The sequence below is a fragment of the Ambystoma mexicanum genome, chromosome 7q (genome assembly GCF_040938575.1).
Source record: "Ambystoma mexicanum isolate Mex_15411 chromosome 7q, UKY_AmexF1_1, whole genome shotgun sequence".
Lineage (NCBI taxonomy): Eukaryota > Metazoa > Chordata > Amphibia > Caudata > Ambystomatidae > Ambystoma > Ambystoma mexicanum.
In genome coordinates this window covers 193,408,586-193,552,764 of record NC_090941.1, presented here as the reverse complement: position 1 = coordinate 193,552,764, position 144,179 = coordinate 193,408,586, and the positions used below count along the sequence as shown (strand labels likewise).

General features: G+C 43.3%; 1 pseudogene; it reads right to left on the bottom strand.

Annotated features, from left to right (window-relative positions):
- Positions 1-36,955: 36,955 nt before the first annotated feature.
- Positions 36,956-111,513, bottom strand: LOC138528026 (RNA-binding protein FUS pseudogene; annotated as a pseudogene).
- Between the last annotated feature and the right edge of the window lie 32,666 nt (positions 111,514-144,179).

The following is a 144,179-nucleotide window of genomic DNA, read 5'->3' as shown; positions in this document are numbered from 1 at the left end:
GGCCAATTTAAAACACAAACCATCACAAACCAGTTCTCCGTCTGGCTCTTTCTGTGGGGTGTCTGTTAGGCCAATTCTTCCTTTCTTTTCTTGTTCAGTAAGCATTATACAATCATGGCGTGGTGTTCCTTCTCACCCGTTCTTTCATTTGGAGGGGGCATTAATTCTGCAGGATTTAAAGCACAACATCTCAAAAATTGAATATGTGGTGCAAACTGGACCATTTCATATCTTGTCAATCTAGCTGATGTAAGATGTTCCATCTGTGTTCTATTTAAAAGAACATCTACTGTGTGAGGCGCCATAAGAGTTAAGGTGTAACCCAAAACCATTCCCTCGGTTTGTTTTACTGACGCAGCAGGCGCAGCAACAGCTCGCAAACAGCACGGCAAAGTGCATGCAATAGGATCCAGCGTGGAAGAAAAATAACCGATCTATTTCTTCCTCCTTGTTCCTGAGTCAGCACAGCCACTGCACAGCCATTATTTTCACAAATAACTTAAAATCCTTTTCATAATTTGGTGTGCCCAAAACTGGAGCTGAGCACAACGCAACTTTCAGCAGATCAAATGCATTCTGACATTCCATGCTCCATGGCAAAGGCAAAGCAACATCCTTCTTTGTCAATGCCGCCATAGGTTTTACAATCATAGCAAAATTAGCAATCCACTGCCAGCAATATGAAAGAGATGCTTTCTATCCTTTCTGGTGTCAGTCTCCTTCCCTCTTTCGAAAGTAGGTAGCCCAAATAGGCCACCTCCTTTCGACAATACTGGCATTTTTTTAATGAAGCTTAATGTCTCTGTGCTGCCAAATGTGTCAACAATTTAACTGTACTCTCCTTCCAAATGTCTTCTGTGTCAGCAGCAATTAATAGTTCATCGATGTACTGTAATAATACACAACCTGTTGGTAGCTCTAGCATGTTTAGCTGTTCTGTTAGTGCTCTGCTATAAATATTCGGGCTCTCAGTGTAACCTTGTGGAATCTGTGTGAATGTGAAAGAACGTCCTCCTAATGTAAAAGCAAATACATATCTGCTATCAGGATGTACTGCAATGCTAAAAAATGCATTCTTCAGATCAACAACACTAAAATGTGAAGCAGAAGCTGGAATCATTGTCAAAATTGTAGTGACATCTGGTACCAATGGAAATTGGGATCAATTACTTTATTCAATCGGCGCAAATCAATTATAAAACGATATGGTATTTCATTACCTCATCTTATAAACTGGAAGAATGGGACTGTTGCAAGTGCTACCAGTAATCTCTTCTATCATGTTCCATTTAATCAAATCGGAAACAATGCATTTCAATGCTTTCTCACCTTACAGTGAAATTTTATACTGTGGGATACGTGGCAATGTGACTCCCTCTTTTAAAACAATTTTCACTGGCTCTATTTTCAAACATCTATCATCGTTGTCATTCATTGCCCATATACAAATTGGTACTTTACTTAATTCAGTTGGTAATTGTTTAGTCAAAAATTGCGACACTGGCATTTTCTGTGGTGATATCGTCAAATACACTCCATCAGGAGAACAATGAATAACTGCACTCTATATTTTCAACAAATTTAAACCCAATAAATTCTCGCTGCAATTTTGTGTCAAAAGGAATGGGCAAGACTCATTGAATGGAATTAACGCTATAGGTACCGACTGTGACACTGGGCTAATTACTGGTGTACCTGCAAACCCTACTGAAACATTCTTTTGCCCTGACAGTGATATCTCCAGAACCAAGTGATGGTCTATTGAGCACTTCTGTGCACCTGTGTCCACTAGAAAAGTGTGCTCTCTATTACCCACTTTCATTTCTACATAGGGCCCTTTCTGATCAACTGGAATAGAGAATGGTTCCGACCCCTGCCTTGTGCTGTCCTAGTAATTGAACAATACATCATCCGATGTAACGTCACCAGAATAGTATGAATTGGACTGAGTATCAAAAACATTTCCTTCTCCTGCACTATTCTGCAGATGTTGATTTTGGTTCTGGTTGTTATTCCCTTGGTTATTTTGATTTTGTGGCATCCTTGTGTTCCTATTTTGTCCTTGCATTCCCGGGCGAATTCTATTCTGTCTTCTCGGGGCATTTCCATTCCTATTCTGTAAATGTGGGCACTGTGCTCGCCAATGGCCTTCTTCCTTACAATATGCGCATTGATTCAGTCAAATTGGACCTCTGTGTATGTTGGAGAAATTCCCTCTCTTTTTGTGCATTTCCTCCACCCCTATTATTATTCACTACCTGTTGCATTAATACTGTCATTTTTAGATTCACCTTATCCCTCATCTCTTTCTCCATATTTACTCTATTCTCATAGTATTGTGCCATGCGTAATACTTCACTCTGTGATTTTGCTTGCCACGCACTTTCAGACGTCATTATTACATTTTGAATTTTCAGTAGCAACCCTCTCACATATTTGTCAACAAATAGTCTCTTCCAGGGTTCAGTGCTTAAATTTTGCCCACTAAAATCTGCAAATGCTTCTTCAAATCTATTAAAATAGTCAGTAGCCAATTCATCTTTGCCTTGCACACATGCCGTTAGTTTGTCCCAGATAATTCTCCTTTCAGGTACCAAAATCTTTAATTTCTATACTATTCACGCTGGTAATGCTAACAGAGCTGGCAATGGCTTCTCGCCAGCTTTTTTGTCCATATCCTCTTTTATCAAATGTTCCCATGCATCACTCAAACTATCAGTGTCATCTACATTCCTAATTTGCTTCCATACATCTACTGGCAGAATCACAGGAAATAATAGATCAATATCACTCATTGTAAAAATTGACGATTTCAAATAGGACTCAATCTTTTTATAAAATCCTGCCAGATTCTTTCTCAAATCAGGGATTGTTTGTTTTATATTATTTACCTTTTGTCTAGCGAAAGGGACATGCATGTACTGTGCTGTATAATGGGCTTCTATTACGCTCAGCGGATTTCCATTAGCGGCAAGAATTTCTACTTTTGGCACAAAAGTTGGACGGACTTCCCTCAAGGAAAATATTGAAATGGGCGTTTCCTCATTTGTTCTTTTATTTAGTACTATAGCTAAATCGAGGGAAAGGGCAGTCTTTCCAGTTTCAGGTGAAAACGCTGTTTTGTATATTGTCATTAAATCGGGGGGGTATCAATACTTCTTTTCAAAACATTCATCTTGTAAATACTCAACCACCACCTGTAATGCCTTCCTCTGCATCTCATTGGTATACTGATCAAACGTATCATGCACCTCCACTGAAGAAATGTAAGCATCCGTAATCCATCTAAGCGCCTCTCGTGTACATATTTTCATCTCTTCACTAACAGGTTTTGATGGCGGAAAAAATCACAGCTTGACATACGGTACCACCTGCCGTTTCCCTCTTTTTACCTCTTCATGCAATTCATCAAGTTCATTTTTAAACTCAAATAGCCTGTCTATGTGCTCTTTTATCTCTGCCGCACTTTCTCTCATACGTGAAAACAAAAATGTACATCCTGTAACTTCTGCGGTGCTAATATACCAGTCAATTTCTTCCATGTGTCTATAAGATACTCCCCCATGCATTCTAACAATACCTGTTTTTCACCGAGCTTCTGATAGTCATACATGGCACTCAGCGTGCAACCCTCGTAATTTCCTTCAATATATGTTTCTGCCCCTTCTTTAAGTTCTTCTCTCTTCTCCCTGCTAACCGTACTGTGGGTTACTCTGGTGCTTCCTCTCTGTGCAGGCCCTGCCTCTGTAAAGCTGCCTCACTTTCTCACATTCCGGCAGAACTGGCGATGGTGTCATTCGAGTCAAGGGCAGCTGTTTCTTTCTTGTTGTCTGGATCAGGCGGTTCTTTCAATGCAAATGGAATTCTCTTTGTGTAGGTGGCATGAATCCATGCCTTTCAACCATCCACTCGGACTGCAATCTGCGTTGCCAGGAGAATCTGCTACGGGCCCTTCCACCGAGGTGCAAGAAAAGATTTTCTCTCAAAGTTCTTCACCAGAATCCTCTATCCTGGCTGCAGACAATGCCCTGGACCTGTGTACCTGACAAGAAGAGCCTCCCCGCTGATGAATTAAACATAGTTTCTGAGTCAAAACGTTACAATAAGTGCTAAGCAAATAGTGCTCTACTTCATTCAATTGCCTAGGCTGTGCACCAAACAGTCGTGGGTCTCCCCATTATGATTTTGTATGGGGAGAGTCCAGTCCTTGCCTGCACACACGAGCACATGCACAATAAAGCTAAGGGCAATGCATCTGGCCACCTCAATTGATTCCCTGAACAGATTTTGCTAATCTTATTCTTCAAGATTCCGTTCTGGCGCTTAACAAGACCAGCACTCATCGGGTATCTGGTCGAATGGAATCGTTTATCAATCTGAAGGCCTGCACCATCTGCAATTTCACCGCTGCAACAAAATGCGGGCCGTTGTCTGACCATATGACCCGTGGCAGGCCAAATCTAGAGAAGTACTCTTTCAGCATCACTTTTGCTGTGCTCATTGCGGTGCAGTCCTTAAGCGGGTAAGCTTCCACCCATTTACTGAATGCACAAACTACCACCAGGATATACTTCAGATTCTGACATCTTTCCATTTCTATGAAATCAAAATGGAAATGGATGACTTCAAAGGGCATGGGGGGGGGGCAAAACGACCTACTAGTGTAGTTGTTCCTTTTCCAATGTTATGTTGCAAACAAGTCATACAATTCTGGACTAGTCTTTCAGGAGTTTTTCTGTTGTGTGGATTCTGCCATACTGTGGCCAAATGCTGAATCATTTTTTTAGCACATATGTGTGTGGGGCTGTGGGCCATGATGACCATTGCGGTTACAGCAACCCTCTACGTCTAATTCTGCTGAACCTTCAGCCCACGCTTTTATTTCGTCTGCAGTTGCTTCCGCTTGCATCTCTTTGACTGTGGCAATCCCATTTTCTATCATGCAAGGCAATTCTCCTGACTGAGCAATAAACATGCTCGTATGTAGATCAGTGGCAGTTTGTTTCGCCATTTTGTCTGAAAATGCGTTTCCTTTTCCAACATTATATGTTATTTTTTTATGCACTTCGCATTTCATTATTGCTAGTCGCTTAGGACGTGCCAGTGCGAACAAGAATCTTGCTATCAACGGACCGTTTTGAATCTTGTTTCCATATGATGTTAGGAAACCCCTCTCAGCCCAGAGTCGACCAAAATTGTGTACCACCCCAAATGCGTACTGACTGTCAGTATATATGTTTACATTCAGGTTTTCAGAAATTTCACATGCTCTGGTCAATGCTATTATCTCTGCAGCCTGTGCTGAATTATATTGGATCCTCCTGCTCTCAACAATACCCTTTAGTGTCGTGATGGCATATCCAGCAGTTGTTGTGCCATCGGGCAATTTAAAACACGAACCATCACAAAACAGTTCTCCGTCTGGCTCTTTCTGTGGGGTGTCTGTTAGGCCAATTCTTCCTTTCTTTTCTTGTTCAGTAAACATTATACAATCATGGGGTGGTGGTTCCTTCTCACCCGTTCTTTCATTTGGAGGGGGCATTAATTCTGCAGGATTTAAAGCGCAACATCTCAAAATTTGAATATGTGGTGCAAACTAGACCATTTCATATCTTGTCAGTCTAGCTGATATAAGATGTTGCATCTGTGTTCTATTTAAAAGAACATCTACTGTGTGATGCACCATCAGAGTTAAGGCGTGACCCAAAACCATTCCCTCGGTTTGTTTTACTGACGCAGCAGTCGCAGCAACAGCTCGCAAACAGCACGGCAAAGCGCATGCAACAGGATCCAGCGCGGAAGAAAAATAACCGCATGGTCTATTTCTTCCTCCTTGTTCCTGAGTCAGCACAGCCAATGCACAACCATTATTTTCCTTCACGAATAACTTAAAATCCTTTTCATAATTTGGTGTGCCCAAAACTGGAGCTGAGCACAACGCAACTTTCAGCAGATGAAATGCATTCTGACATTCCATGCTCCATGGCAAAGGCAAAGCAACATCCTTCTTTCTCAATGCCGCCTTAGGTTTTACAATCATAGCAAAATTAGCAATCCACTGCCTGCAATATGAAGCCATGCCTAGTATGGTCTGACTTCCTTCTGTGTCTTTGGAATAGGCATACCAGAGATGCTTTCTATCCTTTCTGGTGTCAGTCTCCTTCCCTCTTTCGAAAGTAGGTAGCCCAAATAGGTCACCTCCTTTAGACAATACTGGAATTTTTTTAATGAAGCTTTATGTCTATGTGCTGCCAAATGTGTCAACAATTTAACTGTACTCTCCTTGCAAATGTCTTCTGTCTCAGCAGCAATTAATAGGTCATCGATGTACAGTAATAATACACAATCTGTTGGTAGCTCTAGCATGTTTAGCTGTTCTTTTAGTGCTCTGCTAAAAATTTTCGGGTTCTCAGTGTAACCTTGTGGAATTCGTGTGAATGTGAAAGAACGTCCTCCTAATGAAAAAGCAAATAAATATCTGCTATCAGGATGTACTGCAATGCTAAAAAATGCATTCTTCAGATCAACAACACTAAAATGTGAAGCAGAAGCTGGAATCATTGTCAAAATTGTAGTGACATCTAGGACCAATGGAAATTGGGGATCAACTACTTTATTCTTCCGCGCAAACCAATTATAAAACGATATGGTATTTCATTACCTCCTTTCTTATAAACTGGAAGAATGGGACTGTTGCAAGTGCTACCAGTAATCTCTTCTATCATGTTCCATTTAATCAAATTAGAAACAATGCTTTTGAATGCTTTTTCACCTTCCAGTGAAATTTCATACTGTGGGATACGTGGCAATGTGACTCCCTCTTTTAAAACAATTTTCACTGGCTCTATTTTCAAACATCCATCATCGTTGTCATTCATTGCCCATATACAAGTTGGTACGTTACTTAATTCAGTTGGTAATTGTTTAGTCAAAAATTGCGACACTGGCATTTTCTGTGGTGATATCGTCAAATACACTCCATCAGGAGAACAATGAATAACTGCACTCTATTTTTTCAACAAATTTAAACCCAATAAATTCTCGCTGCAATTTTGTGTCAAAAGGAATGGGGAAGACTCATTGAATGGAATTAATGCTATATGTACCGACTGTGACATTGGGCTAATTACTGGTGTACCTGCGAACCCTACTGAAACATTATTTTGCCCTGACAGTGGTATCTCTGGAACCAAGCGATGATCTATTGAGCACTTCTGTGCACCTGTGTCCACTAGAAAAGTGTGCTCTCTATTCCCTACTTTCATTTCTACGTAGGGCCCTTTCTGATCAACTGGAATAGAGACTGGTTCCGACCCCTGCCTTGTGCTGTCCTAGTAGCTGAACAATACATCATCCGATGTAAAGTCACCAGAATAGTATGAATTGGACTGAGTATCAAAAACATTTCCTTCTCCTGCACTATTCTGCTGATGTTGATTTTGGTTCTGGTTGTTATTCCCTTGGTTATTTTGATTTTGTGGCATCCTTGTGTTCCTATTTTGTCCTTGCATTCCCGGCCGACTTCTATTCTATCTACTCGGAGCATTTCCATTCCTATTCTGTAAATGTGGGCACTGTGCTCGCCAATGGCCTTCTTCCTTACAATATGCGCATTGATTCAGTCAAATTGGACCTCTGTGTATGTTGGAGAAATTCCCTCTCGTTTGTGCATTTCCTCCACCCCTATTATTATTCACTACCTGTTGCATTAATACTCTCTTTTTTAGATTCACCCTATCCCTCATCTCTTTCTCTTTCTCCGTATCTACTCTATTCTCATAGTATTGTGCCATGTGTAATACTTCACTCTGTGATTTTGCTTGCCACGCACTTTCAGACGTCATTATTACATTTTGAATTTTCGGTAGCAACCCTTTCACATATTTGTCAACAAATAGTCTCTTCCCGTGTTCAGTGCCTAAATCTTGCCCACTAAAATCTGCAAATACTTCTTCAAATCTATTAAAATAGTATCCAATTCATCTTTGCCTTGCACATATGGCATTAGTTTGTCCCAGATAATTCTCCTTTCTGGTACCAAAATCTTTAATTTCTGTACTATTCGCACTGGTAATGCTAACAGAGCTGGTGATGGCTTCTCGCCCTCTTTTCTGTCCTTATCCTCTTTTATCAAATGTTCCCATGTATCACCCAAAATATCAGTGTCATCTACATTCCTAATTTGCTTCCATACATCTACTCTGAAAATCACAGGAAATGATAGATCAATATCACTCATTGTAAAAATGGACGATTTCAAATACGACTCAATCTCTTTATAAAATCCTGCTGTATTCTTTCTCAAATCAGGGATTTTTTGTTTTATATTATTTACCTCTTGTTTAGAGAAAGGGACATGCATGTAATGTGCTGTTTAATGGCTTCTATTACGCTCAGTCGATTTCTATTAGCGGCAGGAATTTCTACTTTTGGCACAAAAGTGGGAGAGACTTCCCTCATGGGAAATCTTTCAAGTTTCAGGTGAAAACGCTCTTTTGTATATTGTCATTAAATCGGCGGAGTTACAATACTTCTTTTCAAAATATTCATCTTGTAAATACCCAACCATCACCTGTAATGCCTTCCTCTTCATCTCTACTGTATATTGATCAAATGTATCATGCACCACCATTGGAGAAATGTTAGCATCCGTAATCCATCTAAGCACCTCTCGTGTACATATTTTCATCTCTTCACTAACAGGTTTTGATGGCGGAAAAAATCGCCGCTTGACATATGGTACCACCTGTTGTTTCCCTCTTTTTACCTCTTCATGCAATTCATCATGTTCATTTTTAAACTCAAATAGCCTGTCTACGTGCTCTTTTATCTCTGCTGCACTTTCTCTCATACGCAAAAAAACATTTAGATCCTGTAACGTCTGTGGTGCTAATATACCAGTCAATTTCTTCCATCTGTCTATAAGATACTCCCCCATGCATTCTAACCATACCTGTTTTTCACCGAGCTTCTGATAGTCATACATGGCACTCAGCGTGCATCCCTCGTCATTTCCTTCAATATATGTTTCTGCCCATTCTTTAAGTTCTTCTCTCTTCTCCCTGCTAACCGTACTATGGGTTACTCTGGTGCTTCCTCTCTGTGCAGGGCCTGCCTTGGTAAAGCTGCCTCCTCCGGCAGCTGCTAATTCAAGCTCTGTCGGCGGAGGAGGAAATTGTATCACATGCGCAGGGGCGGTTGGTGCAGTTGGACCAACAGGAATGGGGGGTGGCAACTGAGGTGGATCAATGGGTACTGGTTCAGTTGTGTCAATATTACTTTGAGGGCGTTCTTGTCTCTCTTCATTCAAAATTGTATTTATGAGTTCATCTGATGCATGTAGAGCTTGTTGCGGATATATCTTTTCTATGCCTAATTGGATACTCCTATCCCCTCTCCTGATATCCTCAGCCCATTTGAGCTCTTCTAGTTCTTTCGCTTTTTCTGTGTTTGATTTATGCCTTCGCGCATGTTTCTCCCTACTTTTTAAATGGAGGTCAGCTTCTTTCCTCCCGTCTCTTATGACATCAAATGTCGCGAGGCGTGCTTTCTTGCGCAGCAGTACTGATTCTAAGTGCTCTATATGGGTCATCTCAAAAGTACCGTCTTTCGGCTACTGGAAATCTACTACATGTCTGGTCTGCCTATGCCACATTTCATTAAACTTTATTGCTCTTATTCCATATTTCACATACATCTCAAATGCTGGTAACCCTATGGGTGGCGCGACCTGGCCAGTTTCCAAAGATTGTCTACCGCAGTGGAAAATTCCCACTAGACTGGAAGACAATTTCCCAGGCATGTTGATCTTATTCCTACCTTCCCCTGGGCGTTTGATCTTGCAAGAACAACACTTAACCAATATCAGGGCTCTTAAGAATCGGGGCACGACTCACCTGATCAATCAGTTCATCTCTCAAGTTGCAATTCGTCCATATACAGACGCAACCAATAATCGTCGTGACTGCGTATCTGGCTCAATCTGCCTCATTTCGGGAACCTCGCCTCGATGCTCTCTGGCTGTTGCGCGTCGATCAGGGATAGGCTGTGTACAGATCTGAAAAGGTTTCTCTCATCACTTTCACAGGGGCGCCCCGAACACCTTTCGATCAGGGTTCGATGGCCTTGTCCTCGATTTGTTTTCGCCTTCTTCAAATTCAACATACACGATGGAGCAAATGGGGGAGCATCCCTATTCGGGCGCCATTTTTTGCTAGGCCCTGAGGACCCTTGTGTATGGAAACAAGGCACAATCACCATACACCAAGTGATACGACAGACACGAGAATCAATTTCCAAGTACCAGGGTTTATTGCAAAGCAAATATTCTCAGTCGGCCGACTGGGTCTAACGTCTCGCAACGTGTGTCACCCAGACCTCGTGAGACGCAAGAGAGCGAACACTCTACAACAGCATCATATATACAAAAAGACAATCATACAATCTCTTTTTGACACATCAAAACCGCCCATAATGTATCTTCATGAGCTAGGGTTCGGTATTTGACAATTATTGCAAATATGACACATTATGACACGTTTCTTACCCAATCTATATTACTCGTTTTAGCAACAGTTGCAATTTGCAGTACGCAGACATAGTTCTTTGTTATGAAGAACACAAGGCACTTGTTCAGCAAAGACACTGTGTTCGTAGGAGTGACACATTCCAATGTATGTTATCTACTGGTTTCTATTCGTGAGCTAGGGGTCACCTGATCTAAAGAGGGCCCCAAACGGGGCTGCTAGGAAAGTATAATTCATGCTTTAACAGTCTGTTTCTACAGTTTCAGCGAGACTGGCCGGCACCTGGCTTGTTGATTAAATGCCTCTCGGCATTTCAAGGACTTGTGAGGGAGGAAAACAATGTATTTCTGTACTGTTTGACATTTCTGTCTGGGCCGGTCTCTCAACATGTAACTTGTGGCCTTGCTCCGTGCATTGCATGAGCAGAATGGAATAAAATACATTTTGCAAAGCGTTTGAACAGAAAGGCAAAGAGAGCAAATGGCGGATCTTACACAAAATGGATGCTCTATGGTTATGCTGATGATTCTTTATTGGCGATGTAGGGCATATGATGTGATTGGTCTTTGGCCAACATAATATACCTCTGTGCTTTGTTAGGGTCATTTCTGGACTCACAGTCTGATGCCTTTTTTGTGGAGAATTCCTTTGTGATTGTACAGTTTTTCCTGTAACCCAACATGTTTTTTTAAAAGGTTCTTTAAGGGGGTTCAAATTTAACTGCTACATAAATCACAATTGCTATTGCTTTTTCAAAAGGTGCCTTGTCTCCGAGACTGCTTTGGAGCTAATTCATTTATTTGTATATTACACTAGAAAAAAGTAGCCGTTCACTGAATGCGTTCAGTGGACAGACATGATAACACCCTCATAAATTGTTGAAAATCAATGATCCTTTAAGTTGCTGTTCCGATTCGCTTATCGCTTGATGTGTTTTGTACTCTGAAGTAAACTGCACTCTCAAAGGGGCCTATGTTGCTGGCTGACATACCCAGAGTAAATGTTGGGGAGAGGTGAGAGTGAGTGTGCTGCTGCATACTGGGACCCACTGTGCTTCCTCTCCACCTGTTGCCTCACCCTGGCTGGTGCAGTTTGTTTTCTGCAGTGCATTTCAGTGCAAATGATCAAGAAACTGTGCATTCTAGGGCAGAGGACTGGTCTATCTACAACCACATTGATGTTTCACCGATTTCAGGCAACCGTCTTATGTGTGAAGGTGATAAAATCCGGGCAAAGGGTTGGGGTGTCCAAATGTTATATAGCCAGTAATGGCCGGAAGGTCCTAACAGGTAACTATGCAAAATGTAGTGGTGATTGGTGCAACGGTGTGGAATTGTATATGGAACAACATTTGACTTTTGCCGAAATCCAGGGAAAGGGGTGGGGTGTCCAAAATGTCATGTAGCAAGTATTATCCGAAGGGTCCTACCATGTAACTATGCAACATTTTGTGGAGATTGGTGAAACGGTGTGGATTGTATAAGGAACAACGCTTTGCCATGCCACAAACACACCCACACATTTTTACTTTTATGAATATAGATTTTCTATCTATTTATTAGGCCAGATGAAGTTCTCTTAAAGTGGCCTGCAGAAGCTGCTGTATCTTTCAGATAAGTATTTCTCCTACCTCAAGAAACAGGATGGTTTTATGGCCAATGACACATCTCTGACATATTAGTGGTGGGCTTCTGGGTTTCCTGTGATGATCTGATGATCTATTGTCCAATCAGTAGTAGAGGATCTTGTGATGAATAACGGGTTATTCAATGGGTTTGCTCAGCCAATCTGAACCCCTTTGGGAGATTTGTCACAATTCATGCAGCCAATCCGACTACACAAATCTACTAAAGAAATGTCATCCCCTTATACAAAGCCCAGCTTGCTGCTGGCTGTGAGGGAAGGTATTACATAGAGCAAACTCACACTTGATGTCCGTCTGCATGTTTTCTTCGTGTATTTCAGCCATCTTTTGGGGAGGTTTACAGAGTGTTATCCACTTGTTGTAAGTCCTTTGTGTAGTCTCTTGCTGTTTAGTGTATTTTTGCATCCATTTTGCCTATTTTATGTGTCATTGTGAATGAATATTGTGTATTAGTTTCTCCCTATCAAAAAGGAAAGGGTATTTTTTTTTCCTCTTGTACCTTCCACTTTTGTGTCCTCTTATAACATTTTTAAAGAATGCACAAAAGATTGTTGTGCCTACACCTGTTTGTACCCCCAAAACATAAACAAAAATAAATACACTTTCTGTGTTGGTGATGTAGGATTTTGTCTGTTGTATTCATTGAAGCTGTAGTTGTAGATTTAAGTTTAGCAGCAGAATTAATTTGATTGTGCTCTCTCTGTCCCCTTGCTCCACACTGGTGTACACACTTGGGTTCTCTGGCTGAGCTGTGAGCTAGGCTCGCATGTACATGGTTCTTGGCATTGCCTTTTGTTGCATTCATTGTGTGTCTGCTATACTGAGAGGCAAAGGAGAAGAAGGCATGGGAGGATGAGGAGGACCTACATTTCTCGTGACAGGCGTATGCGTATTTTCACATGACTGAAGAGGAGGAGGGATACCTGCGCTCTTTATGGGTGCTTAAATAGCAACAAAAAACATATATCTGGAGAGCCTTAAGGTTATTCGGCTCAATGCTTTGGAAAACATTACATCTGACTTGAAGAGTTTAACAGTTCGTGAGAATATTTATACGTGTTTGCCTATGAAGAAAACACATTGCAAAATTCGCTATATTGTGATAATCGTGATCCTATACAAAACAGGTGCATACATACATTCTTTAATACTCCATCTTAAGCTCTACATCTCAGTGCTACAGACGACCTGCCATTGGCAACATACCCATTATCAGCAAATAGGAAACGAAGCTCAATAACAAATGGTCTAATTAAACCTTAATACTTGTGCCTAGTTTTGATATGCAACTCTTCTGTCTTGCTCTGTACACCTGATTCATCTAGACACGAAGGGCCTAATTCATGGAACTTTAAGTGTGATGCAAAGAGCTTTGCGAAGCCAACAAACACGATGAACCCGCCCTGATTCACAGAGCAGTGTAAAGTCTATTTTTGCAGTGCAAATTCACTTGGCACTGCAAAAGTACTTTTTTCACCGTCCATTTAGCATGGTACAAAGAGTCATTTTGCAGAGCAAAGTGACCTTGCTCTGTAAAAATACACTTTGCACCGCCATGTTAATCAGGGCCGGTTCAACGTGTTTGTTGGCTTCTCATAGTCTCTATGTGACACACTAAAAGTTCCATGAATTAGGCACACAATATAATCGGTCTGTGATTTTCTTTGGTTTTGCAGTTAAAATCAAGGATACTTGTATTCTTGTTGCTACTTATGACGTTACCTAAAATTGTTCATATGCATGTCCCTCTCTGACATGATCTGTATGTGAATTTTCTTTGATTAGGGTGCAACTCAAATAGCTCTTGTCTGATTGGCTGAGCCATGCTAAAGACATGTATTAGATTGCTGTTTCCAAGTTGCCTTAGTTTCAGTGCAGTCGTTCAAATATTTCCTCCATTTCATACTTTATGTTTGTGCCCATTTGCTGCTGTTTTCCCATTACTTTTTCTTGAGAAAAGCAATTTGTCATAAACATTAAACACTGACTATGAATATGCTTATACTGGTATTTTCCTTATTCAGCCCAAACATTGTGTCTCATGAATATATATGCATGTGTAATTGCATTATTTTCATAAGGGTTTTGAAAATAGAACATTAATAGTGTTCTCTTGGTTTCACCAGAGCGTGTATTTCCGCAGTGTGCCGTAACCTTAGAGAAACAATGCAATCTTAGGCCCTGCATCACTTCAGTTTGGAAACAATTATTTAGCTTGCTGGATGGTACTCTGGACATGATTGAAAATATCTCCTGTGACTTTGGATTCTGTGTTAATAATTACTAATTTGTCCAGAACTCAGAAAAGAACATTTCTTTTGTTAAAGCAAATCACATATTCCTGTCCCCTCCAAGAACTGAACAGTGAGTCAACAAAAACTTAGCAGGAGAAGAAGTGTATGGGCCTCATTTACAAAACGTTTTCCATTGGCATTGCACCATTGTAAAACATTTTTTGTTCAATCAGGCACTATGTGGTTATAATAAAAGAACTCTACATAGGTAAAACAGTAGATCACACGTTTCCTCTTTTGGTAATGCTCCCTTATTAATCTGGTGTTTGAATCATTGTGTTTGAATCATATTGTTATGTCATAAACAGGCCATAATCAACTTTAAAGCAATGAGTGTGAAGATGCTTTAGAATTTAAGTAAGAGGAATGCATGATAAGGGACGCCCGATTCATGGACTAGTGCAGAGATCCTGCAAAGCCTGCATCCCGAGAACGACTCTGTGCGAGCCTGCGCACAGAAGATTTTCTGCACACTCTGAGTATTCATGGAACTGTTTGCGAAAAGTAATGGTATAAGCAAGTTGTGGCCGGAACACCCCTGACATGCCCCCACTTGAAGCAAAAACAGCCAGAAACATCTACCTTTGCGTCCGACCCAGGTGCAAATACAAACACCCTTAAAACAGTGCTTTGGGCCCTGTGGCGCTGCCCGATGACGGGCTTACGCAGCGGCGTGACATGTCACGCCGCCGCAGTGTGTATAAATAAAGGGGGCGTTCCCGGCCGCGCCAGAGTGACCGGGAAGCCCGAACAGGAAGGACTGGTGCCCGTGTGAGTCCTTTGTGTTGAGGGGCTTACGGGATCGCGTGGGGGCTCCGACCCGCCCCCAACAGTGGCGACGAGTGGTGAGGGAGACCCGGGCCCGGCAGTGAAATCCTTCGGAGAATTTTTTTTTCAAACGAAGCGGAACGAAGCTTCATCTCGCTTCATGCCGGGTCGCGGGACGCACACGTGGCCGGTGGCCATTTTGTCTTGGAGGCCGTGAAACTTCACGAGGCTCCGGTTTGGAGCGTGAAGGCAACACGGGCCTAATTTTTGGAAACATTGATAGCAGGAAGCCTACTCTGCACGCCCATGCCTGTTTTGTGCTTTTTAACCCAGTTTTGGGTCTCCTACGTCGTGTGAAAGCCAGGAGAAGGATTAACATGACAGGGCCTGTCTAGGCCTATCCATCGCCTCAGCTCAATTTTTGGCACTCCCAGGTCCATTTGGATTACGGCAAGGTGGATCCACAGTGTTCTCTTTGTCCCCTTCATCATCAGAGTGCTGTGGCTTCTTCTTTGTCTCCTTCATCATCAAGGTTGGCTGCGCTGGGTGTCTTATTCTTGTGTGCCTCCATTGGTGCCCTGTCCGGAAGCCTCCCCCTGTTTGAACTGTTCGTGTGCCCGGAAAGGAAGGGGTGAGTTGCACTATGATGGTGGGAGTTTGAGTCGCGGCCCTCAGGACAGTAGGTGGGGTGCCTGTGCGCTCAAGCCCATGGGTGACTCTGAGGATTCAGACAGTGGTGTTGCAGCTGCGTCACTCCCCCGCGATCGTGGCCAGGCAGCGGCCCAACAACAGGCTGTCCTACCTCCGGTGATTCAAGCCCCTGCAGGACCGCTACCTGGACAACCAGGACTTCCCATCATGGCTCAAGCACGAGCACCCGCGGCCCATGCCGTCTTGCAGCCCATCCCGGAGTTCGATGCATCGGGCCCACCCTCGAGCATGGGGCCCCGATGGAGAAGATGGGTGAGTCGCCTTGACATGTATTTCAGGGCTGCTCAGGTGACGGATGACGACAGCAGAATTGCCACCATGCTGTACTCGGCAGGGCCGGCAGTCCAGGAGATATTTGAATCGCTTACACCTATTAATAACTCTTATGATGCGGCCAAGGCGGCACTCCTTGCACATTTCCTTCCCCTTGCAAATGTGGATTATGAGAGATTTGTCATGCTCTCGGCTAAGCAGAAGGAAGAGGAGACACTGGACACTTTTTATGGTCGCCTACGCCGCCTCTCCCTCGGATGCGCATGGGGGGATGCAGACGACATGATACGCACGATGCTGATCCAGGCATGCTCCTCTGGCAAGCTCAGGAGGCAAGTCCTGAGAGAGCCGGGCATCACGCTGCCCCGCGTACTGGAGCTGGGCAGGTGCCACGAGGTAGCAGAAGCCCGAGCCAACAAGATGGAAGCAGGGTCTCGGTCGGTGAGGTCGGAGGAGGTGTGTGTCGTGTGGCGAGGTGGCCGAGGAGTGAGACGCCCGGGTGGAGGACCCCGAGACAGGGCAGGAAGAGCCGGGGAGTCGTGCCAGAAGTGCGGGTACGACCTCCCTCACATGGCAGAATGCCCGGCGGTTGGAAAAACCTGTGGGAGGTGTGGACTGGCCGATCACTTCTCGAGAGTATGTCGTGCAGCCATGCCGGTGATGGTGCCGAGAGGTCAGGCACGGACGTGGACTCCGTGCCAGAGCCAACAGCCCAGTGTAGCCCAGGTAGAACAGGGTGAAGTCGAGTCCCATGCTGAAGGAGCCGAAGAGGAAGACGAGGAGAACATCTTTTTCGTCTCCAGCGTGGGAATGCTCAAAGGAAAAAGCAGGAGACAGCCGAGATGTGTGGTGGAGATCAACCACTCCCCAGTCCCAGTGCTCGTTGACACAGGCGCCTCAGTCAATGTGATGGCCAGAGGGCATTATGACTCTCTCGAACCCCTCCCAGGTCTGGTCACACCAAAGGCCCGCATATTTGCTTTTGGGGGTCAGGAACCGATACCGCTAGATGGTGCCTTCGTGGCAGATGTGGAGCATGATGGCTCACAAATCAAGGCTCGATTCTATGAGACCCCGGTGAGCAGCAATACATTGCTCAGCTGTGCAGCTGCGGAGGCATTAGGTATCGTCAGCTTTGCATACTCCGTCCACCTGGAGGACATCAATGATCTCCTTGACAAATATGCTGCACTCTTCAGTGGGATCGGAAAGATGACTGGGGAACCAGTTCGACTACAAATCGATGAGTCGGTGCAGCCCATCGCATTGAAACACCGCCGAGTACCATTCCATTTAAGGGAGCAGGTCGATAAGGAGCTGGACAACTTGGTGAGCCTGGATATCATCGAGAAGGTTGAAGGCCCAACCCCCTGGGTGTCTCCGATCGTGGTGGCCAGAAAGCCCAAGCAACCCGATTCGGTACGCATCTGCGTGGACATGAGGCTCCCCAACAAGGCGATCAAAAGGGAGCGACATCTTACACCAACGATCGATGATATCATTGCTGATGTTCAAAGGGCTCAAGTTTTCTCGAAACTGGACCTCCGAGCCGGGTATCACCAGGTCGTCCTTCATCCAGAGTCCCGGTACATAACAACGTTTACCACCCATCGGGGACTGTATCGATACAAGCGGCTGAGCTTTGGAGTATCGTCTGCCGCTGAAGGGTTCCAAAATATCATCAGGGGCGCCTTAGCAGATCTGGAGGGCGTCCTCAACATTAGCATGATATTTTGGTATTCGCCAAAACCGAAGTGGATCACATGAAGAGGCTCGATAAGACTCTGAAACGACTCCAATCGTTGGGCCTCACCCTTCACAGGGAAAAGTGTGAATTCATGCGCTCCTCTATTGAATTCTTCGGCTTCATATTCAAGGAGGGAGGGGTGTCGCCAGACCCGAAAAAGGTCCAGGACATCAAAGCGGCGAAAGCCCCCGAGTCTGTGACGGACGTGAGGAGCTTCCTGGGGATGGTAACCTACTGTGGGTGGTTCATCCCAAATTTAGCCTCGAGATCTGAACCACTCCGGGCGCTGACCAAGAAAGAGTCACCATGGCATTGGGGCCCTCTCGAACAGGCCGCCTTTGAGGACATTAAGGGTGCCCTCACAACGGGGGACACCATGGCGTTTTTCGACCCTGCATTGGAATCAGAGATCGTGGTCGATGCAAGTCCTTTCGGGTTGGGAGCAGTGCTGACTCAAGTGGACCGCAACGGGATTGTTCGACCTGTGGCATATGCTAGCAAAGCGCTCACTGAAATGGAACAGAGGTACTCCCAGATCGAGCGGGAGGCCTTTCCGGTGCTGTGGGGCTGCAGACATTTCCGGCTCTATGTTTTGGGACGTCCGGTGACGGTGGTAACTGACCACAAACCACTGCTTCCAATACTGGTGGGCTCCTCTTCAAAACCGCCGGCTAGAATCGAGAGGTGGATGCTCGCCCTCTTGGAGTATTCCGTCACCCTGGTGTATAGGCCAGGGGCCAACAATGGCACAGACTACCTCTCTCGTCATCCGGGAGTGGGTGGGGGAGAGGGATATGACACCTGCGGAGAAGAAGCGGACAGTCATGTACGAATGGTGGTGGAGGCGGCAACACCAAATGCGATGTCCCTAGAGGAGTTGGAGGCTGCGGCGGCTGAGGACAAGTGTTTTCGAATCTTGAAGGACTCGATGCGTAAGGGGTCTTGGAAGTCCATCCTCGGAGCTGTGTCCGGGCGCACGCAAGAAGCCAAAATAGTACTGGAGCAGTTGTGGAAGGTGAAGGAGGAGTTGTCGTTCTCGGACTCAGGGCTGCTACTCCGGGGTGACCGGATTGTTATTCCACAGGCAAAGGGGAGCGATGTGATCAGTCTCGCCCACCATGGACATCAGGGCGCCGCCAAGACTAAGGCGCGGCTCCGTTCGAAAGTCTGGTTTCCGGAGTTGGAGAAAAGGGTGGACGACTTTGTGGCGGCATGCGTATGGTGTCAGGCGGCCTCTCCTCTGCAACGAGAGCCTGCCATTGAGGCAATGCCCCGAGGCACGAGGCCATGGGAGATCGTCCACGCCGACTTTGGCTCAACATCAGTGGGCACCCACTTCCTGGTAATAGTTGATGAACACTCGAGATACCCGGAGGGCGAGTTTGTTGAATCTGTGGCCTTTGAGCATGTGGTGGTGGCGATGGAGAAAATATTTGCGGCCCATGGTTTTCCCCACACTCTATGCTCTGACAACGGATCGCCCTTCCAAAGTGAGCGGTTCCCCGAGTTGATGGAGAGCTGCGGAATACAACACCGGAAGATATCCCCACTGTGGCCCCGAGCGAACGGGGATGCTGAGAGACTGATGCGGACTCTGAACAAAACCTTCCGAATTGCTCAGGGGCAGGGTCAATCATTACAACGCGCCCTCTATCAGTTTCTGCGGGTGTACCGCACCACCCCACATGCCGCCACGGGAGTGGCTGCGGCAGAAGTGTTATTCAAGAGGTGCCCCCGGGGGCTGTTGCCGGAAGTTGGGGAGAAGGAACCTGGGGTCTTCGATAGTCAGCGGGTGGAGGCTGAAAGGCGAGTCCGAACTGAACAAGAAAACCTGCGCAGGGGTCTCCGACCTCAAAGACTTGAACCGGGAGTTGAGGTCCTCATCCGCAACCGACACCCCCACGGGAAGCTCTCACTCCCCTATGAACCGGAGCCATTGGATGTAGTGGCAGTGAAAGGGTCCATTGTGACGGCCTCGGATGGACGATCTGCTGTCACCCGAAATGTGAGTTTCTTCAAGAAGCTGGGTGATCCACGAACTGAAACCCCACCCGAACCTGATCCACCAGACATGTCTGCTGGCGGAGGCCTCTGTGACGAGGTACCCGAATCCCCAGTCCGGGGAGAAGCGGCGGAAGGACGTCACGTGCCGGAGGTAGGCAGGAGGTACCCCCAGAGGGCTGGGCGAGGGACACCTGCCTACCTCAGCGAATATGTCGTGGGACACTTGGTTAGTGAACTGGGGTGAGAGGATCTGGGTGGATGACATTAAAGGGGTTTTGGGTGTGCAGTAGTGTTTATGATAGATGTGTGGTTTTCGGGTTAATAAAGTTACTGTTAATCTGTTTTGTTGTTCCTCCCGGAAAAGGAGGAGTGTGGCGCTGCCCGATGACGGGCTTACGCGGCGGCGTGACGTGTCACGCCGCCGCAGTGTGTATAAATAAAGGGGGCGTTCCCGGCCGCGCCAGAGCGACCGGGAAGCCCGAACAGGAAGGACTGGTGCCCGTGTGAGTCCTTTGTGTTGAGGGGCTTACGGGATCGCGTGGGGGCTCCGACCCGCCCCCAACAGGCCCCGCACAACATGACCTGCATCTTAGGCATCGTGCGGAGGGTCCCTCGTAATTGTTACCGGCACCCTGACAACATGCGCACGATTACTTGTAACTCAGCAACCCCCGCAAACCATTCCTGCACCCCACTACACTGCGTACGCGCCCCCATAACTCAGATCAGAACCCTGCCGCATACACCCACCCCTAAATCCGACACCCGATCATACCTCTGCACTGAGAATTCTATGATCAAGTGTCTATACGCCTGGTTTCGGGTGGCAGATCAATAATGGCTTTGCATTGCCATTTCCCTGCTGAGAGGTTGTGCGGTCGGAACCATGAATCTGCGGCGTTCCATGCAATAGTTGGCGTGCGATGGACTGCTTGCGGGCCATCCCTCATAACGGCCACATTTTACCTTGTTCTTCCTCATTTTTCGAATTCCACCCCTTTCCTGCCCTCTGCGCAAACTAGGCCTATGCTCTGTATGGTATCTTGCGCAAGTCAATCGGCTGCTCGCAGGGTACGAAAAAATGCAGCGCAGCTAATTCAGTGAATCTACAAAAGGTATTTTCCATGCAGTTTGGTGCGCAAGGACCCTATTTGACACGCAAATATTTCCATGAATCAGGCCCTAGCTGTACAAGCCATGAGAATACACATAAACATGTCATCAGTATAACCAAATAGTCTATTTTTTGTATGTGTATGTGTAAAGACTATATTCAAATCAGGCTTGGTCTCACTCCAAAAGGGGCAGTCCAGCCCGAACTGCTAGCTCACATCCCTTCTGCATGTGTCGGCCTTGTTGGGCCTCATCAGTGAGGAGTAGCTTATGATTAGTGATCCACTTAACAAAGTAAACTCACCACAAAGCTGAAGTTAAAAAAATGCATTGTCTTATTCAAAAAAGTATTATACACATAAGACCAAAAAAGGCAATGAACATTAATCAAATTGTTTGAAATACTTCAATTGTATGTTTTTGTGCATCTTGTGAGATGCACATGTGTTTGCACAAAGTGATGCTCATGTCAGCATTTGAACATGAAAAAGTGGACATTTAACAGAGGTGCCAAAAACAGGCATCTCATCAGAAGGGCTGTTAAATGCGAAATGTGTGCCTCTTTTGTGCCATAATTTGCACACTTTTGCGAACTGTGCATTCTTTGGTGTTTCCTTTGTGAATTTGCCAACCCCAAATAAATGTGCAACGCCAAATGCACATCTTTGCCCCATTGCACATCTCATGGATATGCACCTGTTTTTGAGAATCTGCCCCAAAATGTTCAGCAAATGCTACAACCTAGACCTTACCTTCAAAACAATTGTTGGCTTGGTCTATGGGACTGCCCTTGAAGGGTTCAAAACATCTGCACAACTCTCAGCAGTTAATAAAGGTCGGATCAACTGAAACCTCTCTCTGGAAGGTACTCTACGGAATACCTCAAGGATCCCTGATGCAACCACTTGCCCTCTTGCTCACATATACATGCAGAAGTCGGCTCAAGTAATCTACAGCATTCAGCAGTATCTTCACATGTATATGTCATTGTGAAACTCCATTCTCCTCTGCAAAAGAAGGGGAAAACTGGCCCAACATTATATGGTGCATAAAATAAACATGCCTTTGGATGAGGGAGTACATTATCAAGGCCATTCGTTTTGAATCAGAGGTTTTCTAACCAGATGTCTCATCTGGCAAGATTATTCAATTTTAACGACCCATTCCATTGTAAAGTACCCTTCCCCCACTCAGATGGTGTAAAACATGGAAGTCTTTTTTGATCCAGATCTCACTTTCTTCCCTCTTGTAAATGCAGTAGTCAAAGGGATCAACTTTCATCTACCTATACAAAGGAACATTCTGCTGTTCCTCCACACCATCTTTAATGTCAAACTGACCAATTGCCTAGTGGTGCCAGACCGCCTCTCATTCTAAAAAGTTGAACCACATGATATGATATGATATGGCATTTATAATGCGCCTATACACAAGTGTTTCATAAAACCGGCTGTAAATAGTTTGCATTTGCGCCAGACTATTCAAGAAGATTGTTTAACATTATTTGCACGATGCACACATCATTCTAGAATAAATGGCAAACTACAGACAAAAAGTGGCATTGTAGCACATTGAAACCATGAATCTCTGATCATCAACATCCCACTCTGTCCATCAACAGAAATTAAATCGAAAAAAATATATATGGGGGAGCCTTAAGGGTATTCGGCTCAAGGCTTTGGAACACATTAGTCTGACTTCAAGAGATCAACAGTTTGTTCGTGAGAATGTGTATTCGTGTTTGCCTATAAAGAAAACACATTACAAAATGTGCTATATTGTGACAATCGTGATCCTATACAAACAGGTGCATACATACGTCATTTAATACTCCATTTTAAGCTCTACATCTCAGTGCTACAGATGACCTGCCATTGGTAACATACCCATTTTCAGCAAATATGAAACGGAGCTCAATAACAAATGGTCTAATTAAACCTTCATACTTGTGTCTAGTGTTGATATGCAACTCTTCTGTCTAACTGTGTACACCTGATTCATCTAGACACAAAGGGCCTAATTCATGGAACCGTAAGTGTGATGCAAAGAGACTTTGCAAAGCCAACAAACCTGTTGAACCGCCCCTAATTCACAGAGCAGTGCAAAGTGTATTTTTTGTCAGAGTCCATTCACTTTGCACCACCCATTTAGCGTGGTGTAAAGAGTAGTTTTGCAGTGAAAAGTGACTGTGCTCTTTAAAAATAGACTTTGCACCGCTCTGTGAATCAGGGACGGTTCAACGTGCTTGTTGGCAGTGCCAAAAGTTCCATGAATTAGGCACAAAAAATAATCAGTCTGTGATTTTCTTTGATTAAGCAGTTAAAATCAAGGATACTTGTATTCTTTTTGTTGCTTGTGAAGTTACCTAAAATTCTTCATATGCATGTCCCTCTCTGGCATGATATGTATGTGAATTTTCCTTGATTGGGGTGCAACTCAAATAACTTTTGGCTGAGTGGCTGAGCCATGCTAAAGACATGCATTAGATTGCTGTTTCCAAGTTGCCTTAGTTTCAGTGCAGTCGTTCAAATGATATTTCCTACATTATGTTTGCGCCCATTTGCTGCTGTTTTCCCATTACTTTTGCCTTGAGAAAAGCAATTTGTCATAAACATTAAACAATGACTATGAATATGCTTGTACTGGTCTTTTCCTTATTCAGCCCAAACATTGCGTCTCATGAATATATATGCATGTGTAATTACGTTATTTTCATTTATACGTGGCTGAAAAAACCTAAAGGGCTTTGAAAATAGAAGAAAATTAATATAGTTCTCTTGGTTTCACCAGAGCGTGTATTTCCACAGTGTGCCATAACCTTAAGGAAACAATGCAATCTTAGGCCCTGCATCATTTCAGTGTGGAAATAATTATTTAGCTTGCTGGAAGTTGTTCTGGACATGATTGAAAATGTCTCCTCTGACATTGGATTCTGTGTTAATAATTACTAATGTGTGCAAAACTCAAAAAATAACATTTCTTTTGTGAAAGCAAATCACATATTCCTGTACCCAGAGGCGTCCCCTTCAAGATTGGAACAGTGAGTCACCAAAACAATTAGCAGGAGAAGAAGTGTATGGGCCTCATTTACAAACGTTTTCCAATGGGATTGCACCATTGTAAAACACGTTTTGTTAAATCAGGCCCTATGGGGTTAAAATAAAAGGACTCTACATAGGTAAAATAGTAGATCACACTTTTCCAATTTTGTTATTGTCCCCCTATTATTCTGGTTGTTGCCAACTGCAGTCGACTAATATATACCATGTTTGAATCATATTGTTATGTCATAAACAAGTCATAATCAACTTTAAATCATTGAGTGTGAAGATGCTTTAGAATTTGGGTCAGAGGATTACATGATTAGAGGCCTGATTCATGAAATAGTGCGCAGAGATCCCACAAAGCCCGTACGCTGAGAACGACTCTGTGTGAGTTTTTCTGTACGCTCTGCATATTCATGGAACTGTTCATGCAAAGTAACTGTATATGCAAGTCGCAACCAGAACGCCCCGACACGCCTCCACGCAAAGCAAAAACAGTCAGAAATAGAAACCTTTGCATGCTACCCGGGCGCAAACAGAAGCACCCTTAAAAAAGGGTTTTGGGTCCCCCGCAAGCAGGCCTGCATCTCGGGGACCCTGCGTATGGTCCCCCGTAACTGTTACTGGCACCCCAACAACATGCGCACGATTCATCATAACTCGGCTAAAACTCTGTAAATCTGCGAGCGAACTCACGTAAACTGTTCCTGCACCTCACTACACTGCGTAGGTGCACCCCTAAATCATATCGGAACCCCGCATGTGTACACACACCCCTAAATCCAACATGTGATCATACCTCTGCACAGTGAATCCTATGCGCAAGTGTCTGTCCATCTGCCTTCAGGTGGTGGATCAAATGAGGGCTTTGCCTGGCCATTTCCCTGCCGAGAGATTGCATGATCGGATTTATGAATACATGTCGTTCCGTGCAATAGTGGGCATCCGATGGACTACTTGCGAGCCGTCACTTGTAATGCCCACATTTTCCCTTGCTTTTCTACATTTTTCGAGTTCTGTGTGGTGTCTTGCGGAAGGCACTCGGCTGCTCGCTGAGACATGCCGAGCCTGAACAAAGCACACGCAAGGTACAAAAAAGTGCTGCGCAGTTGATTCCATGAATCGACAAATGGGATTTTGCACAAACGTTGGCGTGCAAGGTACCTATTTCCTGCACAAATATTTCCATGAATCGGGCTCTAGATGTACAAGTCATGAGAAAAAACATAAACATGTCATCATTATAACCAAATAGTCTCTTTTTTATATGTAATACCTACTACTAAACCATACGAATTTGCTACATACAAAGGTTCTGTATAACACAATGATTCCTTATTGTTTTGAAAAAAAGTCAAGAAAAACAATTTAGGTATATTAAAGCACCATGTGAGGACATTTTATTCTCAACCAGAAAAGGTGGAGCAGATAGAAACACTAGTGCAGTGTGAAGTGCTTGTAGGAAGATCTTCTGCAAAGTGCAGTTTGATACCAACAGCAAAGATTGAGGTTCACTTTCTGCTTTTATGGAAGTGGGGTCGGCTCTGAGAAAGCTGGTGCAGCGGTCAGTGCTCACCCAAAGTGCTTGTGCAAATTGCAGTGTGAACGCCAGCCACAAGCAGTTTTGGCAGCTTTCTGCTTTGAGCTAAAATACAAGAGATGATGGCCCAGAGGTTTAGAATTAATATCCTCTGGCATTGCTCTGGGCAACCCTCCAAACCTTCATTATTCACTTGCTGAACCATTACAGACGACCATATGCAAATCAGGCTTGATCCCACACCAGAAGGGGCAGCCCAGCCTAAACTGCTAGGTCACATCCCTTCTGCATGAGATCAGAAGCATTCCCAGACATTCTCCGGACTTTCTGGGCCTCACCAGTGAGTAGTGTATGGTTGCTATCAGCTTCACACGCTAGTGCCCTCAGTGTTACTATCAATTATGTATCAAGACTTGATATATTGTCATTTTTCAATTCTTCAATTCTTTGTTGAAACAGCCAAGTGTTTCGACTACTTGTCTTTTCAAGACTGTTAATGATATAATACATTGATGTACAAAGCAATATTCATGCATTGCGAATTGTTAACATAAAAGAAAGGGAATTTCAAACAAAATAATGAGTAATTATCATTTTGGTGGAAAACCGGGCATTTTTTGATGGTCATTAGACAGCACATCATCAACAAACAAGGTACAAAAATACATACCATCAGTGATAGTCTGGAAGGCTAGGAAGGAAGCTGAAAAATTAGCACATATGCTCATTAGGGACTGCGGCCTGTTGGCAACTGAATCGCAACAAATTAACATAAATAAATATTGCGGGCTCAAAGTGCCATTGCATGCCCCCAGTAATCGGTGCTGATAGCAAAATGTATTGTTCTATTATAATCTCTCATTCATGGTGCTATAAATTCATCAGTTGGCTTTTTTAGCGATTAGTGTCATTGTCAACCTCAAATCTTGCATAATGATTGCAAGCGGGTAGCAGTCTCTCTCATAACATCCATTATATATATCAAATGCCTCTAAATGTATTAACGCGCCTATCAATGTGGTGGTCATTGCGCACCCACAAATCATCAGTCCATTCAGTGGCATGGCTCCCTTGTTGTAACATGCAGTGATACATGCAATTAAAATTAGTCGCTCACCCCATCATGTATTAATGATTGTAATGGTTTAATTCTCTTTAAGTTTGCCCACCTACACCTCCTCTTTACAAGCGGACCTAGACATGGGTAAATATAGGTCTCATTGGTTATGAAAATCAATAGTGTCATCAAAATTCTGATGCACATGTTAGTTTACATATCGTTGTGTAATAATGTGCCAATCTCCTTACATCCTCTTTTCCGTGACAAGTGCCAACCCAGCTAACTGAAGTGTGAGCTTTGGCGCAAGGATTAATGTACCCCAAGAAACCTCATTTTCTAGTATAAATTATATGGCACTCGACCTTCTTTGAAAAATCCTGAGTGCTCCGTTCTTGACGGTTCCACTTTAACCTGCTACCTACAAAGACAATATTGGAAATTAGGAGCACATGTTTTTCTGCCTGAATAAACTTGCACATTTTGAGGAATTAATGGTAAGATTTAAACATTGAAATATGTGTGTGTCCATTGCCCTAGTTTGGTGGAACAAACTTTTCTCTTCTTTAGAATATTTTTTTAAATTAGGAATCCCTTATTTCGGTTAGTTCTAGTCCACACTGTTCCTGGGAGCAGGAAGATGAGAAAAGGGGAAGTGACAAAAATGAGGTGTGCTTAACTTCCTTGTTTTACATGTTGTTCCATGCTGCAAGAACTGCACAGGAGGTTCCCCTAAGTTCCTTCCAAAATGATTGAGGTAAGTGTGGAAGGTTTGCACTCAAGCTGCGCAAATGAACACTTAATTCCAATTTCAAATCTCAATATCCTAAGGTAAGTGAAGAAATTCCCATCCAGAATCGTGAAGGGAGATTTTCAATTATTTGTGATCACAGCCATTCTCTGGAGCACATGTGCCTTAGACTTTGTCAGGGATTCGATATTTAGACAGTTCTCTGCTAAATCCGATGTAATGGATTGCATATACTATTCGTATACAGTTCCAATTCCTTCTTCCTCTTTTAGGTTTGCTAGATATGAACATATTAAATTGCATGTTTTATTGGATTTAGGCATTATGACAATGTATTCTTTCCTTCCTTGTTCTCTTCCTTTTTTTTTTTTAAATAGTATAGTGAGTTGCCTAGTGAATTACTGGTCATGTTTTTTGTAAGGTTCATTTAAGCCAATTCACACACATACAATAAAAAAGTAAATATTAAAGTATTGCATGCCAACATTTTAATCTCAGGCAGATTTTATCACCGAGAATCAGTCAAGGTTCATTTCCAAAAAAAGAAACTGAAATAATGTTTAGATTGTAACACCTGTAGTTTAAAGTGCATGTTGTATTTACATTTGTATGCCCTTTTGAAGCAAATTATGGAAATAAAGCTGATTGATTGAAATATTTTTCAGAAAATAACATACAGTTACTAAGAACATAACATTAAGCATCCAAATCGATGTGCCTGTAAAGTCCAAATGATGCACTTTATTTACTTGAATGATAATCAAGAAAGATTCAAGACTCCAAATCAACAAAGGTAACATCCAATGGTCTGAGGGCCTGTGCCTCAATATAAAGGACATGTTATCTGGCAAGACTGCATAGTGTAGAGTCCAGAACACACTCTTGACCCTAATGTATAATTGCCCAATCATGTGTGATAGAAGCAATTTTTAAAAGCAGTGGCTCTTAACGTTTATTTTATTTCAAAAGCATAAAGAAGGACAAGAAAACATGTCTATCCATTGTAGTGCGATAGACACACAAAAGTGACAGCAATCATTAACCCAGGGGCTGTCCATCATAAATTAAATACATGCAAAAGTCCATAATGAACCCCTCAGGTATTGTGCATCAAACTGTGTCTGTGGCAAACAGACAGGGGGGATGTTTTTATTTTCAGCGCATCAATGAACTGTTTCTGAGTTTACCCCCTCTGTGCATCCTATTTACTAGTGTATCCCTTCCTTTCAGACTGAAAACCTTTGAAAATCGGGTCCAATGTACACTCTGAGCTGTGGTCATATTTAATAAGGAGAATTTGGTGCTTCTCAAAAAAGAAAGAGTGTGCATTTCCTTACTGCCTTCCTTAAAATTACTTAGTTGAACCGGCAATGACTTTTCAAATTGATGGCACTGGGAGTGGGAACCAAGGAATACCTCTATCAATCTATTGCCCATATTTAAATAACACATATATTCACCAATGTATACGCCAAACCCATTAACGTATGAGATGCAAGATTTAAGTTCCCCATTATTAAAACATTGGGACACAGATTTAATTAATTTAATTAATTGTGCACGCCTTGGGACAAAGTGTTTCAAATGTGTCCCTATTCAATATTACAGCACATCAATTTAGCTCCAATGTTCCTGCGGGTATAATGTGAAATGGAGGAAAGATTTATTATGTAAAAAATGTTTTCTCGAGAAAAAACAATCACACTGATGCCGTGTACACTTTTCTTTTTATGTTATGCAGAAAATATAGTACAAAAGTAGTGATTGCACTGAATGTTGCGATTATATTAATGAAATGGAGGTGAGTAGAATGCAGTTTCCTTTCTTAACTTTTATAGTAGTAAGTAAAAAGAAAACACATTTGGAAACTATTACTCCCTGATCCATAAGAGTTCCAATATCGCACCATTGACTCAGTCCAATCCAATATTAAAACTATGCATAACCTTCATCACTTTGCTTTCTAATTCTAATTATCAGCTGCAAATGTCTCATTTGTGAACCACTTGGGCTTTAGGCAAAAAGAACAACAATGCCACTACCCCAAATCTAAACATGTTCCGAAATTGTCCCCTTGCTGGAGGCATCCATATTGTCTAGAAGAAAGATTAAAGAAAAACAGGATAAGGGAATGAAAAGGCAGGATATTATGTGCCATTGTGTCACAAACCAAAGGGCACAGTTTCTTCCTATGCTATGATGAATAATTGCCATTCGGTGGAATGTATGGTGGTTTCCTCGTACGCATATTTTATAACATTTAACAAAAACTGTGGATGAATGCCTTGTAGTTATTTTCAATTAGTTATTCATATGGATTGTAAATCAAACCTTCCACTAATTTTAAACAATACAAATGTAAAATGGTAATACAAGTGACATAAATCACAAAAACACGTCAACATAAACACAAATGGAAAGAAAAGACACATACATAAAATATATCTTAAGTTAGAGACATTTGGAAATATATGTAAGGAAAAATCTGATTTCAGCTAAAATCAGAGAATATTGAGAACTGGACAATATCTTATGCCAAAAGTCAGACAGATGTTACAAACAAATGTATCAAAGAAAGTCTTAAAAGATGCAAGTTTACACATTCTACTGCAAAAGGCATCAGCGTTTCCACATGTGTTGTATTTTGACAGTATCTGCATATCCGCTTATTCTCACAATTTTCCATCAAGTCCCTAAACTTTAATTGGTTGAAGACAAATGAAACCATTATTTTAGGAACCAATTTCTACACAAACATTTTATGAAATGTTATTAAGTGTAATGGAACAATATTAAATGATTTCTCAAAACCTGCAACTTAAAAAAATAACTTGATTTTTTTAATATTATCCCTTGTATTATGACAGTCAAAATCCAATTTTTTTGACATCTAAAGGGGCATTGATCAGGGTTTGAATAGATACATGTATTGTTTGTAGTAACATTTCACAATATTGTGCATCAGTAGTTATTTCTTGGTGTCATAACCTACTCAAAGCAGACTTACAAATACAAAATGAAAATGGCCCGTAGGGGAAATAATCTTTCTGTATAACAAAAGAAACTTAAAATTTACAACAGCCTGCAATGACAATAATCCCAACTTGTATCATATGATTACCGTGGGGACACATTTGGGAAGAATGAGGGCCTTTCTTTAGAACAGACTTTACATTTTTAGCAAGTATCACAAGTTTGAGGGCCTGCTACCTCCGTACCATATTGCAAATATGGCACAATGTTGGCTTTCTAAAATCTCATTGTAGGAAGTAATGAGGATTACCTATAGCTGTTGTTTATCCTTTTAGCCTCAGTGATAAAGCTTATAGTTTTGTCTTTCAAACGTGCATAGTAAATTATTTTGGCATATCTCGATGTTATTGGAAACCCGAAGTACACTATAGAAGGAATCACTTCTAAATTATTCTCCATACAAATGTTGTCTTTTATAGGGGTCAAGATGAATCTTTTAGTCTTTAAAGGATTGATTTTCTGCTCACTGTCCCCATCATACTTCAAGAGTCAAGAACTGATGTTGCTGGTCAATCAGAGAGCAGTCAAGAAGGAGAAGGGCATCTGCATACACCAACTATCCAATAAAACCATTCCCAAATTTGGTGGAAAGGATCTCAATTTCTAATGAATCCACGATATAGAAAAATTGAACAAGGTTGGGACAAGGATGAATCCCTGTTGTAATCCATGAATGTTGGAATAGGCAATGACAATGAGCCTTGGGAAATTATTCTAATATGCATGTTGTATCATTATTCAAGTACTGTAGTTTGTTGAGCAATGAATTAGGACACTCCCATTTCCACCGCATAAACCACAGTAGAGATCTTATTTGCAAATGATCAGGGTAAGGGAACTTAATTAAGTGCCTACATGTTTTTCAAAAACTGAATATCAAAAGTCCCACTCTAATGCCCAATGATGCAAATGCTTTAGAAATAGTGAGGAAAACAGATTATTGGAACAACTAGAAAATCAATTAGTTGGTAGTCTCTGTCCCCCTTTTTAAAAATTGGGACTAAGTGGGATATTTTCCAGGTTGATCGAGCAGAGTGTGTTTGTATTACTTGATCAAATAAGGTTTTTAAAATTCTGAACCACAGATCTGAATTGGCTTTCAAAGTGAGATGTGATAGGCCATCATGTCGAGGTGCTGGGACACTTTATAATGTCTGATTATTTCAATTATGTCCCTAGTGTCAAAATCTAATAACCATTTTGACTCAGCTATCATTCCTGGAGTGTGTGTAAGGACTGGAAGTGGTTTATCCACTCTGCCTCACAAGTAGGATTGATTTCGAGACTGCATTGAATATTGTTATCATCATTATAAAGTTTCCAAAAATGTGCAGTACTGTTCACAGTTAAGCTGGAGAGCATCAACTCTGAATCATTGTATATCATTTGAGGTTTATATTCTCTTACCCAGTTTTTAAAATGTCATTTGAACTAAGCAGTTTGACACTTCAATCGTAGAGGAGAAAGCTTAACAGCAACTTTCAAATTGCGGAGAAGATCCTTGGATATTTTAAGCAAACATGCATACTTGTAAAGATTTGGTGTGCTTTTCTCTGAAATTGATGATAAAATCCAACAAAAAGACCTGTAAAATGACCTGGTTAGAAGACATTAACAGATACTTGCCTACCTCTTGGTTTAAGTTATTTGTATATTGAAGGATCAAATTATGCCTATTAGCTCCTGTATTAACTTCTAGTGTAGCTAGACATCTAGCGCTGGGAGCAATCACACTAATTACATTCAATTCTACATAGATAGGTAAATGATCAGTCTTATCCACATCAAGCTTCTTAAAGAGTAGTATTTATCAAAGATGATCACTGAAGCGAACAAATAATCTAAGATTGATTAAATATCTCCATAAATGTTTCTGTTAGGTTTAAACCGGCCCAATTCATTCAGGAAAGCAATCCAATTGCCTCGTTGCACTGCTTCTTTTGCACAATCAAATCCCCTTCAGAATCATTACAACAACACATTAACTCACTCACTGTTATAACACTGTTTGAATCATGGTAACCATTTAAAAAGAAATAGATGTAGTAGATTGAACAATACTAATTGGGATAATGTTAAAAGATTCCAACATACATTAACGAGAAGTGAATAATTAATTCCTCAGTATTTACTTGGATAAAGGGGGTTAGTATCAAACCAATTATTTAAAGTGATGCCAACGGTGGGGCTATGGTCCTTTTAAAGCTTTATTAGATTTAATAATGTAGTGAAACCATCAAGAAAAAAATTATCTCTCAGCCGAGCTTCTTGCATGAATAAAATAATAATTATCAAAACAAAGCCAATTATTTTAAAATAGGGGGACATAACCTTGAGTATTCAAAGAAAGTTTTCATATTGCATGGGGACTAAAGATGCTGCAAGTATGCTAGGTCTTTGGATCTTGACGGTTGCAGAGTATTAGCCAGCCGAGACACATCTGACAGGATTAAATCTTCATTCAAATATTTAGTATTAGGATAGATAAACTTTTTATCTGACTGACAGGCATTGTTGCAACAAATCTGAAAAGTCACTTTAAACTTGAGAACCACTAAGATTCTTATAAGAATTTCCATCCCGGCAGTCTTCTTTGCATTAACACGTTCATTTTATTCAAAAAGATTGTATCCCATATTTAACAAAGAAGATACTGTCAAACGTAAAGTTTCTGCAATAAACCGGGATCGCACACGAAAATGTACTTAATCATATACAGAGTCATTAAGAAATTATACTTGAATGTAATGAGATGATAACGATTTTAAACCTGGGACAGTGTCAAACAAACATAGTACATTAGATCTATTCATGATCACTGTGTAGTCAGATGCTAAAACCCTTGATAAGGTGTGTAGAGAGTCATGTAAACCGCACTGCAATGGGTGATAATTTGGAGACGATGGCTCTCCTGCCAGAAGTCAAATAATGTATTTTCTACTCCAAATATGGGAGTCATTTTTAAATTCTGGTCATTTAAAATTGTTTACTTTGTTACTTCCCTCTTTAGTCATAATGTGTCCTGGCATAATAGGGGATTCATCATGGGAGTATGTTGTTCAATGTACAAGAACTTCAAGATTGTCTGCCCGCTGTAATTCAATTTCACAAATACTAAGATTTGACTCAGCTGATGAAAATGGGGTTTGAGCAAGAGGTATGCTTTATTTGTAATTTTGTACTCTTTTTGCCATTGGGATTTTTTGATTGCATCAAAATGGTTCTCCGAGTACACCTTCTGGTTCATTAATGGTCGCATTTAAATTACATAGAAATTTCCTTGAGCCAGAGTTGTTCCTAATTGCAACACCTTCAGATTCTTAGGTTTTTTTGTCTGTAGTTTTGATTATGGAAAACCCTGTCGTCCTTTCCTTTGGTAAAAAAAAAAAACATAGTTTATGTTATGTTATTGTAACTTCTACTATTCTACTACACATTGTTGCGATTGTTCATGGTCTTACTTGCTCAGGCAGATCTGAAAAGGAAGTGGGTTGGAATGGTTAGTTATGAGGGTTGAGAGGCACAAGCACAAGACAGCTTTGCTGTGCTATTGGTAGCTTCAGTTCTGAAAAACCAGTTACTGTGTGCTAGTTTGGTTTTAGTTGATTGGCATTGTGTGATGTTTTGTGAGTGGTTGAGTGCAAGTGTTTTCATGTGTGTGCCTGTAGTTTGGAAGTTTTGTGGTGAAGCTCTGGGTTCAGTGGTGGGTATGCTGAGTGTTAGAGAGATATTAACAGGGTTAGTCTTGAGTTGTATGGGTTGATTTGCACTGCATTAGCTATTCATCTTATGTTTGTTTCTTTTTTGTTTAGCGTCTGATATTTATTTGGGTGGTCCATTTTCATAGCATTTTCTTGCTTTGCAGTGGTGGGTTTTCTCTCTCTCATGATATTTTCAGCTTGGTGCATTAAAGAGCCAAGTCTTTAGTAGCTTTGTGAATTGTAGGTGGTCTTCTGTTCGTATTTACTTTGGGAGTGAATTCTATAGTTTCACTGCTGTGCAGGATAATGCTGATCCCCATATTTTTGTTTTGCTTATTGTTTTGTATCGAAGCGGATGTCGTTGCTGGATCTTTTTCCCGATTTGGTTTCTAGATGGTGATTTTTTTCCTGTATAAATTCTGCTCCTTGGCTGTGGGTTGATCTGTGTGTTAAGCAGAGCGTTTTTAAGAAGATTTGTTTTTATGACTGGTAACCAGTGAAGTTTTCTTATTACTGGCATAATGTGTTTTCTCCTAGTGAGTCTAAGGGTAGTCTTGCTGCTGTGTTCTGTATTCATTGTAGCTTTCTTATGAGCTATTCTGGCATTCTGAGGTAGATGCCATTGGTGTAGTCTATTCTTGACTTGGCGAGAGTTCTGTGTGTGAAAGAGAGGCAAGGAAGTACCTTCTTGAATGTGTGTAGGTGGAAGAAGCATTTCTTAACTACTGCACTGGCTTGTGGTTCTATTGTTAGTTCATTATCCATTATGATTAAATGTTTTTGACTACTTTGGATGGTTCTGGCAGGTTTCCTAGCTCCGTGGACCATCGTATGTAATTGTTGTCAAATGGGGCGTTGAGGGCAATCATGATTTTTATTTTTTCCAGGTTGAGTTTAAGGCTGTTTGTGCTCATCCACTGGTTTCGTTCAGTGAGGCATTCAGTTGTTTTTTTTTCTTTTGCTGGGGTTTATTTCATGGATGATTTGAGAGACTCTGAGTAGTTAGAGTAGGTGAGTCCACATTTTTTTATGAGGTTGATCAGGGCGGTCATGTAGATGTTAAAGAGTGATGAGCCCTGTATGTTGTTTTGACTTGAATGGCACTATCAAAGTTGTTTCTGTTCTTTCTGTCAGGAAAGGTTTTAGCCAGAGGAGAGCTGTGTTAAAGGCTTCTGAGAGATTGAGTATTATTAGCTAAACCGACATTGACATCTGTGTTGGTCTTTAGATCGTCCCATACAGATAGTCCTGCACTTGCCATTCCTCTTATGGTTCTGAAGCTTACTTGTGGCTAATCTAGCAGCCGGTTGTTTTCTACACATTCTAAGATTTGCTCATAGACGTACATTTCTAGTAGTTTTTCTGGGTTGGGGATATTTGAAATTGGGCTGTAGTTGGTTAGGTCTTCCCTGTTTTCCAAGGTATATTTGAGGAGTGGATTGATGTAGGCTGATTTGAAAGCACATGGCATGGCTCATGTTGCTAGTAGGCGATTGAAGAGGTTGTATTATTCTGCTGGTGTTCTCTGGGTGAGGATGATCGTGTAGATGTTGGGTGGGCATGGGTCTCCTGGAGAGCCCGCTCTGTTGCTTTTGCTCACTAGGCTATTGAATACATCAGAAGAGATTGTTGGGATGTGGTCTAGTCTAGTCAATGGTTCTGTTGTTGGCTGGTTGAGGTGGTCAGTGGTGCTTTTTGGCTTGCTTTTTATGATTTGTTGGATGCCTGTGATTTTATTTTTGAAGTGGTCTGCTAGGTCCTTGATTTGTTTTTTTTGTAGTAGATGGGTTTCTTATTTCGTTGATGAGGTTGAAAAAGTCTTTCTAGGTGTTGCTTGTTTTTCTGATCCATTTGTTGTAGTCTGCCTGTTTTTCGAGTATTTCAGCTATGTATAATCTAATCTCTTTTTGGTATGTGTCTTTTTTGTGTTGGTTGTTCTTTTTCCTCCATTCTTTTTCTCATTTCCTGTGCTTTGAGATGTGGTGTGAACCACTTTGCCATAGTTTTCTTAAGTGAGGGGTAAAATGTTTTTCTGGTGCGATGTCATCTAGTGTTTTCGTGATCCATTTTGGATTGAGTCTGTTCTTTCATCTATGCCGACTGACTCTAGGGTGGTAATTACCCATTTTTTGGCTTCCAGTCTCGCGTTTAGGTCCACACTGTTAATGGCTCTCCAGTTCAGAATTATCCAGATTAGGCTGGTGAGTATCAAGTGCTTTGGTCTCCTCTAGGACATTTAAATTAATCTTGTCCACAGGCAAAGAGTACATAGAATCTGATCTGTTGTGAGTGTGGAAGAGGCTCTTTGTCACAGGTTCTTCCAGGCATTATCCACAGGATGTTCTGCAGGCATCTAGGTATTCACAGCAAGATCTGCTATTTGGTGAAAAATTTAAGTTGGAGCTTTATTTTGAGCAAATATAAAAAACAATCTATGCATGAGACTTTAGATTTTAAGTTGCTGTAAGGAGCCATTGATTAGGTGTGGAAAGAAAGGTGGGATCATAGATGGTTGTGAAAAAGATCCCTCGCTGTTGAGGTCAATACCTGAGTCAAGCTACAAGACCAGAGACCTGTGATTAGCAATGGTAGATACGTTTGGAGGTCTAGCCGCTTTTCTTTTTTTTAAATAACTTTTTTTTTAATGTTCAGGCATACAAATACAGGCAAATAAAATTCTTGAAAATACAGTTTACACAAATGGAGAAAGTTGGACGACACAGCACCAAAAAAGTACAAATGTCACATTCAGTAAGGGTGTTCTCTACGGTCTTGTTTGTGATCTTCCCTGGAATCCATTTTGTTTGGTCCAAATCCACCTCAGTCACCATAGCCTCTCCCTTGAAATCCACCTCGGTCTCTACCTCGGCCTCTAAAGCCACCTCGGTCCAAACCACCTCTACCACCACCTTACCGATCATCAAACCCACCGCCCATGTGTGGTCCTCCAGGTCCTTCTGGTCCATCAGGTTTGGATGTCTTGCACTGGTTGCACTCATTTCGCCAAGAAGACTTCATATTTTCACATGGCGGGTGGGGAAACTTCCAGTCGCCACCTCTTTGCTGTCCCCCTCCACCATTGGAAAAGCTGCCACCGCCGCCACCACCACCACCACCAGCTCCTGAAGCACTGCCAAATCCACCACGTCCCATTGGTCCCCGGCGTCCTTGGCTACCTTTTGCATTGCCACCACCTCTGTTGTTGAAGTCAGCCCTCCTGGTTGCAAACAAAACCTTTATTGGATTGCCAGAGAACTCCTTCCCATCAAACCAATAAATGGCAGCCTTTGCAGAAGGAGAATCATCAAATGACAATGTAGCTTCGCCTTTAAGTTTCCCCATCTCCTGATCAGCATAAAGATTAATCATAGGCAGTCCAGTCTTCTTGTTGATCTTAATTATTCCGATTTGCTTGAAATAGTCAGCAACGTATTCAATGGTAACATTTTCTCCAAGACCTTGCACAAAGATGGTGTTGTTGTCAGAGTTGTCTTGCTCACCACCACCAAGATCATGTCTGGGACCACTCTGTTCTCAGGGACCTCCTCCACCTCCAGAAAATTTATTGAAGCCACCTCATTCACCACCGCCCATGCCTCCTCGACCTCCGTAGACACTAGGGCCCCCGGGGACCGCCTCTTCCACCTCTGTCGAATCCACTGCCTCGGCCTCCAAATCCACCACCAATGCCTTGACCACCTCTTCCTCGGCCACCTTGACAACCATAACCACCTGGGTCTTGGCCACCATACCCACAACTGCCACTGCTGCTTCCACTACCGCCTCCACCGCCCATTGGAGAACTGTCCTGGCCATAGCTGCCACCCCCACCATTGCCATACTCTCCTTGTTGTCCATAACTTTGTGGGGCATTATAGTTTTGCTGCTGGCCATAAGTACTCTGCTGCGCCCCACCTCCACTTCAGCCTCCACCACCATAGTCGGACTGCTGTCCATATCCTCCACTCTGCTGTTGGCCATAGGATTGCTGACAACCAGCATAGCTTCCTGGTGTAGAACTGGCAGGTTGTTGCTGCTGCTGCTGCTGCCCATAGCTAGAATAGGATTGTTGTTGTTGTTGCGGCGGTGGCTGCTGGGGTGGTGGTTGGTTATACGAGGACGACTGAGGAGTTTGAGTATTTCCATAATTACTGTAGCCCTGAGGGGCAGCAGACTCTGCTGCGTATGTTGCGTCGGTGCTTCCGCTTGGCCGTAAAACGAACCGTAGCCACTCTGTCAATAGGAAGATGACTGCGTTTCAGCAGATTGCCCATAACCGCCGTAACTCTGCTGCTGGCCATATGATTGGCTGTAGGCTTGTTGAGAATACCCCTGTCCTGCTGGCTGAGATGGATATGCTCCATAGCGTTGGGCAGCTTGCTGGGAATATTCGTTGGACGCCAATGTAGATGTAACTGAGCTTGGTTTGTGAGCAGGACAAAAGGTTACTGCACTCTATCTCTTAATGCATGTAACAATGATAGCTCTTCAGCATCTGCTCTCTGCGCTCCCCGGAACCAAACTTCCAGTCGCTTCTCTAAGCGACTGGTAATGATGGTTATTCACAGCAATTGAGTCATTGAGTATTATGCTAATCCACTCCTCATCAAGAATCTAGACGGTGGTACAATGCTCATCAACATTAGTCAAAGGTGGGTAACAGGCCTCTTTATTGACCAGAGCCATTTCCGCAGTTGACTGAATCTACTTACTAGACTGCAGCATTGGGTGTGCCTCTTTATTACTTTTGTTGAAAAACGTAGTGACTTTAGAAGTCTCCCTGAAGGAGGCCATGCTTCTACTGTTCAATGGAGGAGCTGATTACGAGCAAGCATCCTGTGACCGACCCACTTCATAGAGAATCGGGGCACCAGAATCGTCAGTGTCATGTTTGCTTTGGAGGGAAGCCCCCATCCATTGATGTAAAGTTTTTATAAAATTCAAATGAAGCAGGAGAGAAAGAGCAGGAATGTGTTCACAATCTCACAAGTCGCAGTGATCAGGTGCAGTTTTATTGCAGTAATTTATTTCCTTGAGAGTCTTGCAGGCATAGGCTGCTGCTGTTTCTCTACTTTGGAGCCTAACTTCTACATTATGTTTCTTGAATTATCACCTATGTTCAGAACGTTATAACTCCCAAGCCGGCAGAGAGTGCAGTTTGTTTGTTTGTTTGTTAATTTTATTTGTAGCGTGCACCAGAGCCGAAGGTATCAGGGCGCAGGAACAAGAATACTTTAGGCTTACAAGTTGCTTATAGTTACATTGACTGCCCTGGGATTGGGGATGCTCAAGGGAATTCTATGGAGGCCAGTCCATCTTATGGTACACATTCCCCAAGCATATATAGCAATAACTCACTGCTGAATTTGTGACCACATTTAAAGCATGAATCTCTTGGAATGACTCTCCCGCAACCCCCTTCAAATCAGTCAGCACACAACAAGTATGATAATATCATTGGCCCCAATGTATCTGCCTCACCTGATTTGGTGCGTATAGCTAGTGAGTTGGACTCCTCTTTGTCAAGTGATTTTGACACAGATTCCCCTTGTAGCACTTGCCGCTCTACTTAGGCAGTGGAAGATTTCACTCCAGGTTTGAATGCTATTGCTGCCACTGTTGATGCTATCTTTGGCCTTTGGCCTTTGTTCCACTTTGGCTAAAGAGCAAATGGTGCTAAAAAATACTCTAGCTCGAGCAGTAGACATCATTCTCATCATTTTTTCATCATTGCTCTGTGGAGATGGAAGGCAAAGCCGGCCTCCTCAAAGAGTCCCCTTTAAGGCCTAATGCATTTCCTTTCTGTGCCTGTCTGGGCCAGGCTAGGCTCTAGAACCACCAATGATTAAGGTATGCATCCCATCTTACAGTTGATTGCAAGGTTATCCTTAATATCCTCACCTTGCTATGTGACTAGTCCCATGGGTTTATTTTCAAGCACCTGGCTTCATTAACCCTTGGCCTGTGCTCAGTGCACTTAAAAGGCCAGTCATGATTGCTACACCACACTTTTACCGACTCTTGACTCCATGAACTAGCTTGCCGATGTAGCCCTCAGCATTGCTGGGCGCAGCTTGTCCGGTTTATGCCGTGCAACCCATTGCGTTACTCATTCCGTTCCCTTTATCTGTCTGTTGAGATCCCGCATTCCCACCATACTGTAACATGGACCCAGCAGGCTGGGCAAGTCTTAGTCTGTTTCCTGCAGACTGAAACCGTAATGATGCTTACTTCTTGATACCAGATTTTGTTCTTCCTATCTTAGAACTGTCACCTGTAACCATGCAACACTGCTTCACTCATAAGGTTCCCTATAACTGTCTGCCGTCATCCTGTATGCCCACCATACTGTAACACAGACCCAGCAGCTTGGGCTAGTCTTAGTGTTTTTCCTACAGTCTCAAACCTTAATGATATTTACATCTTGATATCTGATTTTATACTTTATATCCTATAAATGTCTCGCAACCTTGTAACTTGGAACCAAGTGACTGTAACTAGTGCCTAGAGCCCTGAGGACTTGGTGTTCTGCTATAAATTTAAAACGAAATAAATAAATATATTCTTGCCAACCGTTTTGACAGTATGCCCAATTAATCGCTCCCGTCTATCAGGGACTGCTGCTCTTCCCCAGCTACCATGGATCCACAGAGTATATGCTCGGCACATTTAACTTTGGAGCAAGCCTTCTTTACCTGGGCAACAGGATGACATGATTGAGATCATAGTCTCAGATGTCCTACATCAAAAAATAAGGATATCAAGCGTAATGCAAAACTCACCGGAGTACAGCGACGGAAGATGCAGCATTTACACAACAAAGAATGGCTCAACACAACAGCCTGTGTGGAACACACTGTACTTCCGAATGGTCAAACTACCAGTTCTGTCGGGATCGCAACTAATAATGGCAATGTCGCTTTTATGAATAATAATCCAGCTAACATTATCCCATGATGCAAATTTGCATTCTAGCCTCTTAAAAGATGACAATTGTTCTTGTCTACCAAGTCTTCCAAAGCTCTCGAACCACTGGAGCATGAAGAACAGTCAAGTTTGCATGAAGCCCCAGTGGGTCACTCAAGGACAGCATTGCCATTAGGCACAACAGCTAAAATTATAGAGCTTCTTCCCACAGGCGAGAGCACTTTTTTGAATCGTAGTCATATACTACAACTATTGCATCATGTTGCATCATTAAGGAATATCAGCACTTCAGATATTGATATCGTTCAGTTGCCGGATTTATATAGTTGTAGTAATTAGACTTTGGTTACTTTTGTGTCTCCTATCATTGTGGTTCCTATATGTCCCCATTTTTCACTTTTATTGAGACTGGGATTCAATTTGATTATTTGAAGAAAGATTGTACAGAGTAATTGAACTTGTGACCCTAGCAAATCTAGACATTGTGAAACCGGGAGAGCAATGAAGTGGAACATTTATCGGAAAGATCTAGTTTATTGAGTTTGCAATCCAGTAATAATTTGAGGTGTGCACAGAGAAAGAGGAGGAGTGATAGATCCCGGTTTCTATCAGAGAACATCAGGCTTGATGTGAGGCCTTTCTTTCTCTTCTTCAATTTCTCTCGAGGAACACCAGAGCCCATTGTTCCTTTATTGACAATGATGAAGGTCTCTCCTATCTTGAAGCAATTGATGTTTTTTCTTTTACAGGATTTTATCACACATTTAAATCTCAGGTAAATTGGCTTAACATAATTTACAGTTGTGTAACTCATGCCTATCTTGCCCTTCTACCAAACTAAACTAAACGCTCATGTACTTTCTACCCCTAGGTTGCACAGATGGTCCACTTATCTAGGGTGAGGGGATAGGTAGAGAAACGTGCCCAATCACTTGTCTTCACAATTACTGAAAATTACTAAAAAGGCACATGTCAAAATAACCAGGACATGTGTCTTCTGATTTACAAATGAAATAGTTTCAATTTTATACATTTTCTTTGAAAAGGCAGATATTTAAGAAATCTACTAAAATTGTTTCCATGCTCTGACTAATGTACAAAATCACAGTAACAAAGCACCAAGATACCTTTGTATTCTATCCCACACACTATGTTAGAGTCCTGATCATTTCAAAACTCTTTGTGATAGTGTTTGTGGAGTGCATTTCCATCCTTTCTGTTACTAACGAAAGGATAAGGTTACAACCTTTTACCATACTGATGGTGCATCTCTTTTTGGCAAAGGTCAGGTTGTGCCTATCAGTTTCACTGGTCTGTATTTAGTTTCACCACTTTCTTCAGGGCTGATTTCACAGAACTGTGTAGTGTGCTGTTCCACAATTACTTACAGCTTGTACTCTTTTATCATTAAAGTACCCCACCCTCATTTTATCAGTCCCAACTTGTTTGGTCCATGTGGACTGTGAATTTCTTTTTCTCTGACGCCTTGTTTTGAGCGTTCTCAAATACCTCAGACTATGGAGTTTCTCTTTCCTCGCTTCGAGCGGCCATTTTGGTAGAAGGGCAAGATAGGCAGGAGTTACACAATTGTAAATTATGTTAAGCCAACTTACCTGAGATTTAATTGTGTGATAACTTATGAATAGGGAAATCTCTAGGTGTGAGGCCCTATACGGTCTAATCCTTGGGTTTTTGATTCTATTACAGGCGACATGGTTGCAGATGGATTTGTTATGGATGGCTACATATCGAGTACGGTCCACCAACATATGAGAGCTTCTTTAGACATTAATGTTTTTATATATTTTTTTTATATGTCAATTTTTGTTTTTAGACGCTAAGCAAAGAAAAAGAATAAAGTATAACAGATTTAATTTGCAAGGCATACAAAACACGATCTAAAATTCAAGAAGTGTGCTTTTTAGACTAAATGTTAACAGTGACTGTGATAGAAAAGCAATAGGGCTAGTTCTTGACCTATCCCCTCGCCTTAGATAAGCGGCTCATCAGCGTTACCTAGGGATAGCCACCACACGAGGGAACAGTTAGATTTGTTGGAGGGCAAGCTGTGTTAGAGTTACACTATTGGTAACGTTAAAAAAGAAAGTAATTTCAAATAGTGACCTGATTTCTCATTGTGTGATACAATATTAGGGGAATTGTCAGGTACAAGACCCCAAAAGTCCAAAAAGTGTGTTTTTGGTCGATAAGGGCCACCCTGTAGGGGGATTATGTGTTGGGGCCAAAACTCACATTAAAATTCACGCGTATAGGAATGGAAATCTTCCCCTGAAAGTCTTTTGTGCTGCGTTAGATAGTGTTATATCATCTTCTACTAAACTTCTGATCCTTGACATATATGACCCTCTGGGTCCCTGGCAGCCATTATTCAATTCCATATTCAGGAGATCTTGCTGGAATGGATCAGTAATCAACCTCAGTCACTTACTATTCTAATGAATTTGAAATATTAGACAATGGGGCTCCCTTTCTTGCCGCATATGCTGACAAGGTAGTTAGCAATTACCAATTGAAAATGCGGGATAGTGTATGCAAGCAGCAGAATTCCAGGAGCAGGAGCTCCATCCACACTGCAGGAGCAGTGCCCATATCCCTCCAGGATCCCCCCGCTCTTGAGGTAAGCCGGGGGGCTATTTCGAAAGGCTCAGCTGGAGCAGCTGATCAATGTACTGTTGAAGTATTCTGACTGTGTGAGATCACACAGTGCCTTTCTAGCTACTCCTATAAATTCATGTGAAGCATTGCGGAGTACAAAGCTGCCTGCATGCTTAAATTTGTATTATACATTGCAAGTAACCACAAGGGATTTCCATACTTTAAGATGGACGCCATGTGATTCACTGTGATCGCCCAGTCTGAACCGTGTTTGCATCATGGAGCCTGCACGCGTGGATTGGCTGGAGCCTTCCACTTACACCAAGTGCCATTTGCCAGAAGGCAAAAGCCGGCCCACGAACAAAAGCCCAACATCTAATGCTTCTGACCCGAGCCTCCACAGTAGCAACAGAATCCCAGGAGCAGGAACTCCCTCCACACTGCAGGAGCAGTGCCCATATCCCTCCAGGATCCCCCTCTCTCTAGGTACGTCCGGGGGCTATTTTGAAAGGCTCAGCTCGAGCAGCTGATTCTGTACTGTTGAAGTATTCTGACTGTGTGAGATCACACAGTGCCTTTCTAGCTACTCCTATAATTTCATGTGAAGCAATGCGGAGTACAAAACTGCCTGCATGCTTAAATGTGTATTATCCATTGCAAGTAACCACAAGGGATTTCCGTACTTTAAGATGGACGCCATATGATTCACTGTGATCGCCCAGTCTGAACCGTGTTTGTATCACAGAGCCTGCACGGGTGGATTGGCTGGAGCCTTCCACTTACACCATTTGCCATTCACCAGCAGGCAAAAGCCGGCCCACCAACAAAGGCACAACATCTAAGGTTCCTGTCCCGTGCCTCCACAGCAGCAGCAGAATCCCAGGAGCAGGAGCTCCCTCCACACTGCAGGAGCAGTGCCCATATCCCTCCATGATCCTCCCTCTCTCAAGGTAGGCCTGTGGGCTATTTCGAAAGGCTCAGCTGCAGCAGCTGATTCTGTACCGTTGAAGTATTCTGACTGTGTAAGATAATACAGCGCCTTTCTAGCTACTCCTATAATTTCATGTGATGCATGGCCGCCGTGTGATTCACTGTGATCACCCAGTCTGAACCGTGTTTCCATCATGGAGCCCACACACGTGGATTGGCTGGAGCCTTCTACTTACACCAATTGCCATTCACTGGTAGGAGAAAGACGAACAACCAAAAAAGACCCAACATCTAAGGCTCCCTGGCTGGGAGTAGCCACAGCCCTGTACTGCACCCACCCCTGTCCATGGTGAACACCGACTTGACCATCCACCGGGTAAGCACGTATGCTCCGCCAGAATGCCACTGCCCTCCCCGTTCACTACAAACAATTTTATCTCAGCTTCTAACGTTATATTCACAAACTATATCCACCAGCCACAAACGATCCTTATCTTATCAAAGCCATGTATTGTCATATGATCGTATAATGCTTATCCCTCATCTCGCTTTCCCGAGCCCCTGTGGCACACCCTGGCTCGCATGACTTAAGTTCCCCCAGGAGACCCACGACTATCTACGACATCTCTAATCTTGTTAATGGTACAGCCCTAAATATATGCCTAGATCTAACAGACATGCATGCATGCATGATCAGGCCTTTAGCTTCTCGCTTTAGCTTTACTGCATAACCAGAAATGCCTGCTCGCTCCTTCAATTGTTAACTCACCTGAATTGATGAATAGGCTGTTCTCGCGCTGTGTCTTTAACCTATATATCGCATATCCACAGTGTAAACCCACCTAGCCTCTATAGAATCTATTACATTGAACTGTTTGAAATAGCACTACTGCGTATATAATTGTTTCTCCATTTGAAATGAGGTTTATTCTGAACTTACACGGATCCAACCAATTGTATTGCATATGCATTGTGTCAATCTACCCAATCCATCATGGCAAGGCTAGAACCTACTAAGTTGTTCTGTTCCAGTTAGTATTATTGCATATTTAATTGTTACTCCGATTGAATTGTTGCTTACTTCTAACTCTCACAGTGTTTGTAACTAATGTGCCACATATTTACTGTGCTAACCCATCGAGGTATTACTGCAATGCTAGACGCTATCATTTTAATCTGCTTACTCCACAACCCAACCTCACATATCAGTGACCTCACTAACGTCACCCCACCATTCCCGCCAGACATGTCCTCCCCACAAGAAAACAGTCCCACTTGCACTAGAATCTGCTCACAAGGCACATACACCCACCAAGGCACAGGCTTGGCCTGCATCTATTGCCCTAGATATCATCCGCTCCACTGCCCGCTAACCTGCCCCACACCATTCCTGCCTAAAACAGCAGCCTTCCCGCCTTAGTAAACAAAAACATCACATATCTACAAACTCTCCCCAATGGCACAGTAGCCTTTGAACTCACTCCCGCACCCCACCATATTATTTTAGCTAGCCCTGCCAACCCTGCTGTTACCACTAAGCTAACTACCCCATGCTTAGGATCCACGCATCAGACGCCCACAGCGCTAGAACCCACGAACATACCTCCTCTCTCACCAGACCTATACTGGGAGCCATCAGCAGATCCAGATTCTCAACTCGCACACACCACCACCCTGCCGTGTACAGTAAACAGAATAACCTACCTTCCAATAATCACTGCATCTCCTAGACCTTAAACTATTTACTGACCCCAAAACAACCATCAACTTCCTCATAATCTATAGAGCACCTAACTCTTCAAATCACCCGGAACTAGATATCCCCTTACTTATTACCCCTCTCCTCAAACATAAGACTAAATTCATCCCTAGCTACTAAAATCAATTCTCTGCAAGACAAAATTATAATGAAAAGAAAATGACTGGCTCTTACTGACTAGACCTCCCCCACCCACTCCTCTGATAATGAAGTATCTGCCTCCCAGTTCAATTTCATCCTAGTTACCCAAGACCGAGTACTTAAGACTATCTCCACTCTCAAACTATCTAATTGCTAAGGTGACAACTTCCCCGCCAAACTAGTCAAGACCTGTGCTCCCAAGCTAGCACCCATTATCACCAACTTCATAAACTCATCCTTCAGTACCAACTCCATCCCGGCTGACATTAAAGAAGCCTGGGTCACGGCCCCACTGAAAAAACCCAGACTAGATCCTTCTATTCCCACTAACTACAGACCGATTACCAAAGTCCCCTTCCTTCTCAAAATAATCGACAAAAGAGCTTACACTCAAGTACAATCACACTTAGAAATCAATCACCTATTAGGTGAGAGACAATCTGGATTTCGACCCAAACACAGCACAGAGACAGCACTACTTGACCTAAGAAGCCAGATCAACACCATCAGAGACTCAGGGATCTTATGCATCCTGCTATTACTTGACCTGTCCGCTGCGTTCAATTTAGTGAACCATGACAAATTATGCCTAGCAATATCAAAAACTTCAATTTCTCTAAGGATGCAACCACATGGGTTAAATAGTTTTTATCAGAGCGTACATAGAGAGTAGCCATCGGCGAGGAGGCGGCTGACCCTATACCAGTATCTCTAGGCATACCCCAAGGATCGTGTCTCTCCCCCACTCCCTACAACACCTACATGAAACTCCTTTTGCAGCATTAGACGACATGGAAGCAATCTATACCAACTTTGTGGATCATATGCAGATACTCATCCCAATCACTGGAAATCAAGAGCAGGACTCTATTTTTATAAATAAAATCTACTCTCTCATCCACAATTGGATGGCAATAAACAGTCTATGCTTCAATGGCAAAAAGACCGAGATCCTCATTGTAGGTTCTCCAGCCTGTCTGAAAAGTCAAAACTCTAGTTGTATCCCTAGACTCAACTCTAGACCATGAGGAAACATGTCATCACACTCACCTATTCCACAGCCTACAAAGCTAAATTCATTGCCCTTAGTCGACAATTTCTCACCACACAAAACTGCATCACCCTAGCAAGAGCTCTTATTCTGTCTAAATTAGATTATTGCAATATACTCTTGCTAGGCACCACTAAGAAACATCTAGAGAAATTGCAATTTTTGCAAAACAAGGCCTTAAGAGCAGCACTAGGAATCAAAAAAAATGACAACATTTCACAGACTAGGAGAGATGTACATTGGTTACCCATACAAGCTAGAAGACTACACAAAACACTTACCACCACTCACAAATGCATCACCCAAAATGCACCTACCTATCTAAATCCATGCCTCACTCGCAAAACTCCAATCAGATCTCTCAGATCTAACTCGAGCACTCACTTACTCACCCCCTGTTTTTAAGAACTCTAGATCAGGAGGCTCCAGCTTCCCTGTAGCAGCTCCCAGAATTTGGAACTCACTCCCACCAAATATAAGCAACGAGCTTTCCAGACTCACTTCAAGAAACTGCTAAAAACCTGGCTATTCAACAAATGCTAACCTACTTCCGTTATCCCTATTATCACCACGTGCTGCTGGTGTATGCTGTTGTTTAGCCATTACTTGCTTTGTAACTACCATGTCTTTAGCATTATTATCAATTGACATCTTCCGCTCTGTAACCAGAGAGCTTTACTGTCACCTTGTAACCTACGCCGTGATACCCCTAGGTTTGGGCGTGTAATCAAATGTAATAAAATAAAATAAATGCCTGGGATTTGACCTCCACTTGCTGAATCCTTTGTTAGATAGGGCTGATATTCCTATTTTTACCTGGAGCAATGGTAATGTCCGGTCGTGATAGGATTGCTTTTTTGTGGATTGGGGTCAAAGAAAGTGTGTTAAAACTCTGGACACTAGCTGTACCTCTTTGAGCGACCATGCTACTTTATATGCATCTCAGAAAGAAAACAGAGTTGCAAATATCAGGCAATTTAATGCTACATCTAATTTTCAGGGGAACAGAATTTTCTGAGTGAATTATAGGTTGGAAAATGGCAGGAGATCCGTTGATGACCTGCTTATTGAGAATCAATGGGACATCAGCACAATGATAGGTAAAATGTGGCTAATATCTAAGTGCAATAAAATGGTAAAGATAGAATTAAGGCCTTGTTTTTGTATACTGTTATTAATGATGGAATGCGAGGGTTCACACTCAGTATAAAAACTGCCTCCGTTCTTATAAAGACAGATACTAATAACGCCAATTGGACATGTATTTTTGGCATTCTTACATTTCATGTCAACAAACAATGTTGCCATATGCACCACACTTATTAAGCTGCTGATGCTCCTTTGGATATAAATCCTATTTCATCAGATTGCTGGGAGAGGCATATTAGTCTACTTTACGATAATAAGGCCTTTTCCATCACAACAGAAGCCATAAATAAATGTGTGCCGATGAATCCCATTGATGGTTTTGAGAAAGTGGACATGGATCATTTCATTAAGAAACTTAAAGGGGGGGTTGCTAATTTGGTGATCAAAGGCAACCCGCATTTCTGGGTCAGGTTTTTGCACAAACTTTGCATGTCTACTTTGAGCAGTGGCACTATTGCCGATAGTTGCTGTGAGTCCATTTTAATTCCTGTGTTTAAGAAGGGAGCCAGACATGACCCCTCTAACTACAGACTGCTTGCTATGATTGACTCAAGCTGCACAATCTTTTCATCGCTATTGTTAAGCCATTTAAATCTCTGGATTAGAATGAATAACTTAATACAAATGCAACAAACAGGCTTCAGGTGTGGCTATACAACCATTCATATTATATGATCACTGCACTACTTGATATCGGACACATATCGCTCCTCCGATATACCTTAGCCTGGGGAGGTTGATGGGTCCCTGGTATATTTCGTTGTCCCAAACAATTTTCAGTGTCAACGTTCAAGCTACTACATTGAATGCCATTCCATATACAGGATATAAGCTCAGTTCCAATTTTTGGCAGAAAATTGTGACATTCTTTCAGTGTTTCACCCATGTCAGCCACATAAAGGTTAAAAGGTAGGGGTGGCAAAACGCACCCCTGCTTTAAGATGTGTTTTGTTTTAAAAAGTCTTGAGATCATGCCATTCTGATCCAACCGAATCACCACAGACCTGTTTGTATACATTTCCTCAATAAAATGCAATAGGCTAGGATCGACTTCCCATTGTGCAAGCTTCTCCCACAGTACATTACGCATAATGCAGTCAAAAGCCCCTGCATAGACAATGTAGCTTGCACTGTGGGAAGTCGATCCTAGCCTATTGCATTTTATTGAGGAAATGTATACAAACAGGTCTGTGGTGATTCGGTTGGATCAGAATGGCATGATCTCAAGACCTTTTAAAACAAAACACAGCTTAAAGCAGGGGTGCGTTTTGCCACCCCTACCTTTTAACCTTTATGTGGCTGACATGGGTGAAACACTGAAAGAATGTCACAATTTTCTGCCAAAAATTGGAACTGAGCTTATATCTTGTATATGGAATGGCATTCAATGTAGTAGCTTGAACGTTGACACTGAAAATTGTTTGGGACAACGAAATACACCAGGGACCCATCAACCTCCCCAGGCTAATATCAAAGGGCGCTTGCCATAAAGATGCAGAATGCCTGATTTGACATGTCACCAGAGGTAGGAATTGTAGTGCGCTTAGTATGATTTAGAGACAGGACATGTCATGCACTTAGATGGATTGCCCTATCTAATTATCAAAGAGTATTGCCAAGCCTTCAGAACACTCGATTCATAGGTTCACGGGAAGCAGAGAAGAAGTGTGCCAGTTTAACTTGGGGTATAGGACAAAGCATGCACTTAGATGGATTTCAGGGTAGGAATGGTGATGCGTAAAGGTGTTCCTGGGGGCAAAAAACACAACAAACTTAGACAGTTGTCTCTATTGGGGATGGGAACAAATATCCCATGGGTAATACGTGAGACTCGTACAATACTGGCAAAGCCCATTCCATAGGGTTGGACCTAGGTATGTGTGTGGCCTGGCACTGTATTTAAACTGCACATGTTAACTCAAAGCTTTACACCTACTAGTTTTCAGCCCACCCAGGATGTTTTAATGTACTTACTAGCAACCCATTCACACCTATAACCGTGCAGGCCAGTCAAGAAAATGCACCTACTTGGTTGATCTTCTTGGTACGTGGAAGACACACAGTAGCTATGTCTATTTAATGTATTTGCCTACTGCACTCAAAGAATCCCACTAGCCAGGTCCTTCCCAATGGTAGCATTCTACCCCCACTAAAAGATGCACTCGGATGACTACCATATCGCCATCCCAGGCTTAGGTGTAACCAGACCACAGTGCCAGAAAAAATGGACAAAGCGGCATTGAAAATAAACTCTGTCCACATTTAAGGTATATATAAGCACACCACATCTGTGGACAACTGCCACAAGCATGGATCTTCACCCATGCACTCTACAATGCAGCTACAGCTATGTCAAAGTTGGCCTAGCTGCTCAAATAAATTATCGCACTGAAACCCCTGACATGCCTTAACACCTCTACCATTACTACGCAGTGACAACCTATGACAAATTTGGTCTAGCTGGGCATACATTAATCTCTTTTGCAAGTGATCTGTCGTGACCACCGACAGCACCCACCCACGTATCTGACATCTTGATTTGCTTACTGGAGCCTAGCCAGCCCCCCGAAGTCCTGAGCTTGGCAGAATACACACACGCATCTTAAAGTCTACTCTTACTCCTCCTCTCTTCAGTTATCAGCCTTGTAGGATTTTTAGGTGAAGGTATGAAAAACTAAGCATTCGAGCAATCAGCACATTCAAGAATATCATCCATTTTGGCACTGAAACCAAATTTCTTTGATGCTATGGCACCTCTTGATGAGTGAGCCTAATACATAGGGACATCTATTCCCACTTGGATCATGATCAATTTGTCAATTCTAGCCAAAGAAGCAGAAGAACAAAAGAAGCAGTGAAAGTAAATAAGCATTTTCCTGGAAAATAAATGTATATCTGCTCTGGCATTTTCATGTTCCTACCTATAAACAGTGCACAATACACAATTATGTTAGATCTAGAAAAAGTCATTATCAAGACAAGAACACAAGAAAATAAACAGGAATACACCATTAAAATACATCATTTACAAAGGTAATAAGTTAAAAAAACAAAAATCACAACTATCGATCTAAGAAAAAAAGAAATAAAATAAGCGAAGAAAAAAATGCCAAAACCCAAATCATTTTCAGGTTTGTTTAATTCAATACACAATTTTACGAAGCTCAGAAAGCCCACCGCTGCCACAACCGCTGAGGTAGAGGAACCACCCAATAGTCTAGACGAGACTTTCTCACTATCAATAATCGTAAACCAGACAAAAATGTTCTCAAAATACAAGATTCTCAGAAGGTTTAACGCTTTACAGAATAAATATATATGCTGCAGTTTCTCCATTTCAGTCTTCGCGTTACAAAATCTGCAGCAAGCATCCTCCCTCATCATGACTCCTCTGAAAGCCAGAATCTGCCTGCTGGGGTGGATATTGAATTGGACCCCCATGTAATCACTTGTTACCTTAACAAAAGGATATATATTCAAATATGCAGCCACTACCCCATTAGACTGTGCTTGTAATGTAAGTTTTATATTGGACAGATTAGCCAATTTAATTTCCTACATCATCCCTAATTTGTTGAGTAATTTTGTGCTTGTTTCCACCAGAAGATTTACACTATTCACACTCTTACCCAACAAAAAGGAATTAAAGTGAGTTTTTCGGGAGAGAGAGTGTGTATAGGATTCTACGATACAGAGCCAAGATACACCGTTCAAATCGAACCATTAAGCAGTTCAGGCCCATTTCATACCTGATTAGTGATATTGGGATACAGTTCAGTCGGTGCAACACCTTCCTCCATATTGGTGCCTCAACTCGTTGCAAGTAGCAATCCCACTCAAAGGTGCAGAGCCACCAGTCCGTATAACTATGCCAGCACTACTTTGCCCTCATAGAATCCTATCACTGGTTCAGTGAGAGTTTACCATAACTGTTATCAATTGTATGCATTTGGCATATAAATGCCAGAGCCTTACTCCTCACAAAATCCTTGACATGGGCTTTGTTTGGTTTATCAAGGACTAGAAACCCCAAATAGATCATACTACGGCAGATCGCCACCCTGGAGTTATCCAGGAAGCAGGTACATTTCATCTGTCTGCTAGATTTAATCAATAGTATGATCTTTGTTTTTTGGGGTTTTATACAAAGGGCATTCTCTCTTGCATACACTGAGATGAGGCAATCAGTTGTTATATCCCAATGGGGGTGCAGTCGAACAAATGAAATCATTGGCGTATGCTGTACAGGTCTATTTTATTCCTAGCAATGGTGGTGGAGCAAAAGCCTCCCTGGTCAGAAAGTCCTCTGCATCTGAAACATACTGGTTTAAAGGACAAGAAGTCACATGCACCCTTGCCTCAAACCTGCACTGGTCTTCATATTTCTAGATGTCCTCCCTCCATGTTCAATCAGACATGGATGTTAAAATGATTGTGCAGGTCTACCAATATTTTTAACATGGAAGGGGGAATTCCCCATGAACTGAGTCAGAGCCTCTGACAACTGACCATGTCAAATGCCGCTATGAGATATATTGAGGCCACAAAGATGGAATCATGTGTGCCAAACCATGCAAGGTCCCTGCAGGGTTCTTACCAATAAACCGTTTAGTGTGTGCTGTACCCTGCTCCTTACTAAAGCCTATTTGGAACTTACAGATCCTTCATACACTCTTGGCCAATCTGTTAGATGTGTCAGGATGATGGACGCGAAGCTCTTACTATCCGCGTCCATCACCTTGATGGGGCAATCGTTGTTTGTGCCCGTGCTTGGGCCATGCGTATAGATTGGTACCACAAACAAGGTCTGACAAGAAGAAGGTCAACAACCCTTTGTAAGAACATAATTATGTAGGTGGCATAGGATTTTGACTCCGCCTTCTGGATCAGATTTTAATACCAGATGTGTTAGTCTATTAGGCTCCCCAGCATGGGAGTGACTTGCTTTCTTAATGCAGGACAAGATGTCATCTTGCTCGACTGCATAGCAGATGCCCTTTCCATCTGACGGTCCCACCATCGATTCAATATTAATTGTGCTGTCCCGCTCCTTACTTGTATAAATCAAGTAGAAGTAGTCAACCCATTCCTCATCCAAATTTGGATTAAGTTGCTCCAACTCTAAAGAATTCCCTGCAGAATGCACAAAGGACTAGAAAGTAGCTGTGTTTTTTTAAACCAAAGTATTTAGCATCAATTCACTCTCCCTTTGGTTTTGCAATGCCGTATTGTTCCTTATCCAGTTCCTGTATGACGGCTTCACCTTGCGTACTTCCAAGGCCCCACTACGTGGAGAATTATACCCCCCTTCCCTGATGATTTTTAGTTGCAACTTCATTATGTCCTTTCTATCCTTAATTTTGAAATCAAAGGAATGAAGATGTAATTTTTTGCAGTTTGTCCATCCCACCAAACCATCCATGTGTGTCCTCCCCGCTCCAGCACTATCTGAAATGTGGTCAGCCCTAGTACGATAGCTGCTTGTTTTATTCCTCTCCTCCCTTCTTCTCCCCTCTCCCTAACCTTTTGTAATTCTCCGGCCCTACCCAGAAATGTCATCAGGCCTATTACAGTAGTCACCTGTCTGTTTTCCAATACCCTCCTATTTGTGTCTTAGCACTTACACTATCTGAAATGCCGCTAGGCCGAGTATGATAGTTATTTACAAATTCTTGTTGTTCATGGCCTGTAAGAATGTTTTGTATTTTCCCTTGCTCCCTACCTTGTTGTGAAACGCTTTGAAACACATTGGGCCCGATTGATGGAAGTGTTTTATAATGGTGCAATCCCGTAGGAAAACGTTCCATGAATCAGGCAAATTGTGTATAGACACTATATAAATAAACCATCATATCATATCATATTCTGTCAATGATATTAGAGAGTAATGGAGGGAATTTGTCCACTAAAAACATTTATTTTTCCTCCATTCTTCGGAGGAGCTTTCCATAATATCTGTGAGGTTGTCCTTCAGTCTCCCCCGTGGTGTGAATGTTCCAATTCATCCTATTCCCTCTGGAATTTACAGTCAGGCCTTCCAAGGGAGCCTCTGTGAATATTGTCTTAAATTCAGCAACTATAATCCCATGATCACTGGTTGTGGCTGCACCCACCATCAAATCCTGGCACTGTGAATAAAGCAGTATATTGACATACATATCGTCAAGGACAGCTTCTCTCTCACCTGTAGCCCAAGTGGGACACAGATTTTCATCCGCTTCAAAGCTGCCATTAACTCTGAATAGTCCAAGAGAGCTATGTCCCTCTGCTCCCCATATTTAATCTTAGCAAATGAGACAAAGGAGATTGCCTGGGTACCAAACTTGTCACCCAGATCAGCTGAGGTTATGAGTAACCCCCCCATGTCCAAACCTTCTTTCCAATTTGCTATCTATTCACAAAGCGTATCCAAAAACATACTGAGTGATGCCACCCCCTCGTTCCGGCTTATGTTGACCCTATTTGAAGGGCCACGACAGAGGCAAAGGCCCCTGTCTGTATTTCTCACTACTACCCCAGTTTAATTCCAATTTGACATCTGTTAGTATCCCACAGTGTGTGCAACCCTTAGTGTTCCTTTTTGCAAGTTGATAGTCGATCTTAAAGCTGTTCAAAATGGGGGATGGAGATGCCAAGTCTTTTGAAGCAAGATTGTGTCAAAACATTTTAAATTGTCCAGCAGTTTTTGAGTTGGCTGACAAAGCCTTGTGACCTCAAGTGTTCCATGGGGCCACCCTCATTGAATCTTCAGGCTAGAGGTTAGCAGGAAGGGGACCCTGGGTACAGGTTAAGGAATTATGCACACCGGACAACCATGACCAATTGTTGCTTCCGGAGTTAGATTCCAGTTTAAACTGCACCCTTCTCAGAGTATTGCCTCCCTGATACTCATTACTCAAAAAGATCTTAAAATTTCGTTGGACCTGGGTCTGCTCCAGGCCATTTACATTTATATTGTTTGGACTTTGTTTTTCAGGGGGGCCTATATGGTTGCTTGTCAAAGCCCATCATACGTAATTGCATGGGCTTATTCAGTGTTACCGTGAATACTATTCTAGATGCAATGTCAATAAAACTTGGCCTGTTCTTATTTTATCATTGAATTCGAGGAAGGCTGTGTCCTTTGAGGCTATTTGCCAGAGGGCAGGAATCTCAGCAAAGAGGGCTAAGACATTAGCTCTGGTTAGCACTAAATGCCTCCCGTCATAAAGGACACACTCCAGTAAGAGTCAATGTGGAAGGCTATCATTTGGCTTAGTCACTGCGACCCTCTTAGAGCTATCCCCGTTCATTCTTTTGTTCTCATTCAACGACTGGCAGACATTAGGATTACGCCAACCACAACTGTTTACCCCCTTCTCATTAATTGTTTCCCCCCAATATTGAGTTTTCAGGACTCCCAGTCTCTGGTAAACCAAGCCCTGTACACCTATCCCTCGTAACACAATGTAGACCACAGGGTACCCCTCTGCATCAGTCTTGGTGAAGCTGGCTGATCCTCATTCTCCCCATCGAACTTCTCCATGTTCTACTGGTGTCTAACCTAACCTGGACCATGATGGTTCTTCCCAGTGATCTAGTCGAGAGGTCAATCGAAACCTCTTCCACCAATATAATCCCAACCACTTCACCAGTTTGTGATTCGGAGACCACAGTAATTGTCTCCTTCTACATTTTGTTAAGGTTTTTGGCATTATTTCCCCCTTGTGCAGGGGAGACTGGTTTCAATTTTCTCAGGGATTTCCTGGATGTCTTATTATTGTTCTTCCTTGGTGCTTTGAGATTCATTGTTTTCTTCTTCTGCTGAATTATCCCCATCGTGTTAATTATAGGCGAATCAGCTCTGGAATTGACAATTGTGATCTCTTCCGTAAGTGATGCCAATTCCGGAACGATCACTGTTTTGGAGACAATTGTTATCACATCGCTCACATTTTTAGACAGTGAGTGTATTGCATGGGACATATTTTGAGATGCTGAAGAGGAGAGACCTGAGTCAGGAGTTGGTTGTCTAGGGGGGACTCACCCCGGTTTGGGAGCCCACTCATCATGTCATTTGCCAGTGACAACATAAGATCTTTTGCGTGAGGCACATTAGACAAGTTTTCCTCCCACCCCCTTATTAGGCCCAGGATCAAGTGTTTTAATGCCTCCTCCTATCTGTTTCCACTCCTAGAGGTTGAAAAATGGGTGTATTTCTCGCGATTCTTCCAAGTTGTCAATTTTTCTATTAATTCCTTCCAGGTGAACAGAGTTGATTTTTTGTTTATCCTTTATGTTTTTTTAGAGGTACACTATTGAAGTTATTGCTAGATTCAATGTGAGTATTGCAGGATGATTGGTCTCTACATTCTGTGACTGATGTAGACGTGAGATAAACCCCAATTTAGACAATGAAGTAGGAGAATCAGAGTATGAACTTTCTGAATTCATTTTTAGCATTTAATTAAAAAAAGTCCAGTGCTTACCCACCCTTGCCAGACAGCAATTCATCAGAGACACACACTATACAGACAAACACTATGTTGGAGAAAGAAGTCCTCTTTTTTGAGACCAAGCACATGTTCTCCATATCACTCACACCTTAACTGGAGCACCGAATGAGACCTGCACTGCCACATAGTACCGCATGGCTAGGAATGTACACACCTGAGTCCTAATTGTTTAAACTTTGCCTATGTCAAAAAATGAGGTTAGTACCACTTTTGCAGCTTGCTCTATCGGGAATGGAACAACCTTGTTTTGCCACAATCCACAATATTTATAAAGGTAAGCACTGGATTTTTTTTTTTTTTAATTAAATGCTAAAAATGATGCCGGTAATTTCATCTCTGAAAGGGCAATCTGCTGTTCAGCTGCCCCTTTTATAGGCTCCATGCGAAAAACATACCAGTATATGTGAAAAGCTACATCAGTATCTTGATTTACAGTGGGTGCTCCACAAGTTGCACAGAGCAGGTTGAGAGGTCACAGCTACCCATTTGACAGGCAAGGGACTGCATTTATGATTTGCATCCCTGTTCCACAAACTGCATAACTCTGGAGATTTTGTCCTGGTGGTTAAATTGATATTGCACATGTACGAGCCCTTTGGGCCTAGTTCAGTCGTGGAAGGATTATTGTGTACTCCTCCCTGGGAAGGCAAACTCCTGCCCATCGGCAGGACTGTGGCCATGAAGGAGTGCTTCTCTTTGTTCCTTTGTAAGGGCAGGTAAAACCCTTTCCCGAAGAACTGCTGCTCCACAGGAAGCTGGCCTGGGAACAAAGCCCAAAGAGCACACCCATTCACAGGGAGCCAGGCCTCACATCAGGTTGCTGCTTTCAAAAGGCCTTTGTTTTCAGGATGAAAAAGGGAAGGGGGTAGAACTAGAGTAGTCAGCAAAGGAGACTTCCACCATTGTGAATCTCTCTGACACTCTTTCTCTTTCCTGTCCCCTGCACTTCCTCTGGGGGAAAGCACTTTGTTTGTGACATCAGAAGGGCAATGTTCACTCATTTTAAGGGGATGGATTGGACCCCTACAACAAGATAGCTTTAGTCCAATCACTGGAGACTTGTACCTATAAACGAAGGGGTCTCACACCTCTTCTTGGAATCATATTGAACCATCTTTGGGTCATCACTTGAGACAATTTTGCTGGACACTTCTGAAAGAGCAGTCCATTCTAAAGACCTCTAGTTGTGAGGTGAAGGCAGATTTTCCAAGGCAAAGGCATGCTCTGTCACCTAAACATCCCCAAAGTCCAATCGGGGTGAACCCTGCTGTTGGACCATAAGTCTAACTCCCTGCCAGCCACTGTGTTGCTTAGAAACTCGCTGTGTGGCAGGATCAATGAATGTGTGTGCAAGCCTCATCCATGTTTGGGAGCCTGAACAAAGGACTGACATTGGCCTTTGAGACATTGGAGTGGTACTCAAAGCACCTGGAAGCCAGAACAACCAATGCCGCCCCTGTTATTGAAGATGACCCACTCCGAGCGGGGCTCAAGTGAACTTGATGCTGAGCAATCTTGCAGGAACCATTAATGCTGCCCATTGGTCTCCCTTGTTCTCTGAACCTCCGTCCGATGTTCGACTCTGTTCATGGGAGCACCGCAACACCAAAAGTGCATTAGTGCCTTTGCTCAAACCACAAAGTACTACAGCCCTGCCTTGCTCGAGCCACTGTTTGAAACACCAGCTTCTTAATTGTTGTTCCTGGAAATCAATTAACGCTACCCTTGTGTTCGTCAAACACTGACCTCCAAGCCTACAGATAGAATTCACTTGCCTGCCAATCCTGGTAACCGATGCTCACAATTAGACGATTTGAGACCACAGCCACCTTTCATTCGACCCTGACTCAGTGCTGTCTTTGCCGCTGGACCATCATGACTGCTGCATTTTTTACCCAAACCAACACCGCTATCAGGGCGGAGAAGCCTGGTTCAATGCCATTGAACCACTGAGACATTTGCAAATGTACTCTTGACTGATATCTTCCCTAATGTTCTATCTCTGGGCCCTAATGGCTGGATATGTTATTTTAATCCCATTTTAAACTTGAAGACATAACCCTTTGAACAGAGGTGGGAATACACAGTTTAGAGGGCAATTACACCACAGAGTAATGCGCAACTGGGTCCAGTACACATGAACCAATGTGCCTATTGTAGACAAGAAGGTCATTGGCGAGCACACTGCCCGATCCTTCAGCAAAGATCGAATAACACATATGGTGTCATGGGTAGACGATCCAGAGGCTGTCCTGGGATAGGGGGTCCTGGTAGAAGTCAGTTCGCTCAGAATCAACAGTCATCTTCACAGGATAGTCAGCAACATATTGTTAATAGTGGGAACATTTTCAATAATCCTTCGACTATCTATTTTTCTGAGGATCTTGCATTTGATGATATACTATTCCGCTAGGACAGCCTGAAGCAGAGTCTGGAACCAGTACCTATTCCCATCGATCAGAAAGGGCCCTATGTTGGAATGAAGGTGGGGAATAGGCAGCATCTATTTTTGAAAGATACAGGAGCACAGAAGTGGTCTATTGATCATTCATGGGTTCCGGATATTCCCCTGCCAAGGCATAAGGACATTTAGGGTTCTCTGGTAGGCCAGTGGTTATTCCAGTGTCTCAGCCAGTACCAATTTCACTGGGGCCATTTACTGATTCGTGTCCATTTCTTTTGATGACAATTTGTGGCGAAAATCTGTTGGGGTTGAATTTGTTGAAAGAATTGAATGCTGTAATTTACTGTTTTCCGGATGGAGTGCATTTAACGATTTCGCCTCAACAACCTTCCGTTCCACAGTCTTTGTCTAGACCTTTACCACCTGAATTGAATAAGGTTGCGACATGTCTATGGCCAGTCAATGACAATGATGTTGGTATTTTGAAAATGGAATCAGTTAAAATTGTATTGAAATCAGGTGCTAAGTTACTGCGTATTACGGAATATAAGATTTCGGTTGAAGGTGAGTAGGCTTTGAAAAGTATTATTTCTGATTTTGTACACATAGGTGTGATTGAAGAAATTGCAGGGAGCGTGTGTAATAGTCGGATTCTACCTGGGTATAAGAAAGGTAAAAATGTGATTCCTTTTCGTTTTATTATTGACTTGCGCGCTATTAATAAGATTGTCACCCCACAGTTTTCCTATTGTACCTGATGTTACTACAATATTGACCATGATTCCAGCCTCAGCTACTCAATTTAGTGTTGTGGTTTTAAAGAAGGCCTTTTTGGTATCCCTGTACATGTTGACAGTAGATATTTGTTGGTGTTTACCCTAGAGGGATGCTCATTTACTCGTGTGCCACAAGGGTACACTGAGATTCCAATCATTTATAGTAGAGCATTGAAGGAACAGCTTAATATGCTTGAGTTGCCTTCCACCTGCACGTTGTTGCAGTATGTTGATGATCTACTTCTAGCTGCAGACTCTGAGGTTGCTTGCAAGGAGGGCACTGTGTTGCTGCTTATCATTTAATAGAACATGGGCATAAGGCTTCATTAAAAAAGTTTCAGTATTGTCAACAGCAAATCGCCTATTTAGTCTACCTTCTGTAAAAGGAGGGAAGAAGACTGACACCTGAACGGATACAAAGCATCTCTAGTATGTCTTTCCCAAATACACAGAAAGAGGTCAGAGCCTTGATAGGTATGGCTTCATACTGTAGACAGTGGATCCCAAACTTTTCATTAATGATAAAGCCTATGTTGGCATTGACAAAGAAGGGCATTTCTTTGCCTTTACTGTGGAACATGGATTGCCAGAAAGCTTTTGATCTGCTCAAGGCTGTGTTGTGTTCAGCGCCAGTTTTGGGCACACCAAATTACAAAAAGGCCTTTGTGTTGTAATTGAATGAATGTGATGGATCCGCTTTGGCTGTGTTGATACAGGAACATGGAGGCAAAAATAGACTGTGCGGTTATTTTTCCTCCACGTTAGACCTTGTTGCATGCGCTTTGCAGAGATGTTTGAGAGCTGTTGCTGCTGCCGCTGTATCTGTAAAACAAAGTGAGGGTATGGTTCTGGGTCACTCTTTAACCGTGATGGTACCTCACTCTGTAGACGTTCTATTAAACAGAACGCAGACGCAGCATCTCACATCAGCACGACTAACAAGATACAAGCTTATTCTATTTGCACTGCATATTCAAATTAAGAGATGTTGTTCATTAAATCCGGCTGAACTATTGCCTCTTCCGCAAGAAATTGATTTCAGTGACAAAATGTCACATGACAGCCTCTATACCAAAGAACAAGAGACTAAGATCAGAATTGACCTAAGCGATACACCTTTAAGGAATCCACAAGGGGTGCTGTTTTTGCGATGGCTCCTGCTTCAAACTTCCGGATTGTACATCCACTGATGCTTACGCAATCACTTCATTAAGCACTATAGTGGAGACCAAAAGAATTCTGCATTATTGTGCGAAGGCCGCAGAGATTATTGCATTGATTAGAGCTTGTGAACTTTCTGAAGGACTTAGTGTGAACATATATACGGACAGCCAGTATCCATTTGGGGTAGTTTACAAGTTTGGTCGATTATGGGCAGAGAGAGGTTTCTTGACCTTGCATGGAACTAAGATACAGCATGGCACTCTAATAGTTTGGCTACTTTCAGCACTTGCGTTTCTACTCAGTTAGCAATAATGAAGTGCGCAGCACACCAGAAAGTAAGGGACAATGTGGGAAAGGGAAACTTTTGCTGACAGAATAGCCAAACAGACTGCCACCGATTTGCATTCCAAAATGTATATGACAAAAGGGGTCACTAAAACGTGTGATAGATATAGGAATTGGTCGTATAAGAGAAATTCATGCTAATGCTACTCCAGATGAAATTAAACAGTGGGCTGAGGCTCCAGCAAGTTTAGATGATGAGGGTTGTTGGATAGATAATGAAAAGCAAAAATGGATGCTAACCAATGCTTGTTACTGCCATGGTGACAATGGCTCTTGGTCCAACTCATATATGTGCCAAAAAGATTTTCAAAATGTTAGAGCCTGTCTGGGTTAATGTAAATATTCCAAAGACTGCTGAGCGTCTTGTCCAAAGCAGCATGGTATGCCTACAGCATAATATTGGCAAAGGAACACCGACAACAAAGGGTTGTTTTGATCTCCCCTCTATGCCTTTTGAGGTCATACACTTTGACTTTATCAAAATGGAGCATTGTCAGAATTAAAAATATGTATTGGTAGTCAACTGCGCCTTTAGTAAATGTGTTGAAGCATTTCCTCTAAGAGATGCCACAGCAATGTCAACGGAAGAAGTCATGCTTTACGAATATTTTCCCAGGTTTGGCTTGCCGAGAGTCATATGGTCTGATAATGGTCCACATTTTATCGCTGCTGTCAACCTGCAAGTATGCGCGGGATTACAGATCGATAAACGGTTCCATTCAGCCTGGAATGTTCAGACTGCCGGACTTGTACAACGCCATAACGGTATACTAAAAAATCAGATTGCAAAGATTTGTGCGAATAGCAATTTGAAATGGCCAGATGCCCTATCAATAGCCTTATTGTCGATGCAGACAACCACACAATCAAAGACAGGACTCTCTCCTTGTGAAATAATCATGGGGAGGCCAGCCAATATATGGAGTATCCCAAAGCCCAAATTACTGAAAGATGTCGAAAATGTACTTCTTTCTGACTATTGTGACCAGTTAACTCAGAACTTGTATTTGATTAATAAACAGGTGCGAGAAGCCCTCCCAGTAAAATAAAAGGGTCCAGATCATCAACTCCGACCTGGTGACTGGGTGCTCATGAAAGCATTCGAAACAGCCTCCTGTCTCGCACCACGCTGGAGAGGAATGCATTAAGTCCTCCTGGCCACACAGAGTGCTATCCGAGTGACTGAAAAGAAGAACTGGATCCACGCTTCCCACGTGAAGAAGATTCCTTTTCCTTTGGCCTACGACAAAGGTGAGGAGAAGGGAATTGTTGACCTTGATGTTCACAACAAGTCTGTGCTAATCGACACCAAGGGTGTCCCAGAAACACTTCCTTAAGCCCGTGGGGCCTGGGAAGATTGTTGCTTCTTCTGCAAGTTCTTCTTCACCATCGAACAATCTTGCTTCTGCCTCTCCTTTGTCTACATTGCCTTCAGGACACTCTGCTTGCAGATCACACCATACTTGGAATCTTAAGGTACGATCTCCGACTGGGAAACTGAAGTTACAGCACAGCATCGACTGTGCCTGCAAGAGAAACCATTGTTGAGCCAGTCCCTCATCACTCTTCTGCTAAAAAACAATAAGAGGCGGGGACCGGCAAAGTTACCTTCAATCAAGATAGGCCACGTTGTCAGGAGCCACCGACGGATGAACTTAAAAAGCCTGACGGAGAGGCTTCTTAACGGACTCTGAGAAACAATGCCCATTTTTAAAGCCGCTCGTACCAAGATGAATATTAGTCACCCCTCTGAGGATGAATCTACCTATCAAGGGTCATGATCCCTGAGGACCAAATGTTTGTTGGTCACAATATCAGTTTGTTTAGTCACTATATTTTCATTTGGGTTTTGGTGCCTGGAAAAAGTACATCCGCTTGATATTCTGCTACCCACTGCAAAAATCCCCACTGTGTCTCCACCCTTCGTGCATCTGCACACACTTCCTCCTTGATACTTCCAACATAGAAAGGGTTACCATAATAATACTCTCTTAATGATTATGAATGCTACCCATGCGATTCTGAATAAAACTAATTGCTGGGTGTGTTCACACTTGTCGCAACATGGGTAAAAAGAGTATTGGCTGGTATATTCATCCTCTTGCCTTAACTGCTTTCTATGCCTCGCTCAGGGCATTATTCTTTGGCCGTTGGAATGATAGTATTTCTGGGGACTTTGACGGGACTAATCTAAATGAATTTGAAAAGCGAGTCTTAACACCTCTGGGATGTTCTTCTATTAGGCCTTCTGATAGACTCTCTAGACCTTTTCAATCATTGATTTCCTTTAAATGGCTCCCATAGGGAACCGGGATGCCATGCCTCCTTCCTATACTATCAATCATAGTCCCAACTCTGTTCCTTTCTGCATCCAAAGAGAAGGTTCTCAGACAATGGGTACCTTTGAGGGTTGTACTAGCATTGCAAATCTAACCAGTGAGGACAGACCTTTGTATGTAGGAGATCCTGTTTTCTTTGTTTGTGGCAATGAGGCCTATCCAGGATTACCCAGAGATTGGCAGGGTACTTGTTACTTGGGGATATTGTTGCCAGGAGTATATGGTGCTACCACCTTTGAAATCTCTAACGCACGTCCCAGGCGAGATGAGAATGGTGGTACTCCTTCACAGGTCTTGGGTGATGTTGTAAAATCCTATGTGCCATTCTGGGGATAGATAATGAATTCTGAGTATATCAGAAGACTAGCAAGGGTACTGGAAAAGAACATCAATAGGACCATCAATATTTTGTACAACATGACGCTAGAGCAAAAGGCAATTAGATTAGTAGGCCTCCAAAATAGGATGGTGTTAGACATCATCCTAGCTGAGTGTGGTGGGGTATGCAAAATGGTGGGATCTGCATGTTGTGTTTTTGTACCAGACTCCTCCCCTACTATATTCAAGGCAGTTCAAAATCTACATATCTTGAGTACTGAAGTACATGCCCCAGAGGGAAACTGGAATCTTAGTACTTGGTTCTGGGACTTGTTGCGATCATGGGGTTGGAAAATCTTTGGAGTCCTTGTGATAATTCTTGGTATTATACTGTTTGGTTGTTGTTGTATACAATGTCTCTGTGTCATATGTTCAATGTTAGGAGGATGTTGTGCACAACCAATAGGTACACTAGGACCTGAGATACATTTGCCTGAAAAAGCTACCAATGCCTTAGTAATGCAGGATATTACAATCAAAGAGTTAATGGCGATTCAGGATGTTTTTGAAGAACGCGATTCAGGATGTACGGACATTGATGTATGTGTTTTGAATAATATGAATGTTTGAGTAATGCTCTTGGCTTATGCCAAAAGGAGGGTTTGTTAAACCATATTCAATACCGCCTGGTTATGAACATTGGCCTAAGCACATTCGCATTGTACAGAAAACCACGTCTAAAATGCCCTGAATGGAATTGACTAAAGCCGCCATTTTAGAAACATCTGCCATGCTGATTAACTCTTGTTTTCTGTCTCAAACTGGACTATGTATTTTCCAGCCTCAGCAGAGCTAAACTAACTTTGGACTATTTCAGAACTTTGGACTAAAGAAGAATGTTTGTTCTGTGCAAAGAAAACAATGGAACAGAATGCTAAGTAACTAAAACCGTGTGCTTTGGCAGAAACCCTTTGTGTTCATTTCTTGAAACTGGACTTACTTTTTTTTTTATTGTGATATAACCAATCATGGTTTTTTACACAATACATAACATAAAAAAATATAAAAATCTAATAAAATTTTTCACTTCATAATTCAGCCACACTTGAAACAAATTATCATACATTTAAAACAATGCATATAGCCAAAACGAGAAAAGAAAGGAGAAAAAGGGGAAAAAAGAATTTAAACAATTCATTCACAAACAGAGGTAGACAAAAAAATATCCCATCGGGGCAAGTTTGTGAAAGGGAGTACGTAAAGGCCACTTTCCTCTCAGGAAAGCAATTTACCAAAATGTGTGTGGAATAAACCCAGTCTGCTGCAGAACTCTTAAACATTCAGTGTTCATTTCATCTTGTGTCCTGGGATCATTCTTTCCCAGAGCGCATTTGATGAAAGACGGTCGCTAGACCTGACGAAAGTGGCCAGATGTTTGACCCTACTTTCCCAAGTCCCCCAGCAAAAAAATCAGTATATGTTCAATGGTATGAGCTCTAGTGTCGATACATTCAGGACATAATGCACATATCTCAGCATCTGGGCCCCACTTACTCAAAACAGAGCCTGTCCTTATCAGGTTAAGACAGAGTCTAAGAAAGTTCTGCCTGGTTTTACATGCAGGAACGTCATGAGATATCTAGCCAAAAAACCTTGTTTTTTACCATATTTAGAAAATGATGCAGGGATAGATGAAGCCCTCATATTAAATCCCTTGGTGTAAGGGCTTTTTTAACCTTCATAGGGTTGGTGATCAGTGTGTGCTCGTCATGATCACAATAAAGTAAGATCTCCTTTACTTTATTTCTAAGATCACTTAAAGTATAAGAGGCATCTAGATTTAAATGGACCAAAAGATCCCCAAAAAGTGTTTTTTCCATAGGATCCACAATTGACCTAAACAGAGAAAGCTGTTTCCAATCCATTTGCGTCTTCAGAGATTTTAGGCTCAACTCATACATCAATGTAGCCATTTGTAGTCTTTGGGCAAACCCAACACCTGCTTCCAGATCCCAGCTTCAATTTTCTGCCAATCAATGGTCCATAATAGTGGTTTGGCCTCTACACCATAAAGTAAAAATAGTACCACCTTCGCCATATAGAATCTAATTAATGGCAAGATGGAGAATTTGCAATATAAGCAAGATATCTTTTTCATCTGTGATGTTTACTGTGTGCTATTAGTCAGTATCTCTGCTAACCTCAGCCCAATTGTTGGAACCGCATATAGGGTGTACCCAAGATAAATTATTTCCTTTACCACAGGAATTAATCAATCACCTATTGACCAAGGAAATCTTACACCTTGAGTTCCCCTATGTCGGAAAATTACAATCATAGATTTCTCAGGGTTAACAACAAGGTAATTTTCTAGGATTGGACTTACATTTAGCTCAAGACACAAGTGAAGATCAACATGGCCGAGGTAAACAAAGTTGTTACTATTATATTCTGTCTGGAGGAAAAACAGGTTTTAAGCCTGAAAAAATTATTGTCATATTTGTCATGTGAACTGGGCATGAACCCTTGTATGTAGCTTATTAGTTTGGAGAAGGGCTGGACAATGACTGGGATGGTGTATAAATAGAGCATGCTTTGGGATGTCCAGCACTCACACCCCTCACAATGTCTGCTGGTACACACTGCAAGGTGTTGGGAGCCCAGATAGCTATCTGATTTTGCCTTTGAATCTGTGCAGAAATAAAGATACTTGTATCTTTGAACCCGTGATTGGCATATTTGATTTTGTGGTACTAAGCCTCGATATTTCTTTGGTCTTTCCCAGGGTGAGAATCCCAAGTTGTTGCCTTGCACCATATCCCTACAGGGATCCAACATGGACATACAGCACAAACCTAGGCCACAGCACTCTAAATGCAGATGCCCTCAGTAAGAAACTTTTGCATTAAGTATATGTCAAACTCATACTTTTTGACTCCTGTGCATGTGATGAATTTCAGGCAGGCATGGGTGTGAAAGCTGTGGCTTTTTATTTTTGTTGGATAATACAGTTATGCTGGTAATTCCATATCTGAAAGGGCAATCTGCTCTTCAAACTCACCTGAGGCTCCATGCCAAAAGTACAGTAGTATCTGCGACATGCTGCATCAGTATCCTGATTTACAGCGCCTTCTCTACCAGTGGAAAAGAGCGGGTTCAGAGGTCACATCTGCCCATTTGACAGCTGCAGTGAGCCAAGTCCTTGCATTGCAAGGACTGCATTTATGATATGCACCTGTGTTCCAAAAACTGCAAACCTATGGGGATCCTGTCCTGGTGGCACATTAAAGTGTCAATATAAGCCACACTTGAGTTAGGGTATGGTGGCCAGCACTTCTCAGAGTTATCCCAGCCACATTATATTGATATTGCACATGTATCAGCCTATGGGCCCAGGTCAGCTGTGGAAAGAGTATGTGTATTCATCCCAGACAAGACCCACCCATGCCCACCGGCTGGATTGTGTCCTTGGTGGGGTGCTTCTCTTTGTTCCTTTGTTAAATCAGGTAACACCTTTTCCCCAAAGACATTGTCTCCACAGGAAGCTGGCCTCAGAACAGAAAACAAGGGGCACACCCATTCACGGAGAGCCAGGCCTTATACCAGGGTGCTGCCTTTCTAAAGGCCTTTGTTCTTAGAGATAAGGAAAGGGGGCAGAATAGATAAGTAAGGAGAACTCTGTCCAAGGGAAGGGGACTTCCACCATTTTAATATTTCTGCCTCTCTTTCTCTTTCCTGTATCCTGCCCTTCCTCTGTAGCAAAGCACTTTGTGTGTGACATCAGAAGTCCACTTATTTCAAGGGCAAGTATTGGTTCACTAAAGTAGGCTAGATTTAGTCCAATCACCTGGAAACATTTGCCTATAAAAGAAGGGGTCTCCCACCACTTATTTGAGTCATCTTGAAGCATCTTTGGATCATCACTTAAGAATATTTCGCTGTATCCTGCTGAGATGGTAGTCCTTTCCAAAGTCCTCCAGTTGTGAGTTAAATGCAGGTGTTCTAAGGCAGAGGCAAGCTCTGTTCCTGAACCAGCTTCATGAACCATTGTGGGTGAACTTTGCTGTTGGACCATAATCCTACTTCTCTGCCAGCCACCTTATTGCCTATGACCTCAATCTTTTGCAGGTTCCCCTGAAGGTGTGTGCCAGCCTTGCCAATGTTTGGGAGCCCGGAAAAACTACTGACATTGGCCCTTGGCCCTTGAGACCCTGCAGTGGGACTCACAGCACCTAGAATCCAGACAACGACCTGCTCTGAGCCATGACTCAAGCACGCTCGAAGCCAAGCAGTCTAGCAGGACCCTTCAGTGCTGCCCTTTGCTGTCCATTTTTCTGTGAACGACCATCCGCTGGACGACTTTGTTTGCTGTCTCACTGAGTCAGCAAAAGATCATGTTGACTCGGCTCAAACAACGTAGTGCTGCCTTGCTCGATCTGCCATACGAATCCCCAGCTTCTTCATCGCCACTCCTGTAAGTCGATCGACCCGACTCTGGTGTTCCCCTAACAGCGACCTCTGAGCTCTGCACAGATTCCACCTGTCTGCTCATCCTGGTACCAACTCACCGCTGACGAACTGAAACCAGTTCGACCCTGACTAAACGCTAACTTGCTGGGCAACTCCTGCATTCCCGACCTGAGCCAACACCAGGATCGGGGTCTGAGAAGCCTGGTTCGACGTTGTTGAACCACCAAGAAATTTGCCAAGTTACTCTAAACCAATATCTGCTCCCCTGGTCCATCTTTGTTTCCTAGAGCCTGGATAGGTCATTTTAATCCCGTTTTGTAATCCAAATAAATATCAGTTTCAAAATTGTCATCATTTCATTGCCTTTCTCCCCTTGTCTCATCAACCAGAGTGCTGCATCTATACTATCTCTGGATATTCTGTGTTTCTTTTATAGGGATAGGTTTTTACTGTGTTTTCTGGATAGTATTGTAGATGGTGTGTCTGATTAAAGTATATATTTTGAATAGAACCTGTATTGGACACTACTTTATTTTGGATGCTATTCTCAGCTTTTTGCGTTGCTACTGTACCATATTCACACCTCTCTTATAGTATAGGCTTCCCTCGGCCAACGTTACCACAAAAGGCAAATGATGTATTTCTCCTAAATGCTCCTGCTTCACATTTATGATTGTGTTGTCTCTTGGTTTATAGAAATGTGAGGGCTGAGTGGGCATTTTAGCCGCTACTCATCCTTGTACATCTGCAAGGCAGAAGTCAATTCGTCAGAGAGTCTAATATTTGTGAAATTTTAGTGAACCGCAGAACCTAGAATAGACCTTATAACATAAGCACATTTGTCATGGAAGCAAGACAATGGAGTGCAAGACAAATTCAGATCCTGGCCCCACGCTTAGAGACTGGACCCGGTATTAAGAATGTTACAATCGATTAATTAATTAATTCATTAATATAGATTCTGAATAGCAACCGAGAGAGGAGTACTTGTTCTTCTGGGTGCAGCGAGAGAAGATGACCACATGTTTAAGAGGCACCAATGAAATAAAGTAACTTTGTCGTGGATTGGACTGAGTCAGGATGATTGGCTAGTACGACACTGAGGGTAGAAGCCTGTGTACATGTTTTGTCTTACTGCTGTAAAAAAGAAAGAAAGAACTGCATAACACTTGCCTCGATGCCATTGATAGAATGAACGATTTCACGGAGTGATCTCCACTCGTTTGTACTGTCTTTGCACCATAACATTTAAGTATTGCATTTCTTTACAAGTTGCAGATCAAAGATAGTAATAAACCTAGTCTGCAAACGTATTTAGAGAATGTGGGTTGGAGAAAAACATGTGTGTGCATTCCCTTTTATACAATAACCATAATTGGTGCTACATGTGTTTGCTTCGCTTCTTTGGACAAGTTCAACGTTTAGATAATCTGGCCCCAGGAGTGCAGCATTTAGTTTGTGTCTTAACCTTTTCACAATGTAAACATTTTTGGGATAGCAAGATGATCTGAGGCCTGTTTGCACATCTATTTTGAATGGTAGTACTAGATGAAAAAATAAAATTCTCTAAATACACTTTAGCATTAGGCCAGTGTTTACCCTACTTCTAATTCCGAATGGTATTGACACTCTGGAAAATTCAGCCAAGTGCAAAAATACAAAAAGGTGTTCTCAGGGGCAATTATTGCCTTGGTGCACATACTGTGCCAAACTATACTTCCTCCGGGGAAAAGTCCCTGCAGATTTGTCACAGGTAGAATAACATAACAGTTTCATTTAAGCATAGTTTGGGGAGTGTATGATCTGGAGTCATCTATTAACTGATCTGCTACCGCTAGTGTTTCTGAAGCATCTGCTGAGAATGGCGAGGTATGCTTTTTTTAATACAGTTCTTGTGACTTTTGTGTCCAGTTTGGTTGATTGCAGGGAAACAACTAATTGGCATCTTTAGTGATTAGAAACCTCTTTAATTCAAAAAATAAGAATGCATTTTATAGGAGGTCGGATAAATAGAAAATAAATACTCTTTGTCAAGAACCGAGAACTGTTCTTTGAGAGCCAATGGCTAGACTAATCAGTGCATGACAATATAAAGGAAAATAAAGTTGGTCTAAAGTATTGTTTACTGCACGTTCCAAAGTGAAATACATGCAGCATTGTTGACGTTCTAGCTCTAATACCTTCATAAGTACCAGACTAATGATGATACCTCTAGAACTTGGTTCCGCAACTTTTGACTCTATAGAGGGTTTGGACTAAAACTCCATTAGCCCTAGCCTCATAATCAATGGAGAAGCATCATGGGAATTGTATTTCAAAACATATTAAGGAATACTGGTCGCAGACACCTGCTGTAGTCACACCGGTGGACACTTGATGTTGTATTTGATCTGAACTTGGGCCCTAGTGCTATTTACACTTGCACCAGTGCAACGTTCCTGTGCTACCACCCTATGTTTTGCGTACTACATCAATGTTTTCTCTAGTGCTAATTGCACTTGAACTGGTAGAAGGTTTCTGTAATAATGCACCAACTCCTTGAATGTATTTTTGAAACAGGGATTTTGTCTTGTGATATTACCACTCCATATGAGTATCAGGGCTAACTTTGCCCTGTGCATAGTGCTTTAAAATATTATGAATTGCAGCAATGTTTGCTCTTGTGCTAATTCCATGGACACATTTCACTTGTACCAGTGCAAAGATCATGCAATATTTACTCAAGTGAACATACAATGTGTGCACGTGACCATGTACATACATATTGCCAATCCCTGCCAATTGAAGAAATGAATGTGTGCAGTGTATGTTTACCATGTGTCTCCTCCCTCCACAACCTACCCCCACACTTACTAGAGTTCGAATGGCCAAGTGCCCTGGGCAGCCCCGGCAAGCTAACCTAGCCTCATCAATATTGTCCCCATCCAACACCCACGGGCCACATGCACACGGCCCCTCATGTTGATCAATGCTCACTCAGCAGTCGCTCACCCTGCAGAGATCGATGACCTCATCTCGTACAACTTTGATGCACTGTTCATAAAAGAAACATTGTTTACCCCATCCTCCTCACATGTTTTCAATGTCCTCCTTCCCCAAGGCTACTGCATCCGACATGCTGACTGGTCATGAAGGGCAGAAAGTGGAGTGGCAATCATCCACAGGAGCGATTGTCCTTGCTCCATCATCCCCTCTCCCAGAACAAGCTCATTTGAAATCATTCGACAACCGGTTCCCTCTACCGCACAAGGAATCCATGACCTTCCACCTCATCTACAGACCACCTCAAAGGAGTGACTCTTTCATTGCAGGAATCTCCATCTTACTCTCCTCTGCCAAAATACCACATTCAAATAATGTCTTTCTCTGTGATTTTAACGTACCTGAGTCACAGGCTGACAACCACACTGGAAGCACGCTATTCGCTCTTACTGCTTCCATGGACCTTAAACAAATTGTACTCTCCCACACACAACAAAGTCAACACCCTAAACTTGGTCTTCACATCATCCCCCTGCATCAAATGTGCAGACCCTATCCCATTTGACTGGTCTGACCACGTCGCCATCCCCTTATCAGTCACCCACTCGACTACGGCTCACAAAGGTCAGGCTAAACTCCCCCTCCCTCAATGCCACTCATTCAAAACATTACCGGTCAATGACCTAGGAGCACATTTTGCACGCTTTCCCACAACAGGGAATGCCTCAGGCCCCTGGAAGTATTCAACACCTCTGCTATGAAATGGTGGACACTCATGCCGAGCTAACCTCCAACAAACACTCAATCAGAGTCCTACAGAAACGGTGGTGCAAAAACCATAACCCGGGAGACCTCACCAACTTCAAATATCTCCATGCAAATCATAGGATTCTGATTACCGAGGCCAACGCTGCATACTACTTCACCACCATTGCAGCAGCCTCTAACAGGAGAAAATCCATCCTGAAGTAGTAAAACAGTGTAGCAAACCCTCACCCTACCCCGAAGTACCAGCAAATTAGGAAAAATGTGACAGAATCAACACATTGGTTTATTGAAAAATAGACAAAATCTAAGAGATTATGGAATCAACCTCTCACACCATTAGCATGCCCTGCACCCTCACATGCACACTTCTCCAGTGGTTCAAATTCGCTTCTTTCTTTCCGTGGATCTCAAACCCATCGCATCCAAGAGTGAATTAATTCTCATCAGTCCGCCCACAAAAAACAACTTGTCCAACAATGGCTGAATGATATGCTCCAAGAAGGATTTGATCCACAACTCTCAGACTCAGTAAAGTCCTTAGGCTTCACCATTGACAGCAATCTGTCCTTCCAGAAACACGTAGCCAAGAAGGCCCAAATAGCCTGTATCATAATCTCTACCCTTCGAAATATCAACCCCTTCATCCCGCTGCAGGACTTCCAGACCGTACTGCATGCACTTGTGATCCCGCACCCCGATGGGGGAAATGCTCTCCAGACAGAGCTCCCAGATGCTCACTTGGCTCCCCTAAAAGCAGTCCACCATACTGCAGCACGTCTTATTGCGGTAGCACAAAACAATTGACCGAATTACCCCTATCCTACGCAAACTACATTGTCTTCCACTCCAAGCAAGGATACTGTTCAAGACTGCATGCATCATCTGCAAAGCAGTCAAGAGTAGAAGTCCAGAGTACCTAGCGGTTAAGCTCCACATATCTGGTGGAAAATGCTCTTCGTACAGCAAATTGACCAACCGGCTTAAATCACAACTCGTCCGCTAAGAGAGGACCTGTAAACAATCCATATCTTGTCATCCACCCACCCTCTGGAACCTGATGCCGATGTCAGCTCGGAATGACCCCACAATTCTCCAATTTTGCAAATCTCTCAAAAATGGCTCTTTCAACAACACCTGACCAAGGAATAATTCCAATAGATGCACATACTGACGCACAGACCTCACAGTACTGTGCTACTGTTAACAGATGTCGGCCCAAATGCCAGCTACCCACACTCTGTACAGCGCTCTGCTGCTCTCCAGCTAGGCCCATGCTTTAAACAATGAAATAAAAATAAAAAATAAAATAAAAATTATTGGGTGTGCCCTAGATTGATTTGCATCTGGCACCCTTTTACACATATACTTGTTCATGCTTTGCGAACCATAAACATGCATGCAATATAACTCTTCATTTATTATTCTTTGGCAATTCAGGAATGACATATGGGTATGGAGGCAGATTATGGGACTTATTTTGATCAGGAAGAACAAGAGCAAGCTCAAAATCAAGTCACGGTTCCAAGACCACCACTCTCAAAACAACGCATAATAATATGCTTGCTGTGTAATGCTGAGACAATAATTTCTGTTTTATTTAGGTCTTCTCTATTCAATTCTTAAGGACTGTGTAAGCATCAGGATTTAATTCTGTATTTCGATATGTTATCAATAAAAGAACTGTACACATAAATGAAATATCAGGACATATACATGATTTCATACAAAGGAGGAGAGCCAAGCTCATTGGTCGACTGAGTGATTTGTGCAAAATGAAACAGTTTAAAAACATCCATAAAAGGCATGCATGCATGGCAAGTATTTGTTCATGAACCTCTTTACAACCACATGTATGTCCCACGTTTTCTGGCTCCTTCTGCTGCACCATATCTAATGTTTTAGCTGTCATAAATTTTGTTCTCATGTTTTCCCACTTCTCTCTCTGTTTTCCACTGCTCTCACAATAATACTTGCAGTTCTGTATTGCCTTTGGGATGCCTGTGTTTTGGGTTGATTGAATGTATGCTGACAGTTTTTACACTTGGGCATTTTGTATGTGTTTCAATAGTGTATGTTTGTTTCAATATTTTATTACCCAGGATAAAGCCATTTATAGCCATTTCATTTTACTTCCATTCCCTTCAATGAAAGGTAGGTTATGGTCTGACAAACAGAATCAATGCCAACGCTATGACGCATGGTGGGAAAAAGGGCTGCCAGTTTTCAATCCACATTCAATGAATAAGTAAAGACTTGACGCAACAATCTAAAATCATACACATGCCCTTGTGTTGTATTGGCGGGCAGAGCTGTATTCCCAGGCAGAATAGACTCACACAGCATTCAATAGCGCTGTCACCAAATAATTCCACATTATAGCCATCATTAATAGTTGTGTGGTACAGGATAATAGAATGTGCTAATTAAAGGTTGCGACTTTTCCTCATCATTTACTGCATTTTAGGTTATATATTTTATTAGTGCAATAACCCCATTTGTACCAACAGAACTCAAAATGAGAATCTATACATTTTGAAAAATGTGGAACCTGGGGTGACTGAATTGCCTCAAATATTAGCAAGTACTTTATTAGATGATAAGGACAAAAATGTGTTAAATAGTTATCATGTTTTTCAACTCATACTTCAAATCTTCTAATATGGATCTTAGTTTTATATTCCTCTTCAAACATCAGAACATAGAACTCTGTGTAAAGGTTTCATAGAACATACCTAATCTCGAGGGAATAAAATCGATAATGTAAAAAGACAATGGGCCTCATTTCGAGTACGGCGCTAACCAATGGCGCTATTAACGCCTTGGTTGACGCCGTACCCGGACCGGCAGCGCCTTGGTGGATGGCGGAATTACCGCCCCATTCCAAGGTTGGTGGGGCGGTAATTCCCCATTCACCAAGGCTCTTCCCCATTCCCAAATGAGCCCCCATAGGGCTCAATGGGAATGGGGAAGATGCAAATAACGGTGACCGTTCATTACAGTCACCGTTATTGGCTTGGAGGCCCCTTTGCGCCCTCGACTTTAACACCTGCTCAAAGCAGGCGTTTAGGGCGAGGGCGCAAAGGGAACTCGGAGTATGGCGGTAAGGGATCACCACCACCGGTCTCGTTACCGGTGGCCGCTATCCCTTACCGCCATACTCGGAATGAGGCCCAATCTGTTTACTTATTTGTGACTAATTTTCAGAATTCTGTAAATTTAATAATGCCTAAATTGTATTTATTTGGATACATACTTACAGGGAAACAAGTTCCGTTGGTCATAAAGGAGCGTACAAAAGGTAATATAGCAGATAAACAGCAGTCAGTGAGCCTTTTACAATGGGGAGAGTTTAAGTGCCATGATGAGCAATTTTGAGAAGGGGTATAATGTACAGATAGGGGAACAATAAGCTGGACAAACTTAGAATAAGTATGTGTCAGTGGGTAGGCAGTCTAGCCAGCTAAGCATGAGCTATGACCTTAAAATATTAGGTGCAAGTGTGCTGTGTAAAAGAGAAGGAAGAGCCTGGTTAGTGGTGAGGGAAGGTGTAGGTAGTAAGGTTGGATAGGCGAGTGAAAAGGATAGTGGAGCGTGCGTCACATTTCAGAGGGGAGGGAGTTCCAAGTAGGTGGAGCAAGAAAACAGGAAGCATGGGATGCTTGAGGTGCCACAAGGGAGGTGGAGGAGGCAGAGTGGAGGCTGCAAGAGGATGTGTTGAGTTTGATATAAGAGGATACATATGGCTATATCTTACCATGAATGGATTTATGCACTAGTAGGACACATTTGAAATGGGCACTCTTTTGCCACCTAGATAACCAGCCAGCCTACTTGGGAAAGGAGGAAGTATGGATGAAGGGAGGGAGTTCAGAATGTTCAAAGAGAATACAGGTAGTAAAGTTACTAATCTTGTCAATGGGACAGAATGCATTGTTTGGAAAACCAAAAATGATACTGGCCGAGTAGTCCAGTTTAGAGAAGACAAGAGTGGGCAGGAGATGTTTTGTGGTTTTGAAGGGAACGAGGTGCCTAATTTTCCTGATATTTAGGAGGTTGAGGTGAGCAGCCATTGCAGTTTTAGATATGAACATAGAGAATGTGTATAAAGGGTCATAGATGACACCAAGGTTTCTAGCTGAAGAGGAGCAGGGAAGAGGGTTAGGTGGGAAATTAATAGGCATGGGAGGAGAAGAGAAACACGATTTGTCAGAAAATAAAAGCACCTCTCTTTTGATATAGCTCAATATAAGAGATACTGAGGCCATCCAGTATTTAATATAATAGAAGAGATACAGTCAGAGATGTTAGTAGATAGGTCAGTGAAGAGTTCAGAAAAGGAAAAACAGATGTGGGTGTCATCTGCAGAGAGTTGGTACGAGAACCCAAAGGCGGAGATTAGTGCCCAGAGAACAGTGTACAGTGTGACCAGGCTGCGACCCAAGATGAGGATTTTGGGGAACACTAACAGAAAGAGGAGTGAGTTGAGAGGTGTTGTTGCTCCTGGAAAAAGAGAACTGATGAGGTGACAGGTAGGACTCGATACAGGCAAGTGTTTGATCACAAATTTCAAGCAGAGAAAGAATATTGAGGATATCAGAGTGATCAATGGTATCAAAGGCAGCAGATTAGACGAAGAGGATTCGGATAGAGGATAGGTTGGAATGTTTAGCAGAGGCAATAATGTTGGGGACATTCATGATAGCAGTTTCAGTGGTATGCATGAGCGGAAGCACAGTTTTTAAACATCAAAATAATCAAGAACATGAGTACATGGCTAAAATTCACTAACATTCAACAACAGCATTGTGTTTATGACAAGAAATCATATATTGCTTTAAGACAGTCCTTGCTATCACTTTATGTGGTTACATTGCTTTTGCATGTGTCAAAAGAATAAAAGAAACACGTTAAGTATACTTGCTTGGGACACCATTAAAAACTGCCTGAGGCTTACCAATAAAAGAGCTGGGTGGTGTGCTTGACTCAGCTAAGGCGGAATTTAGCAGAGGGCTATGGGGGGCTCTAACCACACACATAAACCATAAAGACAGTATGAACACAGGAACTCTGTCAGAATCAGGTCACTTATCAAGCAAGACATCTATTAACACAGCACCGGTGAAAACAAATGCAATAATGTTGACTGGAGATAACCAATGATTTTGTTGAAAAAACAAGCGAGGAAGACACTCGGAAAAGTAGCACCAGCAAAACTGGAGTTTTCTTAGGCATAGCAAATAACAAAAGTATTTCTTGGGTAATTTGAATTTTTTAAAAATGACAAGCCACTCTCCCAGTAGTACTCTGAAGGCAGCATTTCATTAAGTGTGTGTCATTTTCAGTTGACTCTGGGAGCCAACCATACACTGATACACATGGCCATGTCTACCAGTGGTTCTATGCAGATATTGAATAACTTGGATGCAAGGATCTCCCAGGTGGACTCAATTGGAAAATGTGGAGGATCCAACCAGAACCACTACCATGACTAGTCTTTAATGCAATCATTGAAGAAAATATCCTGATGCCCAAACTAATGGGGATGCGATAAAGAAAAAATCCAGATCAATTATATCACATGCCACTAAATGTCATGTAATACTAATAAACAGGCACCCCCATCAGAAAACATGCAATGCATATCAGCCTTTAACTGTACGGTAACAGAACATTATTTCCCATTACACCATGAGCCAGCTTCACAGATACAATGCAGTCAATATTTACATAAGAATGGAGGGACTAAAACAGGCTTGCATTGCAGACATAGTCAGAATCCAATACATTTTTCTTTAGCACTGGGATTAAATCTCCTACTTTTAAAGGGTCACGGAAGCTCTCGTACAGATGGGAAAAATGGGCTATCTGCAAATAAAAGCGTACAGAGGAAAGTGCACTTTTACAGAAGATGTCATGGCAGACCCAGCCAGGATTATACCTCGAAAGAAAGCAGGTTGATACGTGACCTTTTGTGGAGTATACGTGAATTGCATCTCTCACCCTGAACCCTTTGGTAATGTTATGACAGAGTAGAAGTGAACCTCTAAAGAGCCTTGCTCACATACACCTAGGACAATCTTTATGAATACTGTCGGGGCTCACACATCCGTGGCTCCATCAACAAGACCTTAGTACACATTTTCAAAGATTTGCAAAACCGCATCCTAGCCCTGCATCCAGCACCGAAGCCAGATTGATAAGAGCTGGGGAATTACTCTTAAAAACCAAGATAATCAACGATGCATGCAAGTTGATGCAACTATTTCTAAACATAAACATAACCATGGGGGAGGGGGATATAGCGGGTCAAGTCAGATCTCCTTCAGTATACTCAAGTTTCAAATAATAATACAATCAGGAGGTTCTCATATAGTCTTTTATACTAATAGAGCTCCACCATACGAATCCTCTGTGACCATCAGTTATAAGGTGATGTTGGTTTAGCCAGACTATTTAGAGTTCCCACTTACTCGTCAGTTACCTTGACATGCAGGGAGGCATTTCTTCCCATTCACAGCTCAGGCCCAACTGAAATTCACACACGCCTTCTGATCCTGCAACCTGCCTTCTATTGAGCTGTTCATCCACTCTGCCATCACCCAGCATTTTACAACCTGCACAGATGGCCAGCAGGACAAGAAAGGACAGGAACGGGCACAGCACACCTTCCATCCTTACACATCATTCAAACCAAGATTTAACAGATTGCGTCCTCGCCGCAGGGATCCTTTGTAGCATGGGCACAATCCAACCAAGCAAGAGAGCACATTAAAGGGAATTAAGGCGTATACAGGTGCTCATAACAGCACTGAGAATTCCTAGGGCATGAGTGAATGGTCAATTGCACACCCCGAAAAACATGCACAAACAAAAACAAACAAAAAGAAATATGAAAAAGAGTTAGCCAATTTCTTAAAACCATCACTTCAAACATGACCGAGAAATAAAGTTGGTACCCTTTAGTGCGCTCCTTGGGAAGAATTACTCAATCACTTGGTTATGTTAATTCCAATTTGTTTATTCAGTATAGGTTCTGGATACTCCATACACTTAAAGTTTCAATAAACAAACTTTGTCTCCCAAATTGTCTCCCAACACGTGTTTCCCCATGACTTTAGCCACGGTTCCTCAGGGGAGATTCCTTGTCATGTTTCTCATAATTCTGATTCAGTATTGATTGGTATTCAATTTTCTCTCTCATCGGCTCTCTATTTGTCTTCCTTTTGTTCTTTTTCCCTTTTTTTCCTTTTTTTCTTTTTTTCTTTTTTTCCTTGTGTGTAGATTCTTGTGGATTCAAAGATGTTCCTTTCTCTCGGTACGATTGCCTCTGTGCATCCGTGGTTCAAACATGTCATGCAAATAACACCGTGCTCAGTTCATCACATCCAGACATGTATTGAGAATGGTATTACAGCATCCTAAAATCTCGTCCAACTTCACATGAGTCAGACCTACAAGTATTTATTTTCTTCCTTTTATTTTAGTAGGAAGCAACTGACTACTGCACTTCAGGAGGAGTTCCATGCATACATTAAATGCATATGCAGTACCAGTCCTTACAACGTAGCATTTGTCTACACGATGCAATTTAATTTGGCATTGAATAGTTGAAATGTATATTCAGTGAGGAACATGTAACCGTTTTGAAAAGAGTTGGGCGTGGAAAACAGGACTGTGATAGGATGGTGATCAACAGTAGGAATATTGGGATGGCTTGGTGATAGGATGGTGAGCAACAGTAGGAATATTGGGATGGCTTGGTGATAGGATGGTGATCAACAGCAGGAATATTGGGATGGCTTGGTGATAGGATGGTGATCAACAGTAGGAATATTGGGATGGCTTGGTGATAGGATGGTGATCAACAGTAGGAATATTGGGATGGCTTGGTGATAGGATGGTGATCAACAGTAGGAATATTGGGATGGCTTGGTGATAGGATGGTGATCAACAGTAGGAATATTGGGATGGCTTGGTGATAGGATGGTGATCAACAGTAGAAATATTCGGGATGGCTTGGTGATAGGATGGTGATCAACAGAAGGAATATTGGGATGGCTTGGTGATAGGATGGTGATCAACAGTAGGAATATTGGGATGGCTTGGTGATAGGATGGTGATCAACAGTAGGAATATTGGGATGGCTTGGTGATAGGATGGTGATCAACAGTAGGAATATTGGGATGGCTTGGTGATAGGATGGTGATCAACAGTAGGAATATTGGGATGGCTTGGTGATAGGATGGTGATCAACAGTAGGAATATTGGGATGGCTTGGTTAAGGGGTGCATCCTCAGGGCTTGACAAAAGGTTTTTCGCAGTACGTGTAAGCCTCCAAAGCAGCATCAAGGTTCTACAACTAGTGATATTGCTTAGAAATAAAATAATGGCATTTCATCACATTGGAAGGTAGAAAAGATTAACACGTTTTTAATAGCCAGTCTATGACAAGGAAGATTTTGTAAAGCAACCGCACATGCAAACTGAATATAACTGGATAGTATAATTAAAGGTTCAGGAGAAATGTGACATGTATTGCCTGCTGACAATGAAAGGATTTGCATGGTTTTCCTAAGTAGAGTTTTTGGGAGGAATACTAGTCAATATTTCACTGTTTTTCTTTTACAACGGCTGGACATGTTTTAAAATGTTGCATGTTGGAGCTAGGGTTGTGATTGGGTGGTTAAGATGCCTCAGGGCTTGGTGTGCTCTATAAATAAAAAATAAAAAAATAAATTAAACCACCAATCACTGATACCGCCCCCACCCCCCTCCTGTTTTAGGACATGTTTATACATGTTTAGGGCACTGACAGGTTAAATAAAGTGCTGGGTCTCTGGAACGAGAGGAGGCACTACTAACTAACTGTTCTCAGCTGGCATAGCTGGTTAATCCTTTTGCCCAAATACCAAAGCTGTTCAGTAGCTTCAGTGATATCTCAAGCAGGTTAGAAATTGGTTCACTTTAAGTGCTATGACAAGCATTATTTTTGCGAAAAATCTGGATGGAAGAAGACACATTAAAACAACCAAACCTAAATGGCCTTTAACAAATAGCTTCAAGTTTCAAAACACACCACCTAGCAAATAGTGACAATTGCGACAGTTTAGATGCGTCATAAGATGCAAAACGATTACCAAATTACAGCACAGGAAAATAGGCACTGAAAGGAAACTGCAAAAATGAGTACTAATGGGATGCAAATATGTAATCATGCAACACATTTGGAGGGGAAAGCAACAGCGCAGGTGTTTTTAATTTGCTCGTCTACAATGTCCTTCGGCCACTTTTGTTGGCATAATGGGATTGTCAAAGACAGGCGTCTCTTATATTTATGGGAGCACTCAAATCTAAGGCTAAAGTGCTTTGGGTAAGGTTACATATTTGTGCTAATAAGCTAGACAGGACAGCTGGGTTATTGCTCCATTAATGTGTAAGTGGTATCAAGTAAACCTGTGGTGAATGTGGGTGATTTGTGTTTGCATTGCAATGGAGGTAGGTTTCAATGGGAAGTCAGTTAGTTTGGAAGCGGTGGGGTGAAGACAAATGGGGTTATGCGTAGGGGAGAATAGAGACGATGTTATGATAATGATGATACTGATGTGTTATTTATATAGCGCCTTTAACCAAAGCGCTTTACAGAGCACATATTTACATACAATAGCACCCAACCGAAATTGGTACTCATTTATCGACCTCGGAAGGATGAAAGGCTGAGTTGGCATTGCCGGGATTCGAACCTGCGACCTGCGGATCACGCTTAGATAGCAGCATCGAGCGCTCAACCTGCTGAGTTATCTCACCGGTAATGCTCATTCGTGGGGCGAGGTAGTGAGCATCACCTTGAGTATTGAAAGGCATTTTATTATTATTTTCCAATACCAATTTGGTTGTGTTGATATCCAGTGTGCCCAAAATTGTTAGACTTTACCAGCAGAATGAATGGGGGTGAGGGGGGGTTGCATTTTCTATAGCTTAAGGAGTGCTTTCCAAGGATCAAGGTTTAGGCAAGTAGGTGTATAGTTGGATAGTTTCTCTAGTTTATCTCGGGGTGGGATGATATGGATAGACACGTTTACATAATTCTTCTGAAGGTTAGGTGTTCTTCTTCTGTATAGAGGGGTTTTGGTAGAGAGATCCAAGGTGTGCTTGTTTGGAGTAATAAGAAGGTTCATCCCTGTCATTTTCTGTTGAAGCTTGCTAGCATCACTTTTGGATCAACAGTTTTCTCAAACCCATGTACCTTAGCTAAGTACTTATGATGGTTTTCTGGCATCTGCAGTGGTAGGCACAGTGATTGCTGAACAGAGTCCATATGCCAAGGCTACCAGCATTCGAAGAAGTGAATGTGTAAGATGTGCTGCCCTGACGTCACTTTGTGGTGTAATGCACTGTTGAGGAAGGGCTTTGTCAGATAGATAGGCTTTATAAGTGGCTTTCTCCTGTCAACAAATATTTTCAGCTAATGTAGGCATCAGTTCCCAATGATGGCATTGCCACCATGTTGAGACATCTTCCATTCAACGTGGTTCTCAGACCAGGAACATTGTCTTAATGTTCTCGGCCCTGCTCTGTAATCCTTTTAACGTCATCTTGCTTCCATTTCTTCATCTATATACTCTAGTGATAATACTAATCCATGAAGACTACCCACTGCAAATATGAGATGGGCTTGGTAAATGTGTAATGGTGATGAAAGCCAAGGGGAGATACCTGCTCAAATAGTGTCGATAAAACCTCCCTGAGCTTAAAAATAATTATAAATGATCAACACTGACATTCCATGAACCTCTGTTTTAGGCCGTGCACCCTCCAGGTCCTGCATGTTATCTCCTATCTGCTGTTTGCCTTGTCGTAGCGCTATTATGCCTATGGGCCTTTGTCCGAGTGCTTTATGAATAAAATAAATAAATAATGAGAATCAAATGGTTTGTTGGGCTAACAAGTTGAGAGGTGTATGAGGATAGAACAATTTAACAATAGTTATGGTTCTTTTTTATTGTGTTATAGTTTTATAGAACGTGTCACACAATATTTATACAAAATCAAATCATAAAACACCTTTGATCCATACACAAAAAATCTTTATACCTGTGTCAGACATCATTATTTCCATACATTGTTCATGAAAGAAATCCATTTAAACAACCATAATTGAAATCTTATGTTGCAGCTTCGCGTGGCAATGTGATTCTCGGTCATAATTTAAAGAGAGACCTATTTAACTTATTATCATGGGCTATTAGGCATCTCCCCCAAAAGGCATTGCTTTTTATATCGTCCAATAAGTGAACATATTCCCCCAAGTACAACATATTTAAATTGCACATCTTACTGCAGCTCATTAGAATGTGTCAGCGGGACTCTGTGGTATTTGCCAATTGTCTTAACCTGCAGCCCTCTCTTCAGTAGGCAGCCCCAGTCTTACTCCCGCAAACCTTAAATGTCCTTAATTGATTCAGCCATGGTAGCATAATGAATCTTCTTAGGGCCAGACCTGGGGTTTTCATCAAATATTTTTGTGGGGTCAGGTAAGTAGTAGTTACATGATTTCAATTTAGCCAAGCGGGTGTGGTTCTGTCGCCATTCCCACATGTCCACCTTCCCCGTGAAATATTTAATTAGCTCACACTTTTTACAGCTTCAAAACCAGAGTCCACCGAACTTGCACAAAAGACTCCTCACAGGATTGTTTAAATAACCACAAACCCACAGATCCCTCCCGGTTCATAATCGTTCCCATTATGGCTAACAGAGGGCTATTGGGTACTTTGCTGGCTTTGTTGTAAAAGCACAATCACTGACTGTAGAGAAATGTACGGAGCATACAGCCTTACAGCCTTACCACCATATATCAGCAGTGTATTGTGCCAGCAATCCCACATAGCCTGGAAGCATTGTATCAGGAGAAGATTCTTTAGTTGAACATTTTAGAGGGTACGGTATGGAGAGGTATATTAGGACTGGCACAGTGTGTTCCCGTAAAGGCATTATGCCTAGAATTGGGAATCACTTCTATTAACACTCTGGTGGTTATGCGGTGTGGTGCATTGTACATCAATGCCAGAATAGGACACGGTGGCCCTAATGGTAATACACCTCGATCAATCAGAGATGTGAAACAACTGCTTAGTAGAGTGATAGAAAGATACATGTGGAGGTGACAGTGGAACATTCCTTCATTGTTGAAAAACATTGAAACAGATGTCTACCGGTGCCTACCTGCATCCGTCCTAAGAATAACATGCAACATCAGTAACATAAATAATGTAAAACACTTACTCTGACTGATGTAGCACATTCTCCGGTATGTTGTAGGTTCACCAAGATATAGAATGTGATTTAGAAAGCAACTTCCACATTTCCATGTGCAACACGTGAGTTTGTAAATTTATCGAAAGTCATTTTTTCTCAGGTAGCCTCATACATCATCAGCAGGGATCTTTGCCCTGCTTGTGGCATCAGAACATTCACACTTTATGCTATTATGTCAGAGGATACATTATAGCAGGTTCACAGTGATAGGTTCATCAAATAGTACTGATGCTCCACTAAAACGCAATTATAATCCGTCACTCTTTGACAGGTTGTGGGTGTACTGATGATTCGTGGAGAAAAATAACATTGAGGACCATTCTTTTAAGAGCAGCAACTGAATGGAAGATCTAAAGACAACACAGGAAGCTGTTTAATACCTGCACTGGCACTTTTGATACACCTTGGGTGTTCACAAAATAAAACATCTTAACATCTTATTTTGTTCCTCTTGTGTTGCCTTCCCAGACACTAGAACTTTCTTGCTCATGCCTCTTTAATGCGTTTCTCAACTGTGGGTAAGAGGAAACCTAGATGATCAAGTGATCCTTGCTGTTGCAGGAGCCTGCAAAAAAAAAAAAAAAACATTGTTGCATGGAGTAAAGGCAATATAATTCACTGACATGCAACGCCACCACCAGTGCAGGTGCTACCCTGTCACGTCAGTTACACATTGGACCGCTCTTATCTGGATTTTGGGTGCAGACTTCACATTTACTGCGCCTCTGGATTCTATTTTAATTTTCCATTTTTTTTTGTGACTGTCGAGCAATTAGGATGAGAGGTGCATTCTTGTTTATGTTCTCTGCTGAATACTTCATTTCTTTTTTCTCGTCCCCCACAGAATCATGTTGCCATGGCTACGAATCAGCATATAAATGAAGTGGTAAATGTAACTCTTACTTTTATGAAGTTTACGATGATACCCATCACATAGGTTAGGACACATTCTAGACTGACGGGAAAAAGAAAATAACACTTTTCTGCTTATACCTCAAAATCGGCATTTGATTTCTATGGTTGGTATGAGTGGAAAACAAGCCTAAAATTATTAAATGTATTGCAGTATCACATTGATACATATTGTGTACAACACGTATTACCTCCAGTTTCCAAATTATGAAATTGAAAGCAGCAGAAGCACAACTGTCTGCTTAATGTATTGATATCAGACTTTGCCGCGCATTTCCCCGATGCATAATCTGGATTGACCTCTCTATACCAGCAACGCCTGGTTTATTTTCCTATTTCAAACAGCATCACGTTTCCTCCCACATTAATATATTCGCTCGGCCCACAGCAGCCCTTATTATACTTAATATCTTGTGTGGTTTAGTTCTGTTTTGCTGATGTTTGATGAGGATTGTGTTCAAAACATGTGAATTCACTCAAGCCAGAGAGTGACCACATGCAGTCTTGGGTGGAGCCTAAATGTATTTCAGACTTAGATGTGATATTTACGACACTCTCAATTAAGGCAAGCCACTTTGAATTAGAATATTTGCTCTCTTCTGTAATTTATTGTTCTTTTATAGCGTTCTTAGCGAGGGACCTGTTTTTTGTCTTGCTTCCAAGACAAACGCGTTACCCCTGAGCTATCCTCCCAGCCTACCGTCTGTAGGACAAAACATACGGACTGAGATCTGGAAATCCTATGTGGGGAAGCCAGTAAACAGTGAGGTCATAGTTCGCCTCTGTGGGGCAGCAGGTATACGTGCGTGGATGATGTGTCACACCTAAAAGACATGGGTCATTCAGTTTGCTAGTGTGTGAAAAATTCAGGTAAATGTGGCGGTAATACCAGCACTTTTACCGCACCGGGAAACTACAAGTTTTGCCGGTGGGAGTCAATGATTTCCCTCCAGCCAACAGTTCAAGTGCAGGAATGCTAATTCTATTTGGTGGTATCCTGCCGGAATCACCAGTCAGATTCCACCAAACCCGTAATGAGCGCCATGTCTTTCCTTTCTCGTAGTACCTCTATTCATTAAGATCCGGGGGCAAAAAATTAAAAGAACAAAAATATTTTCTAAAGATTATCGTAAAATCCATTCCTCCATCTTCTCATTATCACCCCCACTCATTCATCAGTGGTGCTGTGAGCCTAGGCAATCCCATCCACGTTTTACACAACTCCACACCTTGGCTTTGGAATGCAAGTCAATGCCTGAGTCAGAGCTACCTGCAGGTTGCACACTTGTTTTTACATTGTTATAGAGGACATGAAGTGCATTTACATTCAAGAAAGAGTTCCCATTAATATCAGAACAGGATTTCTCATCCAGATGCAATACTAAATCGCTTCCTAAATTTGACATTTAAGGAGGGAAACCTAAGCTTCCTATGGATATCTAAGTACCATACACAGACTGATGAGCAAATGAATCATGCTGTGTATAAGTCACTCATACCTGGAATGTGACTTGCACATATAAAGGCAACAGTATGTGTATGTGGTTTATTTTTCAGATGTCACATCCTCAGAAAAATGAAAAAATCATGACTCTGGTAAATGTCTCACTAGGATTTCCTGAGTCCAGAAGCATGCACCAGAAGGCTTCTCCCCTTTTGTTGTAATATTGGTGGTTACAGTTGAATGTTTTAGTATGGTTATGGTTTACAGATAATCCGGTCATCTTCAGATTGTGATGTTCTTGAACTTATCTATTTATGCATTTGTTCCTGTTTATGGTCTGGACCAAAATGTGTCAAGCATCTAACAATGTGCTCTGATGTGGGAAACCACTATGTTTATTTGTTGGAACATTTATATTTTGTAATACCCTTTTATGGAATTAATTTCAACTGTGATAGCACTTTGGGTAGTTCCTTTTGTCTATCTCATTCAGACATGTTGCGACACTACCAAAATAAATGCGCCGCCACACCCCCGCCCCCCAGCAAGCTTAGATTATGCTTACTCTAAGGCATATTGATCAAGGTTATGTTGTATTTCGTTTTTCATGAATACATGAAGAACAGTGTTTATTTGTATTCAAGTCTATATTTAAGCACTAATCACATCGTCCCAAGGGGGTGGTGGGCGGGGACCGGGGCCAGAGTGAAAAATGAAGCTCTCTGTGCCTGTAAAACCCGGTAGAGCCTATGCAATTGCTGATTATTGTAATGAAACATTCAGAATTGTTGCCCGGTTTGCTGAGGGCAATGATTTTGTTAAAACATTGGGCTGTGGCAAGGGCACCCTATTGTTTGAGAGATAGAAAACTCTATTAAAATGTCATATTTAAAGAGATGTTACCAATACCCCTGGGAGATAAGTGAGACTTGATTTTGTAAACTTGACAAACGTTGGGAAAATTTGACAAGATGGGCAAGAAGTGTTAAACGAGGGAGGATTGTTTTGGATGGATAAGCATTGGATCCATAACAGGGGGGATTCCTGGAAGACCTCAGAGAGATTGGAGATGAACAACTCTGAAGTTAGACAGTCTGCCTAATTTTCTTTTATATTGTTTCTAGGTGGTAGGGCAAGTTTAGAGGATAGGGTTGGACCATTTTATTTATTTTGACTATTGACAAGCACCTTAGTATAGTTTGTTAGGAAGGGAACTACCCTTTTAGCAATAAAAAAGTTAAATAAACCCCTTTGATATCATGTCCTCTGGTCCGAGTCATTCTTCTGACTTGCCACTTCATATAGGGGTTATTCAAGGTTCCACAAACGTTCAAAACCTTTGAAGTAAATGTGAACGCTGCTGCTTGTAAATATTGCATGACCAAAAGGTGGCTAGAAAAACAGGTTCCCTTTATTCACTTGGACACAGGAGAAGGTTCTATCCCTAGGAATTGTGACATGCAACTGCAAAGCTAGGGAATGCAACATTTCAGAATCCATAGCATTCTGTTTCCATGAGAGCAATGCTCTGGAGGGAAAATATGATTAGGTGGGTCCCCAACTAAGAGCATGATGGAACTTTTCCCTCATTTCCACAAGGCAATAAATGGAGCACTACCAATCAGCACAAATCACCCTATCCTCCAGCTAGCAACCACCAGGCACCCAAAATGCAGCTGTCTAATTAGTCAGATTCTGACTCTCATGAGCTCTCTTGGGTAGTCACACTCATAGCTCTCTCCATGATCTATGGCATCACTGATTTTCACAGAGGAAGCTCACACATCCCATAATTCTCAGGGGTCAGAAAAAAGTCCTCAGCTACCCTGAATGCAAAGCGGCTCAGAGATTGACATTGACCTACTAGCCAACTGTTCCCGCTCTCTTCGGGATTGCTTTTGGATTGTCATTCAAACAATACCTGCAGAGTCGTCCTGCTATAGCCTTATCTTTCGGAACAGACTTGCTATCCACAACCGGCCCTGCTCTCCGGTGGAAGCCCCACCATGTCTGCAGCCTCATGCTAACCTCCCACTTTGGGCCAAAGGGAAAATCTCTGTGACTGAGTGAGGAAGAGTACATCAATTCCTCAAAGGATCCTGAACAGCCGACTCCCATGACTCCCCCATGCTGCATCTGGTTTCTGGGTTCTGCTTGAAGACTTTGTTGAACCGCTCAACTGTAATATTTTGAATGATTGTCACAGTTTTCCTCTGAAGCTGGCACCTCGGGCACACGTGTAGTCTTGGTGCAGTGCTTGAATACCTTTATTAAGGTTCTGCTTCTCTTAGCTTCAATGGTGGAGGTCACTTTGCAGAGTGTGGAGGTCTGTAGTCACATTGCTTTTGTCTCCACATGAGGAGAGCCCTTCCTGTTCATGTGACATAGAACTTGCCCTGTGCTGAGAAATTGAACAAAAGGTTCTAAGCCTGGATCAAGATCTTGTAGCTTGAGGCTACTCGGTTGATGCCAGAAAGCTTTTTAGTACAAGTATTGTACATTGAAGACTAGTATAGAACAAGGTAAAGCGATTTTGATTGTGCCTTCACTTCTTTGCGCCAAGATCAATTGTTATGGTATATCCTTATTGAAAATGAAATTCCAAATCCGTAGTGTTCAAAGTAAAGAGTCTTTTAATTTTTGATTTTAATTTTCAGCCACTTTTGGATGGCACGTGTTTCGGCGTAAACACCTCCTCTTTTTCAAATCCGGGCCATTAGGTCTAAGGTCTTCACTTCCTTTGCTACTTTTTCAATGGTGAACTTGGCATAATCTGGGCTGAGGTTGAATAGTGTCACGATTCTGCTTGCCTGCCTCCCAGCACCTTTACATGCGCCTATTCCTTTATTTCCTTGTTTTACCGCTGCAGTTTTGGACTAATCTAATTGCATGTTCCATTCCGGATTTTGGATTAAACCAGCAGATGCATTCTGGGACATGTAGGCTGTCCAAAAGGCAGAGGGCTGGAGGAGGCATATTAAATACATTTGTTTGCAGCAAACTACTAAGAGCTGCAGAGGGCCTGATTGCATTCACCTGTTCCAAGCTACTGCAGGCTCGGCTGCAGAGATCTGGAGAGCACTTGATTAGAATCCACTGCTGCTACTACTGCAGGCTACTGAAGTCAGGGCTGGACTTAATTGAACACAGCTGCCAGAGTCTGCAATCAGCTCCACCCTGCTGGCCTGCTGGCTGGAAGGGCCTTTATAAGCGCACTCTGAATAGAAGCAGTGGTCAGTCAACTGCTTTCTCTGAGAGTTCGTGCTGGTGCTCCTGTTACCAGTTTTTGACCTTTCCTGGAAATCCTCTTTTGGCCTTTTGATTCCTGTTGATGTTGCTGTTGATGCTTGCAGCTCCCTCTCCATTCTGCTGCAGCCTTCCTCCCTGCTCCTCTGGGCTCCCACCTGACGGCTCTGCCGTACTCCGCTGCCTTCCGCCCTGCTCCTCTGGGCTCCCACCTGACGGCTCTGCCGTACTCCACTACCTTCTGCCATTCTTCCCTGGGCTTCCTTGGCTGGCAGCTTTACCACACTCCTCTGCCTTCTGTGCTGTTCCTCTGGGCTCCTTGCCTTGCTTCCTGCCTGTTTCAACTTCTGAAATCCTATCCTGTCCTGTACCTGGTTATTTCTTCCAACACTGCTTTCTATTTGTATACATCTTGGTCCACTGTAGTGTCTCCAATTGAATCCGTTTTACAGTGTGACCCTGGGTTGGTCTCTGTTCAGGTCAGATAAGGAAGACTTCTGTTGTCTTCAAGTAGTCAGTTGAAGTCGTACCTACCTCAGTATATGGTCTTTCAGTTTTACCCTTGCACTGAGTACAACAGTTTCCTCGGCACACCCAAGTCATGACGTTGCTGTATGACTGTTATTAAGAGTAATCTGCTGGTACCTATCCCAAGGGATTTCCTTAATCCCTGGAGACCCCTTATCATATTCCAGTACACCCTTATTTCTGATCAATCCGTGTTGCACAGTATACTTGCTTGTCTTTGCCTTTTCTATGTCTCTTTGTTTACAGCCTGCTCCTGCAGTTCCTGTGAATTCCTGTTTCAACTAACAGCTCGGTATGTACCTTTAATCTGATATTTGCTAGCATTGTCTCCAGAATATTCCTTAAATCTACTTGCATACTGCCCTGTGCTCTCCGTCTAGACTTTTGAGAGATAGGTGGGTCGAGGTGCCTAAGATAATAAGCTCCGTTTTGTCATCGTTCAGGCATAGTCCATGGGTGGCCATCCATGCCTGAACGATGCTATAAATTCTATTCACCAGAGCCAGATCCCCGGCGTAATCACCTATAAGGGGTAGGAGGATTTGGGTATCGTCTGCATAGTTCATGTAGGCAATACCCAAATGGTCCATTTTGTCGAAGAGGGACTTAGTGAATACATTATAGAGTGTTGGTGACACATAAGATCCCTGTGGTACACCGCAGGTTATGAGGATGGGGTCTGCTGAGGCCAATGGTGAGAAGACTCGCATGGTCCTATTGCTCAAGAAGGACTTAATCGAGTTTATAGCCCCCTTAGAGAAATGAGCTGCGGAGTCTAGGTGGCTACATAAGACTTTGTGGTCAACCAAGTCAAATGCAGCCGAGAGGTCTAGAAAGAGGAGTAAGGCTAATTGGCCTTTATCTCTAAACTCATCTATTTGGGCCTTAAGATCAATTAAAGCCATCTCCGTGCCATGTTGGGGGCAGAATCCGGATTGTCGAGAGCCTAGTAGGGAGTTAGATTCCATGAAATTCTGTATTTGAATGTAGGCCACTTAATCTAAAACTTTTAAGAGAAATGGCACAGTCGTGATGGGCCTGAAGTTGTGGGAATGGTGGGGTCAAGGGTTTGCTTTTTGAGTAGTGGCAGTACCCAGGGTTCTTTTAAATTGTTCGGGACAGTGCCAGTTGTGAAAGAGAAGTTGATAAGTTTAGTTATGAAAGGCGCAAGTTCTCTCACAGCATCCTTGATCAGTTGTGCCAGGCATTGGTCGTCCTTGCAGTTGGACATTTTAAGTCCCAGTATGACCTTCTCCATCTCAATGATAGAAACTTTAGAGAAGCTACAGCATGTTTCTTGATTGCGGTGTACTGGTCGGGCTGTGCTCTGGGTGGTTCGGGGTGTAAGAGAGGCTTTCTTGTGGGCAATTTTGGTCTGTAGGTTGGCGACTTTGTTGGTTAGGGCGTGTTGGATACTAGAGCACCACTTTTTTGATGCAGTTCTCTTGTGGTACAATGGGTGTTTCCAGTTCTTTTAGAATACTGAATAATTCTTTGGTGCTAGATTTGGATTGAGATATTCTGTTATCATAGGTCTCCTGTTTGGCTAAGAGGATGTCTTTTTGATATTGAGTTGAGACATTTGTGAGATAAAGTTTATTTTCTGCTGATGGAGAAAGTCTCCAAACAGTTTCAAGCTTTCTTTTAAGTAGTCTGAGGTTTTTTAGGTGAGGGGTGAACCAGGAGTTAAGGTGTTTTTTAGGTTTGCTCTTCCTTAGTTTGAGAGGTGCGATATTGTCAAGGGCTGAGTTCATGATTTCGTTATACTGTTCAACTAGGGAGTTAGGGTCCCTGTTGTCTGGTATAGAATCAAGCTTGGGTATTATGTGGGGCAGCAGTTTATCAACTGTCATACGTTTTATGTTCCTTCTGAGTGTAGGTGGGGCAAGCGAGGGAGTCCTAGGCTGTGGCACGATTGGTTGCCAATGTGAATACTAGGAGATGGTGGTCTGTCCAGATCTGGGGAGCAATGGACGTGATGTTGACATTGCAGTTATATTCTGCTATCCAGTCGAGAGTTTGACGTTTGATGTGCGTGGGTGAGTTAACGTTTTGAGAAAAGCCAAGCTCTTTCAGAGTCGCATCAATGGCAGTGGAATGGGTGTCCTTAGTGTCATTGTAGCCTACATTAAAATCACCTAACACTAAGGTTTGGGAGGTGTTTTTTAGATTGTTGGACAGGGCCATAGAAATATCTTCTAAGAAGGTTCCAATGGGACCTGGTGGTCTGTAGATAGGAACGATATTCAGCGTTTGGGAGTTGGCAGTGGCGACTTTGTCTGTGAGGCATTCGCAGGATTTCATAGTGGGTGTGGTGAAATTTTCATATCTAGGTTGGTCTTGTCTATAATTGCTATTTCTGTGTGTGCACCCAGGAACTACGACTCAGGTATGCTAGAACCCAGGAGTGCAAATAGAGTGTGACATCAAAACCAATATATGAAAAGGGATGTGGGGTAAGCACCTGACCGCGAGGAAAGTCGGCAAGCGCCTTACCCCCAATTGCTGTTACAGGTACTGACAGCGCTAAACCCACGTGGAGGGCAAGCAATGACAGGATCTGTGTACTAACACTCTTGATGGTATTACATAAGGGAACTTAAGAACTGTACTCACGAGGACGAGATAAACCTCTTGAATGTCAGCTAGCCCACGAATCCTGTTGAAGAAACTGGGACCCCGAAAGGCTAGAACAGCAATGGAAGGAAAACTAAATACCTAAGTGGGAATAGTGTTTACAAAATAGTGAGGAAAACATAAGCATTCACACAGGGGCTAGCTACTACCGCACACCACACCTAATAATCAAAGGGAAAATAAATGCAGAAGTGCAGTGGAAAACATGGAATGGATCCTCTAGAAAGTAAGGATCAGGAGCAGGGAAAAACGAAATAACCTATGCAAACTTCTCCCTACCCCTCCAAGGAAAAGACAGGAAACTAAACTAAGAGGAAGGCTAAGGCAAATGGGTAACAGCAGCAAAGGACAGAGTCAAAGAAATATAGAACACAGACAAACTGGGCTGCATCTAAAAGGGGAAAGCACTGAGAATTGCTGCCTGCAAACAGAGGAAGACAAAAAGGGAAATCAAGGGAGCAGAAATCAATTAGCGCATGAATCCGAAATTCAGGGCGGAGGAAACAAGAAAACAGGAACAAGGAAGTAGGTACAAAGGCAAGGAACCAGGAACCAGGGACTAGTCAAAAACAGGAACACTGCAAACGATGACCAGCCCTGGACTGAAGTAAGACTGAGGCTTTTAAAGCTGCTTAACGAGCACACGCCTCGGGTGTGCTGATTGCTGCACCTGCCGCCACAGCTGTTACCTATCCTCCACCCAACCTTGTGTTGCAAGGGTGGAGGTGGAGCAGTGGGCCAGGCATTCTGGGAAGCATAGTCATTTGGTTAAAGAAGCATGCTGGCTGCCAAAAACCTGGAATGGATCCGGAAGGGAAGTAGCTGGGAAAATAGGGATTTAGCGCTCCCAAATCATCACAGCACTGTAGCATAAAGTTCGGAGGAAAAGTCCAGTAGGGAATAAACCCCAAATCATGCCCCCAAATGGTGGGAACGGGAGCGAAGGGAGCGAGTCGTGACAGTATACCCCCTCCTACGGCCGGCTTCGGGTGCCCGCCACCCGCACGAGACATCTTCTTTCCATGATGGGAGTGCTTTTTCTTTGGAGGTGGCACTGATGGAAATGGTGGCCTGTGGGCAAAGGCAGATGGACTTCCATGATAGGAGTGCTTTGTCTTTGGAGGTGGTACTGATGGAAACGATGGCTTCTGGTGAGGAAGAGACTCATGGTTCGAAGAAAGGCATGAAGGACTTGCAGGACCAGAAGCAGAGTTGGAAGGTCCAGGAAGCTCAGTCACTGGGAGTGGACCCTTATAAGTCTTTGAGGAGGGAGGCAGGCTGGTGCAACATGCCTTAGGCAATGGTAGAAACTCTGTTAGCCTTTCTGCCGAGAGTGGACATGCGGGAGGTGAGGAAAATGCTGGCTTCAGGAAAGGTTTATGCTCAGCCATTAGAGAAGGTGGTGGCTGAGGGAGAGGTTCAGATTTCCTTCTGTCATCCATCTGGGAAAAGGCTTGTGGTTGAAAGTGACTAAGGTTTGACTGCACATGTTCTACGCCTTGGAGACCTGAAAGTCCAATGGGTTGTACAAGGCTAGTACTCCTGGTGACAGTCGTGTAGCCACTTTGTTTCATGTGGGATACAACAGCAGGGATGTTTGGCATACTGATAGGAGTGATAGACGCAGTACTTGGTATTTCAGGCAGACTTGCAGAAGGAGCAATAACAGACACATCTTGAACTGCAGCAGTCATTCCCTTCCTTTGGCTACTAGCACCCGACTGGTGCTTCTTGGCGGAATTCTGTTGCACAAGTCCTGTAGGTAATACGCCGGTCTGCACCACCCCTTGTGCACACCCAAGTGAGTGGTTCTGACTCACCACTTGGTCCAGCTTGATGACTCTGAAGCGGGAGCTGGCAAAAGTCTCAAACTCTGATGCTGCATCTTTAGGAGGCTCTGATGCTAAAGTGAAGCAGTTGGGAGAATCGTCTTGTGGAAAAGGCAGGCATTCTGATGCTCCTCCTGAAGCAAAAGAAAGGCAGGCTAGACGTTCATCGACTGTAAATGGTTGGGATTCAGGAGGAATCGCTGGAGCAGAAGAAAATACAGCAGAATCTGATGGTGTAGACAGGTATACCTCTGATATTGGCAGCGAGGCTATGCAGGATACAGGCGTCTCATGAACTGAAGGCAAATACTCAGTATACTCCGGGACTGAAGACATGCTCTTTTGATGGACTACCGGAGGCTCTAAAGCTGAAGGATGATCTGCAGGATGAGTCACTGTAGCTGAAGACAGGCAGGTCAGGGGAAACCTGAGGCTGAAGGCATGCAAGCTGGAGCAATCTCGGTTGCTGGATACAAACATGTCCAGGTCTTTGGGACTGGCTCTTGAGTAAATGGCAGACATGGCAGCGGTTCATTGGTTGAAGACAGGTGTGCCAAAGATGACTGCAGGGCTGTGGATTGAATCATAGAAGAGTCAATGGTTGTTGGAGGACAGACAGAAGTCTCAGAAGTTGACAGACCCATCGGTGGCTCAGAAATGAAGGGCACCTTTAGGGCAGTAGACTCCTTGGCACCAGTAACCAAAGACTGAGCTGTACCCTTGCAGTCCCTTTCTTTAGTGGGTGACACAGAGTCTTTTTCTTTGTAGAAGTCAAAATCAATCAGTGGAATCACCATAGTAAAGTCTCTGTTAATCAGGATTTCGTCTATTGTCCATTCCTCTGTTTTAGCTTCTGAAAGAGGCAGATTATCAATCAACAGTTCAGGAACCGCCTGACGGTTCTTTGGTTCAGTATACTGTGGAATGAGTCCAACAGAACATGAATTCTGTACTGTCTCTGACTGTTCGTATTGATCAGAAGTGGCAGAAGGAAGAGTGAACCCAGAGGTAACATTGTTTTCCACATCAGCTTTAACATCTACTTCAGTCTCAGCAGCTGTATCAAGAGCAGGGCCTAAGCCTACGGTAGTGACTGAATCTGTGTATGCCACCATTGTGGATTGTGTTTGGAAATCAGAAGCTTGTATGTGTGCCAGCTCAGAAATATGACAAACTGCTACACAGGGTATTTTTGGTAAAGGAGTGGCTTGTAACTCTTCAGCTAACTGCAATCCCTGATAAACAGCAGAACAATTGTTAGAACCTGTGCCTAGATTAAGCGCTGTGCTAGACGAAAGACCTTCACTCCCAATAGATCTAACATATCGACAAATATCATGGTTTACCAAAGTCTCTGCACTCAGGGGCTGAACAGTGTTCACTTCCTCCACATCAACAGATAAAGTCTGAGGTGTATTCAGTAAAGAGTGTAAGGTTTTATTTTCCTCTTGTGCAGAAATGAGTTCTTGTCTTAACTCCTCAAGTTTAGCTCTTAGCATGCCCTGCATTAACTGTACATCACTATCAGTAGGCACAGGGGGAAGCATAGTGGCATCAGGGCTGGATCCTGCACTAGCAATCTGGATGTGCATCGATTGTACATTGTCCTCTACTGCTTGCAGGTTCTGTGATTTATAGTTTATCTTTCCAACTTGGTCTGTGTTTCCCTTAAACAAACTATTGACATTAGACTTCTTGGCATTAGGGACTACAGTATGTACCTGTGCAACGGAGTATGCATTAGACTGAGGGTAGAAAACAGAAGTTATGCAAGAAACCCCTCCATTCTTTATGTTGGTATCATGAAACTGTTCTATCTGAGGTGAAGCACAACTGGAATCATGGGGTTCAACAACAGAGGTACTCTCGTATAATAAGTCTAACAGTGTGTTGTTTTCTGTGGCTAAGGCTTGTGCTGACATAGAATCGGGATCAAAACCAAAGATAGAACTAGGATCAGGCCATGTAGGATGTGCCATCCTATGGGAAAAATACTTTGCACGTAAATGCCCATTCGTGACAAGGAGTTCATTGGAGTCAGGACTAGTGATCTGATTGTCACAGGTAAATGTAGGGGAAGCTTTCTGTACAAACTTGTTAGAGGCCTTGCTGCCTTTATTTCTTAAACTTGCCATATTCAATGGGAATTTTGGGCTGGTCATACTGTCAAGATTAGTCAGGCGAGTACAAAGGCAGCGAATATGGCAAGGGAAATGTGCACCCAGGAACTACGACTCAGGTATGCTAGAACCCAGGAGTGCAAATAGAGTGTGACATCAAAACCAATATATGAAAAGGGATGTGGGGTAAGCACCTGACCGCGAGGAAAGTCGGCAAGCGCCTTACCCCCAATTGCTGTTACAGGTACTGACAGCGCTAAACCCACGTGGAGGGCAAGCAATGACAGGATCTGTGTACTAACACTCTTGATGGTATTACATAAGGGAACTTAAGAACTGTACTCACGAGGACGAGATAAACCTCTTGAATGTCAGCTAGCCCACGAATCCTGTTGAAGAAACTGGGACCCCGAAAGGCTAGAACAGCAATGGAAGGAAAACTAAATACCTAAGTGGGAATAGTGTTTACAAAATAGTGAGGAAAACATAAGCATTCACACAGGGGCTAGCTACTACCGCACACCACACCTAATAATCAAAGGGAAAATAAATGCAGAAGTGCAGTGGAAAACATGGAATGGATCCTCTAGAAAGTAAGGATCAGGAGCAGGGAAAAACGAAATAACCTATGCAAACTTCTCCCTACCCCTCCAAGGAAAAGACAGGAAACTAAACTAAGAGGAAGGCTAAGGCAAATGGGTAACAGCAGCAAAGGACAGAGTCAAAGAAATATAGAACACAGACAAACTGGGCTGCATCTAAAAGGGGAAAGCACTGAGAATTGCTGCCTGCAAACAGAGGAAGACAAAAAGGGAAATCAAGGGAGCAGAAATCAATTAGCGCATGAATCCGAAATTCAGGGCGGAGGAAACAAGAAAACAGGAACAAGGAAGTAGGTACAAAGGCAAGGAACCAGGAACCAGGGACTAGTCAAAAACAGGAACACTGCAAACGATGACCAGCCCTGGACTGAAGTAAGACTGAGGCTTTTAAAGCTGCTTAACGAGCACACGCCTCGGGTGTGCTGATTGCTGCACCTGCCGCCACAGCTGTTACCTATCCTCCACCCAACCTTGTGTTGCAAGGGTGGAGGTGGAGCAGTGGGCCAGGCATTCTGGGAAGCATAGTCATTTGGTTAAAGAAGCATGCTGGCTGCCAAAAACCTGGAATGGATCCGGAAGGGAAGTAGCTGGGAAAATAGGGATTTAGCGCTCCCAAATCATCACAGCACTGTAGCATAAAGTTCGGAGGAAAAGTCCAGTAGGGAATAAACCCCAAATCATGCCCCCAAATGGTGGGAACGGGAGCGAAGGGAGCGAGTCGTGACAGCTTCCTCAACCACGTCTCCTGCAGACTAATCAGGTCATACTCTCCCAAGTTGATTTCACTGGGTCTTGACAAGTGAGCAAACCCCCTGGTATTCCAGGAGGCTAGTTTCAAACAGGCTGGTTGAACTGAGGAATAAACTGTGTGGAGTTCCTGTCCTTGATTTATGATTTCACGGCTGGGTTGCGAAGAAGAAGATTGAGGCACCAAAGCATTTTCCTACAAAGACCAATCTGATGTAGGAAGGTTAGGCCTTTTCGGGGGTTCATTTATTTTCGGTTCAGGACCTGAAGGCACCCTTCCCACGTGCAGGGGTCCTGGTATAAAAATGTAGTCTTGAGGCCGGCTAGACCTTTATCCCCCCGAGGTTGAGTAGGGTCATTACAGAAAAAGGTTTTAGAGGCTGGTGCACGTTGTGGTTGTTGTAACAAGGTCTCGCCCGCCCCATTAGGGCATAAGAAGTCAAACCCCAACAGTAGCAAACTTTCAATTGATTACAGCAGCATATTTGTAACTACTGGAGACGAGATGTGGAGAAACACTGAGTCCAGACATTTTTCATCGTAGAATTCAATGAGTTGGAAATCAGATTAACGTAACTGGTGCAGGTTCGGTATGGAGTGGAATAGTTCTAGAACCACTCGCCGATTTAATACAAGACTATTGCTGTAATCCAATAAACGCTCCAGTTTCAGAGAGCGGGTCAAAGGGTTAACCTGCTTTGGTCCTACCCATGTATAATCCGAGTGATTCCCTCTGGTGTCTTCACGTCTATGGTAAGCCGTCCTGCTTTGATGCCCGTCATGTTGATCTTGACGTTTAGAATGGAATACTGGGTAATTTACAGTTTCATGGTCTTTTACAGCAACTGGATCCTGAGTTCTCAACCGTTTCCTTTTTTCATCCATAGACACAAGCAAGGGAGAAGCCGGCAGCTCCATACAAACTGCTGGTGGAGCCACACTAACACCAGTGTTGATAGGTTGAGACTCATAGATCCCTTCATCTCCTTGAGTAGGAGATGTTTCCTCAAACGAATAAATTGAAAGATCCAACAGTGCATCTGATGTAGGACTCAACAAGTTCTTAGAGGGGGGGCAATTGCAACAGGCCCCTGCATGTCCACAATCTTGTCTGGGACACCCACTAACATCCTGCCTCTTTGGATTGAGAGGGCCTTTTTTGGAGCAGGTTTTGGGGCTCCCTCCTCCTTGTTGTGAGGCCGCAGTAGAGCCTTTTGCTGGACCAGTAAGTATTCTTTGGCATTATTATTATCGCTCTTCTTTGGTGCCACCTGTCTTTGATGGGAGAAAATAGGGAAGGCCTGGTTCTCACCAGCCCCTTCTTCGTCAACTATGATACTTTGTAGCGCCACATCAGTGGAGGTACATGGGATGATTGCGGAGTTATGAGGAACCATTAAACAGTCATGCACGTTTTTTGCTGAACCTGAGGGAACTTGATGGTCTTTCGTCAAGTCGACTGGGAGGGATACATTTATAGTGTGAGTAGACTTGGTGCAGGTAGGGCCATTAGTGTGAGCAGTTTCAGAGGTTGTGCTTGTGGAGACCCCTGAACTACTCAATCTCAATCCTCGAGTCTCATTACCTTTAACAAAACCCTCAAAGAAAATCAGCTTGGAATAAGTCATAGTTAAAAGGGTGTTATGATCCTTTAAGGTATCGTTCACTTGTTCATATAGTTTAGTGAATGGAGCTAGGGCTATGGTGAGAGTCGACATGATGGAAAAACGGTCCAATTTATCTTTTCGATTGAGCAAGTTGGCTTGAAGTGGCTCGGGGAGCTGAGCGACATGAGGTGCACATGGATTAGTTTGCTCAGATGTAAGTAAAGGCAAATCAGGCACTACAACCACGGATTGCCCAAAAAGATCTCCTCTTCACCGGGCCACAGCTCATCCTGATTTGCTGGATCACCAAGCCGGGCCAACCTCGACCACTTTGTTTCTTAGATGAAGGCGCCCTTTAGTGGTTCCACCAAAGGGACACCAATCAGCTTAGAGTTAGTAACAAAAATATACACTTAGAATTCGATTCAGCAATCGATGGAGCATCATGGACCTCCTTTTTTCTACTTAAATACAGAATTCCAGCTGAATTCTCTCACCTAGTAAGAGCTCCAAAAAGTGAAAATATTTCAGACACCTGCCCCTGGCACATGCAAGATATTCTGTATGCTATAAACAAGCTAAAAACGTCTAGATGTGCAGGGCCTGATGGCTTACCCCCATGTGTTATTAAAAATGATCCGCTATTCTGGACACAAGTTCTATTACAAAACTTTAAATCGATATTTAGAACCAAAAAAATTCCATCATCATGGCACACCTCGATCATTATACCAATACATAAAAAGGGACCTATAGATAACACTAATAACTTTAGGCCTATAGCTTTAATGGATGTTTCTGCTAAAGTATTTTCCATACTGTTGTTGCAAGAAATAGAGATGGTGATTCGTAATACAGATTGCCTAAGCATAGCCCAAGTTGGCCTTCGGAAAGCAATGGGCACAACTCTAAACGCGAGCATTCTTGCTCATTTGATTGCATCTTGTAAAGCACCTGACAAAAGTCCCATCTTTGTTGCCTCTCTTGACCTTAAAGCTGCATTTGACTGTGTTATCAGCGAAATCCTATGGAAAAAAATGTTAAGTGTTAATTTTCCAATACACTTAGTAACTCTGATATCCATGCTGCATCACAAAACAAACTTCAGGGTAAGAATAACTCGAGAAGGAACCCTAACAGAAGCCATCCCTAGCTGGATTGGGGTGAAGCAAGGTTGCAACTTGGCAGCTATTCTTTTCAATTTGTATATCGCTGATTTGGACATGATTTGGAGTGAAAAAGAATCTTTTGCAGTGAGATTAGGAAACCTCAAGTTATCGTGGCTAGCCTATGCAGATGATATACTTTTATTTGACAAAACCCATTCTGGATTAAAGGCAAAGCTGGAGAGTTTCCTATTGTACTGCAATAACAATAATCTCAAAGTCAATCCCCAAAAATCTAACATCATGATTTTTGCAAATCGAAAGAAAATACGCCACTTTACGTGGAATATAGACACAACACAGATAAATGTGGCTTCAGAAATGCTCTACTTGGGTTTTAAGGTTTCAAATAACACATCCTTAAAAAAAGCTAAGGAGCAATTGATGGGAAAAATGTGACTCCTTAAAGGGCAAATGAAAATGATATATTATAAATTCTGTACCTTCTCCCTTATTCCTTTGTATGAATATTATAGTAAGAAAATTGAAGCGATCTTATTATATGGGGTCGAATTACATCTAGAAGATTTGGGACCCCTTCTCAATCGCATACAAGGAATTCTATGGAAGAATGCCCTAGGTTTGCCGCAGAGTCTTCCAAATGCTATTCTAAGACACGAATTAGGTCTAACGTCCTTAGCTGCACATTATCATTGGCGTCTACTATCACTGTATTTTAAGATGTTGGACCCCCCGCGTAATTCGATTTATACTGAATTTGCAAAAATGTTACTTCAGGATCATCCTGTATCTGTAATAAAATTTAAGGAGAGAATGGATACACTCCTAAAAAAGATCAACTTACAAGCTGATGATCTAGATGTAAATACAGATAAAATGAAAAAAGAAATGTTTGAGCATGACTGGGTCGAATGCATAACACAAGTTCAATCGTATTCATCCTTCGACAAATATGCAGGATTTATTCATCGGCAAAGTCCTCGATTGAATTACTTATTGATGTGTCCTGACAAAATGATTCAGAGAACTTACATGTTATTTCGAATGGATTTAATTCAAACCAAATTAAGAACAAGACATTGGAATAAAGATCAACTTGAGCTGGGTGATCAGTCTTGTAGATTCTGCAAAAAAACATCAGAATCTTTAAAACATTTATTTTTATACTGTTCCTATTTTGAAAAAACATGTGTACTTATGATGAAAGAATTCACAAATGCTAATACGAGCTTCGCAAGAAACTGTATATGGAAGTACTGCATGTGGGGAGCGAGTAATACGGCCATAATAGCAATGGCCCGTTTTGACAAATCATATTAGAAATGAAATGGAAAAAGATTGTTTTGTGATTGAGTTCAAAAATAGAAGTGATTAATTCTGAAGTGAAATTATGATTTTGAGAATTGTTGCTATCGAATGTTCTTTAATAATTTTACATATGTTACAAAAAATGTTTTTTAATGAAGTTATTTGTAAAGGTGTTTTACACCCAAAAAAATATTTTTAAATTAAAAAAAATTTAAAAAAATGACACCAACCAAGTCTGACACACCGGATCCCATAGCCTTTACAAAGAGTTGCAGGGGAGCCGACTCTTTCCGGCATGCCTGTTGATGGATCCTCTGCCGTAGGCAAGGACTCCAGAGCCAAACAGTCATTTCCACATACCAGCATCTGCACAGGATCCAAACACTTGAAAATTCCATTTCCATTAACAAAGGGCCAGTGTTGAGATCTCTATGAGAAAGTAATGATGGTCCCCCAGGATTCAACACCTTCTAGAATGTCTGCATCTGATACATCACCGCATTGAGACAAGGCACAGAAAAAACAGATTTTTTTGTAAACATAGATAAAACTGTTGGACTCGTTATTGTGCCACGCTTGTGCAATCTGTGGTAGATGCAGGGATTGTGTGCCGGTTTGCAAAATCTGTACGAGGAAATCGGGTGGCCCAACAATGTGTGTCTGGACCCCTTACGGGGGTAACCCCCAAATTCATAGACATGGGGGTCGCAGGGACCTTTGTTAAAGCAGAAAGGTCCACAAGCTCGCCTCTCACAGGTGATAGCTGTATTGTCCTTAAAGCTGCTGAATCTTCTACAAAAGTATCCAACCCCGTTCGGGAAGTAAATTAGTTGGCGTCAGTCACTGTCAAGGTCGGCGCCAAATCAGAGTTTGCCACCATGTGACCTAAACTCTCTGTTGATGGTTGGAAACGCAAGGAACACTTGCTGATAACCTCCGATGGCATGTGGACTTGTGCCGCGATCATAAGAGACCCTCCAAGCACAGATATCAACGAGGCACTTGCCTCACCTTCCGATAATGGGCCAGCTTCCTGCAGCAATGTTGCTTCCGTTACGGTCTTCTCTAGCCTGCGAATGGACAGGCATGAAACACCCCTCGTTGAATTTGCAGATAGTTGATGGGCCGTCAGCTGCTACTGTATTGTTACACAGTCTGACGGATTAGATACTGCTATATGAAAAACATTAACAGCGTCCAGTTCACAGGGAAGCATGGGTGATCGGGGGAGGGGAGACCACGTGTCCCAAAGGACATCACATGACATATGTGCTTGGGGTATGTCCAAAGTTATTTTACTGCCTGAAGTTTACGGGCACGGCACAGACCGTAGTGGACTGGGCTGAGAAAGAAAAATAGAACCAGTTTTTGTAGAAGCAATGTTTTTGCTCACCACCATTTCTTCAGGATCCCCTTGCAGGAAATCTGGGGAGGTCCTAGACGGTAGTAGCTGCGTTTGTAAAGAGGTCTTTTTGTCACTCAGAGGCTGGTGTTTTGAACTCCTAAGGAGCATGGCCTCATCCATCGGCCGCCTAAGCTTCGTTTCCAGCTGTGGTTTTGGAAGCGGGGGTAAGCAGGAGGCGGAGCGTCTGCAGTTGACAGAAAAGACTCAGCAAGTCTCTCTCAGCAGGTCTGGTTAAACTCACAAAAAGTCTTTGTACGTTAAGAATAGAATTAGCAGGTAGCAGGTTGTAGCAGCATGTGCCAAATCAAATTCCCTCCAGCACACCAAACACTTTGCTGCACTGTTCTAATTACCCAATGCAATTTCAGTGTGAAGGGTCCAGGGAAAGCGTTATTTAAAGGCAGCTGATCAACAGCGTAAAATTAAGAAGTACCTTCACTTTTGTCTGAATTCATTTAAATTCACGCGTCCCCCGCTGTCTGCTCTATAGCGACATCCGCATCCGCATGGAAAGCCGGGAAACCAATGTTCCAAGAACAAAGACAGACATCACAGATAAGGGGGAACTAGAGGTTCTAGAACGCTGAGACCGACCCGACAGCACATCACTGCTCAGCAAGGCTCCAAAGGACCTCCAAAGGAGCCGCTAGCATAGCACAGCTCAACTCGAGTCAACAAAGCTTCCGCCAGGGCCTCAGGCAGTCAAAAACCGCTGTACAGATCATCAAGCTGCACTGGCATGTAGCGTAGGAAAAACCAGCCATTTCCGACGATGAACCATGACTTTATGGTAGCTCAGCATGTTCTCGACTTTCCAAATGATCAGATGAGCCACAATCAAAGACCTTCTGCATTTCAAAAGACCGATCTTGGGGACAGCTATGGCACATACATCCTTTTCATTCATCTGGTAAACTTAGGAGAATGTGTTGCGAAAGTTCCCCTTGCCATTTCTTCTAAACACATGCTGTTTTTCTCCATCCATTTGGCCAAGTCAATGACCTGATCTAATGTGTGATTAATGTCATCTCCTTTTCAAGGTGATAACACATGCAAAATGTATGTCTATCCCTAGCCATGCTGATTTTAGGTGCAATGGGTTTCTCCGGATGCATCATTGCTTCATCAAAAACATTCAGTTCAGCATCTGCACCCACTTCATCAGGGGAAGTGTTCTAAATTTCCTCTGAACTTCAGACCCAAGGTGTCACGGCTTCAGTTTCCAGGCTCAGGAGTGGCACGAACCAACCTACCCCTGCAGGGTCTTGGCGCCTGCAAGTTAGACTTACACAAGCTTCTGTGAAAGAGGGTTAGGATCTCGATGGTTGGATAGGTTCAGTAGCAAGGGTAACCAGTGAGAGGACTAGGAAAGGGGAGGTGGGTAGGGAAGGGGACATAGGATAAACAATGCAACAGTTGCGTATTCACACACATTCACAATATGCACAATTCCCCCCCCACACCCCACAACAAGGGCTAGAAGAACCAGAAAGAGACTTATCTCAGGGGGTGAGTGCTGGCCTCCTGCCTGCGCACTCTCAGGTCCAGAATCTGGAGCAGTGTTATTGCTGAAAAGAGAGTGGGAATTACCATCTGCGTGTTACATCACACACCAAATGTTATATTCACTCACTCTTGCACTAGAGGTTAATGCACCCTTAACGTGCTCGAGTAGTTAAGTACATGCATCTGTTGACATTCCCCCTTTACGAGCGGATTACAGCCGCGCGTGGCTCCGCGTCCGTTATTGCCCAAAATGTAATTGCCACTAAAGGGCTCCTGCGTAGCAACAACTCGTGTTGTATGTCACACTGAATTAAGTTGTAGCCTCTCAGGTAGCCGCGTAATCATGAACGGCTGTTAGTGGGTTAAAACATGCTTGACTACGCGCTGCATGGTTCCTATAGTTTGCGCGTAGGTCAGATTGCAGACACTATGGCGTTAGTATTCAAGGCTTTTCACTTAGCTTGCTGGAGCAGGGGGGGAACATGAGAAAGTTGGGCGGAGCCCCCCTGCGCGTGCCCCTGACCGCAGCTGCTGGTGGAATCCTCTGACTCTCTACGGTTCAACAAAGCGCTGCGCGCCTTCCCCCATATCCGCTTACGCTGCCTGTGGCTTGCGGTACTTATCTGAAGGGCTTGAGGGGCCCAGGTGGAGGATGAGTGGGGCGTGGCCCCTCGTGAGCTTCCCCCTGCTCGGAGCTCAGTAGAACACGTCTTCTCTGGTGGCTGTCCTGAGCACAAGCCCGTGCTCTCGATGATCTTGTGCGCATGCGCGCGCGTGCCCCGCCCGACGTGGGCTGCAATATGTAGTTCTTGGCCCGGGGGTGCTTGGGAGATGTAGTCTGTGAGCTGTTTTTCCTGCAGAAAGGACATAATAGTCTTTTGTACGGCAGTATTCTGTTTTTAGAGGCATGTGTCTTCCTGGTGCTGGTTGCCATTAGTTTCTGAGCCCTTCCCAGCACCGAAATACTAGGTTTGTCATCGTGCCCCATGACAGTACTCCCCCCCGCACAGGAGGATCTGGGTTTAGGTTTAGCTGGATGGTTGCGATGGAATGCCTTGACCAGTCTCGGTGCATGGACATCCCGAGCAGGTTCCCAGGATCGATCCTCCGGACCATACCCCACCCAATCTATGAGGTAATACAGGCCATCTTTCCGGTGTTGTGAATTCAAGATGGCCCGTACTTCATACTAAGGGTGTCCCTGTACCATAATAGGTGGTGGTTTTATAGTACGAATAGTAGGTAGAGCAGGCTTAAGCAACGATACATGAAAGGTAGGGTGGATCTTCATTTGGCTGGGTAAACTGAGTCTTACTGCCACCGGATTGATCACAGCGGATATGGTAAATGGTCCAATGAATCGGGTTTGTAACTTACGGGGCCCTGTCATCCGAATGTGGTGTGTGGAGAGCCAAACTCGATCTCCTGGTTTATACTGGGGGCTATCGCGTCTTTTTTTATCGGCATAGGCCTTATATGTTTTCTTGGCTTTGTTTAGGTTCTGTTGTATATGTGCCCAAACCTGGCGCGCATGTGAATGCAACCCTAATAACGTGGGTAAGTTATCCTGGGGTATATTAGCAACGGTGGGCAAAACCCTGGGATGGTAACCGTACACTCCGTAATACGGAGTGTACCCGGTGGAGCAGTGTACTGAGTTGTTATAGGCGATATCGGCTAACCAGACGTATTCCACCCACGATGATTCAGAGGTGGTGGTATAACAACGGAGGTACTGTTCTAGTCCTTGATTTACTTTCTCCGTCTGTCCGTCTGTTTCCGGATGGTACCCTGAAGACAAACTCACTTCCATGCCAATCAGTTGGCAAAAGGCTCGCCAGAAGCGTGAAGTGAATTGTGGCCCACGGTCTGTAATGACTCCCATGGGTAACCCGTGGAGTCGTACTATGTTTTGCAGGAATAAGTCTGCCAATTCTCCGGCAGTGGGGACACCCCGACAAGGGATGAAATGACCCATTTTGGTTAATGAATCAACCACGACTAGAATCGAAGTGTATTTTCGAATGGGTGGTAGATCCACGATCAGATCCATAGTAACCGCATGCCAAGGAGTTGGTGGAGAAGGCATTGGTTGTAGGAAGCCGGCAGGTTTCTGATGCCTGGCCTTTTGTCTACTGCAAGTGCTACACCTGGTTACATAGATTCGTACGTCACGGTGTAAGGTGGGCCACCAGTAATGACGTGCCACGTTTTGTTGTGTTTTAGCTATTCCTTGGTGCCCTGCAGTGGGAGCGTCATGACACCAACTCATAACTTCTTCCCTGAGAGCCACCGTGGGTAAGTACAAGGCGGTAGCATAATACGGGAGGCCCTTCACTTAGGTGTGTTGTGAGCCTCGAGAACACCACTCATTCAATTCCTGGGTCGACATAGCGTGGAGTACATCCTCAAAGATGTTAGGCCGACCTACCACCCCAACAATACGAGCTGCGGGGATTATAGGACGTGTCTCCCTGACGTTTTTAGTCTCCTTTTCAGGGTATCGAGACAACAGGTCAGCCTTGCCATTATCCGAACCTGGACGATAGGTTATGAGGAAGTCAAAATCTGCAAAATAAAGCGCCCAACGCAACTGTCGAGGACTGAGGGTTTTTGCAGTCTTAATAAACTGTAAGTTTCTATGATCTGTGATCACTGTTATAGTATGGTGGGCGCCCAGAAGGTAATGGCGCCATTCTTCGAAGGTTGCCTTCACTGCCACTAATTCCTGGTCTGCTATGGTGTAATTTACTTCAGCCGGAAGCAACTTTGGAGAATAGTATGCAACTGGGTGTAATAACCCTGTTGATCCATCCCGTTGAGACAAGACGGCTCCCAAGGCGTAACTGGAGGCATCAGTCTCGATCACGAAAGGCAACGCCAGATCCGGGTGCCTTAGAACTGGGGCCGAGGTAAAGGCTTGCTTTAGCTTTTGAAATCCTTGTTCTGCAGCCTCATCCCACTGGAATGTCTTACCTTTTTTTAGCAAGGTTGTAATGGGTGTGACCATCTCCGAGAAGTTTTTTTATAAACCTACGATAAAAATTCGCAAAACCCAGGAATGTCTGTACTTCCTTCACAGTGGTAGGAGCCGGCCACTCTAGAACTGCCTGTACTTTTCGCTGGTCCATCTGAACACCAGAGGGTGTCAGAAAATATCCCAGGAATTCCACCGTAGTGCAATGGAATTCGCATTTCTCAATCTTTGCGAACAAACGGTGTTCTCGAAGCCGTTGAAGTACTGCCTTAAAATGCTTTACGTGTTCTTGCATGTTACTAGAATATATCAAGATGTCGTCTATATAGACCACCGCGAACACATCCAAATATCCTCGCAAAACCTCATCCAAGAAGTGCTGGAAAGCCGCGGGAGCGTTGCACAAACCAAACGGCATCACTTGGTACTCTTTGAGCCCGAATTTGGTCCTAAATGCCGTCTTCCACTCATCTCCGGTTCTCACTCGCACCAGGTGATATGCCCCTCGGAGGTCCAGCTTGGTATAAACCGTAGCCTTGCGCACTTGGTCTAGTAAAACCGGTATCAGATATCGGTTCTTGATGGTAATACTGTTTACTCCACGATAGTCTATACAAGTTCTCAAGTCTCTGGTCTTCTTGGGTATGAAGAAGAGCGGGGATGAGAACGGTGAATTGGACGGCCTGATAAATCAGTTTTTCAAATTAGTATCTATATAGTTCTTTAAATGAACGGTTTCTGCTTCTGTGAGGGCATAAACCCGACTGCACGGCAAAACCGCCCCTGGCTCGAAATCAATTCGGCAGTCAAATGGCCTGTGAGGTGGCAGAATTTCAGCTGCGTGTTTGCTAAATACGTCCCGGTATTCTTGGTACTCTGAAGGCAGAGAACTCAGATCTGTTTCCCCGGCAGATTCGGCACAAACACTTAATACAGAGCTCTGAACGGGCTCGTTGACCTTCTCTGAGACGATACAATGCCCCAAGCAATACGTAGAGGTCAGAGAGACTTCCCCATTAGACCATCGCACCTGTGGATCGTGTTTAGTTAACCAGGGTAAACCTAGAATGATCCCAAATTGCGGTGCTGCAATTAGATCAAACTGAATGTTCTCCACATGACATTGTTGGCAGCATAATGACAACGTTTGAGTACACTGCGTAATGAGTCCCGAACTCAATGCAGTGCCGTCAACTGCTCGTACCACCTCTGGGGACGTCTTTTGACATAAGTGTACTCCTAGTTTACGCGCATATGTTATATCAATAAAATTGCCCGTGGCCCCTGAGTCCAACAGCAGAGCCACTGAGACCTTCTGATTAAGGAAACCTAGGGTACCTGTCAAGGTTATATGTGGAGCAAAATTAGCAAACTTAACTGCTGGGGCACCTTCTGCCACTTGGCTCAACCGTATCACCCCTACTACTGTCGAGCCGAAACGTTTCCCTGTGCCTTGGGTTTGGTGGAGCATTCCTTTACAAAATGTCCTGCTGAGCCACAATACATGCAGATCCCCTCCTTACGTCGGCGCTCTTTTTCCTCCTTAGCAAGAGGACCTCTGGTCGAGCCTATTTGCATGGGTTCATCTCCAGATGTCTTTTCAGCCGGGCCTGTAGGACGTGGACCACAGAACTGATCTAACTGTGCTATCGGTCTTGAGTCCCCGCGTTTCTTGTCTCCCCGGTGTTCTGCCTGCCAGTGGTCTAACCGCAAGGCCAAATCGATCATTGCTGGACAATCGAGTGGCTGGGGATCAACCTGAGATATGAGCTCCTTAAGCTCTTCTCTCAGTCCCTGATAAAAAAGGTACATTTGCTTTTCTCGGGGCCATTCAGCCTCCGCAACCAACCGGTTAAATTGGGTGACATATGTCACCAATTCCTTATTCCCTTGACGTAAGGTTAACAACTCCCGATCTTTACACATTGCAGCAGCCCTACGATTGAATATCTTTCCAAACTCAGTTTGAAATTCATCCCAGTCGTACAAAACCGCATCATCCCTTTGTATTAATGGATTTGCCCAAACCCCTGCATCCCCCGTCAAATACGAAATAACAAAAGCTGTCCTTGCCTGGGTTGATCGAAACGCTGCAGGTTTGGTCAAGAAATGAAGTTTACATTGCGTGATGAAAGTTTGATATTTCTGAGGATTCCCCCCCATACCTTTCCGGGGGACCCTGTGGAACCATATGTTCGGGAGTTACATGCACCTGGACCGGAGTGAGTGTCGCTGCACCACCGGGAAGGGGGGAGGTTTGGGCGGATAAACTACGCACCTGGGTGGCCAACACCGCGTAATCTTGCCTAGTGGCAGCAAGCTCAGCCTGCAGGTTCTGCAGGACCTTGGTGAGTTCCTCCATGACTGATCGGGTCGTACCACTCGGGAGCCGGTGACACTTGGGCTTGTGCTTCTGTCACGGCTTCAGTTTCCAGGCTCAGGAGTGGCACGAACCAACCTACCCCTGCAGGGTCTTGGCGCCTGCAAGTTAGACTTACACAAGCTTCTGTGACCCAGGCGGGGAAAGAGGGTTAGGATCTCGATGGTTGGATGGGTTCAGTAGCAAGGGTAACCGGTGAGAGGACTAGGAAAGGGGAGGTGGGTAGGGAAGGGGACATAGGATAACACAATGCAACAGTTGCGTATTCACACACATTCACAATATGCACAATTCCCCCCCACACTCCACAACAAGGGCTAGAAGAACCAGAAAGAGACTTATCTCAGGGGGTGAGTGCTGGCCTCCTGCCTGCGCACTCTCAGGTCCAGAATCCGGAGCAGTGTTATTGCTGAAAAGAGAGTGGGAATTACCATCTGCATGTTACATCACACACCAAACGTTACATTCACTCACTCTTGCACTAGAGGTTAATGCACCCTTAACATGCTCGAGTAGTTAAGTACATGCAGCTGTTAACATTCCCCCTTTACGAGCGGATTACAGCCGAGCGTGGCTCCGCGTCCGTTATTGCCCAAAATGTAATTGCCACTAAAGGGCTCCTGCGTAGCAACAACTCGTGTTGTATGTCACACTGAATTAAGTTGTACCCTCTCAGGTAGCCGCGTAATCATGAACGGCTGTTAGTGGGTTAAAACATGCTTGACTACGCGCTGCGTGGTTCCTATAGTTTGCGCGTAGGTCAGATTGCAGACACTATGGAGTTAGTATTCAAGGCTTTTCACTTAGCTTGCTGGAGCAGGGGGGGAACATGAGAAAGTTGGGCGGAGCCCCCTCTGACTCTCTACAGTTCAACAAAGCGCTGCGCGCCTTCCCCCATATCCGCTTACGCTGCCTGCGGCTTGCAGTACTTATCTGAAGGGCTTGAGGGGCCCAGGTGGAGGATGAGTGGGGCGTGGCTCCTCGTGAGCTTCCCCTTGCTCTGAGCTCCGGAGAACACGTCTTCTCTGGTTGCTGTCCTGAGCACAAGCCCCGTGCTCTCAATGATCTCGTGCGCATGCGCGCGCGTGCCCCGCCCGACGTGGGCTGCAATATGTAGTTCTTGGCCCGGGGGTGCTTGGGAGATGTAGTCTGTGAGCTGTTTTTCCTGCAGAAAGGACATATTAGTCTTTTGTACGGCAGTATTCTGTTTTTAGAGGCATGTGTCTACCTGGTGCTGGTTGCCATTAGTTTCTGAGCCCTTCCCAGCACCGAAATACTATGTTTGTCATTGTGCCCCATGACACAAGGCTTATGAGGAGCATGCAGTGTTTGCGCAAGTCTCCAAAGTCCATTGTTGTTGCGGTGTCAAGATTAAGAGAGAATTTCTTGCTTCCACTGCTTTGGAAAGATCAGAGTGTCCCCCAATAATTGTAAAAATTTGTGCGGTTGGCGGTGCTCTGTGTGAAGAACACAAAGGACTGTTTCGGGATTACCTACTGTGGGTTGCTCTGTGTGATACAATGTTCAAGCGAGCAGAGCAGGTGTGGGCAGCTGGGCTGCATGCTGTGCTTTGATCCATTCTAGCCAGAGTATCTGTCATCTAGTGTCCATTTCCTTGGTTGGCCATATAGTGCAAGAACCTTGAATATGTGTGCTCTTATTCCATCTATGTTGCCAGTTGAGGAAGCCAGTGTTGACAAATGCTGCAAAGAGCCAAGGCAATAAGTTAAACAGGGATCCTTTTTTTCAGCCAGAGCACAGAAGAAGGCTCTCTTCTTCATTCGTTCACAGAAGACATGTTCAAACTGCAAAGCCAGAGCGGGCAATCTTTTGTGTCACAGTGCAGGATGCTGCCATGCCGCAATATATCCTAGTGCTCCACTAGAACCATCAGGGCCCAAAAGGGCAAAGAGGTATGCTGAAATATTTCTCATTTCCAGGACGTACAAAGGTATTCTTTCACTGATAGGTGTGCTTTGGGAGGGGTGTCATACAGAGAAGTGTTGGGTTGAATGGTAATGTGATTTAGACATAGGGCTGGCTATTTCAACCCAAGTTCAATGACCAGCAAACATAGATTAATAACCCAACCTTTGAATCTGTGACCCACAAATATTCATGGATCAATGTTTGGAGGGTTGTGCTTTACGCAGTAATGTTTGAATCTACTGAATAAATTGCCTGGATGGCAAGCACATTTCCAGGGTGGTTTCTTACCAGTCAATCAGTCCTAATTGCCCCTCACTGTTTACAAAGCGCATGCTGTGTGACATGTGCTTGACTATGGCAATACATAGGCTCCAAGGCTGTGCAGCATCGTTTCAGTACATAAATGTTAACCATAAATGTAGCTGGTTATTTTTTTTAAAATGTATTGTTTGGTTGTCAATTTTCAACCTTTCAATATTAATTTCAACAGCCATACAATACAAAATAATCAGTTTAAAACATTTTGCATGTTTACATCAAATGTTTAAAGTACCAGTAAAAAGACCTCTTTACATTACCTAATGGTCTTTTCAATTCAATTTTTAATACATGTGCAGAGAAAAGGTCAGATAAAATTCATATTATTTGTGTGAGGGTATAGGTTTAATATTTTCCAGCTTCCAGTCCATATTCTTCCTCTTTTTTCCTCAGTAACATTTTTAAAAACAGCAAATAAATTGATCACAGCTAAAATTAAAGAGACTGAGTGGCCACTAAAAATCATTGCCGACATTCTATCAGTGGTCAGAGATATTTAGTCCATAAAATGTCTGTGGAAAACATGTCTTCTTTGTATTACTAAATTAGAACAAATCAATATATGTTTTATAGTCTCTACTTCTTTCGATTTGCTACAGAATCTACACATTCTCTGCTCAACTGGCCATTTTAAATAGACTCCCATTACTTCTCTCGTCAACCGTAGATTTAAACGTAGTCTTTAGAATAAGTTCCTGTATCTAGCATTAGAAAACCTTTGTAAATACATTGGGATTTGAATAAGAGTTTTTATATTAAACATTTCTATGTTAAATACTTTACAATTATTGCACTCTTCCCAGTTCTTTATCCAGTCATTAAAATAGTGTTTCTTTTTTGCTCGTTCCGGATCTTATAATAAAAGATCAGGGTCAATGTTTACCCTTAGCATTCTCTTTCCCAAGATTTTAATGAAGTATCGGACTGTGTAGTTAATATTTGCACCAGTGCAGATAACTTAGAGGTATTGGATAGATGATTTATAAAACATTTTCTATATAATGCTAATATACGCCATTCCACCATCCCACTCAATGATATGATGGGAGGCCCATTTCAAATCAAATTCGTTTGATAAGGCAGCTTTTTGGCAATATTAATATTCTCTTCTAATATAAGCCTTCTAATCTCTCCCAATTTGGTCTATGCTCTGGCAGCTTTGTCTCTGCCCCATATATTATCGTGGGCACTACTTTTTGTTCATAAAGGTTGATCATTGGGACTAGTGAGAATGCACCATTTTTTTTCAGGAGGATGGATGCTTGCACCATCATTGTCTCCATCTGCCACCTCACCACTAATTTATTGGGCTTTTCAATAGAGTTGGTATTTATATTCACCCCTATGTATTTGTATTCTTGGACGATCTGTTACATATATGCCATCGACATTTTAGATTTCTCTACATTAACATATGGAGAATGTTCCACTGCGTATTGCTCTAGGGCCATCAGCTTTCTTTGAAGACCATTAAGAGTTTTATCCAGCAGGACTAAGTCATCCGCATGAATCAACCATTATAGTATTAATGTCCCTAGTTTGGGTTGGAAAGATTTTATTTGTGTGAGGTGGTGTCCTAGGTCTTTTATAAAGAAGTTAAAAAGTGCTGGTGCTAACATGCAGCCTTGCTTTAGGCATTGATATGTACAAATCGGTGCTGTTACTAACCCTTCCTTATTTAACTTAACTTGTATATATGTCTCTGAATATAATTGTATAACCAAGTTTAAGATGTAATCTGGACATTTAGCTCCACAATAGTTCTCTAGGTATCGAGTCATACGCCACCTTGAAATCTATAAATGCAATATAGGTTGGTTGGCCTGCTGGTACTGCTCTCTTTTTAATAGATGACAGTATTAGAAGATTTTGGGTGGTTCCAATCCCTGTTGCAAATCCTGATTGGCAGATATAGAAGTGGGAATTTTCAATTATCCATTCCATTAGATTTTTTTTTAATATATTTTTTTTTTTTTGCATTTTGAAATATCACAACATAAACCCCCATGCCCCAAGCTGGAGAGCCCCTCTTTAACCCTTTACATGGTATCCAAAAACATACATTATACATAATTAGCAAATGTCGAGAATTGGAAGCATTTGAGGACAGTGCTGTAGGTTGAAATCAGATTGTAAAAATGTAAGCAAACCCTCCCAGTCTTTGGAGAATTTAGATTGTTCTCCTTGAATCACATAAGTAGTCCATTCTAATGCCACAATGTTCCATATCCGATGAAACCATTGAACTATCTCCAGAGAGTCCTTTCACTTCCACTGCTGTGCAATCCCTAATAACGCGGCCAGCTGCAACACCATAAAGGTTGTACATGTTTACCTTGAGTTACGCCTCATCATGGGTTCAAAAATCAGCAGTAGATTGGATTTCATTGTACAAGGCTTTGAGGCCCCAAACAATTGTTGCATACAATTATCTATCTCCGCCCAGTAGCCCGCCAAAACTGGACAGTGCCACCAAACATGTCCCCAATCTCCAATGGCCCCACATTATCACCAGCATTGCTCTGAGATAGAAGATTTGATCTTATGCACCCGAGCAGGTATATAATGCCACTGAGTGAGTAGTTTATACCAAAACTCTCGCAATTGTGTCGAGTGAGTGTATCAAGGAATATCCTTCCAAAGTCTTTCCCATTCCTTATCCACAACTGAGGACCCTAATGTATATTGCCATCCAGTTCTGTAATGCAATAAGGGAGTATCCGGAGGGTCATTTAAGATTGTATAGATATTTGATATTAGAGCCCTATTGCCGGGTTAGTGGTGACAAACTTTTCAAACGAAGTGAGCTCTCTAATAGCTGCCTGTCGGATAGGTGGAGCCATTATCCAATGGTGAACTTAGTAGTATTGAAAATGTTCCCTATCATCTAAGCCAAAGTCCACCTTACACTCTGCAAAGGTTTTAACCACCCCGCCCACAAACAAATCTCTCTTGCATCCTTTGCAGAACGTTCCTGCATCCGGCTTGCTTTCAGTGAAGAAAAGCCTTAGGATCTTTCACTGGAGGGAAAGCAAGATTAAAGAAAACTGGAGTAAACAGTGAAGGGAAAGCGTGAGCCCAATCTGTCTCACCGCCCCATCCCAAATCTCCTCCACTAAGTGTGTAATCCTGCTCATCTGTATGTTGGAAGAGCAGTCTTTCTTAGTGTGCCATAACACTTCCCCCAAGTTTGGACCCTCCCAATGCCCATTCCATCGGTAGCCAACAATTTCCTTCCTCCACTCCCCACCATTCTTTAATTACCCAAAGCTGTACTGCCTGTTAGAATTTGTACAAATCGGGAAGCCCCAACCCTCCTTTCTCCGTGGGTGCAATCAAGACCTCATATGGCAATCTAGAAGGTTTATAATTCCAAATATATTCAGAAATTCTCCTACGTAACGTTTTAAAAATGTCAGAGGAATCCGAATTGGAATTGCCTGGAAGAAGTATAAGATTTTTGGAAGAATTGATATTTTCATTACATTCATCCATCCAAGCCAGGAAATTTAGATCGGACCCCACTGCTCGAGTTGATTCATAATCACCTTCCACAATGGGGGAAAATTAGCTTTGTATAGCCCTTCCAAATTCTGGGTTATCATAATTCCCAAGAGCTTAATTTGACCCTGAGCCCACACGAATTTAGTCTGAGTACATAGCAAGGACACAGTAGTTGGAGGCAGGGATAGATTTAATATTTCTGATTTGGCCAAATTAACCTTCAAACCCGCGACCAAGCCATAATATTCCAATTCTCTCTCTATTCCAGGCAACAATCTATCAGGCTCTGAGATCACTAGCAGCATATCATCAGTGTATGCCATGATTTTGTGTTCTATCCCTCCAAATTGTATCAAATGGAATCTAACGTTTGACACATTTTCTCTTAAATAGGCTCCAATCCAATGGCATACAACAGAGGCGACATCGGGCATCTCTTTTTTGTTCCCTGCTGCAGAGAGAAAGGGGTGAAAGTTCTCCATTAATTAATAACATGACACCGGAGAGTTGTAATTCACTTTGACCCTGGCCGTAAACTTTGGGCGAAACCCTATCCTAGCCATGACCTGGAAAAGGAACAACCACTCAACTCGGTCTAAAGCCTTTTCGGCGTCCAATGATAAAAGAATTGCAGCTGTGCTTTTATTTGCCACTTTTTCCAAAATATGTCATAGACACTGTACATTGTCATGCCTCTGTCAGTTCTTAATAAAGCCGGATTGATCAGTCTGTATAATTAACAGAAGCAAACCCGCCATTCTGTTTGCCAAGATTGTTGAGTAAATCTGGGCATCAAGGTTGATTAAGGCGATGGGACGGTACAAACCACACCTGTTTGGGTCCTTGCCCGGCTTTAGAATCTGTATGCTCTTGGCTTCCTCCATTGAAGGGGAGACACTACCCGTGCTAAGGAATGAGTTATAAAGATGCACTATTTTTGGAGCTAACACCTTAGCGAAAATCCTATAAAAAGAAGCCAAAAACCCATCATTACTTGTTGTAATTCTGTTTCCAAGGTAACTTCCAGTGCCATTCTCTGCCGGAGTTTATTAGCCACCTCTGCTATCAAAATTCCATGGATTGAAGCCTTAAAAGCATCCCTTACCATATTAGAGGAGATATCGGGAGTTATATTCAGATCAAAAAATTCCTGTGTTTTTGCCTCCACTTTCTCCCTTACTACTGTGTCCTGTAACAACGCATATGGGAATGGGTCATCCCTTCTGTGTCCAGCTGTATAGTCAATGGGGCATGATCAGAAATTACAATAGGGTGACATATCATAGAGGTAACTCTTTCCAAGATAGCTTTGGAAACCCACGCATAATCGATACAAGAAAATGTACGATGTGCATGTGAATAAAATGTATACCCTTTCTCCTCCCCCATTAAAGCCGGCCACACCTCTACCAAAGTAAAATGAGCAAAGCTTAACTTTAGAGCTTTAGAAGGCATCAAGTGTGTCGAGAAAGTAACTTTACTTCGGTCACGTGCGGGGTCCCAACCAATGTTAAAATCTCCTAAAATTAATATGTCCCCATTCACTTAACCTTTCAACCTGGTTAATAACAGGTTTTATAAAGGCCTCTTGGCCCGTGTTAGGAGCGTACACAGATACCACTGTTATTCTTTAGGACCAACCTTCAGTACAGCAATAATATATCGTCCCTCTTTATGGATATGGGTCTTTAACACCGTAAAGTAGGGGCCCACCGTCAATGCCAAAAGTATTTCCGCCACTTTAGTTTTTGCGTTTGCCTGCAGCACCAGAGGATATTGATGGAACCGCAGTTTATGCTTATTTGATAAACTTACATGCGTCTCTTGGAGCACCACCAAATCCGGTTGGTGACGCCCCAAAAGAGCATCCAAGTTTCTGCGCTTTGCCAGCGTATTCATACCTCTAATGTTCAATGTTAAGCATCTAAACTGCCCCATTAGCATTCTAGAGTATTAGTATCCCAACCTCACCATGTTTCAACCAATATGCATAAGATAACCACAAGTACCAAGCAGGTCTTCCTCTTAACCACTTCCCATCCAGCTTACCCTACCCATTATACCCTCCCTGACCCAACTTGCACAAACAAAACTCGACTATAGTATCCTGGTGTGAGCCATAGTTCCTAGCAAAATCCGGGGCAACCGGCCCAGCCATGAACTCATTAACCCCTCAGGACAACGTGCGGGGCAACATGGTAGTGAGGGCCCGCCTTCAATGTCAAAAGTACTTACACCACTTTAGTTTTTGTGTTTGCAAGTGTTTAAGAGGTCTACTTCTTAACCACTTCCCATCCAGCTTGTCCCACACGTTACACCCTCCCTAACCCCAACTTGTACAAACAAAACCTGACCATAGTATCCTGGTGTGAGCCATAGTTCTTAACAAAATTTGGGGCAACTGGCCACAGCCATGAACTCACTAACCCCCCAGGACAATGTGTGGGGCAACCTGGAACCACCATCTGTTACCTTAACAGATTGATTCCAACAAGGCTTCCGCAGCATCTCCTCCTCATTTAGATACATTGCAAATCTGCCTCAAAACAGCCATTGCTTCCCACTGTCAGCTATGATCATGCCTTAATCGGTCACCTTGGGAGTCGGACCCCTCAAGCGGGCCTTCCAATCTTCCTTTTGCTGCTCCATCTGATTTTTCTTCTCTTGGCGGGATGCCACTGATCATTCCCATGATTTAGACTTCTGAGATGAGCAATCAGTGCCAGATGTTGCGTCTTCGCCCTCTTCCTCTTCAACTTGCAACCCCGCTTCTGGGGATGTAATCTTACGTTGCGTACCATCGATTGAAAACAAAATACCAAATGGGGAAAGTCCATCTATATTTGATCCCTCGGACCCTAAGTATTCGGACAAACGGTTGCATCTCTCGCAGTTTCTGGTGAGTGATCTGGGAGAGATCCTGATAAAGCTGGATTTCCGTCCCGTTGTTTGTAATCATGTTTTGTTCACGAGCCGTTCTTATATCTGTTATTTTTGTTGGTAGGAGGTACAGGCAGCCAAAACATCCCGAGGAGGAGGCACAGGATCACTCCTTTTCGGGCCAGTCCGATGTACCCGGTCTATAGAGATTGAGTGGTTTTCCCCACCTAGAAACAAATCCATGAAGATCTGGGACACTACCTCTCTTAACTGAGAATCCAACACCGTTTCTGGAAGATTGCTTATTCTAATGTTTGAACGACAGGACCTATTCTCCATATCTTTGTATTGAAGCTCAAGATTTCTTGTTGCCCTAGCCAAATCTTCCAATACAATATCCATCTGTTTACTGTCCTGCAACAGAATCTTGATTGCCTGTTCATTGGCTTCAACTCTGTCCCCTAAATTGGCAATGTCCTTGCTGGAATCTAAAACCAGTGTACTCTGCAAGTGATTGTAGAACCTCTTCTGTGTGCCAGAATGCCAGAAAACGTGTCTATTTATTTAAGCCACAGAGATGTAGAACTGTGTACCAACTGTGTACCAGTAAGCTCCTTTTACAGTCTGAGGTATAGGATTTTCCAAGTGGGTGACCATACAGTCTCCACCGTTCACCAAAGCCCCTGTCTTGGCATGTCTGACCACCCCCTCGTTGGCCGATACCACAGACTCCAGACCAGCTCCCTAGGAGCGCCACCGCCGACTTTAGCACTGATATATGTCACGTGCAGTGGCCCCCCTCCAGGGCCACCAAACAATACTGCCCAGAGTTATCATGGGTGATTGTATTAGATTATGTTACTTTGTATCCCAGCAGGCAGCAAACAGTGTGTACAGGTCTCTGCAAACTAGCGTGGCGCTCACCAGTCAAAACCAGCTATCCTTTAATTTAAGTTGCTCTGGCTTTAACTTAAACTCTCACGCAGGAAATTGCCCCGTGCACAGTATAGAACCTCAGTGTTACCTGTGTTTGCTTCCCTCACTGAAAATCACAGTCACTTTGTGTTGTGTTTTAATTCAGTCCAACTCCCTGTGGAGATTCAGCAGATTTAAAAGTGCTGCCACCTCTTCTTGCAGCTTAATAAGGGCCATGAACATGTCTAAACATTTTCTTTTTTTAAACAGAATCGTCCACAGGGTCCTTTTAATTATTTCAGTTTTATGAACAATCTGTTCAGAGCAAAATATCCACTCCTTCACCCCCTGCCGTTGTAACCTTTCAGCATTGCAGACTGCCTCTGCTCCCTTAACTTCACCTGTGTTTCAGCACACAGCTGAAATATTGAGCAGTATTCTCTCATCATTGCACTTTCTCACCGTCTCGCCGATGGAAATCCTGCTGGCCGCTTCTAATGCGCCACAAATAAATGCAGCCCCTCCCTCAATCCGGAGTTCACAGCTGGGCTTCACACGTACCTTTCCAACGCCGCATACATAAACACTGCTTCAATACGTTCCGCTCACTGCCTCCAGTGCATTCCAAGCCTCCAGTCCCCTGCAGCTATCAAGGCCTTCATGCAGATAAGGTGTTTCCTTTCACAGGAGAGTTCTTGCTGACCCGGGGAAAGCGTGGCATCCCTCGCTGAATACATTCCTTGCCACGCCCTATGTGAACGAGCTGCTCTGTGTACCGCAAGGGTTCCCTTTTGGTAATCTGGCTTTACAGATAGGTATTTTCCCAGTTCAACAACAGGAACTCGATCTTTAGCTTTAGATCAGTGTTTCAGCAGCTAATCCGAGATTTTACCCAATATTGAGTAGATTTATGCTGCTCCCATAGCTTCTACAAGGGAAGAGAGGCACGCACACGTCCTGGAATCCCTCCATTTGATTTTTTAACAACAGTGGTGCAAATAACTTGCCCGGTGAGTCCAGGAGGGATATTGGATGGTAGTTTAACAGGATATTTCTCCTTTTTTGAAGATTGGAATAATCCACCCTGGCGGAATTCGAAAAACGATGGCGGAAATGTAATACCGCCATCGAATACCGCTCGTTGCGATCATGACCCGTCACCGTAAAGTACGATGCCATTAGCGACACCGTAGTGAACGCCAACGCTAACTGCACCAAGTACGCGCACGCGCGCCTTGCAAAACCGTAATTTCCGCCATGGCGCAACGGTACGCGAATTCTGACCCTAGCGGACATTTACTTAACGCCATCAAGCATGGCGGAAAGTACCATTCCGCCATGGTGAGAATTACGGCATCGCGAACCAACCGTAAATGGCCCTACTGAGTGCCTGTACTCCACTCCCTGCCCACATTGCACAACTCCTCGTAGGCGCAATGTAGCCACACTATGCAACCAGTGAAATGTACAAGTCACCCATGCATGCCAACGAACAAATGCATGCAGGGGCTCCAAGTGCCTTGTGAGTGGCCATCCATATTTGGCATGTCACCATTGCCGTACTGATGCAGCACAGTCATGTGAAGGTTCAAGTACACCAAAATGAACTGAAATATTCCATGAGACAAAACAACAATAGTCCCCCATCGCCTGCCACCAGTGTAAATCAACATTCAAAGCAGTATCCTGAGGGAGACTGCACCAGCCCTGTACTCTTGCCAGTAGACAAACCAACCATCAGCATAAGCATGTACCACACAAGTTGGCAGAGTGACTGAGCAGCCAGGCTCATCTCAAGAGGGGCCAATGGGAGCTGTAGGGCACAGATGGCACGAATACAGAAGCAATCCCAATGGACCTGACCTCAGTCTCCCTCCAAGAAACGCACGCAAACACAGGCACCTGTGACCAGCCATTTTCTGATAATCCCATCATTCCACCAATCCACCTGGCTGACCGGCATCTGTTGCACAAAAGCTAATCCCCCGCCCCTGAGCATGACATCATAAAAACAGTCATAATGGCAGCCCCTATCCCTGACCTTGCTGGGCTTCGTAGGCAAACGCGGCCAGTACAGTACCACACAACTCTACTCAGAAGCCGGAACCCAATGCAGATCATCTCACAATACATCGCGCCACAAATCGGAATATGCTACATTACTAGCAAAGAATAACGCTACACGGTTAATATATGAATATAAAATTAATGCACATCTAAATCACCAAGCCCATACAGCTATTTGCTCATTAACTCCCAAATAATTTTCATTACTGTGGGCTGCATCCGCAATAAATGACCAGCTTCTTCTTGTGTGACGCCCTGTTCCTTCATGGTACACAGGGGCTACATTTACGTTCAAAAAGGCAACATGGAAGCACCTAGAACCGCAGGGCCGTCCCATGAAGTAGGCACTAGTCCAGCTGAAAGGCTGATATGTTGCTCCTAGCCACTAGTACTGCGTAAGGGCATGTGGCCCATTGGCGATCGTCCCATAAGACCGTAATGGTGCTCCACTGATTAACTCAAAGCTGCAGGTGTCGACTGTTAAAGTCATCTGCAGGAGTGGCGTACAGATGGCAGCGGCAAAAGGGGAGGAGATACCTGTCACCCAAATGAAAAAAAAAATAATAGTATGGGCATCCGAACTTCATATGTATTACTCACTTCATTCAACACACTAAATCTGCAACCATATGCATGCTAGCCCACTCAAAAGGATTAATTTCACCCAAAAATCACTTGCGAATCATAACGATATAAATCGAGGTGAATACACTATTACAAACGAGTGTTTGTGTGCATGCGTCTGTTAAAACAGAATCCATTAGATGGGATTAGTAACGTGCATAGACACAAGTGTTTGAAGGCGCGTCGAGACAGGGAGGGTTCAACAAGGGCAGATAGACGATGGTCCCACTATGGCAGCTTTGCATCACATAGCACAGGGGAAGGGGATAGATTCCAAAAAGCCATGTACATGGCAAACTCTCAATTAAATCATCTGTCCATGCATCCATTCATCATTCCCTCATCCCGGTATAAAAACGCCTGAATATTTACTCACATAACATTTGAAATTTCCATTGAGTCTGTGCGTAATGCAGTCTGCAAAATCCACTGTGCTCCTGCCCGGATTTCTAGTGTAGTGAAGTAACATGTATTTGGGAACGTCCTGCCTTATCGTCCACTACGCTATTGCGCATCCCATTCAATTCATATCAATCATTGCATTCTCGTCATGGGCCCTGTCCCAAGGACATTCAACAATAGAACGTTATATTTCCAGTCAGACCTGTGGGCGTCTCCTCGCCGCTAGTTGAAAACCAAAAGCGCTGTCCTTCGAATTCCTCATTTGCAACATCACGTTGAAAAGGCATCTGTGAACGCTTGAATTCACAAATACATCTATGTAGTGCGGCTGTGTGTGAAAATGGTAACTGGCTTCAATCACTAATGGGACTCCCCGCCCGTCGGTGAACGTCGGTACAGTGCTGCATGAGGGTCCACCGTTGATCGAGTACTACATTCCACTGACCCTTCACAAGTTTGTTCGCGACTGCAAATATAGTATGTGAAACAATGGGACCATAGCAGAATTAACATATAAACCAATATTTCACTGCCATCGGGATTAAATACATGATTGTAATTGCAAGATGCCATGCGTCAAATTGCAGCGTTGTGTGCGGGACGTGCTCACCCAAAAGTTATTGCAGCTGGCACAGGTGGAATGAATCACCACAGGTGGAGGCTATACAGCCTGAAAACACATAAATTGCACACCCAACCCCCTCCCACAACCACACCCACTCCAAAATGCTACCGACAGGACTAGCGATGTTGGGCATGGGGGACCTGATAGCACTGCAAGTACTCCAACTTCAAGAAGAAGACGAACACCAACTACTACAACAACCGGCCGCACAGAGGAGACGCAGGAGGAGGAGGAGGAGGGCAAGGCAGGGGCAGCAAGGCCCACCAGCACAGCCACTACCACCACGCAGGCAGCCTGCAATCCCACGCCTCCGAGCTAATCCGTTCAACCTCACTGCTGAGCAGATCCACACCCTCTACCGTATGGACCGGGACACCATAACCGCCATTGTCAACATGACACACGCTGACCTTGTCAGCATGATAGATAGCCCAACCGCCATCCCACCCCTACTGAAGGTGGTGTCTATACTCCACTTCCTGGCCACAGGCACCTACCAGCACACAGTCGGACAGTTGCATGGCATTTCACAGCCACTATTGTCACGGACACTATTCCAAGTGCTTGATGCCCTCCTGAAGCACACAGACGACTACATCTCTTTACCACGCTCGGAGCAGGAGATTACAAACACAAAAGTGGGATTCCATGCACTTGGCGGCATACCGGGTTGCATTGGTGCCATCGACTGCACCCATGTGGAATTGGTTGTCCCACATGCCATGGAGGTCCAGTACCGCAACCGGAAACAATATCATTCTATCAATGGACAAATGGTGTGTTAATTCCACAGGATCTTTACACATTGTTGTGCCCGATTTCCAGGATCAATCCATGATTCTATGGTCTTGAGGAACTCTACAATACCACGCTACATGGAGCGACACGCAGGGCACCGATCCTGGCTACTCGGTGAGTCTCATTTAATGCATGAGAATGTGGGGTAGGTGATGCGTCAATGACCTGGCAGGAAGGGGGGGGGATGTGTACGTAGCAATGTAATTCCACAAACATCCTTTATTGTCCACATAGAGGTGATGCCGGGTATCCACTGAAGAGATGGCTCCTTACACCAATCCGGAACCCACAGAACCAGCATGAGGAGGACTACAACCATGCCCACTCACGTACCCGTGTAGTCATAGAACAGGCATTCGGCCTACTGAAGGCTCGTTTCCGCTGCCTCAGCAGGTCTGGCGGGGCACTCCTGTACCGCCATGAGAAGGTTGCAAAGATGGTCATTGCATGTGTCATGCTACACAACATGTGCGTACGTAGAAATGTGGCCATTTCCCCTGACGCAGAACTGCAAGCACCTGAAGATGGTCATGATGAGGGTGGGGATGTGGCAGCACCTCAAGGAGTCCGCGAGGCACAGGAGGCCCGTGAAATTCGTCAGAATCTCATAGATGCATGCTTCTAGCACTCACGCCTGGTGGCTGTTACATGGACACGGGACTTGTGGCACTGTGTGTGTCTGGAACATGCACAATGTGGACTGTACGCCAATAAAGGCCTCGTACACAAAGATCAATGTCCACACATCTCATTGGATGAATATGAAGAAATGTATAGCAAATGTGAAATGATATTACACACCCAATCGACCCGCCACCCAAAAAAGCCCAACACACCCCCTCCACCCTCCTACCTCCCCCCCGAACACCAGTGTCCAAAGATGCTCATTGTGAGTGGGCAGACGCTATTGCAAGCCCCCTCTCCGGGTATCAGGGGCACCCCTGCCTGTGGAGCGCAGGTTCCTCCCAGATCTACGTTGGGGGCTGCCCTGGACGGAACTTGCAACGGATGATGTCTCTGCCTGCTCACGTCCATGCATGTCCCTAAGGGTTTGTGTGAGCTCAGTGAGCACACGGCGCACAGCGGCAAGTTCACCACATACGTCTTTGGACGTCGCATGCAGTTCCCCCCTCAGGCTCTCGGTGCTTCTCTCCATTTGTCCCCTCAGGCTCTCGGTGCTTCTCTCCATTTGTCCCCTCAGGCTCTCGGTGCTTCCCTCCATTTGTGCCCTTAGTGTCTCGGTACTTCGCTCCATTTCTGCCCTAAGTGTCTCAGTAGATGTTTCAATGGATGCCTTAGAACCCCCACATTCAGCAGCATGCTCCTTGAGGAGCGTGGCCAGTTGCTGCTGTTGCACAATCATCTGCTCGAGGGACTGTTGCCTCTGCTGGGCCATGCCCATTTGCGGTGGTGTCACAGAGGGGCTGATCACCTCATGTTGCCTTGCCACAGGCCTTGTGGGGGTTGGCCAGTCATCGTCTTGTGGGTGCCCCTGCGTGGTTTCCTCATGGTGTACGGGATGGAACAAACAGGGGGATTGAGACAGGTCATGGATGGGTCCTACATCGACAGCACCGTTTTCTGTGTCGGAGCATGCTGGCATGAAAGCAGTGTCATCTATGGTGCTGCTGCCACCAGAAGCAGTGCCTTCTGTGGCATCCATTGGGGGGACCTGTGGTGCTGCTGTTGTGGTCATGCTGGCTGCTGGGGTGCCTGTTGAAGTCCCCTCCAGTGTGCTGCCACTTGATTTGTGATGCTGCCGTGTCTTGATCCGTGCAGCTGAGGTGGAGGGTCTTTGGCCGTTGGTCTTGGCCCTCTTTGCAGGTGTGCTGGTAGGGGTGTCCTGAAGCTCGTCGTTTGAATCGGACCCTGTGGTGGAGTAAAGGAGGGAGAGCGTTATTTATGGGTCTGTGGAAATTGGAATGGCAATGTATCACATGCATTGGGGTGGTACCTGAGGGTGATTTGGGTCAGGGCCTTGGAGGTGGTCTCATTTTTGTGTGGATTGAGGATGCAGTTATTTTGCAGCCTGCAGTTAGGGTGTGCATGCTGCACATGTAGAGGGTGTTTTTAGGATTTATACTTATTTGTGTATTTAATCTGACTTTTAAAGGGCGCTATCATGGCAATGTATGTGGACGTTCTCCTGGACATGTGTTTCTATTGCACTATGGGGACACATGGTACTTCACATGATTGGACATTGTGGATTTAGCATTGTTTTATTTGGGCCACCTACCTGATTCTTCGGATGTCTGCACTCCTTTCTCCATCCCTCCGACTCCCTCTATGCTCTCCATTCCAATGGTGGAGGCACAGATTTCTTCCCAGGGGGTCAACTTGATGGGTGAATCTGATCCTCCCCCGGTAGCTGTGGCAATGTTTCGGTTGGCAGAAAGTATGCTCCGGACGCGTATCCGCAAGTCGTCCCATCGCTTTCTGCATTGCTGTGGGTTGCGGGGTGCGGTCCCCACCGCACTTACCCGCTGTGCCACCAGGGCCCATATGGCCTTCTTGTTCGCAAGTGCCGTCCTGGTCATTTGCGTCGAGAAGACGACGGCAGCATTCTCCTGGAGGGTCTCTGTGAGCACGGTGAGTTCCTCATGGGAGAAGTGGACCTGCCGCTTGCGATCGCACGCTTTTTTAGCAACTTTTCCCATATTTGTTTTTTAACTGGGGTGGCTAATGGGTTGGGATGTGTCTCAGGGTCGGATTTTTAATGGTTGTGTTGGGATTCTGATTTTATAGGTGTGCGGCGTGCTGTTTCCCGTTCCGGCCCCATGTTTTTACTTCCGTTTCCGTATATTTACGGTGACCGTAATTTGCGCTGACCGCTCATTACGGTGACCGCTAAGATGGGTGGCGGAATTGCACCTAGGGCGGCGTACGACGGTTGTAAGGGGCGTTTTGGGGTCATTTCCGCCATCGCGGACTTTGCACTTCCGCCATGGCGTAATGCTCGTGCCCGATGGGTCAGAATTAGCCGCACTTTACTCCATCGTGCAATGGCGGAAACGCTATTTACGCTATGGCGGTCATGTCAGTTACTTTCCGCCAGGGTCGTAATGAGGGCCTGTGTGTTTCCATGTCGATGGAATTTTTTTTATCAGATAGCACCTTAGTAACTATTAGGTATAAAATGGATGCCCATCTCTCTGGGTGAGTTTTGAACATTAAATGAGTTAGCCAATCTGAATTTGGGGCTTTGTTGGGTCATCAGTTGGTGTATACATCATCAGAGGGTGGTTCTGTACTCTTTCATAGAGTTTACCCAAATATTCTTTCCACTCTTCTTACTGAATTGAGTTGATCATTAACGGAACGGGTAGGTAATTTGAGGCTGTCTACAAAAGTGACAGTATTTGTTCACTTGTTTTGGCGTTAATCGCAGATAGCATAACTTCCATATCTTGTTGGAGCATTTTTGGCTTATTCATTTTTGCCCCATTTTTTCTGTATTTTTGTTTTCATTTTTTTAACATAAGCCATTCAGATTTTAAATATCCTTTACGTAGGAATCAGCTTTCTTTTCTAAGTTGCGGGTCAAATGCATGTCTATGCTTAAAAACAGTTTGATTAGCCAGTGAGCTTTTTTGGGTAAACACATTTAGAACCCCTACATAATCCTCCTTTTGTTTATCATTATTTATTTGATATTGTGTTTTGTTTATTAAATACCCCCATCATTTTTCCAATCTGTCGTACGTCCATTTTAACCTATTTCTTCCCGATTCTATCTCCTGTGTATGGTTATAGGTGGTTCTCGTGGGTAGGGAAATTAACAATGACCAATTTAATGTTAGAATTGCATGAACACTAATGCTGGAAAGATGATTGGAAATAAATTATTTCACTAACCATGTCTCTAGAGATGAAAATATAATCAATTATGGCTTTGTGAGAAGAGCATCTCCATGTTGGTTGTGGGGGAATATCCTCTTCGAAAGCTCCATTGAACATTATGAAGCCCCTACTAATCAATAGCTGCCGACATCACTTCGACCTAGAGGTCATTGTATTTTTTCCAACTTCAATTCAATTAATGTTTAAATCACCCTCTATGAGATCTGTGCTTATGTTATCATCTGCTTGGCAGAGATCCAGCATAGTCTCTACTGCTCTAATAAAATGGCTGTCTGTAATCATGTGCAGGTTCCAATCTAGGTTTAATAAAGCATACTGCTTTCTTAGATAGTCCTTCATTTTACAGCCATAGAGTTTCATAAGTTGAATAAAAGTATTTGGGACTGTCCAAGATACTACGGTTATTCTTCAATCTAATTTACTGGCCATAAGGAAACCACAGGAAGGCTTCCAGTTTTGACCTTTAATAGCCGGAAACCAGCAAATTGCGTGATTTTCCCAAAACGGAGATTCCCAAAAGCATGTTTCCTGAAGTTAAATTATATCTGCCTCAGCCAAATTATTATTCCTTTGTGACAGGAAGTGTTTAAAGCCTCTGGTGTTCCATGAGGCTGATTGTAACTTCTTTTTTATTGGGGAGTGTTGACATTCATTTTGTGAGTTATCTCTTTGATTCCTTACAGCACCTTGTAGCCATGACCAATCAGTATGGGCATTTGTAGGTGGAAGATTTTTGAAAGTCACTTCCTTTACTACATTTCCCTGCTCGCCTTGATCGGAGAAACAGAAGGGTAGATATTTTGAGTCGGTGCTCATAATTCAGGTTGTCCTGGCATGTGAATCTGACTTGAATTCAAGTATTTATTTTTCTAATCTAAATCCCATTTCTGTAAAGTGGTGCTTTGCCGCCCATAGCACTTCTCTAACTAGTTTGGATGGAACCACTAATTTTACTTTGTCCAGAGTAATGTAATCAAGAAAATGAACCTGAGCTATGTCTCTAGATCGAATTGATTCTAGGCCAGGTATTGTTCCCATTAGTGTTAAAAGATTAATTCTATTGGGATATGGATCACATCTATGTCTGTCTTTCATATGTAAATATGGAGAAAAAGTGGTTATCCCTCTGTTGGTTTCTTCCCTGGGTAATAGATATCCTTGTTTTAGTTATGGAGGATTTTGAACACACTCCATTTCCCCCATGATCTTTATAGATTTCTCTTTGAGAATCAGAACTGCTAGTTCTTCTCATATTTCCCTTTCTTTGAATCTGTCTCCCTTTGTTAAAAATGTAATCTGAATTTTTGTGTAGATTTCCCTTGATCTTAAAAGGTAAAAAGTCTTCTTTGTTCTAGTATGGTGAATGTTTTATGAGTTGGATGCTTGTCTTTATCTGTATTACTCTAACATAAGAATAATGAGTGCCCCTAAAAGTGTTACATTCGGTGTCCGTAACCGCCATCATAGATGTTGAGTGAGTTGATTTTGAAAGGTTAGACAAATCCTCATCAGTCGGTGAGTTGTGTATTGCTTTGGATGTCCCTGTCGATAATCGCTGTTCCGGGGACAAGAGTTTTGATTCTAACTCTGCCTCATTTAAATTAGTATTGTCTAATTCTGTCTGTACTCTCTAAGTTTTAACTATTATTATTACTTATTTATTTTTGCCTATTTTTATGGCTCCTTGTTTTTGAGTCAGGATAGTAAGTGCTCCTAATTATTTCCTTGAGCCAAAATGTGTTGATTTTATCAATGCGGGCTTTTTCTTGTCTTCTTCCCATTCTGATCTGCCTTTGTTTTTTTATGTCTCTTTTTATTTGTAAATATTTGGAAAACAGTTCTTGTATATCTAATTTCTGCTGCTCCAATAATTCCGGTGTATGATGTGGATCTGAAATGTGAGGTGACATTACCATATTTGAGGGTCGAGGCTCCGGCGCAGAAACTATTTCCCTTTATCCATCACTAGGCAGCGCTTTTATTTCAATTGCCTTATCAATCATGTTATGTGTGGCGATACTATCAATACGCTTTTATCAATATTATTATTGTTCAGATGGTAATTTTGCTTCAAGGGTTGGACAGGGGATAACTGGTTGATTTATTTTTCCATTTGTGCTACTTTTTCTATTAATGATTTTAATTACAGTGTCTGGTTATCTGTTTTTTTCCCCCATTGCTTCAAATATTTTTGTTAAAACCAGAATGCCGTTGTTTATGACCATTAGTGTAATTTCCGACAAGGGAGACCACTGGGGGTAAATACCAAATGACCGTCTTGGAGTAGGATTTACAAAGGAGCCTGCAGAGGTCAATGAGGAGTTAATGGTGGAATTTAGTGACTCAGGGCACACAATGGGTGAGCCTGAAAGATTTAGTGAATTGGTCATTAGTGGTTCTCGTATTTGTGTTTCTTGCACCCATATAACTTCACTTATCAATGGAATATCTGTTAAGGTACTCTTAGTCAATAAGGATGTATTCTGGTCTTGCATGATTATTGCTTTTTCTTTCGGGAATCTGTTTAAATCGAGTAGATAATAAGTGTTTCACTGCAGATTGAACAAAATGAACTTGGGCTTCCATTGTAGAAAGAGGACCAGTTTGAATAAACTTATCCCGTTCTATATTCTGATCCATCAGATGTGTTGGGTCAGCTGTTGAGTATTATTGACATTTGCATCCTTTTGCCTAGCTTCCTCTGCCATGGTAGAATTTGGAATTTAATCGAGATTTATTAGGAGTCCTGTGCTCTTTTGATACAATTTAAATGTTCATGGCCGTGGGGGTCAACAGGAGCCAGCTCCCTCGCTGTAGTGACCATAGATTGTTGTTTTGGACCATCTTTCATCCCCCAGTAAGATCTAATATCCGTTGGTACCTCTCTTTTAGCTAGTTCCCATGATTCTTTCTTTCTTTGCCCCAAAGATTTCGGCATAAGGGTGAGGTTGCTTCTATTTTGGATTGGTCCTTGGGATTTTTTCCATGGCATCAATGTTTTAAGTGTGTAGGTGTACGACATGCAAGACTTTTCTTTTGCCAAAATGTTGTTATTCGTGAAGAAGTCGGCTCAAATGTTCCCTGGCTCGCAGTCACCGATCAAACAACTGAATGACGGCTCAAAGGCTCAGTGGCCCACAGCATCGAAAACTCGACTGACTCTGACTGCCTCTATTTACCTCTGTGCACAACTCCATGGTAGGCAGGCGATTTTGACTGTCAGCGCTGCCTCCAAAAAAACAGAAAGTAACAACAAACTGCAAATGTAACAGGGTCCTGCTCTGACTGCTTCTCTTCGTCTCTCCCTGCCACTGCGTGGTAGGCAGGGGATTTTGAGTGTCAGCACCGCCTCCTAAAAACAGAATGTAACAACAGACTGCAATAGTAACAGAGTCTGCCTCTCTTCGCCTCTCCGTAGTGGGGTAATAGCTGCTACAATCATTTGTATCTATTACATTAGGGACCACAAAGCTATTTCAATGCACAATTGCATATATGGTGAAATAACATTTTAGCTGTGAGGTAAATACTGCAAAATTCCTCACTATAGAAAACCGACTCCCTCGTAATCTTCTAAAATGTTCAATTATATGTGATTGTTGATAAACAACAAAACGGTAATTTAAATAAATATTTGCATCATATGATATAACAAGCCCAATCTAATTTTTACATAGAAAAGGACCATTCAAAAGAATGGACTGAATCAATGAATGTGAAATACTCACAATGGCAGCTTATGCTCCCCTGTGGCGGCCGCATGAGTGCAAACCTTGGTTCATTTACTGCAGAGTTCACCAGAGCAGAAACGGCGATTGTATTAGCATTGGATTTCTGGATCTAGACATGGCAGAGAGGGATGACTTGCTTTGGGATGGCTGTCCCTTGGCATAGCTGCAAATGCACAGGGACGCAGGGCTAAATATACTGAGCAGAAGTGCCTGTTCCCAGCGAGCGAGTTCGGCTGTTCCGCAAATATAGTGGCACCATTGAGTAACAACACTTTTATTAATAATGCAGCTCACACTGCCAAGCTGCCTTGTCGCTTAATTTCTGAAGGCTTGCAGTTTCTTTTCTGCATTTTAATTTGTCAGCTAATTCCCAAAAGAATTTCAAACCAATTGCAATAAAAGCAGTAGAATACTTATAAGAGGGTCTTACTCTCCTAGAAGTATGTCATAATCTGAGAAAGGGATAGAAAAACGTAATGGAAAATAACATTATTATAAGAAATGATTTATTTCTGCGAATCTTGGACAAAAAAATCAATTATTAGTGGACTCAGCATTAAATTACAACGGCGGCAAAGAGATGTAGGCTTATCTATGACGAGCCTATGACTAGCCCTGCTTAGTATGATTTACGTGGCGTGGGTAAGCTCAACCTGATATCAAGAAGGGCCTGATCAAATGACGCACTAATTCATACACATAACTTTGTGCTTGTCCCAAAATGAGACGTCCGCCTGTTCAGCATTGGTTTGTTAGTGCCAAAACGTTCTGTAGGCTTTGCCTGTTATTTCTTCACCGCTTTGGATTTAAATAGATGAAGACAATTCACTTAATTTTTTTCTTTTTTTAAAATTTGTTTTGCATTTTTGAAGCGCTCACACAGCCTGCGGGCATCGAGGCGCTGTTACAGGAATATTTTTGTTTGTTTTTAAGTTGCATAATTGTTTTTTGTTTTAGTTGCGTATTTATATTATAACACGCTTAAATACCCAGAGGTTTCTTAGCACGGAGCCGGGGATCAAACCTGTGTTGCTTCATGTCGTCTTGCTTCCAAGGCAAGCACATTGCCACTGAGCTTATCCTCTCAGGACAGAACGGATGGATTCGGGTTGTTCTTATTACATGCTGTGCGTGTGGGTATTGTGGTGGGCCAACCTCGGGCCACAGGGGCAGGCCACAGATGGTGTTGGGTCCCACCCGACACCGGACCAGGGCGTTGCGATCACGGGGCAGCGATCACCCTCGAGCTGGATCACTGGCTCCAGTAACCATAGCTGGGGGCACCCAGTGCAGGGCCGCCGTGGCGTGGGAGCACCCAGGCCAAACGGTAGGCCACAAACACATGCCGCTTCCTGGGGCTCTGCTACACTGCCCTCCCCGTGCCAGGAGAGCCCCGTTTATTAAGTGAGCGTCATGACACAGTCATGACGCTTACATCGGAGCAAAACACTAGACCACCATACAACAGGTATGTATGTTGCACTAACTGACAAATATCAATATCGAGTTTGACTTTGATTTGCGCCATGAGAGGTATGGCAGAACTAGTTGATAAGATTAGCTCTGGAGTACTCTCTGCATGTAACAGAAACCGTTTTTGAGTAAGAAGTATAATGGTGAAGGAGGTGGGTGAACAGATTGGGATCATCTGACTTGGAAGTATGGTTTCATATTGCGTGTATTCATTTCTTACAGAGAGAGGGTTTCACCTTTGTTCCGCTTAGGGAGCTGGGTTCTTGATCCTTAAACCCTTTGTCTGCACGCGCGCACACACACACACACACACACACACGCACCGTGACCTGCGCTCAATGCAGGGAATGTGGCCGATCTGACTAATGACCCTAGACGCTCAAACAATTCCTGACGCCTATTATGTGGCCAGCAAGGCAGTGCAGTTGCAGTGCTGAGCTGCCCAACCAGTTCAGTCAAGATGTAGTCTTCCTTTGAGATACAGGGTATGAACACAGCTTGTGCATTTCACAAATCTGTGCTGCACAAGTATTGGCAATTCTTGTGAATGTGAGCAATATATTTCAACAGCTGCTTAGATTGTCCCTACACACTACCTAATGATGTCATGGATCTTGTGGTTGCTGATTGTGACGCAGAGTTGATGTCACTGTTGGATTCCAGTCCCTATTTCCTGGATAGAAAGGACTTTTTGATAAATGTTGTCAAGGTGTGAATTGTGGCTGAGTTATTTATATCACAGGGTTGGAAGCTGAGTTGGCAGGCAACACGAAAGGTGAAGGAGATGAGCGGAAGTGGGAGACGACACAATAGAAGTACAAACAACAAACACACTGAATGCACATGGCTTGAGTCTACAGTGTGTGAGTTTTGGCGTTAAGAGATACAGCGTTAAGAGTTTGGAGTGTCGGACGGGCTGCCCATGAATGGATTTGAGAGCAGAGAGGATGAATTTGAAAAGGGAGCAATATTGCATAAAGAGCCATCCCCTATGGAGGTAGTGGGAAGAGGTCTGAGAGGAGGTTTCATTTTTATGAATGATATGCACATTTAATGAATGGCACATTTTGCTGCTTTACAAAAAAAGTGGTGTCCACATACACTGCACACCCTCTTACTTCGAGTGTTGCCCATCCCCCCTTTCTTTGCCTGCTTCACAGCACTTTCCTGACCTCAGTGAATTTCTTTAGGTGGCAGGCAATGTGGTACAAATAATGAGCATCAATGTTGGTTTGTATTTTGTTTTTCTGACAAGATCACTGAATGCAGTAAAATGAACAGGGTACCTTCTAGGTGCAAAATTGATTTGTGGTTCATGGGGACAAAAGATCAAGTAAGAGGCCAATGCAGTAGTCAAGATGGCTGAGTAAGGCAGAAGAAATCAATGCAGAGCTGTAAGTGTGTCGGGATGAATCGTGCCTATATCCAGTAAGTGGAAACGTGGCAAACTTGGTGGTAGAGGTAATGATTGTTGAAAATGTGGTTCACTGTAAAAGGGGGTGTCAAGGATGCCAATCATGAGGCATGTGGAGAGGAAATGGGGTAAAACAATAAAAGGCAGTGGGGCCAGGTGTAGGGCACATAATGTTGGGGGTTAGAGGTCTTCGGTTTTAGAATACTTGAGAGTAAAGCATCAGAGTACCACAAAGTAACTGTTGGCAGAGAGACATTTGGATACATGAGAAGATATATGAAAGGTGAAGACTAGGGATTATGTGAGTTTCATCAGTGAAACATGCTAGAAGAAGTGAAAGAAAGAGATTAATTGATTGTGTGAGAAGATAAATGTGTGCAGCAAACTCAACGAAAACAGACCATGTTGCATCCCCCACTATGAGAGGGGTCAGGGAGGAGGAGGAATTGTTCCAAGACATCAAGAAGGACTGGTATGATAGTTCGGAGACAAACTATCCAAGGGCAGAATCACAGATTCAATGTTGGCAAAGGTGGAATGAGAGATGTGTTATCAACAGTTTCAAAGGCAGACGTGAGGTCGATGTTATGAACTGAAGATAGCTTGCAATGATGTGCTGGGATGAGGAAGTTGGAGACATGCTTGAATGATGTTTCCATGCAGTGCCTATGCAGAACCAAGATTTCGTGGGGTTGCACATTCTGTGTGTCTCCCTGTAAGACCTAATACAATTGAACAGTACACCTTCAAGTATGTTGATATTGTGTGGTTGAAGAGAGAGCAGCATTCATAGCTGGTAGAATTGCTGGGATCAGTAGAGGGTCTTTTTAAGATGTGTTGAATAGTCATTCCTTACAGCAAGATGTGACCCAGACTAAAGAGAGAGGTTAAAGATGGATGAAATGTAATTATAGATAACCGTCTCTAGATCTGTAATTATCTTTGGCACAAACAAATCCACAGGAGACTGTGGTGAGTTGGATGGTTTGAAAGTTGGTAGTTGGAAAGAATTATGGTAGGGAAGGTGGTGTGGGGTAAGGGTCAGTGGGCTGAAGGAGGAGGTATATTTAGAGCATTCAGAATGTCTCTTTGTTGGAGACTGTGGTGCAAAGTCATTGGCTGATGGGAAATTGGAAAGGAGGGTGGTGTAGTGAGGTGACCATGCTCTGGACCACAATGAATACCTGTAAGGCATTGGGACCAGACAGAAGAAAGGAGCTGATAGTTGTTGGGGTGATCCAAAGCTGAAAGCATAGTGACATGTGGCTGAGTGAGTATACAGGATAGAGGCATTCAAATTGCTATTGACTGGATCTTTACAACAGAATGATTGTTTGCACCTCTTTTCAGCCATAGCATTTTGTTTTCGCTTTATCGACAAACATCAAGGTGTGCTTGGTCGCTAGTTGGCAGCTTCATTGAAATCCAGATCCCCCTTTTATACTGGCAACCATTTTGATTAAGGAGGCCAGTTTGCTTTCACAGGAACTGAAATGAAAGGAACGACTCTTGGTGCGGCCAAAGGAGTTTTTGATCGTATTCTTTGCTAGAGAGAGAGTTGGGGAAACCGGCACAGAAACCTCAGTTTGCAATGGAAGTCATGAATGATCATGCTGTAATCCCAGTATAAACTAAACACACTGACAGAGACACCTACTAGTGTATTTATGTTAGAGTGACTTAAGCGAACTGCAGAGATACTGCATTCATCGTGATAGCAATATTCATTTCATTTCTGCATGCTTTACAAAAGTGGCAGTAAATGATTGATGGCTGACACACAACTTGATGATGAAGTGGCAGAGATATGGAACATTGCAAGTGGACACACCAGACTGAGCATTCCATAAATATAATGTGATGTTAAAATATTAAAAGTATTTCCCATATGTACATCCACACACTTGCTATTGAGTTGATGGTCTTCTGGATGGAATAATGCCAATGTGGACATGAAGGGTAACTGCAAAGAAAGTAGATGCTGCTTGAGGGCAGTATTGAAGTCTGCCATTAGATGAATTTTCTGACTCTTAGATCAATAGTTGAGGTCCGGAAGCTAGGGGCAGAATTGTGAAGCAGAATCTCTATTATCAAATGGTGATACTGGGAAGGGCTTGGGGTCTGGGAGAGGAAGAGTAGCAGGATATTGTCAGAACGTTCTGGAGAAATTCAGTGGCTGCATTTAAAGGGACAACAAATAAGAGTGTCTATAATGCATGCGGATGCAAAGTTCCAGGAAATTTTGAGCAAATCGGAAGGACCACTTACAAATATATCTCAATGCACAATTCTGGAATGTGGACATTAGGGTGATATTATCGATTTGCGAACCCACTGTATATGTTGGCCTAAACACTACTTGATGAAAAGTGTGCAATCTCGTTACACGTTTAAAACACAATAAAATGTGTTATAAAAAAAAGGGACAAAGAAGAACATTGAAAGACGGAGCAGTTGCGCGTGGAGAGCCAGCTTGCACAAAGGCATTGAGCAGTGCTGTGCACATATTACAAGCCTGTGGTGGCCAAGTTAATAATTGTGTTGCGAGGGCTACATTAATAGCGTGGGAGTCCCGGTGCAATATTCTTGTTTGCTCAAAACTAGAGAGGAGAGAATGGTTACAGCATGGTTACAGTGGAGTCGAAATTGGAGATATGGCACGTCTTCACACTGTTGAGAACATTGACCATGGTAGCTTCTTAGGGACCCGCCCTTTGCCTTGGGGCCCTTAGCTAAGGGTTGCCCAGTAGGGGCTGCCCTGGCAGGACATTTGAAGCAGGGGGAAGGGAGGGAGGGCTGGCAGCTGAAAGACCTGGCAGCTGAATGCTCAAATGAGGTTGGGGCACCAGGGGCACACACTCACCTGCCCAGATGGCGGCTGCATAGTAAATAGTGCAAAAGTTATGTACCAATAGGTTATACTGACCTTGAATATCTGCTGCTCTTTTACACTTGTAACACTAGATTGTGCTTTCCCTGAATTGCCCTACAGCACTTCTAAAATAGTTCCACTGTGTGTATACTTTTCCTTGAGTAGTTTTAGGCCTCTAGGTAGTATACAAGTTAAGTTACTCCCTCTGAACTGTGTTCCAAAATGTAACATAGGTGTGTAACCGTATCCATTCTTGAAAGAAAAAAGTGACATATTTTCCAAGATAGACTTGCAACAGGTCGGTCCAATTAAGTGATTCTGTAACTTAATAACACTGTATATTTTGACCAATAGGGTCTACTGTCTTTGAATTAACTATGGTACCCTAAATATGTAACCATTGTGTTTTTACTCCCCAAGAATAGCTTAATGCCACTCTCAATGTCTTTTAAGTTTGACTCACCTTGACTGCCTATTGTAATCTAAACAGTGTTTTACTTTGGCTTGCACACCATAAGCACTGAGCTGGTTTCTATAAGTGTGCCCAAGTCACATGTGATAGTACTTAAATTTCCAAAGATCCGTTCTGGCCTAATTGCATCCAAACAAACCCCCAACTTCTACAACACATAGGGCCTCATCATGAGGCGGGCGGAATGGGTTTAACGTCACCGGTAATGGTGCCGGTGCCGTTAAACCCATTCCGCCCTATTACGAGCGTCCCTCGAGGGACCCGGAAGGAACGTCTGGTAAAACCAGACGTCCTTTCCGGGTCCCGCGAGGGGACCAGGGAGCTAACAACGGGCCAATTATTAACGTGCCCGTTGTTAGCTCCCTCCCCATTCCCATTGAGCTCTATTGGGCTCAATGGGAATGCGGATCAATGTTTACGGGCCCATGAAATGGGCAATTACCGGGTCCACCAAGGTCGGCCAGACCCGGTAATTGCCCATTCCATGGGACCGGTAAAAAATCATTACCGGCGGCAGCCGTGTCCTTAATAAGGGCACGACTACCACCGGACTCCTAATGAGGCCCATAGTGTTTCCCTGTACCATATGCATGCCACAATCTCCCTGCACCAAGCCATAGCCCCTCTCCCTCCCCAAGACAAACCTAATGAGGGGTCTGCCCAGACGTGGAAATACATATTTGGGCTGTCTCCCAAAGGTGATATGGAGGAAGGAGAGGAGAGTGATGGTCAGAGTTGTTGAAGGTAGCATACTGATCAACGAAAATGAACATTTGTTTGAAGAGACAGTGAATAGCAGTAGCAAAGATATTCTGGACAAGAGTGAAAGTTGTTTGAGTGTATGGTTTGCAATAGAGACCAGGTTGCAGAGGGTCACAGGGTTTGTCATCCTCCAGCTAAGTGGTCATGCTGTTGAATACTACGCATTCTAAAATGTACACTGAGGGTGAAGAGAGAAAGGTCAATAGTTGGGTCACAGATAAATAGTGTTGTGATATAGACATTTAATATTGCTTGTTATTCAATGATCCTCTTGCTTTTGAGTGATGTTAAAGAAAACGTTGATGTACTTACCTAGCTTACATTTTTAATTGATCTTGGAAAGATCAGAATCCTTCCAGGGATTCAAACATATCTCTTGCAGGCTGAGCACAAATGCCTGGGCATGTTCAGAGCCAATATGTCATTGTGGTTTGTGTGTGTGTGTGTGTGTGTGTGTTTTTGTGTGTGTGTGCTGTCACGAGGGTGATAAGGATTAGAAGGAGACTAAGGGCCTCATTAGGACCCAGGCGGTAAGGGGTTTACGGCGGCGTAAACAGCGCCGACCCTTACCGCCAGATTCCGAGGTCCATTAGCGCCATGGAGGTTTTAACACCTGCTTTTAGCAGGTGTTAAAATCCATGGCGCTAAGGGACCTTGTTGTTAATTACGCCACCGTAATTTACGGTGGCGTAATTAACGCCTTCCCCACTCCCATTATGCCCTATGGGGCAAAAATGGGAATGGGGAAGGGTAAATGGGTTAATGGGGACTTACCGCCCCACTCACCTCGGAATGGGGCGGTAAGTCCGCCAACCACCATGGCGTAAACGTAGTTTACGCCATGGTGGTAAAGGTACGACCCAGGCGGTAACTTACCGCCTGGGTCATAATGAGGCCCTAAGATGGGTATCAGTTCGACATGCAGTTTTATTTTTGAATTCAGGGTAAAATAATTATACAATCTAGGAGGGCTTAAAGTTGAAGTATAATGTTCCTGGGATACCTGACTCGACCCTATATTGGTTTCTACATGGGTTTCTTCCCCTTGAGCCATTGTCGCTTCATAATGCAGTATTGGTGTCTTGGTGTGTCTTTGGCATAAGCTGATTTCTGATTTCTGTATAGTGGGAAGAAAAGGGTGATCTCTTCCACAGACTTTGGGTTGAAGTGGTTAAAGAACCATTCTTCCATCTTTGTTTATAGGTTTAAGAATGACCGAAATCGTTCTTCTTATTCCCCCCTCTCTCTCTCTCTCTCTCTCTCTCTCTCTCTCTCTCTCTCTCTTTCTCTCTCTCTCTCTCTGTATCTCTCTCTCTCTCTCTCTCTCTGTAAACATATCCCTCTGTTCCACTTCTCTCTCTATCTCCCTCTCTACCTTTATCAGGCTTAAAATGTACATCATTCCTTTGTGCTCCCAAAGTTGATGAAGCCTTATTTCCCAACTCTGTACAGTCAAGCAGAGACTTGAGCGAATGTGAATAGATTCTAAGATTTTGGACTATCTACATTTCCCAAAAGGTTCTTGAGAGGAACTGCTATGTCGCAATCATGGGTCTTTACCTCTTTTCCAGTCTAGTTTCCTGGTTACTATTAAGCTGACCCTGAGCCTTCATAATGCTCCACCATGTGCCCATTCCACTTAACACTTGGCTTCAACCGCTTCAAATTAGAATCATAATGGTACCTTTCAACCTCGATTAGTCCTGCCCCTTTCAAACCTACCTGTCATGATGTTTTCAAACAGGCTTCCTGGTGATATTCTAAGGCTTCCTGCGCTACAACCGCTGCTCTCTTACTGCTCAGCTTCTCCAACGACCATCCCCAGCGGCTTTTACAAACTCTTCCTAATATTCAGAGTATTCCTCTACAGCCTCCACAACAACCATCTTCAGCATCTTTAGACACATTCTCCTTATGTTCATATTGCTCATCAACTTCTCCAACCTCCTTCTCTGCTTTTCTTACTACATCCATATAATGTTCACTCTCTATGCCTCAGAAGCTCTAAACAATGCCTTAACTTCTCCAACCACCTCCTTATCGCCCTCCTCCTCCTCAACCTCTAAAAGCACCTCCTCAGTTTCTCCAAACATTTCCTAATGGTGCTCATTCTCTTGTCAACTTCTCCAACCATCCCTCTAATAATTGCTGCTAACTCCTTCTCGCCATCCTGACTCTAAAAGTTCTACTCTTCTCCAAGCTCCTTCTTCACTCCAAGTTCCCTCTCCTGTCCAGTCTCCCCTCACTCTCCCAAATATTTCTCCTTTCTGATGTCTGGTGGATCTAACAACCAACTTTATTATACCATCAAGCAATTACAGTCAGTTAAATACTTCATCAGTTGAACATTAGTAAACAAATTCTGATTCCCCCTCGAGTTCCACAAAATAATATTTATGTGAGTTGTGCTTAGTAATACAGCACTGTCAGGACATACATCATGGAACAAGTTTTTCCCATAACGCGAATGTAACAACAGCCCAATTAGTATTCCTTACATCTTTATTAGGTGCCAATTTTCTTACTTCTGTTGGGGGTTGATCCACTATGTTTGGGTGATTAATTTCTCTTGTTCTGAATGTACCAGATCAAATACCAATCTGGAGCCAAAATACAGGATACATCTATTTGTATTCTTATGTACGGTCCCAAAACTGATTTCTGTCCAAGTCAATAGAGGACAATAAACTCAAAGACAAAATCACAATTGATTTAGGTATATTGGGTAGTTCCCACACAGCAAACTTATCATCATTACTTTATATGGCCTCATAAACATATTTGGAGGTGCCCTAATGGAACTTGACAAAGTTTTGCCTATAGTCAATGGACGTGTTTCCTTCCTAACTTCCGGGCATACATCTGTATTCCTTGCTTGTCTCTGAATATTGTAGGGTATGTTACTTGCAGGACCTGTTATTTTTCAACCAATGCCAGTGAGAGATTCCTCTAAACAGTCACGTTTCTTATTATTAAGATTAAAGAACCCCTCGCTCTGGTGAGGTGCTGAAGCTAATATTTGCATAGGCTCAGACTGCGGCACCACCTTAGGGAAGTATATTCTTCCCAGTATAGGATCTGCTCCATTTCTCAGTGTTGGAAACATGGTTGCAGGAAGACACCTCTGTTCATACTCATTCACAGCACCATTGCCCATCCCACCTTTCCCAGAATCAAGAAATTCTTGGTCGGCATTGTAGTGAGAAGGATTCATGTCCTTCAATGAGCACTGAGTATTCAAAGTCTTCTCTGTACCCATTGCTTTAAGAGGACATTTCAAAGATGATCTTCTGCAGCAAATAGCAGGTTATAAATTGAGAGCAGACCAATTGCTTGGGACAGAACACATCACACCCTTCTAAAATGCTTTGGCCAGAAAGTACAAACTCTTAGCAAGGGAGAGAAACCGGACCCTTTACATTTGATACATTTGAAGCAAGGTACATTTGGACGGCCATATCTGAAGTAGAACAAGGGCTTAAATTAGTCACTACTAACCCCATTGGAGGAGTGACTTAGATCCCTGTTTGCATGATTTCTGCAGAGGAAATACTGGACGGGGCAATTGGTTTACAGTGCAACTTCCCAATTACTTCTTCTATTTGGGTCATAACTTTAGGAACCTGTCCCTTCGAATTCAGTCCCTGTCCCAAAGACTCTTCTATTGTTAAATTGCACAGGACATTTTGGGACAAGTGTTTCTCTTTTTCATCATGTTTATGTTTTTAGGCTTTTTTGCTTTTTAGGGCCGAGCTATCAGATCCATTGCAGGGTGCAATGGGCTCCCCACAGCATTTGTCGCTTGCGTTATAGCCCCAACACCCTTCATATTTACATCAGGAGCTGCTTTATTGTCCAATCAAATGAGATTGCCAACCTCAATAGCATCTCAATCAAGAATGTGGGTTGAGAACGGGCACCCACAACTACAGGAACATCCTCAACTTTCACAGCATCATCGTCAATGACAATAATCATTGAGTTAAAGGCAGGATGTT